The 144,179-nt window shown below is 35.2% G+C and overlaps 1 protein-coding gene and 1 non-coding gene across 2 annotated transcripts; both read right to left on the bottom strand.

Annotated features, from left to right (window-relative positions):
- Positions 1-66,007: 66,007 nt before the first annotated feature.
- On the bottom strand, positions 66,008-136,472 carry LOC136033254 (transitional endoplasmic reticulum ATPase-like). Its single transcript, XM_065713995.1, has 14 exons — positions 136,351-136,472; positions 124,870-124,975; positions 117,219-117,472; positions 114,841-115,013; positions 112,461-112,646; positions 108,810-109,012; positions 105,659-105,907; positions 104,116-104,280; positions 100,347-100,469; positions 95,578-95,790; positions 85,381-85,546; positions 72,943-73,247; positions 72,070-72,224; positions 66,008-66,220 (listed from the first exon to the last, which is right to left on the bottom strand). The coding sequence occupies exons 1-14, from the start codon at positions 136,365-136,367 to the stop codon at positions 66,124-66,126; spliced, it is 2,412 nt and encodes an 803-aa protein (XP_065570067.1). The 5' UTR covers positions 136,368-136,472; the 3' UTR covers positions 66,008-66,123.
- Trnag-gcc (transfer RNA glycine (anticodon GCC)) lies at positions 125,516-125,586 on the bottom strand. The gene has a single exon. It is a non-coding gene; the product is annotated as a tRNA-Gly (tRNA).
- Positions 136,473-144,179: the final 7,707 nt, after the last annotated feature.

Genomic DNA, 144,179 nt, shown 5'->3' with positions numbered 1-144,179 from the left:
AAAACAAAAAACAAATAAACACGCATCCGTGATCTGCCTTCTGGCAAAAAATACAATATTCCACATTTTTGTAGATAGGAGCTTGAAACTTCTACAGTAAGGTTCTCTGATACGCTGAATCTGATGGTGTAATTTTCGTTAAGATTCTGTGACTTTTAGGGGGTGTTTCCCCCTATTTTCTAAAATAAGGCAATTTTTCTCAAGCTCGTAACTTTTGATGGGTAAGACTAAACTTGATGAAACTTATATATTTGAAATCAGCATTAAAATGCGATTCTTTTTCAACGACTATTGAGCCGGGTCGCTCCTTACTACAGTTCGTTACCACGAACTGTTTGAAAGGATGAATCCATGTTTTTTCTTAATTTTTAATATAAAGTCGTTTGATTTTCCACTTTGCCAATCAAGAAACCGGATGTGTAACAACAATCGGGTTTCTCCGATTTTATAGAAAGGTTAAGTGTTTTGCTCAAAGGTCTGATTCAGATTCAAATTTCGTAAGAATGTGCGAGCCGTGTAAAATTTGCGCTCCCGTTTTTATATTTTAGTCGAATCAGCCTCAACTGCATGCAATATTCGCAGAGCCTATTAGGGTCTTAGCTGATGTATGTGACATTCTGGGCATAAACCAGGTTTCCTCCATATGCCATTCTTAAAGCTACGTCGTATGCAGCAACCCATAACCACGGGTCTTAGTTAAAATGATATCATCAAAAGAAATAACATACATTTTAGTTAAATTCAAGAAATAATTTGGTACTTTTATGATATACGCTCTACCTAATGTTCTTCTAATATGTTTCTTTGACGCTCAATCCTAGTGAAATACCACAAAATATGATGATAATATAATACTTTAGAAACAAATTTGGGGTGTGTATTTGCACATTAGAGGGTTGGGGATAAAGTATAGTGGGTTTCCATGCTTAATGTACTAGGTACAATTTTTTGTAACCTCCCACTGTCCATATACTTTACCCACCCACCCCTAACGTGCAAAAATATAATGCAAATTTATAAATTTTCAATCTATTCTGTCAATTCTCTCTGTCTTGTTTCACGCTAAGCTGAAAGAAACTAATGAAAGAAACCGCTTCTATAATGCGCCAATGAATGAATCACTTGGGAGGTAGGGCGTATATCATACAAGTACCATAATTATATATAATGAATGAAGTTCCTTACAAATCGTCTTTCCTATTAATCCTTAAACTGGTTCTAAGACCACAGTGGCTATACATGATGAATGAAAAATGGAAGAAAAAACAAAAGGACATATCAAAACAAGGATAATTTTCTGTCAATAAATGAAGATTACGAAACAAAGCAGATATTTTTTTTAAGTGCTTCGAAATATAATTTTTCAGTTGTGTCTTTGCGAGCACTTACAACGGCCGTATTAAATACGGGCGTTTTTAATACGGCGGTGGCCCTGGCAAAAATATCTTCTTTGTTTTGTATTTCTCATCCACTTGTTTAAACTTGTCCTCGTTGTTCCGCCCTTTTGTTTCTTTACTTTTGTTCTTCTACATTTTGCTTCGGTTTTCACTCATTGATGTTTAAGTTGATTATTTATGTTAAAATGTATACGTTTTTCCATTTATTATATATATATATATATATATATATATAAATATATATATATATATATATATATATATATATATATATATATATATATATATATATATATATATATATATATATATATATATATATATATATATAGTTCATGGCAACGAACTGTAAATAAGGAGGGATTCGGCTCAATAGTAACCGAAATTCAAAGAAACAGAGTCTTGGTAACAATACATACATCAAAAGAATTGAATTTTGATGCTTATTTGAAACATATAAAATTCACCAAAATTAATGGTACGCATTAGCCCATTTTTTGAAAAAGGGAGGAACCACCCCAAAACATCAAGTGATCCTAATGAAAATCACTCCATCAGATTCAGCATACCAGAGAACTCTGCTGTAGAGGTTTCAATATCCTATGCACAAAAATATGAAATTTGCATTTTTTTTTTTTTTTTTGCCAGAAGAAAGATCACAGATGCGCGTTTATTTGTTTTTTTTTCGTTCTTTTCCCCCAGGAGTGATTATATCGAACCAGTGACCGTAAAAAACGGAAGAGGGCTCATTTGATCGTAAATCAATGGTTCTAGTGCCCTTTTTGAGTGACCAAAAATAATGGAGGGCAGTTAGCCCCCTCCCACGTTCATTTTTCTCCAAGGTCACCCGTTCTAAATTTTGAGATGCTATTTTGTTTACCATAGTCGAAAAATCTAATAACTATGTCTTTGAGGATGACTTAACCCCCATAGTCCCTGGGGGAAGGGCTGCAAGTTATGAATTTTTCCCATTGTTTACATTTAGCAATGGTTACTGGGAAGTATACAGACGTTTTCATGGGGGAGTTTTCTGGTGAGGGGAGGTTGGGGGGTACGTAGGAGGTTCTTTGTATGGAGGAATTAATCATGGAGGGGAGCCAGATTTCCCACCATTATTTAAAAAACGATCAGAATTAAATAGAAAACATGTTTTTTAAACTGAAAGTAAGGATTAACATCAAAACTTAAAACGTACAGAAATCATTACGTCTAGGGGGGGGGTTCCCCTCGTCAACACCTCGCACTTTACGCTAAAGCTTTTTAAATACTTTCGAAAGAACTATTTATTCTAATTAAAGGACCTTTGTGATTCAGGAGTCATTCTTAAAGAATTGAGACAAAACTCGATCTTTAGCGTAAAGAGACAGGTATTACGAGGAGGTGACCCCGCTTAAATATGTAATAATTTCTGTTCGTTTTAAGTTTTAATGCTGCTCCTTACTTCCAGTTGAAAAAACTTTTTTTAGAATTTTGGTCAATACGGATTATTATTGCACGGTTGACTCTTTATTTATATTACCTTTACTTATTTACCTTTATTATTACCTTATTTACCTTATTTACCCTATTACCTTTATTTATCTATATTATATTTCGGTACCATGAATTATTTGATGAATGCTTGGAAAAAAATATAGCTACATATTTTATTTTGATTTAAAAGTTAGAAAACACGCAAAAAACCGTATTGAGGACCAGCTATTCATGCACGGTTTTTAGACATCCTAGATACGAAATTTCCCAATTTGGTATCAAAACCAACCTTCCTTATTTTCACCTTCCTATTTATGTGAGTGAGTGACTGTAGCTAAGTTCCTCAACACATAGCCATGAGTTTCCAGCTATGATGTAGGTATTTCAAACAGTTCGTGGTAACGAACTGTAGTAAGGAGCGACCCGGCTCAATAGTAACCAAAACTCTAAAAATGGAATTTTGATACCAATAGCTACATCAAAAGAATCGCATTTTAATGCTGATTTAAGTTGATATAAGTTTAATCAAGTTTAGTCTAACCCATCATGTTACGAGCCTGAGAAAATTTGCCTTATTTTAGAAAATAGGGGGAAACACCCCCTATAAGTCATAGAATCTTACCGAAAATCACACCATCAGATTCAGCGTATCAGAGAACCATACTGTAGAAGTTTCAAGCTCCTATTTACAAAAATGTGGAATTTTGTATTTTTTGCCAGAAGGCAGATCACGGATGCGTGTTTATTTGTTTGTTTGTTTTTTTGCTGTTTTTTCTCACAGGGGTGATCGTATCGACCCAGTGGTCCTAAAATGTTTTTTAAGTCGAAAAACCTTATAGCTATGTCTTTGAGGACGCGTGGCTATTTGTTTGTTTGTTTTTTTGTTGTTTTTTATTCAGCATAGTCGAAAAACCTTATAACTATGTCTTTGAGGACGCGTGTTTGTTTGTTTGTTTGTTTTTTTTTGTTTTTTCCCAGGGGTGATCGTATCGACCCAGTGGTAAATGTTGCAAGAGGGCCCATTCTAACGGAAATAAAAAGTTATAGTGTCCTTTTTAAGTGACCAAAAAATTGGAGGGCACCTAGGCCCCCTCCCACGCTAATCATTTTCCTAAAGTCATCGGGTCAAAATTCTGAGATAGCCATTTTATTCAGCATAGTCAAAAAACCTTATAACTATTTCTTTAAGGACGACTTACTCCCCCACAGTCCCCGTGGGAGGGGCTAAAAGTTACAAACTTTGACCTGTGCTATAGTAATGGCTATTGAGAAGTGTACAGACGTTTTCAGAGGGATGTTTTTGGTTGGGGGGGGAGTTGATGAGAAGAGGGGGATAAGTTGGGGGGAAAACATGAAAAAAAATTCAAAATATGAAAAAAAAATTTCATCTGAAAGTAAGGAGCAGCATTAAAACGAACAAAAATTACTACGCATATGAGGGGTTCGTCCCCTACTCAATACCTCACTCTTTACGCTAAAGTATTTTCAGTAATTTCAACTATTTATTCTACGGCCTTTGTGATTCAGGGGTCATTCTTAAGGAATTGGGACAAAACTTAAGCTTTGTTGTAAAGAGTGAGGTACTGTTGAGGGGGTAAACTCCCTTATATACGTAATAAAAACGAACGAATACAAAAGTTCGTTACGTAAGCTAATTCATAAGTTACGTATATCTTTTACTAATAAAAACGTTTGTAAAAAATTAAATATTCTATTTGCCTTTTTAAGTAACCAAAAAACTGGGAGGGGGGTGACTAGGCCTCCTCCACCGCTCCTTTTTCCCCAAAATATTCGATCAAAACTATGAGAAAGCCATTTAGCAAAAAAAAAAAAAATATGCAAATTTCGTTTTAATTATTCATCTGCGGAGAGCCAAAATCAAAACATGCATTAATTCAAAAACGTTCAGAAATTAAATAAAAAAACAAGTTTTTTTTAACTGAAAGTAAGGAGCGACATTAAAACTTAAAACGAACAGAAATTACTTCGTAAATGAAAGGGGCTGGTCTCTCCTCAACGCCCCGCTCTTTACGCTAAAGTTTTTTTTTACTGTTTTAAAAAGTAGAGTTGAGAGAAAGTGTCAAACTTTAGCGTAAAGAGCGGGGCGTTGAGGAGGGACCGGCCCCTTTCATATACGAAGTAATTTCTGTTCGTTTTAAGTTTTAATGTCGCTCCTTACTTTCAGTTAAAACAAATTGTTTTTTTTTTATTTATAAGAAAAAAACAGACACTTCTACATTTGTTTCTGGTAAGTCTAAACGTTGTATCTTACATTTTCACATTTCTGACAATTTCCAATATTAATTTTTTAAGCTATCCTGAAAGGAAGGGTCAGCTGGGTAATGTAGATCCGGAGGATCAAAGCAGAATTGGGCATACATTGATGTACTGGGCCTCTTTTTTAGATCGGTTTACGAAACTTTTTTGGAAATTATCCTAAAAGCGCGAAAATTGTCAGAGACAATCCTTAGAGATGACAGTGATTTTATCTCGAGAACCAAAACAAGGATAAAACATTAAACATTTGTGCAATCACTTTTTTTTGGTTTTTGGTACTTTTAATGGTACTTGTGTATTATTCAGAACACACTCAATAAGTGAAGTTAGGTTCATTCGTGAAACAAACTACGATGCAGGTACATTTTATGAGAAAATCCGGTTTCATAGCCACAAAGACAAAACTCTAAGACAAAAGGTTAGGTTAGAATTCTAAGTTCTAATTTTACAATTTTCCTAATAAAGTATTATATTTTCATCATATTTTGTTTAATTTACCTAGCTTTATCAAAAGTTTGGACTATATATTTGCAAAGTAGGGGGGCTGCATTATATCAAATACCTAACTTAACCTAACCACCTTCATATATGAAATAATAATTAAAATACACCTGGATCGTAGTTTGTTTCACGAAAGAACCTAACTTCACTTATTCAGTGTGTTCTGAATAATACGCAAGTACCCTTTTAATATACTAACAAGAAAAACAACCATATTCTTAGCGGCTGGTAAGATGCTGAAATGGGTTTTCGTTTTACAATATAATGCAGGAGGTTGACAATTATTAATTTTTTTTAGTAAAATTTTTGTATAAACAAGTTTTTGGTATTTTATTTATATTTCTTGGTCATTTAACGGCTCCTACGAAACTATTTGGACACTTTCCAAAATAGAATACCGGTAAAGCCACTGCCAAAAAAAAGGAACAAAAAAAAACGAAATTCGTTACTTGGCAAATTAACATAACCAAGAAAAAGTGTTTCATCAATTTTTATATATCCTTTTATTGTAAAATTATGCGATTTCGTGACTTTGCATATCCTTGATGCCAAGATGAAACAAAACAGACCTTTGCAAGTGCAGTTTCCGTTCATTTTTTTTTCCTCTCGAGTAAACCCGAAAATTCAATTAAATGGTATCATTATCTAAGGAGTGTCTCTTCTTTGATCATAATGTACATCTTTTAATATATTGCTTGGGCATATCAAGCAATCAGTGACGAAAGGTATTCATAATTTCAGCTAGAAAGGGGGGTCACCAAGCAGCCAGTGAGGTCAACTCATGAAAGTTTAGGGGGAGTTGTAAATAAATTTCAAAATATAGGGAGAGGGCAAATCAGTCGTTTTTTAATTCTTCAACGAAAATGCCAAAAGAGGACGTTTTGAATGAAAATACCCCTAAAAAGGATATTTCAAATTCTAGGAAGGGATATAAAAAATTCTAGAGGTTAAATACCCTACCCGTGCCCCCCAATTGACATTACTGTGGCAACTATTGAAAAATCTGTGCCTCATATATTATAAATAGACATGGGGGAGTGCCAATTCAGTAAAATGTAGAGTAGGCAAGGATTTTTTTATCAGTTTTCTTTAACGACGATACAGGAAAAGGTATTCTTCAAAAAGGGAGGAGTATTCTTGTTTATTTTTTCTCAACAAAAATACCAAAAAAAAGTATTTTTAGAAACTAAAGGGTCAGTTGCCCTCCCTAACTCACTCTCTAATTTGAATATCTTGATGATGTGCTTAATTGCTCACCTTAATTTTTTTTTCTTCAGCCTCTTCTTGGGCTGTTTTTTTTTAAACGGATCGTTTTTTTTATGAGTTTCAAAATGTCGGAACGAATTCAGTCGAATCCTTGTAGTCTGCTATGTTTCAAGACACTCTATGTTTCAAAAAAATATGGGAAGTTCGAAAGATAGCCAGAAAACTCTCGAAGATGATGTTAGATCGAAATCGAAACTGCACCATTAGAATCGGCATTGTCGAAAACCCGGTATTGGAAAGTAAACGGAAACTCCGTATTTTGGAATGTCATATAGGAATATCATATAGAGATATTTATGGGATCCTTTGAAAGGAGATTGCTATATCTGTGTTTTTTGAAAGTAATAAAACACACACAAAAAAAATCAAATAGGGATAAATCCACTTATTTAAATAGTGGTTCAGCAATTCAGCAGAATTGGCGGTCGTTGTATATGTGATCGAAATATCTGGATTTTCGTACTTGTTTTTTCCACTGTTTAAATAAATGGATTTATCCCCATTTGAAAAATTATTTGTTCGTCATAGAACGGCAGTCTGATCTAAGAGAAGAACACCTAATTTAAGGTGTTACGTAAAAAATAATAAAACATGATATGTTTAACCATCTTCATATGAAAGATGATGTCATATTGGATATGATGTCATATTTGAGTGACTCTACTGCCCGATTCCCTGGGGTTAATTCTTCATGACATAAAAGACATAAAAGTAACTGATTTAAACTAACTTAAATTGATTTAGTTTCAGCTTTTAGTCAACGTGTGGGTGAGAATTTCGGAACAGTAAGTATTACATTTTATTGTTAAGCACATATTTTGCTTTATTTTTAGATGTGGAGACGAATTAAAGTCAAGTTTTTATTTAGTAATTCTGGTCCTCAATGGTTCCAAGCATCCTTGATGTTATAGTTTATGTTCCTTTTCTGTTGAGGAACTTGAACTTAATTATTTTCGAAATCCAACTCCAGCATAGGATATAATTTCAGTAATCCTGTAAGTGATTAAATTCTAGCATTTAGCAAAGAATTTTTGATTTCCAAAGTCAATTTAATTTTCTGTTGTTTAGTTTCAACAGAGTATACTCTCCTGGGAAAGAACCTTGTGGATGAGCTCACCAACTAGAAAACCTGTTTAATACCCTGTTTCAACAGGATGTGGCAAGCTTTTCCAAATGCTCTCTTGGAAAAGAATCTTGAGGATGAACTCACCAAAGAGAAAACCTGTTTAACACCCTGTTTCATTCTGAAAATACCTTTTTTTGTTATTTTCATTGAAAATGTTTATTTTTGGGTAAATTTATTGAAAAAAATAGAAAAACAACGAAATTGCCAACTTTCCCAGATTTTGAAAGCTACATCGTTCCCCCTCCATAGATTTCTTTTAATTTTGTACCCCTGCATTTGTTCCTTATAAATCACGAAGTTTAGGACAGAATTACTCGAATTCTATACAAGAGCAGCTTTCAAATGTAAATTAAATAAAAAAACAAGTTTTTTTTAACGAAAAGTAAGGAGCGACATTAAAACTTAAAACGAACAGAAATTACTCCGTATATAAAAGGGGCTTTTCCTCCTCAGCGCCTCGCTCTTTACGCTAAAGTTTGGCCCTTTCTCTTAACTCTACTTTTTAAAACAGTAAGAAACTTTAGCGTAAAGAGCGGGGCGTTGAGGAGGAAAAGCCCCTTTCATATACGGAGTAATTTCTGTTCGTTTTAAGTTTTAGTGTCGCTCCTTACTTTCCGTTAAAAAAACTTGTTTTTTTATTTAATTTCTGGATGTTTTTGAATTAATGCATGTTTTGATCTTGGCTCTCCGCACATAAATAATTAAAACGAAATTTGCATATTAATTAATTGCAATCAATCGGAAGATTTTGAGAAAAAAGAAGCGACGGAGGAGGCCTAGTTTTAAAAGTTGTAAGTAAAAAACTTATCATATTTATTTTTTCATTATTTTTTTCAAATAAAGCTGGAAAATTCTGCGCCCCCTTCATTGATATTCTCTTCCCCCATGAGAAGTCTCTCCATGGAAATATCCTCCCACGTAACCCCCCTCAAATCTCCCCCCAAAACCAAAAAAATCCCCCTGAAAACGTCTGTACACTTCCCAGTAACCATTACTATATGTAAACACAGGTCAAAGTTTGTAACTTGCAGCCCTTCCCACGGGGACTGCGGGGGAGTAAGTCGTCCCTAAAGACATAGTTATTAGGTTTTTCGACTAAGGTGAATAAAATGGCTATCTCATAATTTTGATTTGGTGACTTTGAGGATAAAATGAGCGTGGGAGGGAGCCTAGATGCCCTCCAATTTTTTGGTCACTTAAAAAGGGCACTAGAACTTTTAATTTCTGTTAGAATGAGCCCTCTTGCAAGATTCTATTACCACTCAGTCGGTACGATCACCCCTGGGGAAAAAAACAAAACAAAAAAAAACAAAAAACAAACAAATAAACACGCATCCGTGATCTGTCTTCTGGCAAAAAATACGAAATTCCACATTTTTTTAGATAGGAGCTTGAAACTTCTACAATAAGGTTCTCTGATACGCTGAATCTGATGGTGTGATTTTCGTTAAGATTGTATGACTTGTATGAAAATAGGGGGTGTTTCCCCATATTTTCTAAAATGAGGCAAATTTTCTCAGGCTCGTAACTTTTGATGGGTATAACTGATCTTGATGAAATTTGTATATTTAAAATCAGCATTAAAATGCGCTTCTTTTGATGTAACTATTGGTTTCGGTTACTATTTAGCCGGGTCGCTCCTTACTACAGTTCGTTTCCACAAACTGTTTGACTAGAGGAAAAAACTAGCTAGTGCTCATGATTCAAGGATATATTTTGTTTTGTTTTTGGTTTTGTTTTTTTAGAAGAAAAGAAACGAGTCTCTTGGAAAGATACAAGGGCTGACAAAACACTTGGCAGCTAAAACTAAAACGAGCTGAGGTATCTTGCAAAGTCCAGTAAGAAAGAGTAATTAAATGCAATTAAAATAAGGTAAAAACTCGAGCACTTGTATTTTAAGGATTTATCACTTAAGGAAAGGAAGAGAATCGATAATGCTACTTAGTTTTGAAGACAATATAAGTTGGAGGAATATAATAATATAAGTAGCCTACATTAATAATATTATATTATATAATATTATAATAATGTAATATAAAAAATAGTAATATGATATTACAATAATCTAATATTTACATAAAATGCTTATATATAATTTATATAATAATATAAGTTTTAATTATCCAATAATAATTTTCATATGATAATTATAATAATCCAATAATAATATAAGGTGGAGGTAGATGAACCTCCAACTAAAGCCTTACATGGTCCAAGCTACCTCTAAGGTTGAATTTACTCTTTCCTTATTTTTAATTGAATTAGAACAGTTGGCTAAAAAACAGAAATATTCAATTTCGTCTTTTTTGATGTTCGTTAAGTCGGGTGCATCCTCAACTTTTAGCTGGATTTGCCTTTTATCAGTGCTTACTTTTAAGGGCGTCGTTAGAAATATTTGCCAGGGTGATTTGCAATAAATATGGTTATGAAAAAATAAGGAACTTTAATGCGTTAATAGATAGTAATGTTATTAATAAAATAATGACCTCCAGGATGTACGTGGAAGAGGCGAAGGCTTGGGTCCTGCCCCCCCCCCAAAAAAAACACTAAATTGTTTTACATTTTTGCGCGCTTTTTATTCAATTTTCGCTTATTGTTATAGGACGCTCTGAATTTTTTCATTATTGCCCTCCCCTCTAACAAAAAGAATACTGCGTAACCCTTAGGTTTGAATATTTTTGTTGATAAAAAATTAAATTACTAAAGAATTTTAAGTAATAATAATGTCTATACTTACTGAGCGTAATTTTTATTAGCCTATATATCTAGACTGGAATTCGAAGATCCTGGGAAAACTCCCAAGAAGTGGAGGCCCTATTTTTTCTTTTTTTTGTATTTCAAGCTAAAGAAGAAAAGAAGAGTAGCCTCTCCCGACAGGAAGTAGCCTCTCCCGTGCATTAATAAATTTCCGACTTTTCTTGAAATGACCGTTCTTTGTACAGCGAGATAATGTGATACAACCGCTAATTCTGGAGAACACGTCATTCTCCAGTTTATACGCATAAATTAATATAAAGTGCCAAAGTGTCTTTCTTTAACAGAACAGTTAAGTGATTTTTTGATATTTGGAATACAACAGTGCTATGGAGGAGTAAAACAGGTCGATTGAGGGCACGATGAGGCAAGATGTCGGCATAGCTGACAGTTAAGAATAGCTATGTCATGTCTTTCCCCCTTGGCCACCTCAAATTTCGTCACTTACCCCTCCCTATTTTTGGTATATCAATGGAATTAGGAATACTCTTCCGGTGAGTTATTTTGTCTTTTTATAAACTGATTTATTGTTTTGTACTGTATATATTGTTTTAAATATTGTTTTAGGTAGTCTATAAATTAAATTCAGCACTTTTGTTACCTTTCACAAAGAAATTGATAGGTGTAGGCCTATGTACCGGGCCTTGGTAGAAAGCAGCCATATTGTCCATGATTATTTAAGTTACTTTTGTTCTACGTGAAATTAAGTTATTATTAAGTAATTAAGTTAATTAATTAATTAGGCTAACCAATTAATTAGTAATTAATTAAATAATTAAGTGAAGTCAATAACCTAATGTGTCCAGAAACATCCCTATTATCTGTATCATTGTTTGTCTTTCTTTTATTAATACCAATCAGCTTGTTATAAATCTGTCAGGGTTAAGTATACGATAGAAAAATACGCCTTAAATGCTTTCAACTGGGAGCTCCTTTTAAAACGGCTACTTTAAGGCTAATGGTCTTTTTTGTTCCCGCCCAATTTCTGAAACAGATTCTAAGAATCTTAATAACGCCACTGCTAGTATCTATTCGATAGCAAACTCGTTTATGAGACTTGACAAAAACATAAACAAGTGGGAGAAAAAAACAAAAGATGTTTGTTTAGCAAAAGCACGTTAGATTCTACGGAGATTAATTTAAATGAACAAGTTATGTAAAAGAAAATATACCCACTGCTGAGCTAAAAATAGTGTTTTCTTTTGCACATCAATTTAAAGGGTAATCCTATATTTTTTCGCTCAGAGATTTTGATTCGATGTGCATTGAATGCAAATGGTAGAACTTGTACGAAAAGTAGACAAATCTTTTATTTTCGAGATGGGTGTCTGTTTTGAAATGTAAAGCGTGAACTCTCCCAAACCTCAACCGAGACCGAGTCCGTTTGGAAATGAAAATTGTTTGGCTATTGGGAGAACCCTTGGGTATTTAGAATTGCAAGCAGTTAGCCAGGTGGGTGAAACACCCACCTGGCTATTTTCTTTTAATCTTCAGTTCTCGAAGTCCACCAGTCCCCAAACTTAAACCTCGTCATGTTACTTCTGAATTCCTTTTTACAAATTGTGATGAAAATGAAATAAATGAAATAATTATGTGTATGAAATAACAATCCTGTGGAGTAGATGAAGTATCGTTAAAGCAACAAAAACAATTGTTATTTCTATTTTGACTCATCTGATTAATTTATCACTTGAAGAGGGAACTTTTCCAGAAAGACTTAAATTAGCCTGAGTGCTACCCCTTCACAAAGGGAAGTCAAAAAATGAACCGAGTAATTACCGATCCATTTCTATTTTACCTTTTTTTCGAAGATTTATGAGAAAGTAGTCCATGAAAGAATGTATGATTACCTCCAGGAGTAGAATCTTCTGTGCGATACCCAACTTGGCTTTCGCAAAGGACTTTCTACGGATATGCACCAGCTATCTGGAATTCAATCCCCTTGGAAATCCGGAACTCAAATAACCTTACTACCTTCAAGCGAGCAGTGAAGGGTCGTTCCAGAAATACTGTTTAGATCTGAATATCATGCGGTCCTCCTCTTTTCGGTCTTTTCTTTTTTTTTTCTTTTCTTTCTCTGCGTCACTCCCCTTTTTTCTCTTTTTTTTTCTTTTTTGATAAATCCAGTTGATTCGTTGTTTCTGTTAGTTGATTGTTTAATTATTCTTTAGTTAAGTTTCTGCCCTAGTCAAGCACTTTTGTGCTTTCCTGGCAGATTATGTACATGTAATTATGTGTTTTTATTTAAATATATATGATTGAATTGAATTGAAGAATTCCTGCGAACAAAACTCTAGCACAGCTTGCATCAAACAATAAGTGCGTAATTGGTAATTTGATGTGTGTGTGTGTAGACTTGTTCCTGTGTTTGCGTACGTTTGTGTTTTTGTGCTCCTCAATCTCATCCTGCTAAATAACTAAGAAGACTAATCCGCCATTCCATCATAAATTTACTATGAAAAAGTAGCACATAAACAGAATTGATGGAAATAAAACTAATTTATTGGGAAGATAACAAGAGGAAAAGTTTGTGTAAAACGAAAAACTCAATGCATACCCGTACTAATGAACTTATTTTGGAAGAAATATAGCCTCTCAGGCGCATACGGGTTAAAGCACATAAAAAATTTTTTTTATTGAAATAGAAGAAAAGCGATAACAGTAAAAAGTTCGGGATTTCCCAAAAGGAATTTAAAAACCCTCGTCCATCGTATCTGCCCCCATTAAAATACAACAACGAAAACAAACAGTCCGCACATGCAAAAGCAAACTACCCAAAGAAAAAGGATGAATGTTTGAGAGGTTTTTCACTCTCAGAAATCATATACCTCAGGTGGCTAGTACCAAGCATGGCAGAAGTGTGCCAAGCATAGCGGAACTGTGAGAACAGTACTAAGAGTGAATGGTCTATGCCAAGCATGACATAAGTATCCCAAGCATGGCAGATGTCTGCTAAGTCTGATACAAGATCGTGATTTCATAGCAATCTGGGAATGTACATTATACAATTAGGCTAGTGAGTTAAGTAATTGAAAATTAAAGAGCCATTTGAAACAGACGGACAGAAAATAAAATCCTTCAATGATCTAAATGTGAAACGGTCAAACATTACTGTCTATGCATAATTGACTGAAAATGAAGAGAAATAAAAATAAATAATTATACCAAACATAAAAGAAATGGGTACTGCTATATACAAATAATTAAATCCTAAACGATTAAAAATTAAAATGAGTGCTAAAGTTAAACCAAAAAGGACACAAATTACTGCCCATAGGAGTTCGACTAGAGTTCCCTTCTAACCGTAAACCAGAATAAAAATTGTCGCTAAATAGAATCTGTAAACCTTAATTGTTGATGCTTCCTGTAATTAGTATATTAAACACTAAATAATTATACATTACACATTCAGTTCATTTTCAATATCTTTCCAGTCACCTTGATTTTTATAGGGGTTTTTTTTTGTCAGTATTTTGGAATTAATAAGATGAAAGCTATTTTCCTTGTAATAAGATTAGGGCATTAACGTTATTTTGTGTTAGGGCGAGATGCACAAGATTTCGGAAAGAAACTTAAAGACGCTTTAATTAAATACCAAAAATGAACGAATTGTACAGAAAACGTAATAATTGTAGGAAAAACTATAAAAATCACAAATATTAAGCCCAAGTAACATACAAGAAATTTATAAAAAAAAAACTAAAATTGTTTGTATTAAATGTATTTAATATACTTCAGACCAGATAAGAAACTTCATTATTTTGGACATTGACGAAGAATGAGACAGAAATTTATTGGGGAAAAAATAATTTTCCTTGCCAATATTTTTTAACACATTTTTTTTTATCAAACACGAAGATTTATCTATTCCAAATCAGACCAAATTATTTCTTCAAAATCACTGTTTTCATGCATTGAGTTCCTGGTAAATTCACTGTTCTCCCCCGATCCCTTCTGTGCGTTTTTTTTCTTGCTGTTCACTTCAACTCGACTCAACCTTCTTTTTTTTCCTCTTTTTATTTCTTGAGACAAGCTTGAGTCCTTCGGTTGGTGGGCTGTTGTACATTTTACAGACACAGGTTCTCTGATTTCCATATTCCTTGTAACCCTTGAGTCTAAAATTTCAGGAAGTAAGGATTCATTCCAGAAGGCTTCAAGCTTCGGAAATATTTTTTCCCAGTAGTCTTTCGATCGGTGAACTGTAATTATTTCCCAATCCTCAATAGAGTTATAAACTATTAAGTGGCATACCATTTTATCCAGTATCTCGAGTTGGCCTTGTATCTGGGCGAAATACCTGTGATTTTTTTTAGCTGAAGACCTTCACTGGATAATTCAAGAAAAAATGCTTTAACTAAATTTTTTGACTGGGCCACATCATAAATGGTTTTGAACTCTGGTATATTATGCACCGTTTTTATCTCTATAGGTGTGCCATTAGGGAGCAGCCCATCTACAGATGCAGCAAGATACTGATACTGTGGATGCACACTGAGTCCTATTTGATCTCCCTTTACGACTTTTAAGTTGAATTTGTTTTCATATGCTTCTAGTGCCACTACTTCTAAATCTAAGCCCTTTTTCATTAGGGCAGAGCAGAATCTAGGTCCCAAGTTTCGAATTTGCTTAACAATTGGGGCAACTCTGGTGCTGTTTTTTCTGGTTGCAATTCTGTGGAAGTAACTACTAGTTATTGTCTTAGATCTTTCTTCAACCCAAGTGTCATTTTTGGATTGGCCCTTGGTACTGTTGAACAAACAGCTTATACTGGCAAAATCCAATTTTAAATTCACGTCAGTATATTTTTGTATGGCCAAATTCATTTCATCAGAAGTCATGTCTGGCTTATTGCAATTTGGTCCATAGTCACGATTACCAAAGTTATAGTTTCTATTTTTTAACTTAGCAACGTGTTTTCCTCCAAGAGCACTATAATAACTGGTCAAATTACGTTTAGATCTTACACGGAGTTTAGCCGTTTTATTACAATATTTTTTTGTTACGCTAGAAGGACTAAGCCCAAAAATATTTTTCCAAGCTAATTGATGCCATTTTGGACCTGAATTATAAGCAAGACTTGCTCCATGAACTCTTGCATGATATGAACCTCGTTTAGACCGGCTTATTTGCTTTCCTCCGATGAATTTAGCAACAACTGACATGTAGCTTTCAGCTAAGTTTGTAGTTGCGTCATTTCGAAGCTGCTCTGCTTTTCGACACACAATATCGACCTCTGTCATAACATCTTCAAACACGTGCAGGGGAAAATTATTCCACCGATCTTCTATTTTACTATTCACGGTCAATTCAGCAATCTTAGGACATCCAGAATCACATTTTGTGTGGTTTCCGAAAACATGGTACGGACCTCTTTTTAACAAGATTTTCAATTCTTCTGCTGTTCCATTATTTTCAGAATTTATTTTTATCGCACCCCTTAAATTTTTTGTCAGTTGCTGGATAATTCCTCGGGGAAGACATTTTGTGTACAAACCTTTTTTATTTTTGCACAAATTATATAGATGGGCTGTATAGTTTTTTGTGACGTGATTTGCACATTCATGTTTCCGTATGTTGGAACCGTAGGAAACACTTTGTTTTAGCTTATAAAAAACACTGGAATCACCGTCACCGATAAACTCTAAAAACTGTAATCCGTGCATCTCCTCACTGGAACGAAAGCCTTCAACTAGAATATCTGTTTCCATGCTCCTTGAATTTCCGTTATAATTCAGAAAGCAGAAATGATCTTTGGGAATTACTTTGGCGTTTGCAGAAGAAAAACGTATATAACAGTATTTATTTTTTATGCCAACATATAACAGTTTTTTCGTAAATGCATCTATGATAACTGCAACACATCCTTTGGCCGAATAATCGTGTCCTTTGCTACGCTTATTCCAGCCTCCATCACATATCACTTTTGTCCAGTATGAGTCCTCCTTATACCTATCATCATGAATGGCTGATTTTAAGGCCTCTCGTCCATTTTCTAGCAAAATTTCCGATAAACTATTCATCCAAGCATTACCAAGCTGCCTTTCAATACGGGAATAAACTATTCGTGACATTGGTTTCACTCCAAGCACCCCGAAGAATTCACACAGTGTAGAATACCCTCCTCCACTACCCATGGCTCCCCTAACAGCCTTCGAATTCAAGCAGCCTTTAAGACTTGATTTTTTTTTCGGAAAAAGCAACCTGTGTCTGGTCCGTAAAACTTGAAAGATATTCTTTTACGCTTGTAGCTGGACATTCTGGTTCACCTTTAATCCTCTTTTCCCAGTTACACTTATTACACTTAACTTTCAGTTCAGTTTTCAGGCCTTTCTTTTCTAATTACTTTATAATCAATTTTCCGTGATCGCAACTGATTTTGTGTCTGAATGCTCAAATTACTTCAGCAAGGAAATACCTTAGATTCACAATGCAGTTTCCATCTGGAATTCCAGATAAGTCTATCTCAGTATTCGTATCGGGGCAATCAACACCGTAAGAACCACTACCGTTTCCCAATTTATTTGAATCGTCTATGAGAGGATTTGCTGAAAATTCTTCTGAAATTTTCGATCCATTTGACAAATTATCTTTATCTTGTTCTCCAAGCAGCACCTTTCTAAAAAAAATGAAAAGAACCATAGAAAAACAAAACAGCGACCCGGCTCAATAGTAAACGAAAGTCTAAAAAACGAAATTTTGATACTAATAAATACGTCAAAAGAATCGGATTTTAATTAAATTTAGTCCTACCCATCAAAAGATAAGAGCCTGAGAAAATTTGTCTTATTTTGGAAAAAAGGGGGAAACACGCCCTAAAAGTCATAGAATTGTTTTGCCAGAAGACTGATCAAGGGTGCGTGTTTATTTGTTTTTTGTTTTCTTTTTCCCAGGGGTGATTGTATCGACCCATTGGTCCTAGGGTGTCGCAAGAGGGCTCATTTTAATGAAAATGAAAAGTTCCAGTGCCCTTTTTAAGCGACCAAAAATTGGAGGGCACCTAGGCCCCCTCCCACTTTCATTTTTTTCTCAAAGTCAACAGATCAAAAATTTGAGATAGCCATTTTCTTAAGCATAGTCAAAAAACATAATAAGATGTCTTTGGGGAGGACTTACTCCCCCATAGTTCCCGGGGGAGGGGCTACAAGTTATAAACTTTGATCAGTGTTTACCTTGACCTGATGCCCACTTAATTGGACAATCTGTCTTGGCTTTTTCTACAATTGGCCATGACTTGACTTTTCCCACAACTATTCCTTTTAATTAAAAGTCAACGGTTGAGGGGTTTTGGCTGGGGGGGGTAGAGGGGAGGGAGCTACGTTGAAGGATCTTTACTTAGAGGAATTTGTCACGGGGGAAAAGAAATTCAATGAAGGGGCATAGGATTTTCTAGCATTATTAAAAAAAACACTGAAAAAATAATAATGAAGAAGTTTTTCAACTGAAAGTAAGGAGCAGCATTAAAACATAAAACGAACAGAAATTATTACGCATTTGAGGGGTTCATCTCCTCCTAAATACCTCGCTCTTTCCGTTAAAGTAATTTCAACTATATATTCTACGGACTTGGTGATTCTAGGGTCATTCTTAAAGAACCGGGAGAAAATTTAAGCTTTAGTGTAAAGAGCGAGGTATTGACGAAAGGGCAAACCCCCTCATATATGTAATACAAATATACAAAGTTCTAGGTGCTTTTATAAGTTACCAAAAAATGAAGGGCAACTAAACCTCCTCCCCCACCCCATTTTCTTCAAAATCGTCAGAACGAAAATATGAGAAAGCCATTTAGACAAAAAAAGATATGCAAATTTCGTTGTGCGGTTAGCCAAATCAAAACATGCATTAATTTAAAAACGTTCAGAAATTACATAAAAAAAAAGTTTTTTTTAACTTCAAGTAAGGAGCGTCATTAAAACTTAAAACGAACAAAAATTATTCCGTATATGAAAGGGGTAGTCCCCTCCTCAACGCCTCGCTCTTTACGCTAAAGTTTCTTATTGTTTTAAAAAGTATAGTTGTGAGAAAGAGTCAAACTTTAGCGTAGAGAGCGGGACATTGAGGAGGGGACTACCCCCTTTCATAATCGGAATAATTTTTGTTCGTTTTAATGTCGCTCCTTACATGCAGTTAAAAAAAGCTTGTTTTTTTATTTATTGGACAAGAGGGAATGAAACTTGTATATGTAATTTATACTTACCGGTATTTTAAATTCAGCCACCTTTTGTTGATAATTTTCTTCCTCATATCTCAAATGTCTTATTGACTTCAGTTGACAAGTCAACAGCTTTAATCAGAGACACAATGCCTTGGAGGCGTAATGCCTAAAATTGGATAAGAATCCCGCCTTTTTTTCTATTGGCTGATGAACAACGCTATTAAGCCGGAAACAGGGGTAAAATAAGTAAAAAGTAAACACATTTTGAAATTGTATTTTTCTGATTTTGCTTTCAAACTATTTATGATAGACATCAGAAATTTTCTGTAATGGTTGTAGATTATAAAATCTACATATGATCCAAAATTCTACCCTCTGGAGCCAACTTCATACCTTCTAGCAAGAAAAATGTTGAAAATTAAAAATAATTTTTTGCACCGTTAAAAATAAAAATATAACAATTCTGCAACCAACATTTTTTTTTAAATACTGGCAGGATGAACTAAAAAAAAAAATCTACTGTCATTTCCCATCCACTAAATTTTTATTCACCAAACTAAAATAACTTGATTTCTTTTTTTTGCACAATAGGTAAAGCATATACAGAAAAAGTGAAACCAACATTTTTTTCCTTTTTAACTCGAGAGTCATCAAAAAAAAAATCAGTTCAAAATCACCTAAATCGCAGAAGTTATTCATGATTTTCTATCATAGGAGAAATAGCATTGGACACAAATTAAGACCATTAGCCTTAACAAAAACAAACAGATTCAGTCAACCGAATATATACATCGATGCCCTCTTTGTTATGGTGGAACCGAGTCTATGGTCCTTGCTAGATGAGACACTATACCTTATTTTCGGGTGCTATAGTCAGGGCCGTACCCAGGATTTTTTTTTTTTGGGGGGGGGGGGGTGTTACAAATAAAGACTTTAAACGTATCGAAATCTGTTTACGTTCATTTTCGTTACGTTTTGACGACTCGGGCAAACATTTCAGGTATGGTTCAAACCCCCTAACCTCCTCCCCCTGGATACAGCCTTGGCTATAGTATCATCAAGTGTGTTCTCTCTCTCTCTCTCTCTCTCTCTCTCTCTCACACACACCACAATTTGTTTTTAGTCCCCGTTGTATCACGTTCTAACCACAGGTACTTTTTGAATCAGTCATAATCCCCATAGGTGCAGCCCCTTCTGTCACCCCTCGGTTCTGTCTGTGGTATCATCTTTATTTTCTCTGGCAATGAGAACCAAAGGTTTCTTAGAATCAACGAATGTTGAAATTTTTCATTCGAATTTGTTCGATGTGGAATGAATCAACATATGTTCCATATTACAAGCAGGGGCGTAGCTACAGCATTTTTATTAGGGGGAAAAGAGGATTTCACATCCAGAGAGTCAAGGGGCATGAGCTACATAATTTTTCTCCAAAATGATGGGAAAATTTGGCCACCTCCCCCCCCCCGAACGACGCCACCGACAAAAGTAGGCTATAATAACATCGCTGTCGCGCAAAAGTCGTACTGTCTGTGGTATCATCTTTATTTTCTCTGGCAATGAGAACCAAAGGTTTCTTAGAATCAACGAATGTTGAAATTTTTCATTCGAATTTGTTCGATGTGGAATGAATCAACATATGTTCCATATTACAAGCAGGGGCGTAGCTACAGCATTTTTATTAGGGGGAAAAGAGGATTTCACATCCAGAGAGTCAAGGGGCATGAGCTACATAATTTTTCTCCAAAATGATGGGAAAATTTGGCCACCTCCCCCCCCCCCCCGAACGACGCTACCGACAAAAGTAGGCTATAATAACATCGCTGTCGCGCAAAAGTCGTGTTTGTCCCCTGAAATCCTATTAGTGGCACTTCTTATTCAAATTTCTTTCTTACTGCCCCTCAAAGGAAAAAAAGTGTACGTGCCTTCTAACAGAATTATTCACCCAGTTCAAGAGCCTGTTAGTTAATTTTAAACTCAAGTGTTAGTTAATTTTCGTGACCAGATTTTGGTGTTTACTGAAATTTCGAAACAGACTATTCCGTCATCATCTGTCAAGATATCGGGACGTATACGATCCAATCAGATACTGAGAAAATGTTCTGATCAGTTTGACTTGATTATGTACTTATAAGTTGAATTTTGGCCATGAACAGAATCTGAAACATACGATTTTGCGACAAGCCTACTGCTGTAACTTGCACGAAAAGTAGTAGCAGTAGTAGTAGTTGGACAATTTTATTAGAAATAAACATTTCTTAATCAATAGCACAACATAAGCGAAGCTTGTGAGGCTGTGCTAAATTCAAGGAAAATAAAAGAGAGAATATGGAGAATGAGAGCATATACCAAAACCAACAACCATAAAAAACATAAACAATAAATTACCTTGCGTGACCCCTAGACAACAAAAAATAACAAACAAAAAATTACATAAATATTACGAATGAATAACCCATGGAAAATTTGTATTATTTAATCTGTTTCAAAAGTATACCTACCGAGCAACTCCACACGTAAATCAGACTTAAACTGGCTAAAGCTACCTAATTCCTTGATATCTATATTCAGTATATTCCAAAGTTTTGAAGCTCTGTAAGTAAGTGAAAGGACTAGATATTAATCATTGTATTCCGTACTTTCAGCACAGACTATCGATGCTTACGTAGATTTATCACTTCAATAATTTTAAAATCCTCAAAAGCCCCCCGATCAGATGATTTGGTTTCCTAAAGGTTGACCATCTCCAAAGACATTGCCCGGGAGGACCGTTATCCAATTGATTCCAAGCGCGGGCGGAGCCATATTCAATCATATGGCATTGAACGGGCGAGCGAGTTTTGTTAGATAGCCAATGTAATTGAGGAACACGTCGGCCCGTGTACTTTTCTAGGAGTGAGATATCTGGTAAAACCTAATAGATAATCTGTGGTTTCAGATATATACATTCGCCGAGGCAGAATTGCGATATTACTTTGTCTTCTTCCAAGACACTGATCAAATTTTGCTGAGGAAATAAAGACACTCCCCTTCTTTCAACGTATTTTTCAATCTAAAGTAAAATACAAAGAGAATTCCAAAAATTTAAGTCGGTTAATGGATAAAGCTGACTCAACAATCTAGTGATAGTGAAACTGTCGTCTTATGTTGCGAATTAAAACAGTAAGATTGCGGGAAAGCATCATCCACACAGAACATACACCGGCGGTGATTCAGGGCTTATTCTTAAAGAATTGGAACAAAATTCGAGCTTTACCGTAAAGAGTGAGGTATTGCCAAGGGAGTGAACCCCCTCATATACGTAATAGTTTCTTTTCGTTTTAATTTTTAATGTTGCTCCCTACTCTCAGTTGAAAAAACTTGTTTTTTCTGTTTAATTTCTGATCGTTTTCTAAATAATGCGGGAAAATACGACGCCCCATTCAAGTAAAATTCCCTTCTCATTGGAAAATTCCTTCATGAAAAGACTCTCCCACTCAAACCCCAAGTCGGTAAATGGGTAAAGCTGACTCAACTATCTAGACTGTCGTCTCACATTACGATTTAAAACAGTTGAATAGCGGAAAAAACATCATTCAAAAACTTACACATGAAACATATACCTAGCGGTCATGGTTTGCGGCGGCAATGTGTGGCAACCTTAAAAAAGACCGCGAGTGTAGCCGATCCATTACCCCTGGTTCCCACAGCTGCGATTTCTCGCAAAATCCTGCGACATGCGACAAATGACGCAAAACCATGCGTTTGCTGCAATGTCGGATGCGTTGAATCATTTCAACTCATTCGACAAATCGCATGCGCTGTTCTGATTAAAAAAAAAATCATAATCAAAGTTATGAAGCTGATTGAAAAGCTAATTTTGGATCTAGAGTTTGTCGCAGCGACGCAAGTCTTCGTTTCTTTGTGAACCTCCATCCGATTCTGTCGTACGTCTGTTCCGCCAGAGAAAAATCTTGCCGGGATTGACGCAGCAGTGGGAACCAGGGGTTACAGTCGAGATTTTCATAAGACTAAATCACTTGTGAAATGATATCAAATCTAGAAATCGCGTGATAGTAGTAGCATCAGTTAAGATTGATGTCTCCGTCTCCAAGAATGGCGAAGAGCCAATTATCTGATTAAATAAATCGACGTAATTTGCCATATGATATATACATTAGCTTTTTTTTTGCAAGTTCTCAAGAACATAACTTGTTTGTCCTATCTATAAGATACTATCGCATATGATGACATTTTAACGACAGCTATTTGCAATTCTATGTTGTTTAGAATAGAGATGATAATGGAATTTCGAAGAAAGAAATTAATCACTAAAAGAAAGAAGAAGGAGCTATATATGCGCAAAGGATGTATTGTACACCAACGCAATTGTTTTTATATTTTATTTAGCAGCTAATTATCTGCAGTGCTGCAGAAGATCCGTAAAAAAAAGTTGTATTTCCGGGCAGATCTTTCATCTCTGGGTTTGTCTTGAAAGAGGGTACCAAGATGAATTAGGTTTACACGTTTTGAGTATAGGAACTTCTAGTTCAACAAGTTTGTATCGTCTTCATCAGAGACGCCATTTCAGAATTTCTCTTAGGGGGGGGGGTACTACGGATAAAAATTCACTTTTGGACACAATTATTCAGATCATATAGTTTTTTTGTACATTTTCCCCAGTCCTATATTATCCGTTGGGGGGAGGGCATAGTCTCCCTTCCTACCAAAAGGCTTCCAATTTGGAGGTTTAACTCTTATACCTCACTGACTAGTCAATTAATCCCTTCTTTTCCAATAAACAGTTTTGATGCTAGCAGTGGTGAACTGAAACATTCGAAGAGTTGTGGTACATGTGCCACACATTGCACCTTACATAGGTACACTCTAACCACACCACAGTTCCTCGCGCCATGCGTGCTGTAGTTCTGTCATGTATGGCACCCCCTTCCCTGATGTACGTAGTCTTCTAAGTGGGGAAATCCCCTCCAAATATTAAGCATGCATTAGTACTCTGCCACGCCCTGACTGACCCATTCATCAAGCATCTGTATGGCCCAATGTCACAAAATCACCCTGGTAAAAACATACCCATTTGATGACAGAATGATTTGGCGGCATGCCATATACTTCGCCCACTACTTCAAGGTACTTCCTTAAGAAATGTAATATCTGTAAGCGCAATTATTTTTGAATTTTTGACAAAAGTCTTATTCAACTCATTTCATCCATTTTTAGCTTTAAGTTTAATCGCGTCCGATAATTACAAGAACGCATTCTACGTGACGCAATTAAGCTATTTTTCAACTTTTTATTTCATAACAGTTACGACATTGACTTTCAAATACATCTTGGAATTAACAAAACTGAATTAGTTTATTCTTTGTAACAATTGTTTGTTGCCTAATACTTTTTTTTTGCATCCTTCAAGCTTACAGAGACAATACATACAATTTTGTTTTTACATTCTCTATAAATTTTATAGCGAAAGTCTATGCAATTCTTTTTTGAATTTCTTAAGCTAATAGTCTATATCTATACTTAAAACAAGTCAGATAATATCTGTGAGGTTAGCCCGTCGAGAGCGGGGCTTTGATGGGGGCAATTACCCTTATTGAGGAAAATAATGTTTTGAAGAGTCACTAGAAAAGCCTTTTTCTCTAACAATGGTTATGCAAAAGTCGAACTTTAGTGTAAAGAGGGGAGGGTTGAAACTCCTCGTCCTACTTGGATAACCCTGGCTAAAGACGAACATGTAACTAGTTCAAAAAATGAGTTTTTTGGTAATTGGAAGTAAAGAGCGAAAATATAATTTTCGCCCACAGATATTCTCCTGAGTATGCGGGGGCTACCGTACTTCTCAAATTCCGTTTTTAACACTGAAGTTTGCCTTTTAATGGATGGTTTTGATTTATTTGTATTTGTTTTAAAGGTGTGGGTGTTTTAATGCCACCGTGTTTTTCCACCACCGTATGTTTTCCGCCACTCAGGAAATCTGCATCATCAAGAGGATTAGTTGGGTCAGAATAGACAGGTTAGGTTATTCTATGTCTATATCTATGTCTATGTTTTTGTCTACATCTGTGTCTGTGTCTATATCTATGTCTGTTCTGACCTACCTGAATTAAAAGGTGGCGAAAACCGCGGTGGCGTTAAAACACTGCTACGGTTTTAAACGATGCAATTTTCATACCAAACGTTTTAAAAGGCAGTCAGAAAATGCAACATTTTATAGATTATATTTTTTTGCTCTGCAATCTTTTAAACAGTTCGTGATAACGTACTGTAAGTAAGGAGCGACTTGGCTCAATAGTAATCGAAACTCCAAATAATTTAATTTTTGATATCAATAGGTAAATTAAAAAATTCATCTTATTATGCTGACTCCAAATATATAAGATTCGTCAGGTTTAGTGTTACCAATCAAAAGTTACGAGCCAGAGAAAATTTGCCTGATTTTTGAAATAGGGGAGAAACACCCCCTAAAATTCAAGGAACCTGAATTAAAGTCACACCATCAGATTCAGCGTACCAGAGAACCCCACAACATAAGTTTCAAGCTTCTATATGCAAAAATGTGGAACTTGTCTATTTTTGCCAGAAGACAGAATGATCACGGATGCGCGTTTATTTGTTTTCTTTTTCAGGGGCGATCATATTAAAATAATGGTCCTAGAAGATCAACAGAGTGCGTATTCGAATAGAAATTAAAAGTTCTAGTTAGCTCTCTTTATAAGCGATCAAAAGTATTGGAGGGCAAATGACCCCCTTCCATGCCTATTTTTACGAAGTTATCTAATCGAAATTTTAAGATAGCCATTTTGTTCAGCATAGCTGAAAGATCAAATAACTATGCCTTCAGAGGCAAAATGACCCCCCCACACACACACACAATCCGTGGGGAAAGGCCTGTAAGCTATAAAATTTGCCCATTGTTTACATATAGTACTTGCTACTGGGAGGTATACAGACAGTTTTCAGAGGGGATTTTGTGCTTGGGGTGGATTTCCATAGGGAGAATCTTCCTTGGAAGAAATTTCCGAGGGTTGAAGTTTCCAGGGGACAGTTTATATTGGAGGATTTGACAGAATTCCTATACACAATTCTTTTAATTGTCTTCTCTTTTGCCAACATTCTCTTTGCCAACTCGATTTTGCATGTTGAGATGTTCCGGGAGTATTTTCCTGTGGCTACCGGGAGGGGGATTTTCAGCGAGGATGGAACTTTATGGAGGGAATTTGACAAGGGGGTGGTGCAATTTACGTTGGATGAAATTTCCAACGTAAAGGAAAATTTTACACTGGGGGGATTTTGACAACATTCCTATACAAAGATCTTTTTAATTGTCTTACATTCTCTTTGCCAAATCAATTTTTAATGTGGAGATGTTCCAGGGGCTATTTTTCGCGCGTAAAAAATTTCCACGGAAGGGGGAATTTCCAGAATGATCGAGAAACCGATTAGAGATTAAAGTCTTTTTAAAATGAAAGTATGTTAATGACAATTTTTCAAGCTTAATCGTCCGCGAGAGATTTTACGGGAAGTGGGATTTTTAGTGAGGATCGAACTATCTGGAGGGAATACGACAGGGTTAGAAGGAGGGTACACTTTACGTTGGATGAAATTTCTACGGAGGATTCGCCCGTCAGGGGGGGGGTGTATTTCATTGAGGGTGAGTCAGATTTACCGGCATTATTTGAAAAACGACCGGAAATTAAATAAAATTAAACAATTTTTTTAACTGAAAGTAAAGAGTCTCATTAAAACTAGAAACGAACAGAAATTATTCCGTATATGAATGGTTGCTCCCTTCTCAGTACCTTACTATTTACGCTAAAGTTTGACTGTTTGTCCCAATTTTTTATGAACGGCTACTGAAACACAGGGACCGTTTAATCAGAACAAGAAGCTTTTTTAAAAGTGCTTACAGCTTTAGCGTAAAGAGCAAAGTATTGAGGAGGGGGCAACCCTTCTTATACGGACTAATTCCTGTTCGTTTTGAGTTATAATGTAGCTCCTTGCTTACAGTTAAGAAAAATTGTTTTCTATTTAATTCAGTTAAGCACTAGCTAAACTTTAGCGTAAGGAGCGGGGGTGGAGTGGAAGGCATCCCACCTCACCCAGAGGCCAATTTATTTTTATACTACTTTTTTTAACTTATGCTTGCAAGTACACCCTCAAAAATGTTTCAGGTAGTGTTAAGACTCCAAAAGGAGGTTAGGTTCAAGGTTTCACAAAATGTTTTCTTTTAACGATACGAAATTATATTTTCTTCCTAACCTTCTGTATTTTTGTACCTTTTTATATTTTTTCAAGGCATGGGAGGGGATATTTGCACGGTCAAACCATTCCCTTCCCTGAGAGAACCCATTTATGTGATCATCCTACACATCTTTCATTTATCCTCTGTTTTTGGAATCAGACACTTCATGATAATGAACTCCTAACCCAACCCTAAAAAAAGGAATTTCGATAACCATTATGCATCAAAAGAATTGGCTTTGTATAGTACTTCCAAATATAAGGAAGACAAACCTTCAAAAAGTAAGGCGATCTTGATGAAAATCACGCCATGAGATTCAGCATATCAGAGAACCCTGATATAAAGGTTTCAAGCTCCTATGTTTAAAAAATGTGGAATTTTTGATTTTTCGACAGAAAAAAGATCACAGACTCGTGCTATTTTTTCTTTTTGTTTTTTCGAGGGGTAATCGTATCGAACCAATAGTCCTAGAAGATCGGGAGAGGGTTCGTAAGAGCAAAACTTAAAATTCTAGAACCATTTTTAAATGAACAAAAAGATATGCCATGATAAAGTGGCATTTTCTGCCATTGCGGAACACCAAACTACGATGTTGCCCTAAAGAGGACCAAGTAGCTATCGATTGAAAATTCTGAGACAACCAATTGATCAAAACCATACTATGAGATAGTCAATTCTGAGATAGCTAATCGATCAAAACTATGAGGCAGCCAAGTATCGAACAACTATATATTGAGCTTCCCAATTGCAGAGGAAGTAATGTCGCACCATGGCGCAGTCGTTCCCTAAAAGTCAGGTATCCAGACAAGATAAATGGTTAATATGGAGATTTAATGTGTAATTTAACAAAGTTGATTCAGTTAATTTTTCATAAGATCATACTGTATAATTGCACATCAACTATTATGAAGGAGGGACGGTTGGTCATTGTGTTGGTAGGGGTAGGCAGATTCCTAAAAGAGCGCATTCAATGTCCAAATTGTCTAATTCTCTAGGAGTATTCAGTTAAACGCACAAAGGGGTAGAGGGAAGCAGGAAATTGATAGTCTCCCTTCATGTAGAATCAGCCTGTATAAGGGTGTCATGGGGTGATACACACCCCCCTTTTTTATTTTTGAAGAATGTCTCGGACATATATTTTAAAGCTTCATTTAATTAAAATGATTTGCTCTATATTTTTTAGACAAAATTACAAATTGTGATGTGAAGGTGTACATCAGATGTTATAAAGGAGGAATGGCGTGTCATTTTTTCCGCGGGAGATGGGCAGACGCCTCAGAGAGTGTGTTTTAATGCCCAAATATCTCAATTCTCACTAAGCCTTGAAATTAATATAGGGTGTGTTTTAGGGTATGGGGGAATTGGTATCTAATCTCTCTTTAAATTTTTAGTCTATTCCTTTATTATTGGTGCTTGGTGGGGGGAACTGTGCCCCTCCTATTACGACAATCTTCTATGCAGCATATAATATTATATTCATATGCCTAGTTGTAAAGAGGAAGAAGGGTGGAGGCGGGACATTATCCGTTTGACATCATCCGTTTCCCTAGTATTTTTTTGGGTTGGGGCTGGAGGGCAATTGAAATGGCAAGTGAAAGCAGTCGCCACGGATTCAACCGCGTAAAAAATTTCCATCTGCATTAATAATATTACATTCTGTTTCGTCGCTCCGAAATTCTGTAGTTAACATATTTGTAATGACTTATTCAACAAAACTGCTGTATAGCGAGAGTGTTGACTGAACTATTCAAGATCGTGTCCAGAATTTAGTTAAAATCCGACATTTTTATTCTTACACAGAAAAACTGGAAAATTAAGACGCTACTTATCAAAATCACAATTATTTATATTTACAATTTAACAGAAAGTTTATGTGCCCGGTAGCTCACATCATATATGGATTGGATATGATCATGATCGAAAAATGATCAGAAATTAACTATTACAAAAAACAAGTTTTTTTTCAACTGAAAGTAAGGATCAACATTGAAACTTAATTTGAACAGAACTTATTCTGTACTTTAGGGGCTGTCCCCTCCTCAATCCCTTATTCTTTACGCTGAAGCTTGACTTTTTGTCCCAATTCCTTAACCATGACTCATGAAACACAAGGGTTGTTGAATTGGAATAATAAGTTATATTAACTACACTGAAAAATTTCAGCGTAACGAGGAAGAGGAGGGGGCACCCCCGCTCAAATATGTAATAATTTCTGTTCGTTTTAAACTGTAATGTTGATCCTTATTTTCAGCTGAAAAAGCCTTTTATTTCAATTTAATACCATAAAAAATGAGAGGCAGGAGGCGAATAAATCTGTAATCTTAATTAATTAAGTTTAAATTAATCTAAAACTGAAATCTGTAATCTGCTTGAAATGTAGAAAATAATTCCTGGGGTCTTGCCTCTTTTCAAACATAAAGGTATGATCTTACCTTTCTTTCGACTCTTTGCAACCTCCCTCTGTAAATCTTTGCTGCGCCCATACTTCTCTTAATCAATGCAATTAATTTGTCAGTTTAAACCATGGCTTCACATCCCATTACTTAGTCATTGTAATATACTATAATGACGGTATTATATACATTTATAATTAAAGCGCATTTTTTCTAGATCCGGTGATTTTCACCAAAGGAATGCTGCCATTTTTCTATGATAAATACGGTAAAATTAACCTTTATATACAGTAAATATGTAGCCTTCAAAGTAAATACCTATTGCACCATCTAAGGTGTGCTGTATGATTTACGGTCATAAATCTGAGAATAAAAGGATATTGCTTAATTTAAAAAAAAGGATTGAAAATGATGATAGTAATATAAGTTAAATCGAGCAAGAACCTAACTGGGTCATCGGGCCAGACAACCCCGAACTGCTATGATGTTTTAAACGTCTAGTGATAATTATGAAATCAGCCCTAGTTTAAGCTTTATTTTTTACGAATGCGGTTCCACTGTCAGAGACCTCCTAAGTGGGGATGCGACCCCTCTAATTTTTGTCAATTGGTAAAGTCTTCACCGGAGGTTACAGCTATATTACGAAGTTGTTCTTATATTAGGAGGCTATAGTTATAGTACGAGGTTATAGTCTCTATAAATCATGGATATAATTCAGAAATAATGTAATTTGGAAATACTATTGCCCATTGTAAAAAAAAAACATACATGCGCATGCGTTTGATATAGCCCGCAATAGATTGCGAATTCAGTATTAGTAATGCACTGTTTATATGTAAGGCTGGCAAGAAGAGATATTTATAATACCGGTTCTGGCCTCTCTCGTGCCCTGGGCAAAATCTTGATTAGCACCCTCTCCCTGTTTTCCTAAATTTTTAGCCCAAATTTTAACAAATTTTTATTTATCAACAAACTTCTCTATTTATTTAAATCTGACTTTTCTTAGTTTAGCCTCTGCAAAATCATTAATTATCTCATCCCTAATGATTTCTTCTAATTCTTATTGTTCTATGCTGGTTAACTCTAAATATTTAGTTGCTCCTTTCCCGTAGTCGATCTAACTATAGCCAATAGTCGATCTGACCTTTCTTACTAATAGTCGTAAATGCTGCCCCCCCCCCCTTAGTACTGAATAAGTGACGACAGCTCTGAAAAAGTTGAAAAATGGACGTGCATCTGGAGTCGATTGGATCGCAGCAGAGATGTTGAAGACATCCTTTCACCCTTTATAACTGTTTGGACTGCTTTCGTAATGGTCAGCTGGAATTCCCAAAAGTACCAAAAGATTGGACTAGGGGCTTACTGGTCAAACTTTTCGAAAAGGGTGAGGCGCTGATCTGTGACAACTGGAGGGGCATCAAATTAACCTCTGTGCCTATTAAAATGCGATGCCTAAAAACAGTACTACACTCACCTATGGAAAAAGCAACATGGATTTTGACCTGGTAGGTCAAATCCAATCTGACTTATCTCTGATCTTATTTTCATTCTTAGATTAATGGTTGAACTAGTTCAGGGTATGGGACAAAAAAAATATGCATGCTCTTCATAGATTTTGAAAAGGTATTAGATTCTGTTGATCGGAAGATTTTATGGAAGACTTTGAGTTATTATGGATGACCAGATTAACTAGTCAAAATGATAATTGCATTCTATGAAGAGAGTGAATGTTGTGTCTGCACGGAAAACGGGGATACGCGTTTCTAAAAGACCATGACTGACTCAAACAGAAATGTTTTCCATCCCTATTCCTGTTTGTTATTGCCAAGGACTACATTCTAAGGCAGTCTTCAGACTCTGGAATGAAGATTTGCAGCCGAGAGATCTCTGACCTGGATTTCGCTGAGGACGTTGTTCTTCTCGAAGAAATGAAACAGCGACTGCAGCTGCCACGTGATACCATACATGAAAAAGCTGTAAAAAGTGGGGTTACAGTGAATGTCAGTAAGACGAAGATCATGGCTTATCTCTGACTCTCTGCCGACATTGAAATGCAAAGATAAAACAATTGAATAGATCAATGACCTCAGGAGTTGGATTGATTATAATAGTTAAATAACCAACGAAATCAAGAAGAGGATTGGACAAGCTACATTTCAACAAGTTGAAACCTGGACTTCCAGCCTGGACTTCGCTGAGGACATTGTCCTTCTAGAAGAAGTGAAACAGTGACTACAGTTGCCACTCGACACCACAGATGAAAAAGCCGCAAAAGCGGGGTTATAGTGAATGTGAGTAAGACTAAGAGCATGAATTATCTCTGACTCTCTGCTGACATTCAAATGCAAAGAAAAGCAATGAAACAGATCAATAACCTCGGGAGTTGGATTGATCATAATAGTTGAATAACCAACGAAATCAAGAGGAGGATTGAACAAGCTACACCAGCTTTCAATAAGTTGGAACCTGGACTTTGCTGAGGACGTTGTTCTCTTGAAGAAGTGAAACAATGACTGCAGCTGCCACTCGACATCATAGATGAAAAGGCCGCAAAAGTGGGGTTACAGTGAATGTCAGTAAGACGAAGAACATGGCTTATCTCTGACTATCTGCTGACATTGAAATGAAAAGATAAAGTAATTGAACAGATAAATGACCTCGGGAGTTGGATTGATTATAATAGTTAAATAACCAACGAAACCGAGAGGAGGATTGAACAAGCTACATCGGCTTTCAATAAGTTTCAACCAATATGACTCAGTAGGAAATACTTTATGCACTCGAAACTCCACGTCCTGAATAGCAACGAGATTACGTGATGTCCATTCTCATCGATGCAAGTGAATGCTACGAACTAAAGGCCCAACTGGAGGAACGCGTCCTAGCCCTTGAAAACTTGAGTCTTAGAAGAATATTGAACATATCATGGCAGGATAAGGTCACGAACATAGGGATTCGCCGGCGAACCGGTCACCCATTAGTTACTGGCCTTCTGAACCGTATGCAACGAACGTACCTTGGCCACATCCTTCCTATGCCAGAGGATCGGCACCCATATAAACTTTATGAGCGTGAAGGAAGGCACGGAAGAGGTTTACCAAGACATACCTTGCGACAGCAGTATGAACAAAATCTGAGTAGAGGAGAGATCTCTGTTCAACCACAGTGAGAGAACGTCAGGGTGGCAGTTCAGCTCCGTGAGGATCTAAGGTGAACGATCGCTCGATACTGGCTAGCGACACTGCAATCACTAACAATATTTGGTTGGCAATCTTACGTTTATGAAGTCCCTTTCACCTCCATACTGTACAATTTATTATAACGCATCTATAGGTTTTCTTAAGGAAATGTGTAGGTTTTGGACTATTTTTTTTTCATATTTCGTAGTTCGTGGAACAACTGAATGGGATCTAAATTATTGCAAAATTTTACTTTTATTGCTTCTTATTTCCATTTTAAAGGAATGATGAAGAAGATGTGGGAAAAATGAAAATTTCGCATTCAATTTGCTTTTGCTTACTACCAACTGTGTCCTATTCTTTATTTTAATAAAAATAAAATTTCTAAGGTTACAAACTGATTCTAACCGTTAGACTATTTATTTGAAACTTTACACCCAAAAAAATTCTGCGCCCGGAATAAGTGCCCTCTTTGCCCACCCCCTCCCTAAACCCCCTCTGGATATGTAACGAGTGCTGATGGGATTCTGAAATGAAATAATTTGGAGATGCTATTGCCCACTATGGAAAAAAACACACGGGCATGCGCTTGATACAACCCGCAATGGATTCCAAATGGTGCATTTGCAATGTCATGTTTATTTGTAAGGTTGGCGAAAAGAGATATGTAACGAGCATTGATGGGATTCTGAAATGGTATAATGTGGAGATGCTATTGCCGACTGTTCCAAAAACCACCTGCGCTTGATACAACCCGCAGTGGATGGCAAATTCAACATTAGCAATATACTGTTTATTTGCAAGACTGGCAAGAAGAGACATGTAATGAATGCTAATGGATTTTTCATTACTAAACGATGCTTATGTAACAGTTTCAAATTAAGAGACTGGTAGGAACGTAAAAGATCCACAAGCTTTACGAAAAAACAGGATTGTTTTGCAATTTCAATCAGGATTGCCACTCGCCCAAGCAACAAGTAAATAGAATTGTGGGATTTTGAACTTGTGGAAATTTTTCCACAAGAAGTTTCTCTCTTTTTTTGTCCCTAAAAAAGAGACACAAACGTTAAGACCTCCAGAAAGTATTCTCATTGAAAATTAAAATTTTCGTTGAAACTATACCTTCCCTAGATTTTGAAAAACACCTTCTTTCGAGAATTTCAACTGAAAAATGCCTTTTTTTGGCATTCTTATGGCAAAATAAATTTTCGATATCTCTACTGAAGAAACAAAAAAGACAACAAAACTGCCCCCGTCCTTGGTTTTTAAAAAAAATACAGTTTTGGGTGCTTGTGTATTATTCAGAAGCGCTCTTTACGCTAAAATTTCTTACTGTTTTAAATATAGAGTTAAGAGAAAGAGTCAAACCTTAGGGTAAAGAGCGGGGTGTTGAGGAGGAAAAGCCCCTTTCATATACGGAGTAATTTCTGTTCGTTTTAAGTTTTAATGTTGCTCCTTACTTTCATTTAAAAAAACTTGTTTTTTTTATTTAATAGCCACAAAGACCAATTTCAATTTAGTTTGCTACGCATAATGATAGAAGATAGTGTCTGAACATGAGTTTTGAAAGTAAGATTTGGGATTTGCCAAAGACTGAAAAAGAGGCAATTATATTTTTCCAGAATAAGGGGTTTTCGCCCACAACAAAACAGTGCGTCAATGGACACAACATGACTTTATACTCTTACGAGAAGGAACATTTTTGAATTTTATTTATTTATTTTATTTATTTTCTTTATTTCCCTCAAAAAATGAGGAGTACGCTACAATATAATATAAAGAAAAAACAAATGATAACACTTACAATCAAAACCTATCAAATAATGATCCAACACTTAACAAAAAAAAAAAAAAAAAAAAAAAAATACAAAAACACTTGCTAAATAGATTAGCCTATAAATCATGAAGAGCCAGAACTGTTACTAAAAAACGGAAATAAATTGTGGCCTAAAAGGTTAATTTTCGCCCTATCTTCAAATGTTTTATATTTTTTCTTTATACAGACTACGGGATCCTTCACATTAAGCTTTAAAACAATCTCAGTGTTACTAAAAGAAAGGGGGAAACTAAGTAAAAATTTACAAAATTTAAAATAAGAAACTTTAATGGGCGAAAGATCAGAAGGTCTGAAATTTCGGAAGAGGAGGGACGGGAACAATACGTGAGGCAGAGCAACAGCGCTATACATACGACCAAGGACGTCCCGACGGTAAAGACCCCGAAAACGAATTAAAAGACCAAATGCCTTGCGTAGTTTCATCTGAACATGCTGAACCAGGACTGGTATGAAATCTCTTTTCGAAGCAGCATAAGGTAATCCCAAATAAGTGACTATTTGCGACGACTGAAAAATAACACCATTGCCGCAATCGAGAGTCGCCCTGACATTATCCTCTAAACAATTTACAACAAAAAATTGACATTTTTCAAAACTGATAGAAAGGCCCAAACCTTTTAAACAATTAATTAAAATATTAAAATTAGAAACAAGACTAGACTTGGACCGGCTTAGAAGGATAATGTCATCAGCATATGCAATGTAAGACAGATTTCGAGATAATGAAACAAACGAGCAGGAAAGAGAATTAAGGGCAGTAGCTAAACAAGAATTGAATATATAAGGAGAAATAATTCCTCCTTGTCTAATTCCTATACCCACTTGAATTAAATTGGACTGAGATGAAGACGAACTCGGACAGATACGGATCTTTAAACCAGAATACCAAGAGCGAAGGACTCGTATGACAGCTAGGGGCAATCCAGCATGGATTAAAGTGAGCAGAGCGGATGCATGAGAAATGTTATCAAAGGCCCCTTTGATATCAATCAAGAGGGCGTATAGCGGTTGACCAGAGATTCTCGCTTCTTCAATAACTTTGCTGAAAGATGCATGGGCATGGTCACATCCCAAACCTCTCTTGAAACCAACTTGATTAGAACCAGTGTCAAGAATTTCAAGAAGATCCTTCAAACACAACTCAAACACTTTCCCAATCATAGAACCCCTAGTAATTGGCCTCCAGGAACTACAAGATGACAAGTCTTTTTTCCCGCTCTTAGGAATAGGCGTAACTATGCCAATATAGAATGACGATGGTACTAAACCAGTAGTAAGTAAAAGGTTGAAAAATGCCAGTAGAGTAATAAGAAAAGAAGAAGGAGCAAGTTTGAGGTGATTAGCAAATAAGCCATCATGATCCTTAGCCGACTGCGCCTTTAACGTTTTGATTGCTCCACGTAACATATCCTCAGAAATCCTGTAATCAGTTGAAAAATTCTTCAACCTTTCATCTAATTGCAACACAACACTGTTAGAATCGTACGAAGTCGACAACTTAGAAAAATAATTTTCCCACTCTTTTAGCGATGGTGTGGAATTAGTATCAGGCATGTTAATCCGCCTATTGCCTCGGAGAACATTCCAAAGGAGATTCTTGTCCTTGTCGTTATCAATGTTTGAAGAAGCTTCTTCTATGACCAGGTTATTATGACGACGGAGCTCCGCTTGGAATTCAGCCTTTCTCTTTTTCATTAGCAAAAAAACTGGATGCGAGTCTCTTGGCTTACCGAGGGCCCGCCATTCCCAATACGCTTGTTTAGCTGCCTTATTAGAATTTACCAAAAAAGGATTGAGGCTCCAAAAAGGTTTCTGCGCGCCCAATCTGGTCCTATTAGTAGGAAAAACTGCCGCAGCACCATACTTCAAGCAATGGATTAATTCAAAATAAAGACAATTAATAGTCAAAGAGGGATTACTATCCATTGAATCCAAACTATCAGGGATATAAACTTTATCAATTAAAGTCCCAACTCTTTCTTGATAAAGCGGTCTAAAATTTGGATTCCAATCAAGCCGATCAAAAAATTTAGGAAGCTTATTACCAGAAAAACGAACTGGGGAAGGACGAGAAGCCAAAGGGGCCAATACAACTTTGTATCATTTTTGGTTTTATTTCAATAGCTTTATCAAACGTTTGGGCTATATATATGCATATTAGGGGAGTGGGGTGCATTATATCAAATACCTAACATAATCTAACCACCTCTTCAATTATTGAGTTAGTTATGTACAATACACAAGTACCCAGTTTTGTTCCCCCCCCCCTAAAAAAAACAAAAACAAACACATTTCTGAGACATAACGCCACTGGGTACAAACAGCTTTTGATTCGGTTTTTATCCAAGTTAACACTTTGCTTCACTAGAAACTGGATCTAGTTTCGAGCATTGTGCTTACTACTTTAGAACAATCGAACAGTTCGTGGTAACGAATTGTAGTAAGGAGCGACCCGGCTCAATTGTAACCAAAACTCTAAAAAATCGAATTTTGGTACCAATAGCTACATCAAAAGAATTGCATTTCAATGCTGATTTTAAATATATAAGTTTAATCAAGTTTAGTCTTACCCATCAAAAGTTATGAGCCTGAGAAAATTTGCGCTATTTTAGAAAATAGGGGGAAACACCCCCTAAAAGTCACCAAATCTTAACGAAAATCACACCATCAGATTCAGCGTATCAGAGAACCCTACTGTTGATGTTTCAAGCTCCTATCTACAAAAATGTGGAATTTTATATTTTTTGCCAGAAGGCAGATCACAGATGCGTGTTTATTTGTTTTTTTTTCCCCAGGCGTGGTCGTATCGACCCAGTTGTCCTAGAATGTTGCGAGAGGGCTCATTCTAACGGAAATGAAAAGTTATAGTTCCCTTTTTAAGTGACCAAAAAAATTGGAGGGCACCTAGGCCCCCTCCCACGCTAACTATTTTCCCAAAGTCAACGGATCAAAATTCTTAGATAGCCATTTTATTCAGCGTATTCGCAAAACCTTATAACTATGTCTTTGGGGACGACTTACTCCCCCACAGTCCCCGTGGGAGGGGTTACAAGTTCAAAACTTTGACCAGTGCTTACATATAGTAATGGTTATTGGGAAGTGTACAGGCGTTTTCAGGAGGATTTTTTGGTAGGAAGTAGGGGTTGAGAAGAGGGGGATATGCTGGGGGAACTTTCCATCGAAGAATTTGTCATGGGGGAAGAAAATTTCCATGAAGGGAGCGCAGGATTAACTAGCATTACTTAAAAAAAGACAACGAAAAAATAAATATGAAAAAGTTTTTTCAGCTGGAAGTAAGCAGCAGCATTAAAACTTAAAACGAACAGAAATTATTACCCATATGAGGGGCTCACCTCCTCCTAATACCTCGCTCTTTACGCTAAAGTATTTTTAGTAATTTCAACTATTTATTCTGCGGCTTTTGTGATTCAGGGGTCATTTCTAATGAATTGGGACAATTTAAGCTTTAGTTTAAAGAGCGAGGTACTGACGAGGGGGCGAACCCCCTCATAAATGTAATAAAAACATGAGAATACTAAAGTTCTTTACGTAATTAACGTAAATTAGTTGCCTTTTTAATTAACCAAAAATCGGAGGGCAACTAAGCTTCCTCCCCCGGTCTTTTTTTCTCAAAATCATTCGATCAAAATTATGAGAAAGCCATTTAGCCAAAAAAATTAAATATACAAATTTCGTTTTAATTATTCCTCTGCGGAGAGCCAAAATCAAAACATGCATTGATTCAAAAACGTTCAGAAATTAAATAAAAAAAATAAGTTTTTTAAATGAAAGTAAGGAAGCGACATTAAACCCTATATAAGAGTAGATTCTGATACCTGAAATAAAAATGAGCAAACCCATGCATACCAATCCCGTAGAGTGAGCAACAGCATATACTCTGACCTTTCTTTCCGATCCTGTGAAAATTAAATTATAAAAAAATAAGTTTTTAAATGAGAGTAAGGAGCGACATTAAAACTTAAAACGAACAGAAATTACTCCGTATATGAAAGGGCCTCTTCCTTCTCAACGCCCCGCTCTTTACGCAATCACAGGAAACCCAATAAGCTAATTAAATACAAAGACGATGTTTCTTTCATCTTAGATCTAAACTACAAATTAAATAAAAAAAAAACAAGTTTTTCAACTGAAAGTAAGGAGTGACATCAAAACTTAAAACGCACAGAAATTACTTCGTATATGAAAGAGGCTGCTTCCTCATAAACGCCCCGCTCTTTACGCTAAAGTTTTTTACTGTTTTAGAAAGAAGAATTGAGAGAAAGAGTCAAACACGCATCCGTGATCTGCCTTCTGGCAAAAAATGCAAAATTCCACATTTTTGTAGATAGGAGCTCGAAACTTAAAAAAAAAAAATTTATTTAATTTATTTATTTTATTTAATTTAATTTATTTTATTTTATTTTATTTATTTTATTTAATATTTTATTTAATTTAATATTTAATAATTTATTTAATATTAATAATTATATATAATATATATATATATATATATATATATATATATATATATATATATATATATATATATATATATATATATATATATATATATATATATAATTATTATTTATATTATTATTATATTATAATTATTATTATATAATTATTATATAATTATATATAATATAATTGTATTAATATAATTATTAATATTAAATAAATTATTAAATATTAAATTAAATAAAATATTAAATAAAATAAATAAAATAAAATAAATTAAATAAAATAAATAAATTAAATAAATTTTTTTTTTAAGTTTCGAGCTCCTATCTACAAAAATGTGGAATTTTGCATTTTTTGCCAGAAGGCAGATCACGGATGCGTGTTTGACTCTTTCTCTCAATTCTTCTTTCTAAAACAGTAAAAAACTTTAGCGAAAAGAGCGGGGCGTTTATGAGGAAGAAGCCTCTTTCATATACGAAGTAATTTCTGTGCGTTTTAAGTTTTGATGTCACTCCTTACTTTCAGTTGAAAAAACTTGTTTTTTTTATTTAATTTCTGAACGTTTTTGAATCAATGCATGTTTTGATTTTGGCTCTCCGCAGAGGAATAATCAAAACAAAATTTGCATATTTTTTTTTTTGGCTCAATGGCTTTCTCATAACTTTGATCGAATGATTTTGAGAAAAAAAGAGCGGGGGACGAAGCCTAGTTGCCCCCCGATTTTTTGGTTAATTAAAAAGGCAACTAGAACTTTTAATTTTTTACGAATCTTTTTATTGGTAAAAGATTTACGTAACTTATAAATTAGCTTACGTAAAGAACTTTTGTATTCTCATGTTTTTATTACATATATGAGGGGATTCGCCCCATCGTCAGTACCTCGCTCTTTACACTAAAGCTTAAATTTTATCCCAATTTATTAAGAATGACCCCCTGAATCACAAAAGCCGTAGAATAAGTAGTTGAAATTACCGAAAATACTTTAGCGTAAAGAGCGAGGTATTAGAAGGAGGTGAGCGCCTCATATGGGTAATAATTTCTGTTTGTTTTACGTTTTATTGCTGTTCCTTACTTCCAGCTGAAAAAGCTTTTTCACTTTTATTTTTTAATTGTTTTTTTTTTTAAATAATGCTAGTAAATCCTGCTCTCCCTTCATGGAAATTTTCTTCTCCCATTACAAATTCTCGAAGGAAAGTTCCCCCAGCATATCCCCCTCTTCTCAACCCCTCCCCCAAACCAAAAAAATCCTCCTGAAAACGCCTGTATACTTCCCAATAACCATTACTATATGTAAGCACAGGTCAAAGTTTGTAACTTGTTGCCCCTCCCACGGGGACTGTGGGGGAGTAAGTCGTCCCCAGAGACATAGTTATAAGGTTTTTCGACTACGCTGAATAAAATGGCTATCTCAGAATTTTGATCCGTTGACTTTGGGAAAGTAATTAGCGTGGGAGGGGGCCTAGGTGCCCTCCAATTTTTTTGGTCACTTAAAAAGGGCACTAGAACTTTTCATTTCCGTTAGAATGAGCCCTCTTGCAACATTCTAGGACAATTGGGTCGATACGATCACCCCTGGGGAAAAAAAAACAACAAAAAAACAAATAAACACGCATCCGTGATCTGCCTTCTGGCAAAAAATGCAAAATTCCACATTTTTGTAGATAGGAGCTCGAAACTTCTACAGTAGGGTTCTCTGATACGCTGAATCTGATGGTGTGATTTTCGTTAAGATTCTATAACTTTTAGGGGGCGTTTCCCCCTATTTTCTAAAATAACGCAAATTTTCTCAGGCTCGTAACTTTTGATGGGTAAGACTAAACTTGATGAAACTTATATATTTAAAACCAGCATTAAAATGCGATTCTTTTGATGTAGCTATTGGTATCAAAATTTCATTTTTTAGAGTTTTGGTTACTATTGAGCCGGGTCGCTCCTTACTACAGTTCGTTACCACGAACTGTTTGATAGAAAAAAATAATTGTTTGGCTGCAGACTAGATAGTTACTCTACGGGATTGGTATGCATGGGTTTGCTCATTTTTATTTCGGGTATCAGAATCTACTCTTATATAGGGTCCTGGTTTAATAAAAAGAGGGGTGGTCTGTTAGAAACTATCCAGTCTGCAGCCAAAACAGTTATTTTTTCTATTTGTAATTTAGATCTAAGATGAAAGGAACATCGTCTTACTATTTAATTAGCTTATTGGGTTTCCCGTGATTGCGTTTTATTATGTATTACTTTTATTCTTCATTTTTTTTTATGTATACTTAGTTTTAATAAATACTCTCGTAAGCATTTTAACATGCATCTATCTATAAATAAGTACCCTGTCCGCTGGGACGTATCCAGGATTTTTTCCGGGGGGGAGGTAGGGGGTTACAAAAGATTTTTTCGGGAAGACATTAAAAAATAACTTTCAAAAACGCATCAAAAATTTGTGTATATTCATTTTTGGTGCGTTTTTTGTGAGTCGGAAAGCATTTGGGGGGGGGGGTCTAACCCCCTAACCTTCCCATGGATAGGGCCTTGCAAAATTGTGCAAAATTTATATCAGATTACAGGAAAAATTTTAGAGGGGCACGGGCCCCGGTGAGCCTCTACTAACACGCTCTCCTTGCTCTTGGGACAAAGGTTTTCATTAATAGTGAGAAAGAAAAATTCTACAAAGCCGTAGACATTATGTAAACTTTCACATCGCCTAAATACACAGGATGGAACTTAACAAAGCTTATTTGAAATTAGGTGCTGAATAAACTTGTGTCCCCCGCCCACAGAGCAAACAATTTCTTGAAAGACAATACCATTTATGCACACTAATGAAACATGTGAGATCACCAAAGAATGCCACGCATTTATTACACAAAAGTTGCAAGTGAGGATGGAATGGCAATAAGCTGTTAGACCACGCTGCTTTTTCGTACTAGACAAAGCAAATAATATTACTAATTCAATAATATTTGGTTCTATAATATTTGGTGACAGTCTATAACACGTCAGACATAAAAAAGAGAAAAATGTACACTTTATAAGGACTAGAGAAACAAGAATTTGTACTATTCCCCCGAGCACGAAACTTTACCCTTCGCCCCCGCAAAAAAAATCCTTGAAATTTTCAGGAATTTAATAAGCGACCCTATGAGTATCCTCAATGAAATTGGAGGTGAGGCTTTGGACTTTGACAGTAAACCCCTCTAAGTCATCTAAGTCTATGATAATGCCGATTTGTTTCCTCAAATCCTCGCCCTGTTTTCTTAATCCTATCTCTCCTGAAATTTATGTGTCCTTGTTCAAATTACTTAGTGTCACAATTTCTTCAAATTTAAATTGGGATATTCACGTTAAAGACATCATCCATAAAGCTGATGTGTCTATCGCCCTCCTTAAGCTCCTAAATAAATATAGCGTCTCCCCTTCTCACTCTTTAAGGATGTACACGTCTTTTGTCTACCCGCATCTTGAATATGCTTGTCCAGTTTGGCACCCTGGCATCTCTCGTGAAGAATCAGACAAAATTGAGTCAATCCAAAAAAGAGCCTTGCGAATAATTTTCAAAGACGGCAAGGTGCCTTACTCTCTGCTCCTAAAAAAGGCTAGTCTGGAAACCCTTGAGCGAAGGAGGGTGTCGTTGAGCCTCCGTTTTTCAAAAATGCAATAACGAACCCTCGGACGGCAAGTATTTTCCCCAAACGCCACTCCCTATCCAGATTACGACTGCCTCGAGCTGTTTCTGAGTCCATCCCAGTTTTGTCCCCCATTCGCTGCGTTACTTCCAGAGATGAAAAAACTTTTGTCCCATTCATCACAGAAAAAATGAATGAAATATCCAACTATTTTCTCCCCTTTTTTCATTTAGTGAGGTGCTGCTCACGTCGTTTCACTTATTGCTTGCCCCCCCCTGTTTTGGTTTAGCTTCCCTTTTAATTTTTATGGGTTTTATATTTTGTTCTCTTTTTTGCTTTTTTGGACTCTTCTTAGTGTCCCTTTTTATTTGTATATATATATATATATATATATATATATATATATATATATATATATATATATATATATATATATATATATATATATATATATATATATATATATATATATGATGAAAAGAGAAATCACCAATGCAACAGCACAAACACACACACAAAAAAAAAAAGAGAGACAGAAGGAGAAAAGGAAGACTGTTTTCCTAAATTAGTGATTAATATAGACCAGCACTTGAATGAGGCCTTAACCCTACTCATCCATACAATCACATAGGTCAAACAGCATAGCCATACACAATCAACCATAAAGAATAATCCATGGACAGGCAGTCATGTCGTCAATAAGTATAAGTCGTCATTTACCAAACAATAGAAAAAATAATATAGACAAATAATTCAGAGGCAACACCCAACATAAGAGCTCATCAGGAGAATACACTGGCCTATATAGGGTTTCGCCACTTTAAATTCTCTACCCAGCACAGTGTTGTGGCTACCACAGAATATCCATGGCATCCCCGTGTCAGGTATCACCCCCAAAATACATGCCTATGAAAGAAAAAAAAAACAGCAAATGTAAAACAACCAAGTAAAACCAAAACAAGCTTATCCTGTTAATATATCACTCTTTTTAGCAACAATAGGTAAACTAAATATTATAAATTTTACCAAATCACAAATAGTAACACATTGCAAAAAACCTGAATGAACTAAACAATTATAGAATTCATCTTTACCATTTGGCTAATTTTTAAGAAAATCCGCTCAATTAGAAACAAATTCAAAATAAATGGCGCTGCGACAACATTTCTCAAACCTCCGAAATTAGTTGAAAATTTCTTTAAGTATTTCTAGATAATTCTTTTGATATTTAATTAAAAGTTCGTTATAATGAAAACTAAATTTTTTAAATTGCCAAGTTAATTCATTTGCAGAAAAACCTCTTGATATCAATTTTTGGCTTAAGATTTTACATCTATTTTTAAAATCAATATAATTACTACAAATCCTTGCATAACGAAGTAACTGTGAGAAAAACGCTGAATATGTGATATTTGAGTGTATATTACTTTCAGGGAATGGGAAACTAATCACTGAGTGTATATATATATATATATATATATATATATATATATATATATATATATATATATATTTCTTGTTCTTTTCTGGATTGTTTGCTTATTTTGTCCCCTTCCTTTTTTTCTGACTTGTATTTTGTTTAAGTTTAATTTGACCGGTTTTTTTCTTTTTGACTTTTTTATTAGCTTATTACAATTTATTTATTGACTCATAATGATTATTCATTATGATTTTTATTTTTGTTGTTGTTTTTTGCATTGTATGTTCATCTATGTATTTTGTCGACTCCAAAGTCTGAATTCGGCCCTTTGAGGGCTTGTGATAGAGATCTTTTTGAAATAAATATCTTATCTCATCACATTAGGAATGGGAAAGTAAGAAAGTATTTGGACAGCGCCCTTAACCTAACCCCCATCCTCTTTAATGTGCAAAAATATAGCCCAAATTATACAAATCCAATGCATTCTGTCTAAGTCCAATGCATTGTATCATCCTTGACTTGTTTTTGTAGCTGTGAAACCGGTTTTCTGAGATGTAACCGAGGGCGTAATTCTTGAGTGTGTTCCGAATTGAGTGTGTTCCACAGCTCTGTTGCCCTGAAGTAGTTTGGTAGTTTGGTAGTTCGTAGCAGTAGTAGTACCTTAATTAAACCTACTGACTGTAAAAGGAGATATACTCGCTTGGCTTCAGGCACCCTTTGTACGATGTAATACGGCTATTTTCAAAGCTAAAGATTAGTGATTGGTCGGGGGTTATCGACATAGCAATTATATGGACGTATATTTTATTTTGCAATTATATAGCAATTATATAAGTGTATATTATGTGTGTATATTTTTCACAACTTATAAGCAACTGTTAATCATCTTGAGATATTTTGCCTGACTGTGTAGTTTTAATATTGTTATTTTTCAATCCTGACTAAAATTTTCACCCTCTCCTCTTAGACTTGTCTGTGCCTCCTTAGGGAGGCGCACCTCGTAGGCTGGAAAATTTTATTTAGAATTTCTTTCCAAAAAGAAATCAAGAAAGCATTTGGACAAGGTTTATGTGAATACAACTTTCAAGGATCTTCAGAAACTGATATTTTAACTTATTTCAATTTATTAAGCGGCTCTAGATAGCGTTCAAAGAGAGGGCTGCTTAATTAATATTCGGAATTTCGGATATAAAAAAACGGTAAGATCAATCTTCGCTGGATTACTTCTGCAGATATGTATTTATATAAAAAAAAAATCATCGTTAACTGTGCGTCATCACTGACCACTATTTGCAATTCTGGTTATGCAATGACACCTGGAGTTAGTATGATAATTGCTTCTTGACTGTCCATCGTAAGTGTCAGGACAATTGTATTCCAATAGTAAATAATAAAAAATAGTATGCGTTTTTCAGCGATGATAATGGTATCTAAGCTCGAAATTAACACCAAAAATACACGAGTAGTAAAGTAATTACATAGACCTACTAATACCAGTTATATGGCTTAATTGTATCTGTTTTTTTACAAAATTTTCTTAAGCTCCTGGTTAGTTTAAAATCAAAGCACTATGCCCCGAAAAGAAGGGTTAGGTTGTCTAAGAGGAATTGGGTGTTTTAACGCCACCGCAGGTTTCTGCCACCGAATGTTTTCTGCCACCCAAGAAATCGTGCATCATCAAGAGGATTAACTGGGTCAGAACAGAGAAGTTAGGTTAGTCTACGTCTATGTTTTTGTCTATGTCTATGCCTATTTCTATGTCTACGTCTATGCCTATGTCTATGTCTATGTCTATTCTGACCTACCTGAACTAAAAGGTGGCGGAAAACATATGGTGGTGGAAAACCGCGGTGGTGTAAAACACTGCTACCATCTAAGAGTATTGGGGTTGAAACAATTTCAAAGAAGCTTTTTTAAGGAAGCTACACACAGTCTTGCCACAGTGGCTTATTTTAGGCCAAACTAGCTTATTTTGATGGCAGCTGACATAAAAAAATTTCGCAACTGGCTTATAGCTTCAAGCTTGGCTATTTTTATTCCAATCGTGCTTTTTTTGGCGTGACCTGCTTTTCCGGGAAGAAATTATTTTCGGTACTTATCTGTCATATAATAGACACTATAAAATTTCGACACAAGAAACTGGTCAAGTTGGTCAAGGGATACTAACCGGTTAGTTTGCTTTGACTAGTGATTGAAAATAGGTTAGTTCCGTAAAGTGGCGCAATAAACGGCACCGAGATACATCTCGCCATCATTTACAATCATACTTAGTTGAGTACATGTGGCGGGCGGCAGTAAAGGCAGAAGGAAGACTTCCTTTTAACGCGATTCTTAACGACATTTCTGCGTTCTGGGTACATAATAAAAGTTGTAATTTTACAATTTTCCTAATAAAGTATTACATTTTCATCTTATTTTGTTCTATTTCATTAGCTTTATCATAAGTTTGGGCTATATATTTGCACATTAGGGAGGGGGGTGGGGTAAAGCATAGCATATATTAAATACAAATTGGTCAGTTTATGCATTTAATCCTAAGCTTCACCCCCGCCCCACCCCCTAATGTGCAAATATATAGCCCAATTTGTTTCTAAACTATTATATACTCATCATATTTTGTTTCATTTCATTAACATTAATCGAAATTCTCTCCCCGAGTGTCTATTATATAACCGATAAGCACCCTATTTTCTTCAGCAATCCGTACATTATTTACGTCCGACGCTTTTCATGCCATAAAATGAAGCTGTAATTTCTATGCGCACGAAAAGTAAAAATCACGTGTAACCTTACTGCCCGAACGACAGTGTGGAGCATGTGACTTTTTATGCATGCGAAAATTTTGTTTGCGTTTCCCGCTAAAATTTCAAGCATTCACTCATGTTAAAATGGTAAAGAACAAGATTATATGTAAAGTTTTAAAAATCAAGATGAAGATCAGGCCTCTCATTTCATAGGTTTGACATGAAAATTGTCTGGGCCATTATCATGGGCCAAATGTATAAAATTATGTCTAATGGAATTTTGAATATTTTGAGGAATGTCAGATAGCCTGGAACAAGATTAAATATACCATTTTACTTCGCTTCGGCCCATTGCTTCACATTAGAAATCAATTTACTATCATTGTTTGTTTACTAAGTTTATTTATTATTAATAATCATCGTCACTCCGAATCCGTCTTATGCTAAACTACACGTGTGAACCTTCCTATAAGGCCTGCTGTTGTGTGTTTCTCCGATGCAAAGGTTTTTAGTGTTAAATGATGAGCGCTGGCAAAGAGTATTGGTAACTCATAAGAGTGGAAACTGGCGCTAGTGTAAAAATAAACCACCAACGCCATCTAGTGTCTGGTGAAATTCGGCATTTTTTAAGCCTAATTATTTAGCCATGATTTGCCCTCATCAAACCTAGGCCTACTAATACTTAGGCCTAGTATTATGTACTACGCCTAATTATGTTAACAGGGCAATTAGGCACAACCCTTTGCCATCATAGACAAATAGGCTAGGCCTTATATATGTCTTTTAAACAATAGGTTAACCTACTCCAAACAGCCAAATACTTGATTTTTAAGACTTACACAGAGACTTCACCTTTAACTGATATAAATATACAGATCAGGCCAAAGAGCATGGGAGACTGAATTTTCAATACTATTTGGTTAGGCTTTACCAATTATCCAGTTCGACTTGAATTTTTTCTACTTATTTAAAGACATCTTAATGATTTCGCCAGCCACTACGCTGCGTTTGGCGCTAGTAGTTAAAATTGAATAATAAAAAAATAGTTTTTTTAACTGAAAGTAAGGAGCGACATTAAAACTTAAAAAGAACAAAAATTTACTCCGTATATGAAATGGATTGTCACCTCCACAATCCCTTGCTCTTTACGCTAAAGTTTTTAATTGTTCTAAAAAGTAGAATTGTGGCAAAGAGTCAAACTTTAGCGTAAAGAGCGAGACTCCTTTCAGCGTAAAGACAACTCATTTCATATACGGAGTAATTTTGGTTCGTTTTAAGTTTTAATATCGCTCCTTACTTTCAGTTTAAAAAAAACTATTTTTTTAATTTAATTTCTGAACGTTTTTGAATTAATGCATGTTTGATTTTGGCTCTCCGCACATAAATTATTAAAATGAAATTTGCATATTAATTCTTTTTTTTGGCTAAATGGATTTCTCTTAGTTTTGATCAGACGATTTTGAGAAATAAGTGGTGGAGGAGGAGGCCTAGTTGCCCTCCAATTTTTCGGCTACTTAAAAAGGCAACTAGAACTTTTAATTTTTAACGAACATTTTTATTAGTAAAAGATATACGTAACTTAAGAATTAACTTACGTAACAAACTTTTATATTTTTATTTTTTTATTATGTATATGAGGGGGTTTTTCCCCTCGTTAATACCTCGCTCTTTACGCTAAATCTTAAGTTATGTCCCAATTCTTTAAGCCCGTGAATCAGAAAGGCCGTAGAATAAATAGTTGAAATTACTAAAAATACTTTAGCATAAAGAGCGAGGTATTTATCTCCTCCTAAATACCTCGCTCTTTATGCTAAAGTATTTTTAGAACCCCTCATATGCGTAATAATCTCTGTTCGTTTTCAGTTTTAATGCTACTCCTTACTTTCAATTGAAAAAAACTTTTTCACGTTTATTTTTTCATTGTTTTTTAATAGTAATGCTAGAAAATCCCGCGTCCTTTTCATTGCATTTCTCTTCCCCCATGACATATTCCTCCAAGGAAAGATCCTCCCACATAGCCACCTCCCTTCAACCCCACCCCCAAACCAAAAAAATTCCCCTGAAAACGTCTGTACACTTCCCAATAACCATTACTGTATGTAAACACTGGTAAAAGTTTGTAGCTTGCAGTCCCTCCCCCAGGGACTGTGGGGGAGTAAGTCATTCCCAAAGACATAGGTATTATAGTTTTCGACTATGTGGAACAAAATGGCTATCTCAAAATTTTGATTCATTGACTTTGGAAAAAATATTAGCGAGGGAGGGGGCCTAGGTGCCCTCCAATTTTTTTGATCACTTAAAAAGGGCACTAGAACTTTTCATTTCCGTTAGAATGAGCCCTCTTGCGACATTCTAGGACCATTTGGTCGATACGATGACCCCTGGAAAAAAACAACAAATAAACACGCACCTGTCTTCTGGCAAAAAATACGAAATTCGACGTTTTTGTAGATAGGAGCTTGAAATATTTGCTATTGAGTTCTCTGATACTCTGAATGCGATGGTGTGATTTTCGTTAAGATTCTATGACTTTTAGGGGGTGTTTCCTCCTATTTCCAAAATAATGCAAATTTTCTCAGGCTCGTAACTTTTGATGACAAAGACTAAATTTAATGAAACTTATATATTTAAAATCAGCATAAAAATTCGATTCTTTTGATATATCTTTTAGCGTCAAAATTCCGTTTTTTAGAGTTTCGTTTACTATTGAGCCAGGTCGCTCCTTACTACAGTTCGTTACCATGAACTGTTTGATCAACTCCTATCTTTCCATTTTAAATCGCCGAAGCTTCCACATTTTTTAGTTTCCCATGCTCTTTGGAGAGTTGACACAATTACTATATTTTATATTTCTATGGCGTACATAGTCAAATATTTAGTCTATGGTCAAAATACCGAATCACTTGGAGTAGGTTTCTAATTTTTAGAGACATATGGTTTGACCTTATCATAATTTAGTGACACTTCAGTGAAAATTTAGTCGTGAACTAAATTATGTTGTTATATTTTAAGATACAGCATTTATTAGCATTTATTATTACTAGCAAATAATAATAATTTTTAATTTATTGTTAGCATTTTTTACAGAGTGTGAAATAAAGAGTTATCTGAAATATATCTATATCCTCCTTTGTCCATACCCGATTTTTACTGGCCTACCCTGGTCCTGAATTAGAGTTTGCAAAGTTTAACTCTAATGGTCGTAAATCTTTTAAATATTGAAGATAAAATTTTGTCAATTAGTTTTATAAAGTTAATTTGTACTGTGGGAGCAATATGAGATAGCTAAGAAATAAACCATCCATTTGATGCATCATTCAACCCTCTATCCGAATCAGAACCTTTGCGAATTCATTCCTGAAATTTGGAAAATCCTGGCATGTCCAGATTCAGGAACTTGAAAGAACTAGGTATGGTTTAATTTTTATCTTGCTCGGGATTCAGGGTCTGCGTTAGGATTGGGGTCTGGAACTCACAGTGGGCAAAGACAACGCTTCCATATAAATTGTTTTACCAATGCCCCCCTTACTAGAACGCCATTATGCAATGAACAGCTTCCTCCAACAGATAAGTAAGGATAAGTAAATACGAGAAAATTTTTGCTGGATTTAGGGCAAAAATTTTTGTGGCTCATCTTTTTTTTTTTCAAAGGCTCTTGCTTACTTTTCGATTCACAAACTGGTAACAGTGCTTACACGTTGGGAGTGATGTACAAAATCACATGTGCCGAAAATTGTAGTTTTCCTTAACAAACTAAATTTCATGGTGTACTCAAGCTAAAGGGGCTTCCCTCCTTTTTTGTTTTATTAAGTAAATACGTTTATCTATCGCTATTGGAACAAGGAGGGAGTGGCGCAGCCAAGAAAAATTTGTAAATTTTCAGTTTTCTCGATCGATTTGCTAGCTGAAAGATGTACATCCTAAGCTACCTTTGCAGATAGACCCCGGCCCCTTAAATTATGGGGCCAGATGCAGCCCTAGCCTTAATACAAATCTTTACTATCTTTCCTTTCAGATTAGATTATTTGGCATTATGAAACATCTGTTGAAGAGGAATAACCAGAAAAAAAATGCAAACCAAAACCAGCGAGGTTTCTTATATAGCCCTGGACTATATCTGGTCTCAATATAGGGTGGGGCTGGGCGTATTTGAGAAAGTATATTCAGCATATTTGGAATACGTGTGAAAAGGCGCATCCGCTTGCTTGTTCATCCTCTAGCGAGCAAATTAATCGAAAAAACGGACAATTTATCAAAAAGTTGAAACCCAGAAAACGTAAGAAAGTAACCTATGTATTCTTGAAGATATTATGGATAATTTAAGGATAAGTTCAACTCTCTTACTTAATTAGACTTTTGTGTGATGCATTTGTAACGCTCCGTGTTCCTTTTGGAATCTTTCCCATTCCTTGAAATCTAAAAAATTGGAAAAAAAAGTACCCTTAAAAAGTACCTGTACTCTTGAAAATATTGTGGCTAATTGACTTTTTTTTTTAACTCTTACGACTCGCGGTTGATGAATTGGAGCGGCTCCAAATTACTAGAATTAATATTATTTAAAGCATAGAAGATGATTTGCTCTTAAAACTTGCGTATGGATGTAAGTAATCAAGTCTGTCGAAGAATGCAGATGCAGAGACAAAACAGTTTAGCTTCAAGAATAACTGCTTAACAAACCTCAAAGTCACCCGCTTGCCGACTGGACCGACAGTATCACGAGTTCAGATAAGGGTGAACATGTCACATCCATTAGTGTCTAGTGAAACCCGGTTTGGGGGGGGTGTCCAATTACAGAAATCACCTACACCAGAAGGTACGTGCCAAGCGTAGTGGAAGTGTGCCAAGCATAACGGAAATTGTGCCAAGCATAGCGGAAACTTTGCGGCACACATGGCGTTCTGAGATACACACGAGGTGGCGAAAAGTGGGCGCCCCTAATTAAACCGAAATGAGGCATTGGGGCTTATAAAATGTATGAGCGAAAACGTATGACTCTCCCAGAATATACGGCGCATGGGCAAATCTGGACTACGAAGAAGTAGTAGACAACGCAGCACGCTAGGTTAATGCAACCACAATAATAACTTATTAATAAACTTGTTCGTAAAAAAAGTGGAGTAACAAAAAGAAAGGAAACACACAGTTCAAACTAGGACAAAATACACCAAGCCAGCAATGTAACGTAAACAAACCTAACTTAACCAAAATACCAACTAAATACTTAACTAAAATATAGCTATAATGTAGTTGCCCACAGAGCCAAAGCTAATGTTGTCTGGTACAAAGACCACGAAAACCGGTTATTGTCTCATGTTCGCGATTCAAGATCTTGAGTGTGGTGGCTATACCGAAATTCAACTTACATTTAGGCAATGTTAAAGAAGGAAATTTACAACTTAAGACTTTGGATGAACGGTGTTAATGAACTCTATCAGAGAGATCTAGCGAATCAACCGGAAATTAATTGTGGATCGGAATTCATTATTTAGTTTTGTATAAATATGTTAGTCTTAATTTTAATGCTTTAGTATTTCTGCTGATGACAATCGCTGTACATGTGATCGAAATATTCAGACTTTGTATCTATTTCCACTGTCTAATAATTTAACTTGTCCCCATTTGAACGTTTATTTGTTTGCCCATTTGCATAAGAGCATTCATTTTTGAGCCACTTTAGAGGAAAGAGCGGGAGATTAAGCGGACAATAGCCCTTCATATACGGGATAATTTGTGTTTGTTTTAAATTCGAGTGTCGTTCTTTCTCTCATTTGAAAAGAAATTGGTTGTTTAATTTAATTTCTATTCATTTTAATATCAGGCTTAGGATGACATACATAACAGGTGGTAACCACCTCCCCCTAAAACCCGCTCTCTTTGCTAAGATTAAACTTGTGTATAATGATGCTTCGAGAATAAGAGTTTATTGACTTGTCTTTGCTTAACGAGCTAAGAAATATCTTTGCGCTTAGCTCTATTTTTTTTACACTGCTTTGATATCTAAAAACTGATATTTACGGTTAAAAACAGTGTTTCCGCAATAAGAGGGAATGTGTCACTCCTCTCAGCATCCAAATTGCACGCTTAGTCCAGATATATTCCTTCAAACACAGGAAGCTTAGACGCTCTTCAGGAGTCAAGTTTCTTTGGAAGGGGGGATACTTGACAGGGGTAAGGGATCCCATTTTGAATGTAACTGAATATTTGTGGACTTGATAAACATTTGATGTTCTTGAGCGGGTACACTTATTTCTGCGAGGGAGAGAGGGGTTTAAATCACCCCGTTCCATATTTTTCTCTGAAGTATTTTGAAGCTCTTTAGACGTTTGAAAATATTGGAATATATGCGGCTTTATATACCCTTACCCAGGGTTGCCACCTGTTGAAAAAAATTCACTAGATTCTTCAGAAAAAATTCACTAAATCAGCAAATAATTCACCAGATTATTGATTAGAAATCACTAGAATAATAATACTCTTTATCATTGTCATTATAATTGTTTTTTTACCATGTCCTATACAAGTGCACCAACAGAAGGGGGGTAAAATTACCCCCCTAGATGTAGAAAAACACCTTTAGATTGATATTTTGCTTTTGTTTTTCCAAGCGAAAATTACCCTTGAAATTTTGAGAAATACTTTTTTGCATCTTTATGCATAGAATAGAACAAAATCCTTGGTTCCTCACTGTATTTTCCCGAATTGGTAACCTTGGCTTATACCAAGCGACAATTTTGAAAATTGCCTTTTTATCGTTTCATGGAAAAAATATGTCCAGCCCTCCACGAATCTCGATAAGTATCTGTCTTGTTGCTTCTTTAATATAAAAAAGGGGCAGTTATTAACTATACGGAACACACCCAAGAAGTAAAATTATGACACTCATAATAAAATACGCCAAAATACGATGAAAATATAATATGTGAGTTTACATAATTATATAATTTGGACTATCTATTTGCATATTAGGGGGAGTGGGGGCAAATTAACCCGGCCTTACTCCCACCCCCTCCTAATGTGCAAATATATAGCCCACATTATGCAAGTTCAATGGATTGTCGCCCGTTATGTGTCTTTGTGGCTATGAAACTGGTTCTCATAGATCGTACATTATCCTTATTATCCTTAGCGAATTACCCTTAGAATACTTCCATTCCCAGATCTATCCTCAGGGGCTGTGTGGTTTTCTGGAGTTTCGACTACCGTTGATAGGGGCCGCTCTTTATTTAAAGTTCTTTATTACCAAGAACTGTTTGAAAACATCAAATTAAGAAAACAAGAATATACAACGCGGCCGGGTGCTAACCACCCAAGGGTGTTAGAACTCATATCTGCAGTGCGGTAAAAACATGTCACTACGATGCATCCTATTGTTTGACAAATTATGCATCTATTATGTATTCTGTACATTAGTTCATACCTTCCCCCCTCCTTGTATAACTGCCTGACCTATAGCTAATATTCTTATAGCTCCGATCTAGATTTTTAGTTGAGGCTTGCCCCCTCCATACCACCTGGTGTACATCTCGAAGCACCACTCGGTCCACCGTGACACGTCGTGCCAATTCAAGAAAACTTTAAGGGGTGGGGGAAAGAGAATGTATTTTTCCAATCTGGTCCAGGGCGGGGGCTAATTTGGTTTATTTTCGAAATTTAAGTGGAAATTTCTTTTTAAAAAGAAAAAGTATATTTCAAAATATTTGGGAGGATTCTAGACGGGAAAATGCCCTTCCATCCAAATAGCGCCACTGCACCTCCGCCTCATCTCTTCACACGAAGCTTGGCAAGCATCGCCCCATGCATGGCAAACTTTCGCCACGGGTGGTTTGCGCCATCTGTTGTAAACGATTTTTAAAAGTGGACGATTCCTTGAATCACATATTGTTAACAATCAATGCCTTGGTAAGAATTAATTTGAATTTTACTATACCAAGATGAGCTGGCATTACTGGTTAACCTTCTAATGAATTAAGAGGGATAAGGAACTCAATAATACTTCCGGTTAAAGAAACAAATAATTTTCAGTAAGTTAGAGACTGAATTTTGCTCAACACGTTAGCATTTCGTCAAACAGTATCTTCATGGGTGGTCTCAATCCCTCACGAAATTCCTGATCAAAATCTGCCCAGTCACTATAAGCTAATTCTTTTCTAAAATTTCTGCAAGTAATTCCACTTTTTTTTCTGTTATATGATCTTTAGGTCAAATTTACTAGTTAATTCCAGATATAATTTACTTCATGTCCAGTACTGACTAATTTATACTTTTTGATTTTTCATTTTTACAATCGAAATCGTGACTAAATAGGGCAAAAGTAGCCGCAATTTTTTACCAGGTGGGGAAGGGGAGCGAAGAATTCCCCATGGGGACTATAGGTTCGAAAAAAGTTTTTTTCAAGAAAAATGCAATAATTCCACAGAATACTACACAATTCATGACTTTCTATCTTCCAGCTGGGGAAGGGGGCTGAATGCCCCATCTTTTCGGTGACACAAAACCATACCACAAAAGTAGGATGTTCTCTTAGGGCCAGATAATAGAGACTAATTTATAAGGCTCTCTAGTCTTTCACCGGCCATGATATCAATAACTTTTAGTAAACAGCTATAATTCTCTATAAAACTCAAGCAAGTACAATATTCAGTAAAGCGCTAGATATTAGAATTCTACATATATTTAAAATATCAGTTTTTCAGCTAGTTGTGAAGCTATTCCTTCACGACTTTCTCCGAAGCCATTATTTTTGTTCGTTTTAAGTTTCAACTTCGCTCTTTACTTCCGCAAGAAAAACTTCTTTTTTAAGTTAATTTTTGCTTGTTTTCATATTTTTTTAAATATACACAATGAACCTTATAAAAAAATGTATCTTTATTTTAGGCGATGAAAGTAAAGAAGTCAATATGATTTTATGTTAAAATCCAGAATTAAATATGGGCTTCACTTCCTACCCTTGTCACATAACTAAAGAGTCTAAAAGGTATGTTGCGCTGTGTCTTTGAGAATCTACACATAAAAAAAATTTACTTTGATGTAAGCCTCAAACTGCATACTGTAGATCAGTTTTTCAAGATGAAGGGGCTCAAAACCTCTTAAATAGGGTCTTAGACCGTGAAAAATCGACGGACTTAAAATAAAAATGAGTTGTTTTTTTTTCATCAAAACACGTTTTTTTAGCTTTTGCTAAAGGGGCTAGATGATGATGCAAACCATATTAAGAGTTATTTATGAGAGGTCTTAATGAAAATGCCTCGTTTGTTTGAGCAAAAGCTATGCATATTTAGGCCACCGTGACAATGTGTGACTAGCCCTTTATATCCAATTTCAACGGGGGGAGCCCTAGCAAACAATTCCAGAGGGGAGGTTTGTTATTAGAGATTAAATTTACAGTTATTTCTGAGAGGTTTTAATGAAAATGCCGCGTTTCTTTGAGCCAAGACTGTGCATATTCACGCCACCGTGACAGTATATGGCTGACCTACCCCTTAACGAAAGATTCCGGCGGGCTCCCCTAAGATCCAGTTCCACCGGGGGGGGGGGGGGGGTAGGCTAGAAGTCCCACGAATAAAATCAGTTTCACAAGGAGAAAAACACATGAAAAGTTTCACGAAGAGGAAAATCAACATGCAACAAGTTTCAAGAACAAAAATCAGCACACCCGTTTTACGAAAAAAAATCGGCACGCAACAAGTTCTATGAACAAAATCAGTTTCACGAGGAGAAAAATTAATGTAAAAGTTTCACAAAAAGAAAAATCAAGCTGCAACATGCATCAAGAATAAAAATTAGCATGCAACATGTTCCACGAACAAAAATCAGTTTCACAAGGAGAAAAATCAATCTACAGGTTTCGCGAAGAGAAAAATCAACATGAAACAAGTTTCACGAGCTAAATCCGCACGCAACAAGTTCTAAGAAGAAAAAAATCACGCAAAAAAGTTTTTATGAACAAAATCAGATTCACGAGGAGAAAAATCAATGTACAAGTTTCACGAATAGAAAAAATTAACATGCAAGAAGTTTCACAAACAAAAATCAGCATGAAAGAAGCTCCACGAAAATAAATCAGCACACGACAAGTTCCACAAACAAAATAAGTTTCACTATGAGAAAAATCATTGTACAAGTTTCACAAAGAGAAAAATCAACGTACAAGTTTCACGAAGAGAGAGATCAACATGCAAAAATTTCACCGAACGGAAATCAGCACGCAACAAATTACAAGAGCAGACATCAGCACGCAACAAGTTACATGGATAAAATCAGTTTCCGGAAGAGAAAAATCAGTGTTTAAGTTTCATGGAAAGAAAAATCAGCATGCAACAAGTTTCACAAACATAAATTCAGCACGCAGTAAGTTCTAAGAGGAGAAAAATCAATGTAAAAGAGAATCAATGTAAATGTCACAAAGAGAAAAAATCAACATGCAATAAGTTTCATGAACAAAAATCAGCACAAAACAAGTTCCACGAACGAAAATCAGCACGCAAAAAGTTCAATGAACAAAATTAGTTTCACGAGGAGACAAATGAATGTACAAATTTCATGAAGAGACAAATTAATATGCAACAAGTTTCACGAAGAAAAATCAGCACGCAACAGATTCCATAAACAAAAATCAGCAAGCACTAAGTTCCACAAACAAAATCAAATTCACATGGAGAAAAATCTATGTACAAGTTTCACGAAAAGAAAAATCAAGATGCAACAAGTTTTACGAATGAAAATCAGCACGAAACAAATTCTACGAACAGAAATCAGCACACAACAAGTTACATGAACAAAATAAGTTTCATGATGAGAAAAATCAATTTACAAGTTTCACGAAGAGAAAAATCAACATGTAGCAAGTTTCACGAATAAAAATCAGCACGCAACAAGTTCCACAGACAAAAATCAGTTCGCAAGAAGTTCCATGAACAAAATCAGTTTCACGAGGAGAAAAATCAATGTACATGTTTCACGAAGAAAAACTAACATGCAACAAGTTTCACAAATAAAAATCATGCACGCAAAAAGTTTCAAGAACAAATATGAGCATGCAACAAGCTCCATGAACAAAATCAAAATCTCTAGAATTGGTTGCAAGGGGGCCCCCGTTGGAATTGGGTGTTAAGGGGCCCCGCTGGAATTCATCGCTAGGGTCCCATTGGAATTGGTTTCTAGGCCCCCAGTGGAATTGGATATTAGGGGACACAGGTGGAATTGCTCGCTAGGGGATGTGTCAGCCACTTATCGTCACGTTGGCGTGAATAAGCAGAGTTTTGAATAAAAAGAAACGCGGCACTTTCATTAACACCTTTCAGAAATAACTCTTAATGCGGTTTAAATTTATCTCTAATAACAACCTTCCTCCTTTGTAATCGCTTGCTAGGGTGGGCTAGCCACATATCGTCACGGTGGTGGTAACATGCATAGCCTTGGCTCAAAGAAACGTAAGTTTCTTTGACGTTTCTACGTGGCCCAACACGTAGAAACGTGTTGGAATTGGATGTTAGGGGTCCCACTGGCATTGATCGCTAGGATCCCATTGGAATTGGTTTCTATGCCCCCCGTGGAATTGGATGTTAGGGGACCCCAACGGAATTGCTCGCTAGGGGATGGGTCAGCTAAAAATTGTAAAGATGGCGTGAATATACATAGCCTTGGCTCAGAGAAACGTAGCATTTTCATTAAAACTTCTCATAAATAACTCTTAATTTGATTTAAATTTATCTATGACAACAACCATATATGGTTTATATATGAATTTATGTATGTTTATAAATTTATATATGACAAGCAAGCAAGGAATTGCTTGCTAGGGCGGGCTAGCCACATATTGTTACAGTGGCATGAATATGCATAACCTCGGCCCAAAGCGTAGCATTTCCATTAAATCCTCTCAGAAATAACTCTTAATTTGGTTTAAATTTATCTCTAATAACAAACCCCCCCCCTCTGGAATTGGTAACTAGGGGGCCCCGTTGGAATTGGTATTAGGGGGCCCTACTGGAATTGCTCGCTGTGATCCCATTTGAATTGGTTTTTAGGCTTCCGGTGGAATTGGTTGTTAGGGGGCTCCGTTGGAATTGCTCGATAGGGGTTGAGGCATAGTCTTGGCTCAAAGAAACGTGGCATTTTCATTAAGACCTCCCAGAAATAACTTTTAATATGGCTTAAATTTACCTCTAATAACAAGACCACCCCCCGCTGGAATTGGCTGCTATGGCTCCCGCCTTTCTTAAATTCACGCTTATTTTTGCTTATATTCTGTCCTGTATCAGGGTGTTCATGCTTTGTTTTTTTTTGTTTGTTGAGTTTTACCTATTTTTTCTGAGATTTCATGATTTTGTACAGTTTTTCTATTCATAAAATTAGCATGTATAGCAAAAACCCTTCATTATTTAGATTGCTTGTTCCAGGATAAAACTTCAACACGCAATCATTTAAGTAATGAAACATCTAAAATAAATACTATGTAATAGTTGCTAGGGTCCCCCATGGAATTTACTGCTAGGGCCCCCGTTGAAATGGTTGCTATGCCCCCAAGTGGTTAGTTCAGGTTAGGGACCCCTCGATGAAATTGGATGCTAGGGCCCCAGTGAAATTGGATGCTAGGGCCCCCAGTGGTTAGATCAGGGGCCCCGGTTAAATTAACTGCTAGAGTCCCCAGCGGAATTAGCTGCTAGGACACCGACAGAATTGGTTCCTAGGAGCCTTGTTGGAATTGTTCACTAGGACCCCCCATTTAAATTGGATACTAGGGCTCCGTTGGTTAGGTTAGGGGTTACCAGTGATATTGGATGCTAGGGCCCCGTTCGAATTGACTGCCAGGGCCCCGATGGGATAGGCTGCTAGGGCCCCCGATGCAATCGACTGCTAGGGCCCCTAGGGCCGCCAGTTGAAATGGTTTCTAGAGATTCCAATGGAATTGGATGCTAGGGCCCCGTTGGAATTGGTTCCTAGGGGCCCCTTAGAATTGACTAGTAGGACCCCCGTTGTAATTGACTCCTAGGGGAATGTAATTGGCTGCTAGGGGCACGGTGGAATTTTTCGCTAGGGCCCGGTATCTTGAAGAAAATAAACCCTATTCATTAACGTACACCTGAATCTTTTAGAAAATTAATGACACCTCCGTCTTGAGGGGATCGCCGTTCATCTTTAATCATTAAAGGAAGAAAGGAGTAGTGGCTATGGGCCTCATGGAAGTAATTGGGCGGTCACTACGTTTGACCCTCTTTAAGCAAAAATTGATGTTTTTTTGCATACAATAGCAGAAACATCGCTTTTTTGTGGCTCAAAACCTCCTACAGAGAGTTTTAGACGATGAATAGTCGATTGCCGATCTTAAAATTTTGGTTTTCCCGCATCTTGAATCTCTGTGTGCAAGATTCCATGCATTTTGCCATAAAATTTGCTAATGCACGATCTCTTTGTTACTTAAAAAGTTTACTAGATTTTATGATTACCTTTCTCCCTTTTGCAACATTCTATGATCACCGATTCGATACGGTCAATCGCACTTTTCTTTACGATCTGACGTCACTTTCGACGGGTTTCATGCAATTTTTAAAATTTTTCATAAATTTGTTTTTGCAATCAAATTTTACTATTTAGATTAACCGAAGTAATACAACCCTTCTTGAATCAGCTTCAAATGGCAATCTTCTGTCACTAGTTTTATTTATTTCGCTGCGACCATGATTTATTTACACTTTTCCAAGAGATATTGAAAACAGTATCATTAGTTGCATGTTATATTTATACACAGTCCTGTCTGTGTATAAATATAAATTGGTCCTATTCCAGTTTGATCTTATTGCCGACCTATTTCGAATCTTGCACGATACTCCGAACCTCTGCAGCAATTAGTTTAGGTGTTCAGCCACTACGCAGGCGACAAAATCGAACTGAGATACCATTGAATAATGAAAAAATATAGATGAAGCAGTAGCACAATGCAACATCTAAGATTATAACCATTACTTAGGCTAGCACTTAAGCATTGTAACACGTTCTTGTAATTTTGTATTCTGTTTCAGCCATGCGAGGTAAGCCTAGAACAAGGCAAGTTCTGGGGCACACTTGCGACGGCACAAAGCAGAATTTGCGCATTTAATAATAACGCAATGTCAGAACAGAATCAACCTCTTTTCCTGAATAATGTTATTACGTAGACATCAAGATTGTGTTATTTGGAGCATCTATATTCAGGGCCGGATTTAAAGCTTCGACGCTTCTCGGCCCAAGTGTTTTTGCCGCTCCGTTTCTGAGAGATTTTCGGGGAAAATCTCCAAAATTTGGGACAGTGGAATCACTGAACAGCCAAAAGTAACAGCCAGAACGCAGCTGATGAGCCAAAATTAATAAGAAAGATGATCCCGAACTCTCAGCTGCCATTTTGGCAGATATCAGACAGTTCATAAGTGGCCACGGAATTCCTGTGTTGTTTTAAAATCACTTGTCTGTGGTCAACTTCCGTTGACCGTTGCTCAAGCGGTAACAATGCGCTACACACATACCAACAATATATTCATTTTCACATGGGGTTCCCATCTAGCCAATGTCCGTTGTATAGCATTCAAGCTTGCATATAGCAAGGCAGGACGGCAGCGAAGTGCACCTGGCACTTTGATGATAAATCACACGTGTCCAATTTTTGTTATGGAAAAATCACTCATTGATAATTTATTTCACCCTGGCATTGTACACCCCTAGGCTGGGGCCTATTGGTAAGTCCAGGCCTGTCTATAACGGAGGCCAGGGAGGAAAGATTGGCAAGATTAGCGTAAAAGTGACTTGAACTGTACGACAGAAAGCTCCCTAATGTAGTGCGATTTAGTTAGACCTGAATTTTTCATTTTTCATTGTCATGGCCTCAGGACTTATAGAACAATTAAAGTTGTTATTATTACTGAAATGTTATTGTTATTATGTCAAACAAATCTTACTTTTTCACGATTTTGGATCAATATATTATACAAGGGATGCTCATATAAACTTAAGAGGGCTCATTTGACTGGAAATCGAAAGTTCTAGTTCACTTTTTCAGATTCAAAAGAGATCCTAGGGCAACAAGCCCCCCATACCCTTTTTCTCCAAACCCATCCGATACAAGTTTAGAGATATCCAATTTCTTTAAAAATAGTTCAAACATCAGATAAAAAAAACTCCGCGGTCGACACAGCCCAAAACACAAGTGTTTTAAGTCATGCCCCGAGGGCGTATAAGGTCTTTATACAAGGGGTGATCATATAAACCTCGAAGGTGGCTCATTTGATTGGAAACAAAAATCTCTAGTTAGCTTTTTATGAGTCAAAAGTGAACGGAGGGTATCTACCCCCCCCCACCACACACACACAGCCTTTTTTCTCCAAATACATCCGATGAAAATTTTGAGAAAGCCAGTTTGTTTGAAATAGTCCTACGAACAGACAACAAAAACTTCGTTGTAAACATAAACCCCTCCCTCCCCCCAGAGCCAAAGAAAGGGTTGTGACTTATGCCGTGGGGGGATAGAAGCTTTTTATGGAAGAAACTTTGGAGGGGAATCAAATGATTAGAATTTGAAAGCTCTAACTCTCCTTTTAAGAGTCAAAAGTGATCCGATGGCGACTAGCCCCCCCCCCCTTCCAAACCTTGTTTTTCCCAAATACGTCCAACCAAATTTTGTATATAGCCATTTTGTTCAAAATAGACCAAAGATAGTATTGCAAAAACTCCAGGGATAAAACAGCCCCCCAGAACCTAGAGGCAAGTGTTGTAAAATGTACCCTGGGGTATATAGTTTTGTGGAAGGGTTGGTCATATAAATTTCAAAGGGTTCGCATTCGATTGTAAATCAGTATGTTTAGTGCCCTTTTTAAGAGTCGAAAGTGATCGACGGGCGATTAGCCCCCTCCCCGAGACCCCTTTCTCCCAAATGCATCCAATCAAAATTTTGAGATAGCTATTTTGTTCAAAATAGTTTAAAGACCAAACAACAACAAATCCAGGTTCGACACAACCCCCCAGAGCCTGGGGGCAAGTGTTAATGGCAATGTCCCAGGGGCATTTAAGGTTTTATGTAAGGGATGGTAGCATAAACTTCAGATGGCTCATTTGATTGGAAATTGAAAGTTCTAGTTACCTTTTTGAGAGCCATCAAAAATGTTCGAAGGGCATCCACCTCCTCCCCCCACCTTTTTTTCCCAAATGCATCCGATAAAGATTTTGAGATAGTCATTTTGTTAAAGATTTTGAGATAGTCATAACCAAAATTCAAATTACTATAACTCAGGGGATGAGAAATCCTCCATAGCACCAGGGACAGGAATTGAAACTTATGTAAGCTGTAAGTTTTTAAGAATCGAAAGTGGTCAAAAAGTTATGACCCCCCTCCCTCTTTGTGCCTGTTTTCCCCGAATGAATCTTATCAAAACTCTGAAATAATCAGTTTGTTCAAAAAAGTCCGAAATTCGAACTTTTATAGCTTAGGGGTTGAGAAATCCTCCTTAGCCCCGGGGCAAGGATTGTAACTAATGTAATTTGCCCATTATTAGAATATAAGGTTTTTGAGAAATGGGTGGTCGTAGCAACTTTGGAGGGGGCTCATTCGATCGGAAATTGAAACTTCTAGCTGTTTTTTAAGACTCAAAAGTGATCAATGGGCAACTAGCCCATGGCCCACTTTCCCAAAATGAATCCAGTCAAAATTTTGAGATAGCCATTTTGTTCAAATTAGTCCAAAATCCAAATTACTATAACTCAGGGGATGAGAAATCCTCCATAGCACCAGGGACAGGAATTGAAACTTATGTAAGCTGTAAGTTTTTAAGAATCGAAAGTGGTCAAAACAGTTATGACCCCCCTCCCTCTTTGTGCCTGTTTTCCCCGAATGAATCTTATCAAAACTCTGAAATAATCAGTTTGTTCAAAAAAGTCCGAAATTCGAACTTTTATAGCTTAGGGGTTGAGAAATCCTCTCTAGCCCCGGGGCAAGGATTGTAACTAATGTAATTTGCCCATTATTAGAATATAAGGTTTTTGAGAAATGGGTGGTCGTAGCAACTTTGGAGGGGGCTCATTCGATCGGAAATTGAAACTTCTAGCTGCTTTTTAAGACTCAAAAGTGATCAATGGGCAACTAGCCCATGGCCCACTTTCCCAAAATGAATCCGGTCAAAATTTTGAGATAGCCATTTTGTTCGAAATAGTTCAAAGGCCAAATAACTATGCTTCCAGGGTTGACACTTATATTTGTTTCACTGCCAAAACAAATATGACAGTGAAAAGGGTATGAGAGAATTGATGCATATGCCAGAGGCTGCAATTTAGGTAAATTTAAGGTAAAACCTGGATTATTGTAGATCTTAGGATTACATTAACTGAATTACATTCAAAACTAAGGTAAAAATAAAAACCGTTTCACACACTAATGATTGCCAATAAGTGGTTCAACCACTTTGGGGTTGAGAGTGGCTATTTCTTCATTTACTGAAAAATATTTCAGGAACGCTGGCAGTGCTGTAATGGTTATATCGTTCGAAGTCAAAACGATAGGGATGCTTCACAGATTATTATTCTCTTACTTAGGTGGCTAAAAAGTTCTGCAGAATTATTTTATCTTTGATTATAATAATAGGGAAAACAGAATTCAAAGACAAGTGGGGATTGGATTAAGGATTGGTTGTTAGACCGCGGTCGTCTTCAGGGAGTAGTATAATAGTCTCCACTACTGTCAATTGTATGCTTACTGCCCATTTCTCTAACGGTAAGAGTATAAGGCCTACTGTGTATTTGGCGCTTTATAAAAGGAATTATGTTATAGATATTTTTTTTTTGTGTGTGTGTTACAACATTGAAAATAAAATGAAGCATAAATGAAATGAAAGGATATACTCCCATCGCCATATAATTACAAAAACAAGTCCCACTAGTTTGTTATTCGCGTTCCACGAGGCCAAAGTAATTAGTTACTTTCTTGCGCAGCTCCGATAAGTGATAATAGGTACATGGAATAACTTAAAGAGTTCTTCATTATAGAGTTTCATAATCCTCAAGTACTAAATTGTTCCTAATTGACTTTACTTTGCAGGTTTTTTTTTTCTTCATTAAAATTGTTCTTATTCATGATAAACCATTGTTCATTTTTACACAGTTTCCAAAGATTAACCGTTTTACCAAGAAGATGGTACTAGACACTGAATTTTGATATGCTTCAAAGTGGCCTTTATCTAAAGCCAAAGTGAAAAAATAGTAATGACCAAATGAGAGGCTAATTCCCATCGAAGAAAAAGAAGAACAAGAGCCAAGGGCTCATATGGCATGACGAGCCATATAGCACACATATAAGCTATATGAGCTCATATTGTGACGAGGTCAGAAGAGCCAACATTTCACAATATTATCGTGGTGATGTTTTTTTTTTGAGGCTACCATGATAAGCACAACTGCGCGGGATTTCTGCCTTTGAAGCTGAATAGCTTTATCTATAATATTTGATAGCTTTAAATCCATCACTTGATTTAGCTCTTCCTACGCTTTCTGGTCCATACTATAGCAAATTCAAGATTTAATCACCATAAAACGTGATCCAATCTGATATTTTTGGGGAAAGTGTTAGTCAAGGCCAGACATTTAAAAAATGTTTTGACATTAAACTAAAAATTAATACTAAAAATGGCAGAGTAAGGAAAAAAAAACATATAATAACTGTCTCTGTCAGGAATTGAACCTGCTCCATTCGGAGTAGAATACCCTAGCATTTCCACTGCGCTATGCAGGCTTGCAAAGAGACATTTTTAAAATACTCTTTTTAATTTTTCCGAATTAAACGTCCCTCCACCCCTCCCCCCACCAGATGGTCGAACCGGGGAAGCGACTTTTTCTAATTTGAGCTGGTCCGGCCCATGATACGCTGCCAATTTTCATCGTCCTAGTTTATCTGGAAGTTCCCGAACTAGCGAAACCAACACCGATAGACGGACGGACAGAAATTGCGATCACTAAATGGCACTTGATCTACGGGCAAATGCCATAAAAACGATCATAAAGGAACCAATTTGCCAGAAGCAACATAATAAAAATGAAGTTTGTCGAACTTCAAAGTGGCTTATGCCACAGAATAAAGTGAAAAAAAGACTTCAGACAAAAAGAAGTCAAAAGCAAAACAAGTAAAATTCTAAGCACATTCTTGAACACAAATATATCCACTTAATAAGCTCTATTGGAGGATGACTTATAATTATCTATGAACTGAAAAATCGCTCCTGCAGAAAAATACAAAAGAGGAGAAAAAACACAAGCATCATAAACAAAAAGACTTCAATCATACAGGTCTCCATCACCGTTGTCTTCAAAGTTGCCCTGACCAGAAGAACCAGTTGGCTGCCTCGCGCTGGCTCCACCACCAGCAGGAAACCTTGGATATAAAATGCAACAATCAAACAGGGAATTAAAAGGTGATGAATCGGCATTAAAATCCCAAAAAGAATCCAGAAGAAAGGAAAAGAACCAGTCCAAAATTTTGAGCCATACAGATGCTAAACAACTGAGAAAATCCAAAAAAGAAACGTTATTGGTTTTGACCTGAATGCACCTCATATCAGATAAAAGGAAAGTAAGTAAATTTTCGACGTTATTGTCTTTTTCCGAAACTAACTCTTTCTTCAAGAAGTGAAGCGAAATCCTAAATTATCAAACAAACATAAATGGATATAGTGAATTGGGTATATTAGAGGCTTACCTGAAGGCTAAAGATACTTAACACTAGAATTAATGAAAAGGTTGCAATAGGTGATTCTATTAGAGTTGAGTATAGTGATAAATTAGTGGTGGCAGGGTACATGATGGTGTAGTTATGTTCAGTTTTTTTAACCCCTTCTGAGGTTAATGTTAGTTATCATTATTTTTCAGTTGACTTGTTTGATTATCCCTCCTCCATATCGTAATGTGACATTTGGAGGTGATGTGTGTTTGTTGGTTTTTTGTTAATAGTTAATATGAAATAGATTAAATAAATAAAATATAATTTTTGTGGCAATAAATCAAAACAAAAAAGCAAATTCAATATTTCGTCAATGGAGGATTTTCACTATTTCCATTTGTATCAAATTATACTAATCAAAAAATATAGTTGTTACTTTTGAAACCGTACTAAAGACAAAACGCCTAAAATTTGGCCGAATTGCCGATTTTCTAATAATTTTCTTCTGAATCTATTGTATACACTATGATGATGCCATCTACGTATTGATCATATCTCTACATACCAAATCGTACCATGTCAGTCGTAATCGTATCAACCGTATTCTAGACCTATAAAGATTGCGCTGAAAGCTACACTGATAAAAGCATAAGTGGAAATGGATTTGATTTTCGTTGGAAAGGGCAAAATCAAAATACATACTACAGTCCAAAATTTTAATCTTTTTTCCGAGGAGGAGGAGGCTCTTCCAAATATTTAATTAGAATAAGCACTAAAATTAGTGATGGAACAATTTGCTAAGTGATCAAGACAATAAATATACTAGAAGTTTTTATACTGTGATTTTAAGTTTCGTTTCCTCCACAGTCAAAATATCCCGTCCCCACTCCCACCCTTGAAAAAAAATTAGACCCAGGTTTGGCTTTGGATGCAATTATGGAGAGTAAGAGTTATGCTACTATTTGAGCTGCAATTCTTGAGTTAAATTTGGCCAATATTTATTTATTTAATCTTCATGGGCGATTAACTTACATTTAATAATTAATCAAGATAATTACCAAAATAAGTGATGGAACCATTTTGAAATTCACGGAATTTGATTCTCCAGATTACCAATTGGAAAAAAAAAAACAATCTTTCACTATTCACGGTGATTGTGTTACTAAAAATTACAGTAATTTTTGTGCTTCAGTTCCAACTCCAAATACCTCCTTCTTCAAAAAAGCCTTACCACACATAGTTATTGAACCTATTCTATGAGCAAAATATCTACCCGTACAACACCCAAGGCAAAGATTTGATGTGGCTTCATAGGCGATTTTTAAAAGTAATTCTACCACCCACTCGTCACGATTTATTGACAGCCAATATGGCAAACACGCAGTAACACGATACGCTTGGATTAGATAGAAGACACCGCAGTGAGTATTTGAATAAAAGCATGACAATGCGCCCCCACTTGAATAGTCTCCCATCTGGGCTATTTCCAAAAACCTGCCTGCTAATTTCTTGACAAGAACGTTCAACAAACACAACTCGTGGAAAAAAATGGGTTGAAAGCTGAATAGTAGCAGAGCAGCCTGGTGCCATGAATGATGTTGCAAAAAATTACGAATGGAAAATTAATAAATGTCTTCTTTTATATTTCTTTTTCAAAGCTCAATTTTTTTCCATTACTTCCACACAACATAGTTGTTTCATGTTATAACTGCTCACCTGTTTGCTAATGGCATGCTAAATGAATTAAGATACATGTGAGAGCAGATATTTTCTACACTACAGTACCAATCTTTTTAAGCGTTTATTGTTAAGTTTTTTCTTCATTTTTACACATTTAGTTTCTTTTTCTTTGAAATAAAACAGTTCTCCAAAAAGAGGAGTCTTTATAATGACGCCCTAGCAATAGCCCTTCAATAGCCCTAGCAATAGCCAATGCCCTTCAGTCACCATAGCCTTTTGGTGGCATACGGCGTCTACCGAGGATAAAAACGAGGATAATGACATTCTGTACCAAAGTGTAAAATTAGGAAAGGAGCTCGATAACCGGGATGGGATACATGCCCCAAACTCAAAATTGCTAAATGGCGAGCCAAGTTGTGGTATCGCATATGGGTCGACTCAAATAAGTCTAGCCGTAGGACCCTGTTTCATCTTTTTCGAAGAACCAAGAAAGAATACAGTATGTTGGTTGACAGAGCAAAGATGGAAAATGCTGACCGAGTATCTAAAGAATCGATTAGTAATCCAAACTACATGTGGAAGTGTTTTAAAAAATCGCCTCCGGTAAGTCAACCTGCCTCAAGCATTAGTGAAGAAGAGTGAATTAAGCATTACAGTGGCTCTAAAAATTTAAAGCTGGGAAATGACAGTGAAACTAATTTGAAATGCAAATTACAGCCCCTTCTAAAAAAAAAGAAGCACATTCATAATTACTCCTGCGGATATAAAGTGTGCTATCTGTCAGTTAAAGCGCCGAAAAGCCCCTGGTTTCGATGGTATATCTACTGAACACCTCCAACACGGGTCTGACTTATTCTACCAGCATCATACCTTGTTATATCAGATGTGTATTCATTCTACAATAGGGCCACAGTCTTTTCATACTGGTATGGTTACTAATATACTGAAAAAAAGTAAAAAATGCAAACGAGTGCTCCGGTTACCGCTCAATAACAGTTTCTACCACGTTGAGTAAAGTGTTCGAACGTCTCATACTTTCAGAAATAGTATCCAAGTGCTCGCTAGATTACCGTCAGTTTGGTTTCCGTCGGAATTTGTGTTGTGCTTTTGCTCACAGGGTTCTTAAAAGAGTTATAGCTAAAGCGGAAATTTTGGGTTTGTCCCTATTTATATGCAGCGTAGACATATCATCGGCCTTTGACTCAGTAATTCAAGCGCAAGTATTAACAGAGTTGTTGGAGTGCGGATTTAACGCTTACGTTGTAGCAAGTCTTAAATACTGGTATGATAATTCTTTCATTAAGATTAAGTTAAATGGAGAAACTTTGTCACGACCAGTGAAATTTATAAGGGGTCTGAAACAAGGTTCAATACCTAGCCCCGTGCTGTTCAGTAGATTCACCTCATGTGTAACTAAAGATATTAATGATGGCTTTATAATTGATTTGTATGATTTGTGAAATTGATTTGTGCAAATTTCGGCAATTTTTTTTTAAGGGTTCAAGGGCTTGAAAATAGGAATTACTTTTCAATAAATCTTTTATTTATTTGCATACATCTGATATTTAGAAGGATCTTGTGCTTCAGAGCTCTTGTTTTAAATCCCGACCAGATCCGGTGACATTGTGGGAGTTAGAGGGGGAAACAGGAAATCTTGGAGAACGTGAAAATTGAGGTGTCTTTATCTTACGAATAGGTGATATCTTCGGAAAACGCGGATTCTTTTAGCTAATTGATTTGTGCGATTTTAGTCTATTGTGTTACGCTGCCGATGTACTTATGATAAATAGCAACCTCTCTACTCTCCAATGTCATCTAGACCACCTAACTCGTGAATATGATTTTTTATACTTAAGTGTGAACGCTAAGAAAACAGAGTTTTAATTTTTGGTTCCCGGTCATGCATACAAAATTCGACCCGAATTAGCCCCGCCGCTTCATATGTTGTTGTCTGTGGGGCAAAAGTATTTCCACAATAACAGCTGAAATGTCTGAGTATCACTTTCGGATGTAGCGTAACAAGCACTAGAACTCTTTTAGTAGGAAATATATCTAAGGCAATTAGACTCAGCTATGCCAAATTAGCTTCCGTTAAGTATATGTTTAACAGTGAAGTACTATCTAGACTGTATTCAGCTGTCACTCTGTCACACCTGGTGTATATCGTACCTTTATGGGAGTGGTTTACAGCGACAAAAAAGTTGAAGCTTCGTTCAGCTTATTGCAAGTACTTAAAATTTTTATTAAATTATAATTAAATATTGCAAGTACCTAAAATTTTAATAAGTATTCCGCTCCACGAAAGAAATTCCTCACTTCTAAACCGTTATGATATGAACGATCCTCTGGATATGATACCTGAGGTGGAAGAGTCGGCAAGGTCTAAGTCCCTTCATAAACTGGCAATTTTCTTACCTGTATATGTTTTGTATGAGTTATATGATTTATATGAGGCATTAAATTTTCATGTTTTGTAATAAATTATGTTTTGTATGAGGCATAAAATTTTCAACTTAATGTCATCAGTCGTCCCAAAGATATTGCTGATGCACCTTTTTGACAGACATTATGCCCATAGTGTGTTTATGATTTTGTTTAACATTCCGTGAAAGTGTAGATGCCATCATACCATCATACCGAAAGACAAGAAGATGCTGGCATACCGTCATACAAAAGATAAGAAGACGGAGCAATAATAAAAAAAAACAGAGAAAAAAACTAAACACTTGAAAACACATCGCAACACGATTCAGTTATTGGGGTCAGTATCTGGGGGGGGGGGCACGAGCTTTGAAGCTTTACTAACTGAATTACTGAATTACTAACTATGCCGCTCTACGAAAGAAATTCCTCATCGCTAAACCGTTTCAATATGCATGATCCTCTTAGAACTGCAATTTAGGATGGAGAAAGTTCATTTGATTTCTTCTTTTATATTTTAAAATTAAAATTTGTGATGGAGAAAATTCATTTAATTTCTTGTTTTTTAGCTAAAAACAAAAATTTAGGATGGGGAACATTTTTTGTTCAGAACGGAGAAAATGCAATTGATTTCTTCTTTTTTATCTTAAAACTAAAATTTAGAGTGGAGAAAATTCATATTACTCTTCCTTTTAAGCTCAAAGCTAAAAGGAAAAAGCGAATTTAAAACAGCCACAAATTAAACTCAAAATAATTGATTGATTCCTTTAATTCTGTGGACAATCAAGAAAGAAGAGAAAACATCTAAGTAACGAAAAGCTTAAATGAAGTTAGTTCCAATGTCTGTGGATTGTTGTAAGAGTCTGACTAAGCATTTCATATTTCCTTATCACCATCAGAGACGGAAACTCGAAAAGGCTTCAGAAAATAATACGGGAGGTTAATGCAAGATTTCCCTCTCACTCAACTGGACTATCTGCCTTGGCTTTTCTACAATTAGTCATGACTTGATGCCCACAACTATTCGATTTTAATCCAAAAATAGATTTTAATTCATATACAATCTTAATAACGCCAGATTTGCCTCTCACTCAATTGGAATTAAAAATGAATAGTTGTGGGCATCAAGTCATGGCTAATTGTAGAAAAAGCCAAGGCAGAATGTCCAATTGATTGAGAGGTAGATCTGGCATTAACAATTTCTACAATTAGCTACGACTATCAGATTTTAATTCAAAATCGAAAATTCATGCCTTTTTCGTCGAAAAAAAGCAAGCGTAACTTTGAAGAAGCCATGAAGTTTGCTCGATTGAAATTCAAGTCGCAATTTCAAGACATTTAGTTAGACTTAAATCGAGGATGCCAATTTGATGTTGATTACAAAATAAAAAAAAAGTGAATATACAACAGCCCCAAAACAGATTCAAAAGTTATGTAAAACATTAAAGTGACGAATATCTTACCTGAAGTTAGTTCCTATGCCTCGGGATTGTTGTAAAGTCTGACTAAACATTTCATATTTTCTGATGTCAGCATCAGAGACAGAGCGACGAGCGAACTTCATAGCTTCCTCGAAATGGCGTTTAGTTATTTCTGGCACAGGGTCCTCATCCTCCACCTACAATGAAAATACAAAATTAAAGAACCAAGGACAGTGTAATGAAATATGATTGTGTGAATCAGCTGAGTGAAGAATTACATCACAAAAATGGTTTGTATGTGAATTAAAATTGAATGTAATATAGAGTAATTGTTACTCTTAATTATTTAAATGTAATTATGTGCAATGTAATTACATAATTTGCATGTATTCACCTTTATCTGAATATTGATAAATGCGAGTACCTTTCCTTCGATTCTTCTTCTCCCTTTCTTTGTAAAAAATTGTCCGTCATTTCCAGGGCCTTATCCAGAAGTTTTTTTCTTCTGGGAGGGGGGGAGGGGGGTTACAAAAGAATTTATTCTCGCTTTTTTTTACAAAAAAAACTTTGAAAACACATATTAAAAATTTGTTTATATTCGTTTTTGTCAAGTTTTACGAGTTAAGTTTAAGTTGGTTTTTGTTAAGTTTATTAAGTTTTACGTTTCAGGGAGGGGCAGGCGGTCCAACCCTCTACCACCCAAAACCTCCCACTTAGTAAAATTTCCCAATGGCTTAGAAGCCCCCCCCCCTCGGAAAAAAACTCAGCGTACATACCTAGTGTAAATATTATCCACACACGTACACAGGGGTTCATTTCCCCCCTCCCACTAATAAATAATTAAGCATCGTCCTAGGAGAAAATTGTCCGTGAGGATACATAAGTCTCTCCAACAGAAAGGAAGAAGGGGATTACCTCCATATCCATGTCTGGATTCTGCTCCCTCTCTTTAGTCCTTCTAATATCTGCCTCGATAGATTCTCGAATTGCCATCTTGACAGCTCTTTGACAGATTTCCGTTAAATCAGCACCAGAAAATCCATTGGTACTGCGAGCTAGGAAAACCAAGTCGATATCAGGAGCAACAGGGGATTTGCGAAGGTTTGCCTTCAAGATGGCTTCACGGGACTTTTCGTCAGGGAGCGGAATGTAGATAAGCTGATCGAGACGACCTGGACGAAGTATAGCAGAGTCGATAATATCGGGTCGGTTGGTTGCACCTAAAAAAGATAAGAATGACGGGCGAAAGTAAGCACGAAGTAAAATCAAACATGTAAGAACTGAACTAGAAACATTTATATATATTTATATATATACATAATATATATATATATATATATATATATATATATATATATATATATATATATATATATATATATATATATATATATAAATATATATACATATATATATATATATATATATATATATATATATATATATATATATATATATATATATATATATATATATATATATATATATATATATATATATATATATATATATATATACTAGCTGTTGGGGTGGCGCTTCGCGCCACCCCAACACCTAGTTGGTGGGGGCGCTTCGCGCCCCCCCCCCAAGCCCCCCCGCGCGCGTAAGTCGTTACGCGCCATATTAGTTACGCGCCATTGTAGTTGTGTCCCTATGTCCCACCTGTGAATATAGATATATATATATATATATATATATATATATATATATATATATATATATATATATATATATATATATATATATATATATATATATATATATATGTATATATATATATATATATATATATATATATATATATATATATATATATATATATATATATATATATATATATATATATATATATATATGTTTTTAACTACGTAAAACTTGCGAATATACAACATTCTTTGCTGTCCCATTGTCTGTGCATATAAATAGATTGTCAGGTTTACCGACTCTTGAACATGCAACATATAATGGTCCATGGGAAAACAATCCGTATTCAGATCTATACCTCATGATTCTAATGATTGCCCTTGAGCTTTGTTGATGGTGATTGCTAATCGACCATTCCCTGAGTCGCCATCGTCATTTATATGTCCCCCTGTGCACCCCGGCGTCCCCTTTGTAGTTATGTCCCTGTGTCCCGGTCGTCATTTATATTCCCTGTGTCCCGGTCGTCATTTGTGTCCCGGTGTTCCAGTCTGTGATTTCTCTTTGAGTGTCCCGGGCGTCATTTATATTCCTTGTGTCCCGGTGTCCCGGTCGTCATTTATATCCCCCTGTGCCCCCCGGCGTCCCCATTGTAGTTGTGTCCCTGTGTCCCGGTCGTCATTTATATTCCCTGTGTCCCGGTCGTCATTTGTATCCCGGTGTCCCGGTCTGTATATACATTCGTTTTTTAGTTTTGTTTTTCTCCTTTATTTTTTTCCTTTTTTCTTTTTTTCTTTTTTAGTTTATTTAGATTTTTAGATTTTTTAGTTTTTTTATTAGTTTTTAGTTTTTTTGTAGTTTTTACCATTTTTTTAGTTTTTTTAGTTTTTTTTTTTTTACTTATGTCCTGGTCGTCATTTATACTCCCTGTGTCCCGGTCGTCATTTGTGTCTCGGTGCTTTGTTGATTGCTAATTTATATTATATCTATATTTATATTTTTTATATTTATTAATATTTTTTTAGTTTTCTTTTTCTCTTATTTTTCAGTTTTTTCCTTTTTTTTAGTTTTTTCTTTTTTAGTTTTCAGTTTTTTTTTGTTTTTTACCTTTTTTTAGTTTTTTTTAGTTTTTTAGCTTTTTTAGTTTTTTTTATTAGTTTTTAGTTTTTTTTTAGTTTTTGCCTTTTTTTAGTTTTTTCAGTTTTTTTTAGTTTTTAGTTTTTTACCTTTTTTTAGTTTTTTTTAGTTTTTTAGCTTTTTTAGTTTTTTTTCTTTTTAGTTTTTTTTGTAGTTTTTACCTTTTTTAGTTTTTTTTCTTCTTTTGTATTAGTGTGAAATAATTCAGACGTCATATGCGGACAAACACGACGTCACTCGACAGACAGACAGACAGACATAACCCACAAACAACTTATTTTTATATATATTTATTCATATTTTTTTAGTTTTCTTTTTCTCTTTTATTTTTCAGTTTTTTCCTTTTTTTTAGTTTTTTTCTTTTTTAGTTTTTAGTTTTTTTAGTTTTTTACCTTTTTTTAGTTTTTTTTAGTTTTTTAGCTTTTTTAGTTTTTTTATTAGTTTTTATTTTTTTTTGTAGTTTTTGCCTTTTTTTATTTTTTTCAGTTTTTTTTTAGTTATTAGATTTTTACCTTTTTTTAGTTTTTTTTTAGTTTTTTAGCTTTTTTAGTTTTTTTTTCTTTTTAGTTTTTTTTGTAGTTTTTACCTTTTTTAGTTTTTTTTCTTCTTTTGTATTAGTGTGAAATAATTCAGACGTCATATGCGGACAAACATGACGTCACCTGATCCACAGATCCACACACAGACAACTTATTTTTATATATATAGATATATATATATATATGCATATATATATATATATATATACATATATATATATATATATATATATATATATATATATATATATATATATATATATATATATATATATATATATATATATGTATATATATGTATATATATATATATATATATATATATATATATATATATATATATATATATATATATATATACATATATATATATATATATATATATATATATATATATATATATATATATATATACTAGCTGTTGGGGTGGCGCTTCACGCCACCCCAACACCTAGTTGGTGGGGCGCTTCGCGCCCCCCCAAGCCCTCCCGCGCGCGTAAGTCGTTACGCGCCATATTAGTTATGCGCCATTGTAGTTGTGTCCCTGTGTCCCACCTGTGAATATAGATAGATTTATATATGTGTTTCAAACTACGTAAAAATTGCGAATAAACAACATTCTTGGCTTTCCCATTGTCTGTGCATATACAAAGCCGTATGTACTAATAATGACGTCATATGCAAACGCTCTTTTTACAAACAAACAAACATGCATCCACACAACTCGTTTTTATATAGATAGATAGATAGATAGATACAATACAAATTAACTGCGTTAAACTTGCGAATATACAACATTCTTCGCTGTCCGATTGTCGCTGCATATAAATACATTGTCAGGTTTACCGACCCTCGAACATGCAACGTACAATTGTCCATGGGAAAAACAATCAGTATTAAGATCTATACCACATTTTTCTAATGATTGACCTTAAGCTTTGTTAATGGTGATTGCAAATGCTAATCGAATTGGGAATTGCAATCTTTTAAATTGAAAAAGCAGATCCGTTGGAATCATGGGAATGCGAGGAATAAGAACAGCCTCACCCTCATAAGGCCCTGTCAAGATTGTGGCCTCTATTAGGTTTTCCATTGTTTTTTTTTACGGCAAGTCGCGTGCCATTGCAAAGCTTTGGTGGGTTGATATTTCTTAAAAGTATTATTGGTACGCCTATTTTTAGTTGTAGCACCTGTGGTGGAAACCCTGAAGGATCTATGGAATTTAAAAATTCAGATGGATAATTAACCGCTTCATTTGGTTCCAAAACTGTGTCGACTGACTTGTAAAGGACTGCCTGGTCTCGAATCTTGGTCAAAACAATATTGTTGATTTCGTGGACGTCTATATTTTTGGGTGCGAGAATCGCTCTTTCACTTAGCCATTTATTATTTTTATAATTTTTTAGAATATTCGGAAATACTTTTTCAATCAATTCATTTTTGGACGTCACTAAATTACAGAAATCAGCAGGTAGTTGTATACGTCCTGAAATTGAGTCTACTGTTTGACCAGAGTCATCGTTTTGCAATCGGACACGCATATTTGTAGTTAATTTTAATATTTTTACGTGTGCCCATAAATTAGAATTTTTTAGGCAAGCATTCATTTCGTCTGCAGGAGTTAAACTACGTAAAAATTGCGAATATACAACATTCTTGGCTTTCCCATTGTCTCTGCATATACAAAGCCGTATGTACTAATAATGACATCATATGCAAACGCTCTTTTTACAAACAAACAAACATGCATACACACAACTCGTTTTTATATAGATAGATAGATAGATAGATACAATACAAATTAACTGCGTAAAACTTGCGAATATACAACATTCTTCGCTGTCCAATTGTCGCTGCATATAAATAGATTGTCAGGTTTACCGACCCTCGAACATGCAACGTACAATTGTCCATGGGAAAAACAATCAGTATTAAGATCTATACCACATTTTTCTAATGATTGACCTTGAGCTTTGTTAATGGTGATTGCAAATGCTAATCGAATTGGGAATTGCAATCTTTTAAATTGAAAAGGCAGATCCGTTGGAATCATGGGAATGCGAGGAATAAGAACAGCCTCACCCTCAAAAGGCCCTGTCAAGATTGTGGCCTCTATTAGGTTTTCCATTGTTTTTTTTACGGCAAGTCGAGTGCCATTGCAAAGCTTTGGTGGGTTTATATTTCTTAAAAGTATTATTGGTACGCCTATTTTTAGTTGTAGCACGTGTGGTGGAAACCCTGAAAGATCTATGGAATTTAAAAATTCAGATGGATAATTAACCGCTTCATTTGGTTCCAAAACTGTGTCGACTGACTTGTAAAGGACTGCCTGGTCTCGAATCTTGGTCAAAACAATATTGTTGATTTCGTGGACGTCTATATTTTTGGGTGCGAGAATCGCTCTTTCACTTAGCCATTTATTATTTTTATAATTTTTTAGAATATTCGGAAATACTTTTTCAATCAATTCATTTTTGGACGTCACTAAATTACAGAAATCAGCAGGTAGTTGTATACGTCCTGAAATTGAGTCTACTGTTTGACCAGAGTCATCGTTTTGCAATCGGACACGCATATTTGTAGTTAATTTTAATATTTTTACGTGTGCCCATAAATTAGAATTTTTCAGGCAAGCATTCATTCGTCTTCAATGGCTCTGGTGGTGCAGCCAATAGAGGAAGTTTAACTTTTCCTGAGGCGCAACACATTCCCATTGTTTCACCATTGAATTTCAAGGCCTTGCAATAGGGACAAATTTTAGACATTGTCCCGATTTGAACACATCTACTCAAGCTATAATCATCGACTGGGTTGTACCTGAATGCCAGGCGATAACTTTCAGGTTGCTCTGATTCCTCGGCACGCTTTCTTTTCTTACTTTCTCTATCAGCAGCAAGCCTGATTTCTTGCTGTTCTTGTGATTCCTCGGCACGCTTTCTTTTCTTACTTTCTCTATCAGCAGCAAGCCTGATTTCTTCCTGTTCTTGTAATTCCTCGGCACGCCTTCTTTTTTCACTTTCTCTTTTAGCAGCAAGTCTGCTTCCGCGTTGCTCTGGTAGTTCCTCGGCACGCTTTCTGTTCTTTTTTTCTCTATCAGCCTCAAGCCTGTTTCCTTGCTGTTCTTTTGATTCCTCGGCACGCTTTCTGTTCTTTTTTTCTCTATCAGCCTCAAGCCTGTTTCCTTGCTGTTCTTTTGATTCCTCGGCACGCTTTCTGTTCTTTCTTTCTCTATCAGCCTCAAGCCTGTTTCCTGGCTGTTCTTTTGATTCCTCGGCACGCTTTCTGTTCTTTCTTTCTCTATCAGCCTCAAGCCTGTTTCCTTGCTGTTCTTTTGATTCCTCGGCACGCTTTCTTTTCTGACTTTCTCTATCAGCAGCAAGTTTTTTGGCATAAACTCTTTGAGCATCTTCATCGGCTTTTGCCATGGTAAGTTCATCAGTCATTGTAAACTTAAACATTAATAGATTTCTACGTGAACATATGTCTTAAATATCTTGAATGACGTCACCGTCAAAGCAAAAATGACGACAACTAATTTCATGACGTCAGTCAACACAGAAACATGACGTCACCTGATCCACAGACAGACACACAGACAGACAGAAAAAAAAAACTAAAAAAGCTAAAAAACTAAAAAAACTAAAAAAAGGTAAAAATCTAATAACTAAAAAAAAACTGAAAAAAATAAAAAAAAGGCAAAAACTACAAAAAAAATAAAAACTAATAAAAAAACTAAAAAAGCTAAAAAACTAAAAAAACTAAAAAAAAACTAAAAAAAGGTAAAAAACTAAAAAAAAACTAAAAACTAAAAAAGAAAAAAACTAAAAAAAAGGAAAAAACTGAAAAATAAAAGAGAAAAAGAAAACTAAAAAAATATGAATAAATATATATAAAAATAAGTTGTTTGTGGGTTATGTCTGTCTGTCTGTCTGTCGAGTGACGTCGTGTTTGTCCGCATATGACGTCTGAACTATTTCACACTAATACAAAAGAAGAAAAAAACTAAAAAAGGTAAAAACTACAAAAAAAACTAAAAAGAAAAAAAACTAAAAAAGCTAAAAAACTAAAAAAAACTAAAAAAAGGTAAAAAACTAAAAACTAAAAAAAACTAAAAAAAGGCAAAAACTAAAAAAAAACTAAAAACTAATAAAAAAACTAAAAAAGCTAAAAAACTAAAAAAACTAAAAAAGGTAAAAAACAAAAAAAAAACTAAAAACTAAAAAAGAAAAAACTAAAAAAAAGGAAAAAACTGAAAAATAAGAGAAAAAGAAAACTAAAAAAATATTAATAAATATAAAAAAGTAAAAAAATGGTAAAAACTACAAAAAAACTAAAAACTAATAAAAAAACTAAAAAATCTAAAAATCTAAATAAACTAAAAAAGAAAAAAAAGAAAAAAGGAAAAAAATAAAGGAGAAAAACAAAACTAAAAAACGAATGTATATACAGACCGGGACACCGGGATACAAATGACGACCGGGACATAGGGAATATAAATGACGACCGGGACACAGGGACACAACTACAATGGGGACGCCGGGGGGCACAGGGGGATATAAATGACGACCGGGACACCGGGACACAAGGAATATAAATGACGCCCGGGACACTCAAAGAGAAATCACAGACTGGAACACCGGGACACAAATGACGACCGGGACACAGGGAATATAAATGACGACCGGGACACAGGGAATATAAATGACGACCGGGACACAGGGACATAACTACAAAGGGAACGCCGGGGTGCACAGGGGGATATATAAATGACGATGGCGACTCAGGGAATGGTCGATTAGCAATCACCATCAACAAAGCTCAAGTGCAATCATTAGAATCATGAGGTATAGATCTGAATACGGATTGTTTTCCCATGGACCATTATATGTTGCATGTTCAAGAGTCGGTAAACCTGACAATCTATTTATATGCACAGACAATGGGACAGCAAAGAATGTTGTATATTCGCAAGTTTTACGTAGTTAAAAACATATATATATATATATATATATATATATATATATATATATATATATATATATATATATATATATATATATATATATATATATACTAGCTGTTGGATGTTGTTGGATTATTATGTTGCATGTTCAAGAGTTGGTAAACCTGCCAATCTATTTATATGGACAGACAATGGGACAGCAAAGAATGTTGTATATTCGCAAGTTTTACGTAGTTAAAAATATATATATATATCTATCCATATTCACAGGTGGGACACAGGGACACAACTACAATGGCGCGTAACTAATATGGCGCGTAACGACTTACGCGTGCGGGGGGGCTTGGGGGGGGCGCCGAAGCGCCCCCACTAACTAGGTGTTGGGGTGGCGCGAAGCGCCACCCCAACAGCTAGTATATATATCTATATATATAAAAATAAGTTGTCTATGTGTGTGTGTGTCGAGTGACGTCATGTTTGTGTGTCGACTGACGTCATGTTTGTCGAGTGACGTCATTATAAGGATTGAGCTGTATGCGTCATGAAGTTGTTTGTCGACTGACGTCATGTTTGTCAACTAATGAAATTACACACCGGGACAGAAAATGACGACCGGGACACAGGGAATATAAATGACGACCGGGAACCTCAAAGAGTAATTACAGGCTGGGACACCAGGACACAAATCACGACCGGGACACAGGGAATATAAATGACGACCGGGACACAGGGACAAAATTACAACGGGGACGCCGGGGGCACAGGCGGGATATATAAATGACGACCGGGACACAGGGATTGTTCGAATAGAAATTACAGACCGGGACACCGGGACACAAATGACGACCGGGACACCGGGACAGAGGGAATATAAATGACGACCGAGACACTCAAAGAGAAATTACAAACTGGGACACCGGGACACAGGGAATATAAATGACGACAGGGACACATCATTAGAATAATGAGGCATAGATCTGAATACGGATTGTTTTTCCCATGGACAATTATATGTTGCATGTTCAAGAGTCAGTAAACCTGACAATCTATTTATATGCACAGACAATGGGACAGCGAAGAATTTTGTATATTCGCATGTTTTACGTAGTTAAAAACATATATATATAAATATATATATATATAAAATATATATATATATAAAAATATATATATATATATATATATATATATATATATATATATATATATATATATATATATATATATATATATATATATATATATATATATATATATATATATATATATATATATATATATATATATCTATTCACAGGTAGGACACAGGGACACAACTACAATGGCGCGTAACGACTTACGCGCGCGGGGGGGCTTGGGGGGGGGGGGGCGAAGCGCCCCATCAACTAGGTGTTATAGTATATATATATATATATATATATATATATATATATATATATATATATATATATATATATATATATATATATATATATAGTGAAAAAAGAAATCACCAATGCAACAGCACAAACACAGAAACACACGCCCACCACACAACCGAACATAAACAATATAAAATATAAAAAAATAACAAAGAATATATAATAAACAATAAACATGAATAATGAGTAATATATATCTATATATATAAAAATAAGTTGTCTGTGTGTGTGTGTGTCGAGTGACGTCATGTTTGTGTGTCGACTGACGTCATGTTTGTCGACTGACGTCATTATAAGGATTGAGCTGTATGCGTCATGAAGTTGTTTGTCGACTGACGTCATGTTTGTCAACTGATGAAATTACATACCGGGACACAGGGAATATAAATGACGACCGGGAACCTCAAAGAGTAATTACAGACTGGGGCACCCGGACACAAATCACGACCGGGACACAGGGACACAACTACAACGGGGACGCCGGGGGCACAGGCGGGATATATAAATGACGACCAGGACACAGGGATTGTTCGAATAGAAATTACAGACCGGGACACCGGGACACAAATGACGACCGGGACAACGGGACACAGGGAATATAAATGACGACCGGGACACTCAAAGAGAAATTACAAACTGGGACACCGGGACACAGGGAATATAAATGACGACAGGGACACATCATTAGAATAATGAGGCATAGATCTGAATACGGATTGTTTTTCCCATGGACAATTATATGTTGCATGTTCAAGAGTCAGTAAACCTGACAATCTATTTATATGCACAGACAATGGGACAGCGAAGAATGTTGTATATTCGCATGTTTTACGTAGTTAAAAACATATATATATATATATATATATATATATATATATATATATATATATATATATATATATATATATATATATATATATATATATATATATATATATATATATATATATATATATATATATATATATATATATATATATATATATATATATATATATATATATATATATATATATATATATATCTCTCTATTCACAGGTGGTGCGAAGCACCACCCCAACAGCTAGTATATATATATATATATATATATATATATATATATATATATATATATATATATATATATATATATATATATATATATATATATATATAGTGAAAAAACAAATCACCAATGCAACAGCACAAACACAGAAACACACGCCCACCACACAACCGAACATAAACAATATAAAATATAAAAAAAAACAAAGAATATATAATAAACAATAAACATGAATAATGAGTAATATATATAAAAAATAAATAAAAACAGAAGGAGAAAGGAAGACTGTTTCCCTACTTTAGTATCTAATATAGATAAGTACTTGTACGAAACCTTAACCCCACTCATCCATCCAATTACACAGGGTGAATCCAATTGCATAGAATATGGAAAACCTTTAAGAGACTAAAATTCAGCTCGACTCCAAAAAAACTAACGCCATCAAGTGTTGATCGGTCAAAATCTTAAAAAAGTTTTATCTGCATTTATTTTTTTTATTTCCCATTAGGCTGAAAAAGAACCATTTCTGTCTCTCTGAAAAAGTGACCCGATAGCCCAAGGCTCTATGTTAGGTTATGTAAATTAGGAGCAAAATTTTGTCCGTAATGTAGGCGGTGCCAAGTAGGTTTGATCTCTACACAGAGATGTAATTTATATAAGCTTACATTACAATATGGAAAAATCAATATATTAACAATAAAATGATATTTTTTGGATAAACAGTTAATAAATTTTGAAAACTAATACACTTTTCGGAGGAACTTGAATCTCCAACTCCCTTCCAAATTCTAATTCTTAAATAGTTTGCTTAAGACGATTATGATGATCTTAGATGATCAAGATGTTATTATGGAGTTTTACATTGGCGTTTTGTGAAAGGACTTAAGTTTAAGTGTGAGAGGTTATACTTAACGTAACATAACTTAATACGTAATATGCTCTATATTACGTTAATATAACGTAATATAGCACAGAAATAAGGTATAAAGCATGAAAGCTGCTTAGGAAACCACTGTTTATTTATTATTTTTTTTTATTTGTTTATTTATTTTTTTTTTTTTTTTAATCCTGCAAGGAGACGATGCAGAGTTGAATAAATTTTGAACATAAACCCTAATAAACCGAAATCATTATCTTACAAATAATGTTTTGGTATATTGAGACGCTGAAACATTATTTGGATGGAATTCTTCTGAAAATAGGTGACTTAATTTACTTTTAAACTATTTTTCATTGATTACAAAATAACTAGGAAGAGACTAGTATGCAGAGTATAGGTTAGTTAACAAAACCGTTACCCGTGTGAAAGGGCTTGTTTAAGTGTGAGAGGTTATACTAAACGTAATATAACTTAACCACTTAACATATAAAATTACGCACGGACCGTGAAAGATGCATAAAAAATAATATTGAGCCTTGAATTTTTTTATTCCTGCTAGGTAACAATGTAGTGTCAAAGGGCCCCTTAGATGGTGTGAGGAAGAATTTTTCTATGAAAGTACAAAGAATTTTTTTTCAAAATCTAGGGGGAAGGGAAGAGCTATTTTACTTCCATTTATAACTGAAAATACCCGATCAAAATATTTAAAAAAACCTACGGGGAGAGGGTCAATTGCCTCCCTACCCCTTTCAATTGGCACTCATGGCAGTGTGAGTAGCAGTCGTAGATTCTAAATCCTACTAAAACCATGCTGAAGTGCTAAAGTCTTCTCTCTTATCAATTCGACCTTAATCAGCTACCCTTTAATCAGAACTTTCGCTGGTGACCAGGTCTCCGGTGACCTGGTTTCACGACACGAGTCTTCTAATTTTCTCTAGTCTATATCACCAAATTAAACATTAATTTTCCATTTTCATTAATACAGTCAACCCTTTTTATCTGGATAATTGTTATTAAACAGACGAAGAGTCTGTCAAATGAGAGGTATAAAAAGGAGAAAAAAAAAATCTTAGCCGACACTTTTTGAGAAGACCATAGAAAAATATATTTTACCCCTTCTCCCAAGATTACCCCCCTCCCCCCCCCCAAAAAAAAAAAATACAGGAAAAGGGGGGTTTCAGAATCTAGCGGGGAGAGGCATTGTTTTTCTTAGGTAAAAACATTAAAGGAAAGATGTTTTTCAAAATTGACCAGCACCTCATTGGCAGGGAAAAACTTAAAGCTCAAAATCTGACCCCTCCCCTCATTGGCGCCCCTGCGTCGAAGATTTAAAAAACTGCACCGGTCCAATTCCTCGGGTTACTCCCAGTTTTGCCACACAAATTCAAAGAATTAGGAAATACCAAACATAAAGACTTCCTCTATATTACATCTTACTACAGCTACCCCTGGCAACCCATCCATGGCAACAATTGGTGGGTAAAATATTAATGATGTGATTCTTTGTCTCTTATTAGGACAAAAATTGGAGCAAAGATTACCTAATTTTTATCTCACAACTCACAAATTATTATTCCCCTTTTCTTTACAAAACTCAATGCTTCTAAAATTGATGAAAAACAATAATTAAAGTAACAGGTCCTTCAAAAGGTCAAAGGCTTGAAGACCCTGTTACTATTGGGATGGTCTTAACTATTCCCTGGGAAGATAGATGTAAAAATACTTACCAATAATAAATACATTCTTCTTTGCCCCCATTCCATCCATTTCTGTCAGGATTTGGTTGATGACTCGGTCAGCGGCACCTCCTGCATCACCCTGAGAGCCACCTCGAGCTTTTGCAATTGAATCTAACTCATCGAAGAACAAAACACACGGCGCCGCAGAACGAGCCTATTAAAAAAAAAAGATTTCGAGCATAAATAAATCAACTTAAGGCTATTCTTACAGGGACAAATTCATTTTTTTTCTCATGATTATTCTTGATCAATAAAATAGAAAACAATAAACAAAGCTTTATTACAAATAATTTTTCTTATATCATTATGAGTAAGAATTTTCATAGAGACAAAGTTTTGTCGTTTTAATATAGCACAAATTTTCACAAAGTAAATATATTGACTAAAACAGGGACTTAATAATTTCACAGCAGTTAATTTTGCGTATTTTGTAAAGAATTCCCGTTGTCTGGATGGATATTTTGGTTAATACGAAGTGCCATAAAAAACATTTCGAGTGTAAATACAATCAACTTAAGGCTATTCTTACAAGAACAAATTCGTTTTTTTCGCATGGTCATTCTTGATTAATAAAATAGAAAACAATAAACAATGCTTTATTACAATTAATTTTTCTTATATCATTATTACAAGTAAAAATTTTCATAGAGACAAAGTTTTATCGTTTTAATATAGCGCAAGTTCTCGCAAAGCAAATATATTGACTGATACAGGGACTTAATAATTTCACAGCAGTCAATTTCGCGTACTTTGCAAAGAATTCCCCGTAGTCTGGATGGATATTTTGTAAAAAAAAAAATCTCATTCATAAAAAACTACAATTTTAAATTTTCCCTTTAAAAGCCACTTATGTTGGAGTCCAACAAAGCCAGAAAGGCTCTCCTAGTATGGCTGAGGAACAAGTTAGTTATCATTAAGTCTAACAAAATTTAATGCTGAAATCACTTGATTTAGAAAATTTACTGACTGTTTTTTCAATATTACGGTTAGGCAATGAGCAGAACAAATTCAAACGGAAATATATCTGAACTTTCGCATAAACAAGAGTTGAAACCCACAATGGCAATAAGGGATTGCTAAGGCGTCGTCAGAACACACTTCCATAACGTATTCCCATTTGATACATTTCAAAGAATCTGTCCATTTTATCAGTTATTTAGTAAGCTGCCTAGAATCATTCCAAAGCCCCCCCCCTACATTATAAAAAAACGCTGGCCTAGAAAATTTACTTTTTGCACAAGAAAATACACGATCTAAAAGACTCACAAGGAATGTTATACGGATCAGTAGCTGATTATATAGATAAGTACAAGATTCTTGGCTGTTCCGTACCTTATTGTAAAGCTGTCTCTGTGGAAATAGAACTAACCACCCACCAACTGACAATATTGAGGAATACGTTCCACAAAATTCACTTTTAGCATACTTCCCTCTACGTTCAGACCTCTGTACAACTCTATGGCCTCAGATACTAATTTTTATAATGGAATTACCAAATCTAGATGCACCATCCACTTATCGGGCATTTCTGTTCTGGTGCTAAAATCTGGCGCTTTGTCAATAGCGAGTTTATATGGTACGAGTTTATATGGTGCTGTGATTTAGTAACTTTGTCTTTATTTGGTGTTTTCGGGCGACTGTTCTGATGCTGGAAGTTTCACAAAACAAAAATTATCATCCACATGGTTGTCATTTGCGTGCCATGCGGTTGCCAGATTTCCTTCACGTGGACGTAAAGCTGACAATATCAGTGGTTTCATCAAACTGTATCGCTATCAAGTTTTAAAATTAGGTTTTAAAACTTCAATGCTGCTTGTAATAGTAAGTTATCAGACATTTCTGCTATTCGCTTCCTCGCGGCAGTAGTTTGATAGGGGGTAGGTTATCGTCTGAAGGTCAGAACTAACAAAACAAGAGAGAAAAAAAAACCTCAGTTTTTCAAATACCTTTCAGTACACTAATTTCACCTTTTCTCTCACATCATGGGGGTTTATTGGCGACAATCGATGTTATGGCAGTAAAGTAATATAATTTTTGTGTGTGTGTGTGTGGTTTATATACCCATTAACGATTCATCAAGACTTTTCCGAATAGACTGGAGAGAGTCATGGAGAACAATTGAATCTGCGCTATTAGCCCTGTTCCGGATCTTTTGAAGCGGTGCCAACAACGCTTCCCAGCAAACAGCGGGCACAAATACATGACGATGGATCTGATGCAAGACTTGTAAAATGGGACGATCAACCGGAGCAGTAAAAGGTTTTTTTTGCGACAAAGAATAAATTCTGAGGAAACAAAGCTTGTCTAATCTATTTATAGCTTCAGTCGTGAACACAAATTTGGGGTGTATGCATGGCATTTTTGATTGTAAAATCAGCAGCTCCTTTGTTTTCGATGCATTGAAATTAACTATCCCGGTATTGAACCACTTTTCGATTTCCAAAAGATATGTGTGTTGAGAAGCTTGGATTGGAACATCGTGTTTTGGGATGGCTACATGCGTCGTGCTTCTTCGATAATGTAACGTAGAGTTGTCTCCAACGTCATTTATGGCATCTACGGTCGTTGATTCGGCATCTTGTTTAGGTAAAGGAATGTAGAGTTGTCTCTCACGTCATTTATGGCATCCACGGTCGTTGATTCGGCATCTTGTTTAGGTAAAGGAATGTAGAGTTGTCTCTCACGTCATTTATGGCATCCACGGTCGCTGATTCGTCATCTGGTTTAGATAAGAGTGTAGAATTGTCTCCCACATTATTTATGGGATCCACGGTCGTTGATTCGTCATCTGGTTTAGGTAAAGGAATGTAGAATTGTCTCCCACGTCATTTATGGCATCCACGGTCGTTGATTCGTCATCTGGTTTAGGTAAAGGAATGTAGAGTTGTCTCTCATGTCATTTATGGCATCCACGGTCGCTGATTCGTCATCTGATTTAGATAAGAGTATACAATTGTCTCCCACGTTATTTGTGGCATTCAAGGTCGTCGATTCGTCATCTGGTTTAGGTAAAGGAATGTAGAATTGTCTACGACGTCAATTATGGCATCTGGTTGATTCGTCATCTGGTTTAGGTAAGGGAATGTAGAATTGTCTCCCACGTCATTTATGGCAGCCATGGTCGTTGATTCGCCATCTGGTTTAGGTAAAGGAATGTAGAGTTGTCTCCCACGTCATTTATGGCATCCATGGTCGTTGATTCGTCATCTGATTTAGATAAGAGTGTACAATTGTCTCCCATGTTATTTATGGCATCCACGGTCGTTGATTCGTCATCTGGTTTAGGTAAAGGAATGTAGAGTTGTCTCTCATGTCATATATGGCATCCACGGTCGCTGATTCGTCATCTGATTTAGATAAGAGTATACAATTGTCTCCCACGTTATTTATGGCATTCAAGGTCGTCGATTCGTCATCTGGTTCAGGTAAAGGAATGTAGAATTGTCTACGACGTCAATTATGGCATCCACGGTCGTTGATTCGTCATCTAATTAATTAAGGAAATGTAGAATTGTCTCCCACGTCATTTATGGCAGCCATGGTCGTTGATTCGCCATCTGGTTTAGGTAAAGGAATGTAGAGTTGTCTCCCACGTCATTTATGGCATCCACGGTCGTTGATTCGTCATCTGGTTTAGATAAGAGTGTACAATTGTCTCCTATGTTATTTATGGCATCCACGGTCGTTGATTCGTCATCTGGTTTAGGTAAAGGAATGTAGAATTGTCTATCACGTCAATTATGGCAACCACGGTCGTTGATTCGTCATCTGGTTTAGGTAAAAGAATGTAGAATTGTGTCCCACGTCATTTAGGGCATCCACGGTCGTTGATTCGTCATCTGGTTTAGGTAAAGAAATGTAGAGTTGTCTCCCATGTCATTTATGGCAGCCACGGTCGTTGATTAGTCATCTGTTTTAGATACTCTATCTGGTTAAGATAGTCATCTGGTTAGATTTGACATACGCAGATTTTCTTGTGCACAGAAAGGTTCCACAGCAAAATACAAAGCAATAACAAAGGTCCAGCTAATTTTAGACAGACAGCATAAGGTATGCTGTTAGGACCCGTGGCTTTGATCACTTCAAGACACCGCAGAGTGCGAAGTAGTTTAGTAGTCCACATAATCAAGGACATCAAGGTCCGAGTAGAGAAGTAGAAAATTTCTTTACGGTCGTCGTCCAGATTATAGAAATCGACAAGCACCTTAGCAAGAGGACCTTTTGATTTGTTATATAGAATTTAAATAATGGCTATTGAATATTAACATTAATTACAAAGATCAAACCAGTCAGATTTATACATCAGTGAATATGCGTATATGAATGATATACTGTACCCCAAGAAAGATTCCATGCTACTTCTAAATATTAGCAGAAAATTTTTCACCGCTCATTTATTTACTCCGCAGATACAACTATGACCCAAAAAGGAATAAAAATGGCGTCAAGAAGGGAGATCAAACACTCCACCAGCTGAGCTATAGGGTATTCAACAAACGGTCTTCCACCTTCGATGTAATCCCATATTAAAATAAACGAGTTTTCTCTAGAATTTATGGACAGAGCCAATTTAGTTTTAAAGAAAGAAGGTTATTTCCTTGATTCTAATCATTTCCTAAAAGATGGCGTACCAAGGTTTGATATACAAAGCGTTGACGTGTCTTCATCTTCTCGTCATATTTATTTCATATAAGATACGAGATGTCGCATTCATAGGGATAGACGATATTATATTGCAAAGCCTACCTATCATATTTCTGTGCACTACGCACCAATTTGATTCATACAATCAAACCTCATTTCTCGATCAGAATTCGTTCTGAAAGTATAAAACGAAAATAATAGTAAAGAAAAGAGAAACGAGGACCAAACAAGCCAGTGAAAAAAAGTAGATTATAATGCAGATATTTCGGTCAAGACCTGCGCTTGACCGCCCTTAATGGAGAATAAAACCAATAAAATATAAAAAATCAAACCTTAAAACAGAACTAAAATAAGATGACCCTTTCAGAGTAACGGTGAATGGGTAACAGGATAAAAATTTAAGACATTCAAGATTTGTATCCAGTTACCCTTTCACCGTTACTCTGAAAGGGTCATCTTATTTTATTTGTTTTAATGTTTGGTTTTTATATTTTATTGGTTTCATTCTGCACTAAGGACAGTCAAGCGGAGGTCTTTACAGAAATATTTGTATTATAATCTATAATCCTTTTCACTGGTTTGTACTATCCCCGTTTGTCTCTTTTTTACTGTTATTTTCGTTTTGTCATGATTAGCCAGTGTGGTCGCAGAAATTATTTGTTCTGAAGGTATGTTCTAAAACTGAGCTGCCGGAGAAACAAATTACATTTTAAGCACGTTTCAGCAACTGAAATGTCGACTTTACGCCCTTTGCGCCTGCAGAAGCTCCGAAGGATCTTAAACCTTTTTTATGATAGATTCATCAAATGAATAACTTACCCATCGGTTTCAAAGGCACTGCTGGTGTTTGAGAACCAAAATTTGGTTCAAAAACAGAGGCATTTACCTTTTGAATATTCTATAAGAAATCTAACGTGTTCGAACAGTGGGAAGTTCGAGAATTGAGGTTTGACCGTGTTTTTCAGCAGCACATTGAAATTTAAGACAAAAAATATCTTCACAACAATCTTAATACAAGTACATTCATTAGCATGACAACAAAAATGTAAGCTAAGCCCTTTTGTCTTAGGTATGACAGTACAAGAGAAAAACGCTTTTACACGCAATATGATACGACACATTTTTTTTTGTAGCTCTACCTTATTTTGTTCTTTTCGATAAAGAAAAAACTTACGATGGATTTTATCTTTTTTGATTAATAAAACTAAAACTTTTTTCCAAAAAATAAGTTTTTCAAGTAAAAGTAAAGAACTACATTAAATCAAAAATGAGCAAAAATAGAATCAAATAATCTACCAAGAGTAAACTACTACAAATCAGCATCAATAAATAAATGAAACCTAAAACGAGCAGAAATTACAATAAATAACCGAGTTAAACTCAAAACGAGCAGAAATTAACGTGATTAGGGCTCACAACCCCTATGCCTTCTCAGCACCGGAACATAATTTGCACTTTACTGAAAAAATTACAAATGAATGTGCATTATCAGTTTTATATACATATGGTCATATTTATTCTTTAAAATCTTGACAATTTTTTATTTATTAAAGTTATAAAAGTGAAAATATCTAAATTTTTTCTCGTAAATTGCAAATGATGTTCTGGCGTTGAGACAGCATAGGGGTTGTTTATTTTGGCTTTTAGGGTTTGTATACGGGTTGTTTGTTTAAATTAGCTCCTTTAAATATCAATGATATTACTAGTCATGATAGAGCAGCGCTGACTATGATATTGTTTATATACCCTTTTATTACAGGCATGCATATAGTTTTTTCGTTTAATTGAAACTCCCCCTAAAAGTTTCAATTTATTGCCCTTAGTTTTATTAGTAACAGTAAGCGTAAAAGTAGCATTAAAAGTTTACATAGTGTCTTCTGGCTAGTTCAAAATCCAGCACAACTTACCGTGAAAGTCTAACATAATAATGTAAGTCGTTATTGTGATATTGTCTTGTCACCCTTTTGACAATCTACATGATCATAGTTCGTTTTGATTTAGTTCAACATCCGCATAAATATTCCTTGAAAGCTTTACCTTAATACCCTTAACTTGGGGAGTAGCAATAGTTGTAGTGGCAGCAGTAGCATTAGTAGCAGTATGCACATATCATCTTTTTTTTCAACATCCCCTTTAGCACACGATGTTCCAACTTAATACACAAATCAATTCTTAAGATACGCTCTTTTGACAGTCTAGGCGCACATAATGTCTTTTGTTAGTTCTAATTTGCTATCAATATTCTCCCAAATTTTACCTTCACACACTTAGCCTTAATAGTACTAGTATCCCAGTAGTTACGGTGGTAGTGGTAGAAATAGTTGCAGCGTTAATGTAGCATTAGTAGTAGTAGTATCAGTAGTAGCAGCAGTATTAATAGCGGTAGTAGCATGTACATCTTGCCTTTTGATCAATTGAACATCCCTTTCATGATGCCTAGGAAGTTTCACCTTGGCACGGTAAGCTGTTACAAAAATATTGCTGATCTGCGCTTTTGACCCCCTTTTGACGCCCTTTTCATCTTAATACTCAAAGCCTACCATGTTGTTCCAATTGAAGCAATAGTGGGAGTAGTTTAGCAGCAGCAGAAGTATTAGTAAAAAAAGCAGTGGTAGTAGTGTTAGTAACGACATACATATATTACTTTTTTGTCCATTGATCTTCTCGTTTAAGTATTCTCTGGAAGTTCCAACTTAATACTTAAATCCATTCCCGAGATACGCGTTTTTGACAATCTGCATGCACATAGTGTGTTGATTTAGTTCAAACTTCCCCTCACTATTCGTCAAATTTTCAACTATATACGCTTAGCCTTAATTGTACTAGTATCATAGTAGTGGTGGTAGTGGTAGGAACAGTAGTGGCAGTAATAGTGTATCATTATTAGTAGTAGTAACAGCAGTATTGATAGCAGTAGCAGCAGGTTCATTTTGCCTTTTGGTTAACTGAATATTCCACTCATGATATCACCGAAGTTTCCTCATGATACGATAATCCGTTCTAAAAATTGCTGGTAATCCCGTATTATCAATCTGTATACACATAATATGCTTTGATTTAGTTCAACCTTTCTTCAGATGTTTATTTCAATATCCTCAGCCTTAGCAGTACCCGTTACAGAAGTAGTTGTTTTAGTGATAGTAGTGGTAGTAGTAGTTGCGGTAGCAGTAGAAATGGCGGTAAGGCAGTCGTAGTAGCGTGCAAACATTGCCTTTTTGGTCAATTGATAATCTTCTTTATCATTCCTCGAAAGTTCCAAATTAATAAATTCAGTCATTCCTGAGTTACGCCTTTTTGACAACCGATATACACACAACATGTCTAGATTTAGTTCAACATTCCTTGAAAGACTCAATGTCCTTCGTATTTTGGGAAAGTAGTAGTAAAACATACATACCTTTTCTCAATAACATATATCATACATTAACAATGAAAACATTGCCTAACTTACATCCCCTGCCCTGAGGCCTCGGGGCAGAGGGGTTGTCACCACCAAACACATAATTGCTAAACCTTTCAACAATACTGAAAAAAGATGTCTCAAAACTTTGTTTGGATGTTTATTTTTGGGAAATGAAGGGCGTGGGGGGGCTTGCTGGTTGCTCTAAAATCACTTTTGACTCTTTAAAAGGGCACTATAACTTCTAATTTCAAATCAGCTGTGCCCATCTGAAGTTTATACGACAACCCATTCCATAAAAACCTTATATACCCCCAGGACATAACTTATTGCCCTTGCACCAGGGCTCTGGAGGGTTGTCAACCCTGGAGGTATTGTTACGTATTCTTTGGACTATCTTATTTTCAAATGGATATCTTACATTTTAATCAGATGTGTTTCCGTAAAGAGGGAAGAGGGGTAGTTAGGAGGGGCTAGTTGACTTCCATCAGTTTTGACTCTTAACGGAGAACTTGAACTTCCAGTTTTCAACCAAAGTTTATACCTCCAAAGTTTATATAGCCATCCCTTCTATAAAAACCTTAAATTCCCCCGGGGTACAACTTAAAACCCTTCCCCCTAGGCTCTGGTGGTTTGTGACAACTTCAAAAGCCTTGTTATATGATCTCTGGACTATTTTGAATAAAAAAGCTATCTCATAATTTCTGCATTTTGGGAAAAGACAACGTGTAGGGGGGGGTAGCTACCCTCTGACCACGTTGACTTTTAAAAAGAGCACTAAAGTTTATTATAACCTTTCTGATGAGACCTCTCCGAAGTATATACGACCACCCTTTCTATAAAGACCTTATTTGCCTTCGGGGCATAACTTACAGCCCTTGCCCTGAGAGTTTTAGGGTGGTTGTCATCCTCAAAGACATAATGTTCGGACCTTTTAACTACGCTAAACAAACTTGGTTTCTCAAAATTTTGATTGGATGTGTTTGGGGAAATGATGAGACATATAGGGAGGGGGGAGGCTGGTTGCTCTCACATCACTTTTAACTCTTAAAAGGGCCACTATAACTTCCAATTTCACATAAAATCAGCCCCAGCTGAAGTTTATGCAAACAGACATTCAATTGAAACATTATATACCCGCAGGGTATAACTTACAACCCTTGCCCTAGGGCTCTGAGGAGTTGTGTTATCCCTAGAGGTATTGTTATATGCTCTTAAGATTATTTGGAACAAAATAGGTATCTCGCAATTTCAATCAGTTGCATTTGGTGAAAAGAAGGGTAATCTGGGGGGGCCTAGCTGCCCTCCATCAGTTTTGACTCTCAAAAGGGAACTATAACTTCCAATTTCAACCAAATGAGACTTCTCTATAGTTTATACAGCCATCCTTTCCATAAAAACCTTGAATGCTCCCGGGACATAGCTTACAACCCTTACCCCCCAGACTCTGGGGGTTTGTTTCACCTCCAACAGCCTTGTTATATGATTTTCGGACTATTTTGAATAAAATTTCTATCTTAAAATTTCTATCTTAAAAAAAATGTATGTGCGTGTGTGTGTGTGAGGGGGGTGCCTCAAAGACATAATTTCATAATGACTATCTAAAAAAAATTTGTTAGAGGTATTTGGGGAAATGGTGGGCGTGGGAGGGGGCTTAGCTACCCTCCAGTCACTTTCGGCTATTAAAAAGGGCACTAGCCCTTTCAGTTTCCAATCAAATGAGCCTATTTTGAAGCTTTTTGACACCTCCTTCGATACAAAGTGGCCTGGTCTAAAAACCAAAAAAAAAAAAAAAAAAAAACAAACATTGTGCCAACATCGTTCTTTACTTAGGCAGTGTTATTGGGTTGCCTATGAAAACTAAAGCCAAATACTATTCAAGCTGACATGACTGTGATGATGGAATACTAATATTATGATGGGAGTCAACAGAATCAACCATAAAACATTAAGTCTCATCCATGAGTCGGAGACGTCTAAGCTTTCTGCGAAGATCGCTCCCAAAAACATGTCTGTCGAATAAACGGAAACTCGTCTGTTTTTTATGCTTATTTTTCTAAATCGGTTAAATAATTCAGACATTTCAAAATGTAATTTTTGAAAAGATGTTCTTATATTTATAATTGCGCAGTTATATTTACCTTATCAAAGACATCCCTGACATTGGCTTCAGATTCACCGAACCACATAGTCAGCAATTCTGGACCTTTGATACTAATAAAATTAGCCTGGCATTCATTAGCAATGGCTTTGGCTAGAAGCGTTTTACCACATCCAGGTGGGCCATAGAATAGCACTCCTTTTGATGGCGACATGCCAAACTTCAAGAACTTCTCGGGGTGTTCAACAGGATACTGAAAAATAAACACAAACCGATTTCAACTTCTTTGGGAGCCTTAATATGGAGGTTTGAAAACAAAACACCACAAGGAAATATATAAAATGCTTAGGTTACATCTAGAGTTGCATTTAACGGTTTGAAAAGGCAAGAATTATAGCCTACATGCTAACGTAGGAATTAAAGACTTTGGTACTTCTTTGGGACACTCACAACTTCTTTTACTGTGTGACTACGGCGCGACTATCAGGCAAGCCTATCCAAGTGCGAGGACTTTATATCTGTAGCAAACTTGATGGATCACTGAAGAGACATCTATGATGCACTGAGTGTCTCTAATGGTAGAGGCGAAACTGAGGTAAGACAAAAAGCAATCAATAAAATAAGAAACTTTCTGCTTGAAAACAGGAACCACAAGAGATATTAGAATAAAAGCTATGGTAAATATTAGTTACACAGGAGAAAGAAAAATGGAAGGGTCTATATAATATAAACCCCAAAAAAGGCAAGAACAGAAAAAAATAAGATATATAAAGAAGAAACAATAGGTTACTTATTAGTAATCACAATGTTGGACTGTATAAGCTGATTCGACTTCTATCCTGCCGATGGGGAGGTGATGAAAAATATACTTCATTTGTAATCATTAAATCAACTTTACTAATGTCAAATATACCATACATGCATCTTTTTTACATCCCCACGAAAGCTCCATGGTCAGTGAACATAGGAAAAAACATTACAATCATATCTATCAATATTCATAGTACAAGATTAGGGAAATAAACCCCGAGAGGAAAAAAATAACAAAAAAGGAAAAGAGAAAAATGCAAATAGTTATATCTAGCCCTTTTTTCAATTATTTACACTCAACTGAACTGGCAAATATATATTACTATTTTACTTAATATATATATATATATATATATATATATATATATATATATATATATATATATATATATATATATATATATATATATATATATATATATATATATATATATATATATATATATATATATATATATATAGTTGTCTGTGTGTGGATCTGTGGATCAGGTGACGTCATGTTTGTTCGCATATGACGTCTGAATTATTTCACACTAATACAAAAGAAGAAAAAAACTAAAAAAGGTAAAAACTACAAAAAAAAACTAAAAAGAAAAAAAAACTAAAAAAGCTAAAAAACTAAAAAAAACTAAAAAAAAGGTAAAAATCTAATAACTAAAAAAAAAACTGAAAAAAATAAAAAAAGGCAAAAACTACAAAAAAAATAAAAACTAATAAAAAAACTAAAAAAGCTAAAAAACTAAAAAAACTAAAAAAAAACTAAAAAAGGTAAAAAACTAAAAAAAACTAAAAAAGAAAAAAACTAAAAAAAAGGAAAAAACTGAAAAATAAAAGAGAAAAAGAAAACTAAAAAAATATGAATAAATATATATAAAAATAAGTTGTTTGTGGGTTATGTCTGTCTGTCTGTCTGTCGAGTGACGTCGTGTTTGTCCGCATATGACTTCTGAATTATTTCACACTAATACAAAAGATACAAAAAAAATACAAAAAAATAATACAAAAAAAAGGTAAAAACTACAAAAAAACTAAAAAGAAAAAAACTAAAAAAGCTAAAAAACTAAAAAAAACTAAAAAAAGGTAAAAAACTAAAAACTAAAAAAAACTGAAAAAACTAAAAAAAGGCAAAAACTAAAAAAAAACTAAAAACTAATAAAAAAACTAAAAAAGCTAAAAAACTAAAAAAACTAAAAAAACTAAAAAAAAGGTAAAAAACAAAAAAAAAATAAAAACTAAAAAAGAAAAAACTAAAAAAAAGGAAAAAACTGAAAAATAAGAGAAAAAGAAAACTAAATAATATGAATAAATATATATAAAAATAAGTTGTTTGTGGGTTATGTCTGTCTGTCTGTCTGTCGAGTGACGTCGTGTTTGTCCGCATATGACGTCTGAATTATTTCACACTAATACAAAAGAAGAAAAAAAACTAAAAAAGGTAAAAACTACAAAAAAAACTAAAAAGAAAAAAAACTAAAAAAGCTAAAAAACTAAAAAAACTAAAAAAGGTAAAAAACTAAAAACTAAAAAAAGGCAAAAACTAAAAAAAAACTAAAAACTAATAAAAAAACTAAAAAAGCTAAAAAACTAAAAAAACTAAAAAAACTAAAAAAAGGTAAAAAACAAAAAAAACTAAAAACTAAAAAAGAAAAAACTAAAAAAAAGGAAAAAACTGAAAAATAAGAGAAAAAGAAAACTAAAAAAATATTAATAAATATAAAAAATATAAATATAAATATAATATAAATTAGCAATCAACAAAGCACCGAGACACAAATGACGACCGGGACACAGGGAGTATAAATGACGACCAGGACATAAGTAAAAAAAAAACTAAAAAAACTAAAAAAATGGTAAAAACTACAAAAAAACTAAAAACTAATAAAAAAACTAAAAAATCTAAAAATCTAAATAAACTAAAAAAGAAAAAAAAGAAAAAAGGAAAAAAATAAAGGAGAAAAACAAAACTAAAAAACGAATGTATATACAGACCGGGACACCGGGATACAAATGACGACCGGGACACAGGGAATATAAATGACGACCGGGACACAGGGACACAACTACAATGGGGACGCCGGGGGGCACAGGGGGATATAAATGACGACCGGGACACCGGGACACAAGGAATATAAATGACGCCCGGGACACTCAAAGAGAAATCACAGACTGGAACACCGGGACACAAATGATGACCGGGACACAGGGAATATAAATGACGACCGGGACACAGGGACATAACTACAAAGGGGACGCCGGGGTGCACAGGGGGATATATAAATGACGATTGCGACTCAGGGAATGGTCGATTAGCAATCACCATCAACAAAGCTCAAGGGCAATCATTAGAATCATGAGGTATAGATCTGAATACGGATTGTTTTCCCATGGACCATTATATGTTGCATGTTCAAGAGTCGGTAAACCTGACAATCTATTTATATGCACAGACAATTGGACAGCAAAGAATGTTGTATATTCGCAAGTTTTACGTAGTTAAAAACATATATAAACATATATATATAAACATATATATATATATATATATATATATATATATATATATATATATATATATATATATATATATATATATATATATATATATATATATATATATATCTATATTCACAGGTGGGACATAGGGACACAACTACAATGGCGCGTAACGACTTACGCGCGCGGGGGGGCTTGGGGGGGGGCGCGAAGCGCCCCTACCAACTAGGTGTTGGGGTGGCGCGAAGCGCCACCCCAACAGCTAGTATATATATATATATATATATATATATATATATATATATACGAATATGAAGAAAAATTAACCCAAAAGACTTTCCATTTATCTTTTGAAGACCCCGATGGAGTTGGAATCTCTGAAATTCTTCGGCAGGGAGTTCCAAACTCTACTACTACATTTGTGTGATTAAATAAAAAAGCTGATGAAAATACGATGAAGAAATAATAAGAGCTGAAACAATAATGTGTGAACAAGAAAACAAGCTAAAAGAGAGGAGAGAAAACTGTTAAGATGAAGGGTCATTCGGACAACTCGGCAATGGAAGCGATGGAAAGCAATTGCTTCCAACGTCTTGCCTCGTGCAGCTCTTTCAGTTGACCGTTTTTCTTGTGATAACACATACCCTGTGTTGGTGTTTTATCGTTTGTCTCTTTAATTACTTTACATGTATATTTATTGTACACTGCTGCATAATTTTACTAAGTTTACCAAGGATTTTTTTTACGATATAATATTTTTATTTAACATTCCAAATCTTCTAGAACTAGCATTGAAAGAGAAGCAAATATTTTGAATTTTTCGTCGGGATCTGAGAGAAAGCTGAAACAACTATTTCTGTCCAAAGGGCTAACGTCAAAACTTTATACAATCAAAGCTTTAATGCAATACTTGTAGTTTGTCATCAACAATTGATTTCAGCGCCCAGGCTTCAACCCTTTTCTATTACTTTTTTAAATTTATAAAGGTTTTTTTTTAAATCTTTATAAAAGTTATAAAAATATTTTCAATGGAAAAATAGAAGAGATAAGGGAGGAGAATTAGGATAGCACAACAGAGAGGAGCAGAGGATGAAGACAAAACAATAATGGACCAGAATCGAATAAATGTCAAAGTAAAGAAAAAAAACGAGAATACACTTAGAAAGGACGTATATAGAAGATGAAGAATGACTGGTTAACAAAAATTGTGCTATTTGGTCAAACTAAAACCAGGTCGTCTCTGAATGAAAAGGTAATGGAAAAGGCAGAAAGAGAAAAAGGGAGAAAGGGAAAGGAAAAAAGGCAGGAAGAGAAAAGGTAATGACACAGGATTCAGAGGGGATCGGAGCCCCATGGGCAGGGTAAAGGGTGAAACTTTGTATAGATTGGGACAGAGCAAGAGCTGGTGCATCTGTGTTGCTTCAGGCGGATGTGTACTGCTGTTAATTGTTGGTGACATTAGCAGTGAGAGACCAGAATAAAAGGAGAAGAGAAGTGATTGCTTACTTGAACAAGCTCCTGGAGTTCTTTCTTCACATTTTCTAATCCACCAATGTCATTCCAGGTGACGTTAGGTACTTCCACAACTGTCTCACGCAATGCGCTTGGAGTGGACTTACCCATGGCATGCTAGAATAAAATGACCATCATAATTAAGGATAAGAATCTTATTAGATTGTTAGAAGATGATTCTTAGAATATTTTTAATAAGATAATCTTATTAGAAGAATTGAATTAGAAATCTAATTTGAAATCACTAATGTTCATGTTATAGAAGTACTCTTCTATAACACCTGCTCAATACCTTCACCCTAATCAGTCAATAAAGAACAATAGACTTTATATTCGTCAAAGTCGAACATAGCCCAAACAACAAAATTACGAATTGAATACATTACTAACAAAGTATCGGTGAATAGGTAATTAGTAAAATTAGAATGACTTAGACATTAGGTCACCCAGTCTATCATTCGCTTTTATAAGCGGAATACACACCGAATACTACTATACTACTACTTTTACTATTACTAAACTACTTACTATACTTACTTACTATTACTACTTACTTACTACTACTACTTACTATTACTATACTACTACTACTAATATACTACTACTATAATACTACTTTTTATGGTATTAGTACCATAAAAAAAATTATCTGCAGAAATTTCCTTTGCGACGCCTGCATTCTGATTTCTCACCTCTGAACCCCTATATAACTCTAAAAACCTCTTCATCTATCTTTCCTACATAATTAAAAACGTAACTGATGTTTTGCAGACAAGTGCGTATGCAACTGATGTAGAAAAGTAAGTATAAAGGGTTGTCATACCAAAGTAATTCAATTTAACCCCACATTTCTTATAGCTCTAATATAAATCTGATTGATATAAATATAATGATATCATTATATAATGTCAGAAATAATTATATAAATATGATATTTCTGCTATATTTGTGAATCTACCCCTCCCTTCCACCAGGGAATACATTTCTGTGTCTGTCCCTGAAGCTCCTATTAAGCTTACACCTGTCAAGGTTATCCTTTCTTGACTTTGTCAAAAATGTTTAATTTTTAAAATATGAAAATTTCGAAAAAAGAAAGTAAGAAAAAATTCGAGTCCCTAATAAAGCAAATAACTTTTCTTACAGGAAGAACAGAATGGCTTGCTATTGAAAGAGAGTCAAGGCCAACTTTTACATTTCTAAAAAAAATTGATGCCCCATAAGTTGGGCGTTTTGGCGGTTACTTTGAAAAAAAGAAAATTAAGGAGTTAAATTTCGTCGATCAGTGCAACTTATGCCAAAGCGTGTTTTCAATTTTTGAAAATATGACTTTTTATAAGTCTGTTTTTGTATTCGTTTATTTAAATAGCTATCATGTCACTCAAAAATGTACGCTAAACTATGCTACTTTTACAATAGCAAGAGAAATAGAAAGAGAAAACAGTCACTTGTTAAATACGCTTACGAAGTATGGCACGAAGGAATTTACAAATCTGTTCGTATGGCACTTCATAGGTTGCATTTTATTATGATGCCTAGTAATTCTGCTGGCAGTACAGATGGTGGAAAAAGAGATCTGTAATCCTCGTTTGCTAATAGTATTTTTCAAATTTAATGAAATAAATTTAATTTCATTAAATTTAATGAAATTAAATTTCATTATTTAATTATGTGTTCGAGCGAATAATGTGTTCAAGTTAGAGAGCACCTTCGTAGTTGCTGAAGCGGAGTCCGAGCAAGAGCGTATCCAGGATTTGTCTTCGGGGGGAGTGAGGGAGATGTACAAAAAACTGTTAAAAACGCATCCAAAATTTGTTTATATTCATTTTTGTAACGTTCTTACGAGTTGGACAAACATTTCGTTGGGGGGGGGGTCAAAGCCCCCCTGGATACAGACTTGGGTCCGAGCATTACTTTAATAGCGTGTTTTGAACATCTATTTCTGCTGATGTGTAAGCAGTGTTTTGAGTTTGAGGACCCCAAACGGGAGAGCAATGCTCGAGGATAGGCCTAGTGTAGTTTGTATAGGCCTGTATGAGTTGACGATCAGAGAAGCCCAATCTGTGCATACTTGTCAAACTTACTGAAACTTACGCATCAGAGAAGCCCAACCTGCGCATACTTGTTAAACCTGCGCACACTTTGCGTGCAATATTGTCAACATGCAGCTTAAACAAGCAATCACCTGTAAATGTCACACCTAGGATTGTTTATGAGTTGAGAGTTGGAAACGACACATGGGGGTTATAATGTCCCGCTTGAATGGACTAAATTGTAGAACTTTCGATTTCTGTTCATTCATTTGTCTCACTTATCTGCTGAAGTAATGGTACAATAGAAAATACGTGTACTTATTTTATGACATCTATATTTTATGATATATATATATATATATATATATATATATATATATATATATATATATATATATATATATATATATATATATATATATATATATATATATATATATATATATATATATATATATATATATATATCCGTCTTTTTGGCATGTTTCCACCATTGCCCAAAAACTGGGATTTTTGTATCTCAGATGGGTAATCTAATAGGTAAATAAAATAAGTTCGAGATGGAGACATCACAAGCCGATGATAACTTTACATAATGCTTTTGTAGTTCCCCGTTTGCTTGCGCTTGCCCCATTTTGGTCTCTTTTCTCGCAGACAGATGTCAGCGATATAAAGAAGTGTTTTTACATAATATCTACTTAGATTGCATTTATGGACCAGTAATGCAAATCTGTCAACATGTTACGGAGTAGCTAATCCAGTGCGTACAGTAGAAAAGCGAAATGAACGTTATATAACACGCCTGGGCAGTAATAGCACTTTGCTAAGTGTTTTTTCATGTTATAAATGTTGAGATGATTTCGTTTTTTAGAAGTGCGTTTTTTCTGTCTTTTGTTCTTTTGCTTTTTTTTCTCGTATTACTCCGTCAGTTTTGTATTTTTTTTATTTTTTTTGCAATATATAAAAATACATGCATACATAGCCGACGATGATCAATAATCATGTTTAGTGATTGAGCACCAATTCCTGGATCGGCCCATAAAGTTCAGCAGTCGCTAAATGGCCTTCAAAAAAACTAAGTACCAAGTTCGAACCAAAGTAAAAGAAAAGAGTTGTTTCAACTAACTAAAACTAACTACATCAAATTAATTATCAATTAATTTGTTAATAAATAAAATTTTCTCATTAATATGTTAGATTTTGTGAATAATAAATTACATTTTTCTCATGATTAATTAAAACCATTTCCTGGTGCTTTCATTCCCTTGTGATTCGATAATTAAAAGATTAATTAACGATGAAATTATTTCAATTAATTAATGAAATTTCCTCATGATTAATCAAAAACCAGTTTCCTAATGCTTTCGTTTGGCTGTGATTAGATAAATTACAAAAGTAACTTATTAATTAATGATAAATTATTTAGATTGATCAGATAAATTTTATTATTCTTAATTAAAAACTGGTTTCCCGATACTTTCATTAACTTTTGATTTGATGAATTGTAAATTAATTAAAATTTATTTAATTAGCTAAATTGGTAAACTGAATTTACTTTGTCATAAATTATTATAAATCAGGTTACTGATGCTTTGATCAGCAAGCGATTTGATCCATCTCAGCTTCTGAGTATATTTATGTCGACTAGTCGGGACACAGGTTAATAATAAAATGGATATGATGTTACTTTTGAAGAACTGATAATAACGGATAGGTAGTTGAATTGAAATTACCCTGAAATTCTCCATTGTCACAGCCAATGAATCAAGAACCTCAGCATCAATGATGTCCTCTTCAAGATCAATCAGGTCCATCTTTTCTCTAATCTGCTGCAATGCAGCTTCTGAACAGAGGGCTGCCAAGTCTGCACCAACGTGACCATGAGTTTCAGCTGCAACCTAAAAAATAAGAGAACAATTAGCACTGAAATCTCACATTAATAAGGAACAGTTTTTTCCAACATGGTTTTTGCAAGAAAAAAAAATACAGTGAGAACAAGCATTCGCACGGATGTAGGAATAAAAGTTATCAGCGACAGCGAGACATTTGCAATACATCTGCTGCGGTAATTCAAAAGGAAGAAAACACAACGTGCACACAGTTTAACTTTTAGTAAGTCAGTAACTTATAAGTTTAGTAGCTAGAATAAAAGTGTAACTTTAGTAGATCTTATAAGGGGTAGGAGGTGGTATGTCAGAGATTGTATCCAAAAAGATGCATTTTTGGGCCCAAATTTTCTGAACTTCAGCTGGCTTTCAGATAAATATAGAAAGAGATTAGAAGGATTTTCTGCCTTATCTCCTGTCATTCTAAGGAATATCTTGGAGCAAAGTCTGCAATGCGGGTGCAACAGGGCGATAGCCCCCTTTCTATTGCAGAAATGGTGCTAGAGAACTAGGAAAGCTTCACAGGACAAGGAAAGAGCAATGACATTTAATTTATACTACACAGAAATAGTTGTAGCTCTTATAAGGGCGTGAAGGTTATCTTCAATCAAGATGGTGGTAACTCTCATAAGGGTATAGAGTCGATATGTCAGCGGTTGCATTCTCAAAATGCATTTTTGGGCCCAAACCCTTAGAATTTCAATTAACTTTGGGGTAAATATAGAAAGAGAAAGTAATATTTTTTCCTAATCTCCTATCATTCTAAGGAAAATTTTAGGACTAAAGTCTGTAATATAGGTGCTGCAGAGTGAAAGGTCCTTTTCTATTCCAGAACTACAGTTAGAAAACTAGGAAAGCTTTATAAGGTAAGGAATGCGAAATAATGGAATGCCATAAAAGCAACACACAGGAGTTGAACCCGACGTGAGCAAATAAACGGGAATGTAAGTCTTTCAATGTAGCAGCCTCTCATCCGGTCATGGAACTTGTCGGCTTAAATTGTAATATGTAGAACTTAAAGTAGAACTTATACCAGATATAAAACTGTGCAGAGCAGGCTTTATCACGCCAACAATAAACAAACAGATTTATTAGAAGGTATTCATGAAATTCAATCCAATTTCAGTCTATATCATTCCAGTAAAATGAAAAGAAGAATGATTTAGCATTATCCAATGCAGCAATGCAAAATTATCCAATTGGAATGTTGGTTGGCGTGCGAGGAAAAGATCAAGACTTGAAATTACTCAAATTCTAAATTCTACATTCCTGATATGAACACAACTTAGGCTAGAGAGGCTAGAGCACTATAATGATCAGCATCCAGATCATATTGCATTTAAACCGATCGATCAGCTATTTAGACAGAAAATAAGGCAATAAAAATTACCTGCTCTAAATCAACATCATCAGCCAGTTTCATATTCTTAGTATGAATTCGCAAAATTTCAAGGCGTCCAGTTGTATCAGGAATTCCAATGTCCACTTCTCGGTCAAAACGTCCAAACCGTCTTAAAGCCGGGTCGATGGAATTCGGCCTATTAGTTGCGGCCATTACAATGACATGTGCACGTTGCTTCAAACCGTCCATCAAGGTCAAAAGTTGGGACACTATACGACGTTCTACTTCACCATGGGTCTAAAAGAAAACTCATTTAAATATTTCACCATAGTGCTAAATAGTGGGGAGAGGGGATGCATTTTAAGGCTGTATATGGTTCTCCCCCTGTCATGTAAAACTTCCTAAAATCCATCATTTCTAAGTCACGTCTAGGAATCCGTAATGAGACAATTGACAACTTATACACTACCTAGCCTATTACTGATGAACAGCGTTGCCTGGACGCTTGGCTTAACAGGCATTTGAATATCTCTCACTCCCTTCAGAGTAATCTAGGAGTAACATGAAAATACACAACGAAATGGAAATAATGGTATCATGCCTCTACCCAGAAGGAGGGATCTTGAACCCACCATAAAATTTCAGGAAATGCTTTCGTGTTTCCGGATTTTTCCCAGACCTTGCTTTTTTTGTATATTTTTTGTATTTACTGAGGAGCGGTCCCAACTGTGTTGGCCAAAGGGGACTTGATGCAGTTTTTAGTTGTGACCAATAGCAGCAACTTTTATTTGTCTAATTTATAATCATACATTAAAAAAAATTATACATCTTTTTATAAAAAAAAAAAATCGAAAGAATTATTACCAAACATAGCAATTATAGGTGAAAATCAGCAGTATCTACTTGCTTTGATTCTTATAGGGAGAGTGTCAGTTGCAAATAATTTATTTTTTATTCAAAAAAAAAAATAAATGAAGAGAGCTAAATATATAAGGTTTAATTTCCGCGGCAACTTCGGAAGAAATAAACAGGAGAAAAGGATTTGCCCCTCTTTCCTACGTCACTGCTCCAATGTCCAAGTATGTCGATGCTCTTTGATAATGTAAATGTGTCTTACCTACCCCTCAACTACTCTCCCTAGTAATGTTTCTAGTAGCATGCCCGCCAGTGCCAGCATAAGTCGAAAAACATATTTCATGAACTTAATAATATTACAAAGAAACTTGTAGGTACGATTAATTATGAATGACCGTATTCCGGTGATGATTAAACAGTTCGTGGTAGTGAACTGTAAGTAAGGAGCTACTCAGTCCAATAGTAACCAAAACTGTAAAAGACAGAATTTCGATAACAACAAATATATCAGAAGAGTCGACTCTTTATACTAATTCTAAATCGACAAAATTCGTAGCCTAAAGATTGCCTCTTAGTCACAGCTGTACTTTATAAAGTAATAAATAACTTTAGCGTAAAGAGCGGGGCGTTGAAGAGGGGACAGCTTCTTTCGCATAAGGAATAATTTCTGTTCGTTTTAAGCTTTAATGTCGCTTCTTACTTTCAGTTAAAAAAAAACTAGTTTTTTTTTATTTAACTTCTCAACGTTTTTCAACTAATGCAGGTTCGAATTTGGCTCACAATACATGAACAATCAAAACGGAATTTGCACATTAATTTTGTCCAAGTTCCCCCCCCCCCCCGTGTAAACTTTCCTCTGGAGAGATTACCTCCAGAAACCAATGTGAAAATTTCCCAATGTGAAAATCTCACCGTATAAAACCAAAATTATTTATTATGTGTATGAGAGTGCTGTCCACAAATCACATCTAGCCAAAATACCAACTAAGTATCTAAATAGAATATAGCTATCCATGGTCAGACACTATATTCTATCACTATACATGGCAAACTAACCGGGATGAAAACTGGGTAATGTCTCGGATGTTTCTCGTACAATTCGTGCGTACCGCAAAAATTAATTCAAAAAGCCAATTTTGTCTTCCCTTTTTCACGTTTACTAGTCAGTTTGTTATTTTCACGAAACATTTCTTTCAAAATAGTTGTCATTAAAATTGCCTATCCGATTTGAAGCAAACCACATCATTAGAAGCTTCAATAAGCTATTTATTTTGAATACATATCCCTTAAAAACAGATTAGTCACTTGGCCAAAATCAAGAAACATTTCAAGACCAAATAAGTTTGTCGGAACATTCAAAAGAGACATATTTTTTCACTTGTGAGAACTATATGTTTGTATCAAAGAGGAAGCCACTTTGTGACTAGTAGGAATCAAGCAGAGACAGAATTTATTTTCATATATGAACTACTTAGTTAAACAACACAGGTAAACTACATTTAGTAACCGCTTTACGTTTGTAATAACATTTTTTTTTAGCATTAATAAATTGATTGGTCGATGGCCATACAAGCTAAGAAGATTTGCATTTTGTACGTTTTGTTAGTTGCATTGTATAACTACTTTTGAAACATTGGGAAAATCATCATTTCTTCCATGTACGTAAATGAGTTGAAATTAAAAAAGAAAAAAAAAAAAAATAAAATCTTCCATGTACGTAAATGAGTTGAAATTTAAAAAAAAATAGTGACCCGGCTATTGTTGTAAAAATTTTTGAACTATAAATATCTGAATTCGACTTTTTCGTTATCTTAAATGAATAAATCCTAAAAGAGTGGTTTTTTAGGCCCCTTCACTTTTTTTAAATGTTGAAAACACCGTCAAGAAATAACCTCTCTTTAAAATACTGGAAAATTATGCTGGTATACATAGGGGGGAGGGGGTTACGAGTCTGTGCCTCACCTTAAAATGCCGAAATTCTTACAAATTTTACAAAAATTTCTTATATATAGTTATTTGGTATATATAGCATACAGTTTGTTTTCCTTCTAAGTTTATTATATAGACTACACTTTAGTCGAACTATTATATTTAAAAATACTGTATTTTGTTTATACTTTGTTACGCATTAGTTTAGTCGCATTAATATTTTTACATACAAATTATTTAAAACACTCAATTTACTTTTATTTTTCACATCCTTGTTTCTATAATGCAAAGACTTCCAATGAATGTTGTTAATTGTAAATTCGACCGTTCTGAAAAAAGCAAAAAAAAGGTGAAGGGGGAAAAATTGGACCACCTGGTATCACAATACCTTTTCACACCACTGTATTTGACTTACCTTTTCTCTTTTAGGAGCAATAGAATCTAGCTCATCAATGAAAATAATCGCCGGTGAATTTTTTTCAGCCTCTTCAAAGGCCTTTCTAAGATTTGATTCGGATTCACCTGCCATTTTTGACATAATTTCAGGTCCATTGATCAAGTAAAAGAAGGCTCCCGTTTCGTTGGCAACAGCTCTAGCTATCAAAGTTTTCCCAGTACCTAAAACGTTAATCTTATCTAAATTCACTGATTAAAAATGGAATATACGGTAAGGTTTGGAAGAAAGCTCCTCAATTACAATTTTGGGGAGTAGGGGCAGGGAGGAAGAGAAGGGGACAACTGCTCTTCTCTACCATATTTAATAAAGTATTTTTTAACATATTTAAAAAATACTTTAATATATTAATATACTTTATGAATAGAAATATATTTTATATTTTAAAAAATTACTCTCGCCCTCTCCTCCCCCGGTCCAAACGAAAGTAACTTTTACTATTGACATAGTGGATATTAAATAAAAGTCTCCCATTATGCATGTGTACTGTGTAGAATCGACTACTCCCTCGAGACAACCATCAAAAATTATTGTCTATAATTTAGACTAAGAACTTTATTTACGAGATTCTTACTTATTAACTTTAATAGGCTGCGAGAAATTGACTCAGCAAAATAGAAAAAAAAATGACTTGTAAAACCGCCAGAATAGTAGAGTACACTCGTAATGAATAAAAATCAAGCTCTGCAAATTTTCAGTTTAACATGAATTGTTACCCATCATTACTTAGTGCAAGTTACAGCACGAGGGAGTCTTATTTGAAGCAATAAAAACTAAACTAAATAAATAAAATTTGAGAGATTTTTCTATGAAGCCAATACCAAAATTGCCTTTTTGCGTTGACCAGTACAAATATAAGGGTCAAAGTCTGCCTTTTGAAAAAGGAATGGGTGGATACTTGAAAAGCATTTCGCAGTTCTTCCCAAAGACTTCCTCTTGCAAGCTGTATTGGCATGGCATACAAAGCTGTTCGAAATGTTAAAAAAAAAAAGAAAAGCGGCGCATTATTGATTATAAATTTTTTTTCATTACTTACAGCAATAAAAATACTACTACTGCTACTACTATCAACTAACTGTGCCACTAAACCAACTGAGGCCAACACAACTGTGCATGCTTCCCCTCCACCCCAAATTATTCAGATTCATCACACTTTACCCCCATCCCCGTAGCTCCAATTCTTATGACCTTTTTCCAACCCATTTGAAGACGACCTGTTTTTTGTTTGGCCTCAGATGGATGGAAGAGGCTTAGAAGAGGCAAATAAGCGTTTGCAGCTACTGCTTGACACCATGGCAGACAATGCTACTACTTCCTAATTCGAAAACTGAAGCAACAAACCATTCAAGTATTCCACAGAGATTTTGTTTGTTTCTGTTATTTTGGGCGGATAAACTTAAACGCGGGAACATCTCAATCTTATTTTTTTTATATTACTTAGTCTATCTTTACCCCCATCCCCGTAGCTCCAATACTTATGACCTTCTTCCACCCCATTTGAAGACGACCTATTTTTTTGGCCTAAAATGGATAGAAGAGGCTTAGAAGAGGCAAAGAAGGGTTTGCAGCTACTACTTGACACCATAGGAGACAAGGCTCTGAAAATGAGACTAAAAGTAATCGTTGAAAAATCGAAGAGCATGGCCACACCCAACTCAACTTTGATCTTTACATGCAACGGAAAAACGATCGAACAAGTCCAGGAGTTCAAATATGCTGGAAGTTGGGTCGAATAAGATGGTGGAATAGTCAACGGGATGAAAAGAAGAATTAGACAAGCAACATCGGCGTTCAACAAAGTGAAACCAGTATGGCGAAACCAGTATTTGAAAATATATGCCTTAGAAGAAACTTCGACACTTCGCGGCAGGACAGGATCACGAACGTAGTGGCACGCAGATGAAAAAGTCAACGGCCAGTCATTGATCTCCTGAAGCAGAGGAGATGGACCTGTCTTGCTCATATCCTCCGAATGTCAGGAGACCGTCTTCCGAATGCTGTCTACGAGTGGTAGCCTGAGGATGAGCAAAAAAGAGATGTGATCAAAATACACCCACCAACGACAGTACGACCGAGACCTGCAGAGTGTTGAGCTGTCATTACAACCACAGTGGAAGGACGTGCTGCACGGCTGCTGCTCCACTTCGGGACGTCTGGCAAGGCTTCGTTGATGTCCTTTGTACCACACCTGGCCCTGGAGGAACTACGATCTAATGTTAGGTCTCATATTGATAGCGAAAAATAAAAATTAATATTAAATAAACTAAAATTTGCGAGGTATGTTGACACTGTTAACTATTTAAAAAAACAAATGGTGAATACATTTTTGTAAAACCATATTTTCACTATCTCCAATACTAATAAAACAGTAATATTACCATCTGATGTATAGTAAAAATAGATTCAAAATATGTAAAAGTGAAATGGTTTTAAAAATTTAGACAAAAAAGGCGAAAAGCAAAGGCAAAAAAGGAAAAACAAACTCAGAGAGTAAATGAAAAAAATAACAGAAATACAAAAAATGAAGAAAATAAAAAATAGTGTTCTTCATCGAACAAAAAATTATACGATAAAAACATAGAATTAAATTTACAAAGACACTGAATTATGTTAGCATTTCTAACCTCCTATTCAATCAAACAGCCCACATTTCTTAATTTCTTACAAGTGTAAAAACATTTCTTTGCAAAATTTGTTAGCTTCTCATCTTAAATTATCTTAAGACAGCATAAAAAAATCTGGCCTTTTCCTTAAAGTGTTTAGTCTTTTGTACACGGCAAATGTAAACTTATTGTACTTTAACAAATTAGTTGTGCCCACTGCTGAAGACCTTCATAAAGAATTACAATAACTTAGATCTTCCATTAGACAGGAATATATGTACATCCTGAAGCTACGATCAACGCAAACTCAAAAACAAAAAAAAATAAGTTGAGTTTTTTTTTTTAAGATGTACTATTTTAACACACTATCTAAAAATAAAATTTGTAGCATCGCATTATTACTTCTTATTGATTAACCTTTTCCCTCTGTTTTGTAAGCAAGTTCAGCTACTTCGCGTCACTTGATTGTAAGCAAACTACCTCTAGAACTTTAACTTTGCCAAAATGTTACTAGTATTTGTTTTTCCACTGTCTTAACTAAGATTCCCCATTATTTATATATTTTTACTTTCCACTTAGACCCCCCCCCCACCCAATAACATCTTGACAGTGTATATTATAAACAGTAGTTTGGTACAATTTGTCGTAGAAAAGAACCATTTTGAAAAATTTTACTTTTTTAAACAAAAATTTTAAACCGAATATCTTATTTAAATAGTGAGAAACAAATTACTTGCATATCAAACCAAAAAAAAATAAAGTATTATTCAGGTGGCGGCTATGTGGGCAAAATCCGGGACCTCTTACTCAAACCATAGCAATATACAAACAAATTTAATATCTTTTTAATCAGCTTATATGATAATAATTATATTATATTATTTGATAATAATACAGTTTTATGGTCACTTCAAAAAATTACTATTTAAGAACTGAAATATAAGGGTATTTGGTCCCTTAGACATTTCTAATCCTGGCTTTATCTATATGGCTAGATAAGAGTGATTACCCGGTGGACCGTAAAGAAGAATCCCTCTGGGTGGTTTCACGCCAATGGCCTTGAACAACTGAGGATGACGCAGTGGAAGCTCCACCATTTCTTTGATCTGGGCGAGCTGTTTTCTGACACCACCAATATCATCATAGCCAATAGCATTCAGTGCTTCTTCTTCTTCCTCACGTTTGATTGGCGTACCTTTAAAGGAAATTCACAGTTATAATGTAAAAAAATCGAAGCTGCACGCTAATGCTACAAGAGCATGCTTTTAACTAAATGCCAGAGGCTTTCTAATTGAGTCCCGATTGTTGGCAGTATATTCTATAACCTTTAAAGGAAAATTAGGGGCTACCATCTTTAAAGTAAAATCGTAGCTATAAAGTAAAAACCGAAGCTACAAGCTAATACAACAAGGACATGCTTCTGACTAAGAACCTGAGGGTTTCTAATCGAGTTCCAATTGGTGGCAGTACAGTCTATCACCTTTAACCAAGAGTTTCAAATACGAAACGAAATCACAACTGGCTAATATAACAAGGATAATCTTGGGGCTAAGACCATAGGACTTTCCAACCGGAACCCGATTGCCCGTTTTAGGGGTAAAAGATCTTTAAAGGCAAATTGCAGATATAAAGTAAAAACTGAAGTTACAAGCAAGTACAACAAGTACATGCTTTGGACTAAGACCCTGGGTCTTTACAACTGATCCCTCACTACTCACTGTATGGTCTATTGCCTTTAACGAAAAATTACGATTATAAAACTAAAACCGCAGCTACAGGCTAATACAACAACGATGTTCTTGGAAGTAGGACCATGGGACTTTCCAACCGAGACCTGATTGGCCGTTTCAGGGGTATAACACCTTCAAAAAAACTACAGTAAAAAAAAAAAAAAAAACTGAAGCTACGAGAAAAAAACAACAAGGGCATACTATGAACTAAAAACTTGGGGCTTTTTTAATTGAGTTCCGATTGCTGGCTGTTAGGTCTATGACCTTTAAAGAGAAATTACAATTAGAAATTAGAAACCAAAGCTACAAGCTAATACAAAAGAGAGGTTCTTTGGAGTATGGCTCTGGGGCTTTCTGATCGAGCCCTCACTGCTGGTTTAGGGGTCTATCACCTTTAAAATTAAATATAATTATAAAATAAACGACACAGTCTAATAAGGACGCTCACTAGGCCTTCTAATCGAACTCTGATGACAGAAGATAGAGCCCTTTCTCCTCATACTTGTCAAATCCTCTGATAAAGAAAGACAAAAATGCCTCAGTCTTCCTATGGTTTGAGGAGGATGTCGTCCAATAATAGATGATGAGTTCCTCTAATACCAAGCAATAATTAATAGGGAAAAAGAACCATTAACTACATATTATTGTAGAATACATGCAACAACTAATATCTAAGGGGGTGAATTCCTGATATACAAGGAAGTTAAGAAGCTTCTTATTACCCTTCTAAAATTCATATTCTTAGATTCTATTCTTAAATTCTTCATTCTTATTCTCTAAAAAAAATTTCCTCGGACACAAAGGCTAGCGTCCTGTAATGATTCAAAATCATGGTTTTACGTGAAACGCACGTAAAGCCTATTCTGCATGTATTAGCCTTTTAAGCCTCAGTATAAGATACTTGATTTCTAAAATGATTTTTTTTAGTTTTTTTTCCTATTTGGATCACAAAGATGTGTTCTTAAGCAATGTTTTAATTTTAAAAGCCAATCTATTCAATAAAAAAGTAAAGTACGAGAAGAAATTATGGTTGAACAGTTCATAATGTTGGTTGGACAGTTTTTATAATTCTGAAACCCCCTTCTCCTTAGTCAGGTTACCCCTTTAGACCTTGCCACCCTCTTTCCACCTCAAAAAATATATTCATTTTACTCTAGAAAGATATGCTTAAGATATTCAATAAGTGAACCCCCTCGCCCTCTTTTCATTTTTTTTATTCTAACCATTTATTAGGTAAGGTTTATCTTATAACGTTTTTGACACGCTATTTTTGTATGCTATATTTTATTAATTTTTACTTTAATATTGATCATCTTATGTATTTGACACCTTGATGTGTGTTGAAACAATACATTTTATTTAAGTTTTAAAGTTTTCTGTTGTTCCTGTTTTATGCTTAACGTATGGATAAAATTCGGCTCTCTTAGAACTTGTGATAGTCTTCCAAAAGTATTTATTATCGTCATTTTCCTGGTATTAATTTCACAGTCATGTTTTCATTTTTTACTCTTTTTAATCTACCTTTTCTGCATGAATTTCGCCCCTAATGAAACCTTTTGTAACCCCACAGTCTCTTCGCCTCATGAGTGTTCCAAATCCCACACATGCGCACAAAAACAATAAAACAGTTGAAGCTAAAAAGAGTAAACCGAGCCTCACCTTCACAGTGAATTAGTGTATCTGGAGCAACGATGCAATAAGGACTTGGGTCGGTGTCTACTACTTTAAATTCAACTGCCCTCATTCCTCCTCTCACTATGAAAATATCATCTTTCATAACTGGTCTGTAGGCTTCCAAAAAATAAGGCTTAAGGTAGACGTCAAAAAGCGAGCTGTAAAACAATAAATGCTGTATTAACGAATGGTGCAAAAGATACAAAAAGGTTGAATTGGAAATTAATTACGTTCTTTGACCAATACTAAGAAGGAAGCCACTCTCTGGAGCAACTCAATAGGTGAGGCTAAAGACTTCACTTACCTGGGATCGACACTCTCGAAGAATTCTTCGATCACAAAAGAGCTTATGTCCTGAATAGCCAAAGTGTCAGAAGTTGTTGGGAGGCTGAATAGCCTCCAAAAATTCAATATAACCCGCAAATGCGTATTTACAACGCTTCAGTCAGAACCGTGCTGCTGTATTGAGCAGAAACGTGACCAATCACAAAATCTGTCCTTTACTCTGCCGATGTCGCTCAAACCAAACACCTTGGAAGAATCAAGGGTTTTTACTGGACTGACTTTGTTACCAACCAGACCCCCCTGCCACGTATTTTGCGAACTCCTTTCTCGACGCAGTTTGCACAGCACACTGTTCACTGGTACGACCTCCTCCTTTGTCTGTCACACGAAGCCCAAACACGAGTTATGATTGACTTCAACCCCACCCTGCAAGGATGGAAACACCCCAGAGGACCCCCCCCCCACTAGGTGGAAAGACAAAGCCGATGAACTCCAAGTCCATATCTCAGTGGAAGATGCCACGAGCCTGGAAAGCGCTAGGTCAGCCAGAAGGTTGATCATAACCTGGTCTCATTGCTCTCTACGCTGAAGTGGCAAGAGCCGTAAGTAAGAAAATAAGTTAGACCAACTTTGCAAAAGAGCCAACACCAGAGAATTTATAGCCCTTCAACTACTAAGGAGGCTAAAAACGAAAAACGGTTCTTTAAATTCGTAAAGTGGAAACTTACGCAACCATACACGTCTTTTAAATTTGAAAACCCGGGAACTTTTTGCATTAAATTTTAATGCAAAAGCCGTTAGATGCAGGCATGTAGTTTTAATGCTTATTGGGCGTCAATTCTAAAAATGAAGAACGTGTATGAAAAACTGGCAGAAAATGGGTGGAAAACACTTATTATCAAACTTTTTCAAGATTAACCATTTCAAATTATTAGTTCATTGACCCATCTGCAGGAACATATTCTTACAAAGACCAATTAAGCTATCCTATTTTGTTGTATTTATCCTTTTACTTGACTCTTGATATATCAATAAAATTCTTTTTTTTCTGATTCGAAAAATATTACTTTTCTTACTTAGTTTTGATAAAAATACACAAATTTCTCTGCTTTAGAAATATTAGCTTCAAAAGGTTTTTTTTGTGTTTTTTTTTTTTTTTTGAACACTGAGGACGGCTTGGCGGGAGTTTTTGCTGAAATATCTGCTTTTTTCTTTTCGCTTCGTTTTTCCCTCTGGCTGAAAATCATCTTGGTTTTCTTGGTTTTGTTTTTCAATTACATTTTTTCCCCTTTTTTGTCAAACGTTAATTTTGACATATTCCCACTGGCCTGTACTTATTTGATAGCAAACGGTTGTACTGCCCTACTGATTGTTGAAATACTCAACTATAAGATGCAGGTAAATTGGGCAGTACAATCTTTCGGTTCGAATTTTTTCTGTAAACAAGAAAAGCTTCAGCTTATTTCTTTTCATGATTTACTATAGCAACAAAGAGAATTTTACCAAATGAAAGATCTTTTTTATTGTATTACAATCAAAATAAAAACCATAGAAGATTGCGGTTTTCGGGTATAATTAGACAAAGATGAGCCAGGAGGCAATTTTTTTTTTTTTTTTTTGATGTCCTTGGTACTGTAAGATTGGAAAGGGCACTTTCACAAATATCTTCCTAATTTGTTAGCATTCAAATAGGCTTTCTCACGTTCAGATAGGCAATGTCCGATAAGCAATGATAAGCAATCATTCAGATAAGCAATGCCCTAGGTACTTTAGACAATCTTTTATTACTAAAATGCTCAGGCTTATAGTTTCTAAGCCTTGTAGAAATAAGAGGAGACAATAAACAAATGTGCTTGGAATACTCACTCAGTAAGTCCTTCAACACTGTCATCTTCGACAATGAGGAGTACTGCCCTAAAAACTTCGCAATTTTAAAGTAACCAAGATAGTCCCAGAGGCAAAGAATCGTTTTGATTTTGATGTTCTTGGTACTTTAGACAGTAAAATGTTCAGGTCATACTTACTAGGCCTTAAAGAAATAAGAGAAGACCATAAACAAATTTGTTTGGAATACCCACCCTGTAATTCCTTCAACAGTGTCGTCTATAGGAAGGACATGAATTCTTTTGCCATATTTGACCTCAGGGCATGCCTGAACTGATATCACATCTCCGAGTCGAACCCGAAGATTATTTCTGATCACTCGATTCATGCGGATCTTTTCGTTTGTTATTGTGTCATCCGAAAGCACAATACAAATTGTCTCCTTTCTTTTCTTTCCTTTGACTAGAACTGTGTCCCCTTTGAATAGATTTAGCTCATCCATTTTTGCCTAAAAAACATGACAAACTTAAATTATGCGGCAGCATTAACCTTTTTTTGTATTCTAATAATAAATCACAGCATTTTTTTTTTTTTTGAACAGATACCCATTGCAATATCTTTGAAGAAAGACTGGTCTCCGACAACCAAGACAAGTCAGAAGCAGTGGTACCAAATCGTGAAAATTTAGAGGAGGAGAATTTTTTGATTTTTTAAACGAAGATAAAAAAAATCTATTTTCCGAAATCCAAGGTTGAGTGTTTCAGTTTTTCTGACTTTTAAAAAACCAAAACGGAAAAGAGGTGTTTTGCAAAAATCTGAAAGGCAACTGCCCCCCGCATTCTCGATTGGTACCCCTGGTCAAAAAGACTCATCTCAACTTCGAGTATATCAGCAAACACGTATGTTTGTTTTTAACATGCGTTAGTATGTTGAAAACATACTAATTTAGCATTATAGCCTCCCTCCCCCCGCCAAATCCTAGCAAAACAAAGAGGGAAGCATTATTCTCTTTTATGGTTACTAAGTATAATTATTACTTGACTAACAAAATGACCTATATCGCTTTAGATTTTTTGAGTCGCGCCTAAACCACAACCTTTGACAAAAATAGAGGGAGGTATACTCCTCAGTATACCCGAGAAGTAAACCCGAGAACCCGAGAAGTAAACACTTTTCCCAGGAGTTGCTAAATTATGCACAACTGCTACAATTGCAATCAAATAGGTTACATTTCCCTTTTGGCACTAAAAATCTTACAAACAACTGATCACATTGATACGCATTAGAATAAAAACCAGAGAACTAAAAAAATAGCTTAGAGATATATTTTAAGATATAATTTAAATAATTTAAATTTAAACAGAGCTAAAGCATACCTACTACGAAAAATATCCTCAATTGCTTTCTTAAACTAAGAAATATAATCAATGTTTTTATATTCTGATCAAGATTACTGCAACTTCTGATCTCTCTCTATGATACAGGGGTACCAATTCACGAAAATCTAGGGAAGGGGCACGGATCTCTCTTCATTTTAAAAATAAAGATACAAAAAATTATTTTTCAAAATCTAGGAGGGTGGCAATTTTTTCATTTAAAATAATGGAAAAAGTACTTTCAAAATCTAGGAGGGTAATTGACCCACTCCCCCTAATTGGCGCCACATCTATGGAAGGTAACAATTTGTAACAGTATTAGTGAAATTGTCTATGATCAAGTATGCTATGAGATCAGTTGTCCAGTGATGTAAGCTTTTCTAGATGGACAACAAACCTCAATTGTTTATCATTGAGATACACACAGTTCCATTTTTTTTGGGGGGGGGGGGAGAGTCAGGATTCTTCTTGTGAGCGTTTTATCCCAGAACTGTACTTGAAGCTACAAAATAACTTAAAGGATCCTCAGTGACATTAGGGACACTTCCCTTCTTCAGCACTCTCTAGGTGGCAGTGCTATCTAGAGGCCTCTCTAGGTGGTGTCGCGTTTCTCCGAGTCAATGACTATCTGATTTATGCAATTTAAACCGAGGATAAGGGTCTCCCTTACCCTAGTGTATGAATTATATGGGTAAAAATGTTCTCTCCAAAATCAATCCAGGCCATTTTTGAAACTATTGGAAGTTTCAGATTTCAGAACTAAACTATTCCTGAGAACGAGTTCCAATTAGCCACTACTAGGACACTCCAAAAAATGGTCCTTAATATATTTACTGTTACGGGTTTGAATATTTTTTCTTGGTGTCCTCTTGTGGTATTTATTTTTGAAGGGTAAAAATACTTTTGGAAAGACAGTTTTTCCTGGTTGCGCTTTATTTTGTACAGCAGTATCGTGTCTCCTATCAATCGTCTATATTTCAGGGTGGGTATGTTCAGTTTGAATAGTCGGTCTTCATAGCTTGAGTTTTTCACACCAGGAAGCAGTTTGGTGACACGTATAAACCTTTATGTATTTATGTGGAAGGGCATCAGACTCATTTCTATGGGGAAAAATGCTAAATAGCATACAGCTTTCTTTGAGGAGCCCCCCTCAGTTCCTACTTATCAAATCGAGATGAAAAAAAAGAGATGTCACTGAGACATACAAAAATATTCCTGCTGCTAAAAAATATCCAGCTCTAGCTCAAAGGTCTAAACAAGGAATCATTTTCTTTCCTTATAAACAAATGGGTTTCCATGAAAAAAAAAAAAAAACAAACAAATGACCGTGGATTGTCAGTTTAAATTGATATATACTGACATTTCTTCGTTGAGGAAGGGTGTGCAAAAGCGCGGGATGGCTGGCCCTCATCCCCCCATTGCACTTCCTGGTTGAAGGACCTAGAGACGGAGATCAGCACAGGCGGGTTGGACCTCAAGGGTCTATTGCCGCATCCTTTACCTTTTTTCTTTTTTTTTTATTTCTTTGTTGATATTTTGATAGTTTTTCACTTATTAAAGTAAGAAAGGTGAAAACAGTTCAAACAAATTTTGTTTTTTCAGTAAAGCACAAATTGTGTTCTGGTCTTGAGAAGACATAGGGTTTACCTGCCTCAGCCCTACTCATGTTAATTTTTACTCGTTTTGAGTTTCATTTATTTATTGATAGTGATTTGTGGTAGTTTTACTCTTGGAAGTTTATTTGACTTTATTTTTACTCATTCTTGGCTTAAGGAGCTTTTTATTATGAAAAAAGTTTTTTAAGTTAATTTATGTTTGTTTTTTATTGACATAGTCTTTTTCATTGAAAAAAATATTTATATCTTTTCAGTTTTCTTCTATAAGAATCCATAGAATGAGTTGCTATTTGTATATTGGAGAAACTTTTTCAACAATTTTAATCCGGACACAAACAGTATTTTTAATTTAATTTATAGTTTCTGAAGTTGACCTGAAAAATAAAACTAAAAATCATTCAAAAAATGTTCTATTTATGCTCTTTGACAACCACGATACACTTACACTCTTTTATTTTTTAAGTTGTAGGAGCAGAGGTAGTAATAGTAGTATCCCTAAAAGTTTCAGTTTAATACCCCAAGTCGTTCTCGATATATTGCTGAGGTGTCTTATTGGCAACCATTTAACACAATGCCTTTTGACTTATTTTAAAGCAGCATTTAGATTTAAAGCATAATGGGCCAATTGCATAATTGCGGGGGGTTGACGTGCGCAATATCCCAAAAGACATAGTGGCTGGGCCGTTCTATCATTTGGAGATTCATCAGGTTTTACCTCGATTTCCTGTGGAGCACCCCAAGGGACTAAATTGGGTCCTTTAGCATTCTTAATTGTTTTTAACAATGTTTTACCAAACTTTGACAACACTTTTAAATTTGCGGATGATTTGACATTACTTAACCTTTGTCAAACCTCAAACACTTTGGGCGTTAAACTTGACTCACTCATTAACAACTTAAAGAATGATCTTGCCAATGTTAAACTCAATCTGAGCATACCGAAAAGCAGTTTAATGCTATTCTCCTTTTTAAAAAATATACCCTCAATCAATAATTACCTTTGCATCCCAAATTTAAACATGGTTAAGCTACTTGGTGTGCACTTGGACAATGACCTTAAATGGAAATCTCACTCTTTTCACTTATTTAAAACAGGTGGTTTTCTCCTTAGATCTTTCTCCCTTCTTAAACGGTTCTCCATGTCAATCCAGAACCTAAAAACAATTTATTGTTCTTATATAAGACCTTGTGTTGAATATGCTTGCCCTGTCTGGCACCCTGGACTGACCAAATCCCAATGTTCTAAAATTGAAAGCATTCAAAAAAGAGCTATAAAAATTATACTGGGGACGTCCTATACTACTTATGATGAAGGTTTGGCTAGACTTGAACTCACTACATTGGAATCACGACGTCACTTCCTTACCATGAACTTCGGGCACAAGTGCCTTAGTTCTGACTATCATCGACGTCTTCTTCCCCACTTCAAAGAAAACCCCCCAATCCTTCCCAATACAAGACTTAATGCTCGTAGAGCTCCAAATACTCAACTTGACTTGTGTCCCCAAATGTTGACAATGAGGTACAAAAACTCTTTCGTTCCCTATTTTGTTTCGCATTTTAATAATTGATTTAACTTTGTAACTATATTTATCCCTTAACATTTATTTTATCATTGTAATTATAATTGTTCTGACGTGCTTATGCTAGCTTGTGTGCTATTTTAGCCAATAAATCATATTCTATTCTATTCTACTATGCTGAAAAAAATGGTTATCTCAAAATTTTGACTGGATGCGTTTGAAAAATGGTTGGGCTCGAGAGAAGGGCTGCTTGCCCTCCAATCTCTTGTTACTCTTAAAAGGTCACCAGACACTCGTGCTGTAGCTGGAGTGCAAGGAGGGACTTCCTCCTTCATATATCTAGAGAAAATATTTTAAACAACTAAAAAAAGTAAAAGCAATTTAAATGTATTTTATTTTCAGTAAAGTGCAAATTACGTTCTGGTCTTGAGAAGGCAAGGGGGCTGTCAGCCCTACTCATGTTAATTTTTGCTCGATTTGAGTTTGACTCGGGTTATTTATCGTATGACTTAAAAAAAACAAAATATGTTTAAAATGTTTTAATTTTTACTTTGACAAATAAAGAAATATTAAAACTATAAGGAATATATATATCAGTAAATTTATACTAAATTGACAATCCACAGCCACTTTTTTTTTCAGTAAAGTACAAATTATGTTCTTGTCTTGAGAAGGTATGGGGGCTGTCAAAGATATAATTTCCAGACCTTTCAACTACACTGAACAAAATGACTATCTCCAAATTTCAATTATGTGTTTCGAATTGATGGGCATGGGGAAGGCTCTTCGCCCTGCATTAACTTATGACTAATAAAAAGGGCACCTCCATTTTCAATTTCAAATTGAACGAGCCTTTTTCGAAGTCTCTACGACAACAGATGGCCATCTCAAAAAATTTTATCACACGCATTATGGAAAAATAACACGTTTGGGGGGGGTGCGCGTTATCCATCCTTTGATCACTCTAAATTTTAAAAAGGGCACTAGAACTTAGGGTACTGACTACCAATCCAAAGAGCACCCTCCGAACTTTATACGATCACCCTTTCTATAAATACGTTATATGTCCCCAGGGCATAACCTGCCTTGCCCTGAGGGCTGTGAGGTAGGCGGCCATCCACAAAGACATAATTTGTGGTCTTTCAATTAGGTTGAAAAAGATGACTATCTCAAAATTTTGATTGAATGTGTTTGAGGAAATGCCGGGCCATGGAGGGAGGTTTGTTGCCCTCCAATCACTTTCGACTATTAAAAAGGGCACTGGCCCTTCGAATTTCCAATGGAATTAGCTGTTTTCGAAGTTTTACGACAACAAGTGGCCATCTCAAAATTTCTATCAGATGCATTTCGGGAAAATGCGAGGTAGGAGGGGGATATCCACCCTCTGATCAATCTAAGTCTTAAAAAGGCACTAGAACTTCTGATTACGAATCCAGTGAGCCCCCTCTGAAATTTATACAATCACCCTTTCTATATATACCTTATATGCCCCAAGAGTATTACTTACAACTATTACCCTGAGGCCTGTGGGGGGAGACACCCTCAAAGACATAATTTCCGGACCTTTCAATTACGTTGAACAAAATGGCTAATGTCAAAATTTTTATTGAATATATTTGGGGAAATGGCAGGCGTGAGAGGGGGCTAGTTGCCCTCTAATCACTTTCGACTGATAAAAGGACGCTCGTCCTTTCAATTTCCAATCGAATGAGCTATTTTCAGAGTTTTTTGCGACAACAAATGACCATCTCAAAATTGAAATTAGATGTATTTCGGGAAAACATTAGGTGTGTGTGGGGGGGGGGGCAAGGAGCACTAAAAATTACGATTACCAATCCAATTTACCACCTCCAAAGGTTATACGACCACCCTTTCTATATAAACCTTATATGCCTCCAGGGCAAAGCTTAAAACTCTTGCCCTGAGCGCTGTGTGGGGGGTGTCATCTTCAAATACATAATTACCGGACCTTTCAACGATTTTGAACAAAATGGCTATTTCAAAATTTTGATTAAATGTGTTTAGGGAAATGGTGGGCTTGGGATGGGGGTTAGTTGCCCTCTAATCCCTTTCGACTGTTGACAACGGCACTATTCGTTTCAATTTCAAATCGATCGAGCCCTTTTCGAAGTTTCTATGAGAAGTCCTTCAATACGAAGTGCTCTGGCCTAAGACAAAAAAATAATAATAGTATATTGTGACCACATCGCTCTTTACTTAGGCAGCGTAATGTGTGTGTGACGGTATTTATTTTTGTATCCCTATTTGTCTTGATGTTTGGTTAACCGATTAATATTCCAAATTACTATATATATATATATATATATATATATATATATATATATATATATATATATATATATATATATATATATATATATATATATATATATATATATATATATCCTACTATTTATATACCCAATTTTACTAGCTCCTCGCCCGTTAGGGTGTTAATATTTTTGTATTTTGTGAAACAAATAATTAAATACATAGATGAATTAGATAAAAAAGCTACTTATGTGCTGCGACAGTGAGCAGCTTCTTCTACTTCGTCGGTATTTTTTTTTTTTTTTCAAGAGCACATTGCCTTTTTATGACGAACAAATAAGAATTCACATGTAGATAGGTCTATTCATTAGAGACTGAAAAGCATATATAAACGTTTTGAATATTTCAGTTTATCTGCTGATGACTGAATATGTCATCGAAATATCCAGAACTTTTGTACATATTTTTCACTGTCTAATAAAAGGACCTGTCCCTATTTGAACTCTTTATTTTTTTCGTCATATTCTACTTGCTTGTTTTTTGTTTGTTTTTTTTTTCGTGGAGAAAAAAAAAACATATTGCTTTGATTCTCCTCCCATTTATTCTCTTTTGATTATAATTATTTCCCTTTGTCAACACTGAGAACGCTTTTTTGTGATACAGACAAAATATTCTTTCGCTTATTCCAAAGATTATGAGTAACTAATAAGAGTAGAAAATGGCGCTAGTGTCTATAGAAAAGCTATCAAAGCCATCTGGCGACGCATGGCATTCTTTTAGGCTCTGTAATCGTTTATTCTGTCAGGAACTAAGATAAGACACTTAGTAGGCTACTAACCTAATTTACCAACTATACTCATTAAATTAAGCATTCTCGTAATTACAATGAAAAAATATCAGTTGTTGTTACATGCTAGATGCCTTTGATAGTTGTTACATTAGTATCAGTTTCCACTCTTATCAATTACCCACACTCTTCGGTTGATTCTTTCTTCCTTCTTTTTCTTCCTACTATCCACGGACCTGCTGTTTTCAACATTTACTTCTTTGATTTTACCTTCTCTTATTGACTATCCCTTTGCAATTGTGTTTCAAAATAGAAATTAAGTGATAATATACCTGGGACAAGCCTATCACAGAATTGTCATCATTGACTGCATCTTCGACAATAAGTCGATTTGGACGGACTTTCTTAGAATCCAGAATGGCTGTAGCAAAATCATCCCTATAAAATAATTTGTAAGTTTCATTAGCAAATTTGAAGATAATAAACAGATCTTTAATAGAAATAGCTTAACACTTATGCCGGAATTCCACCAATTACAGTCTTCACGTACAATATGCGAAAAAATACTAAGTTAACGGAAGGATATTTATACCTTCTATCCTGTTAATGTATTTTTTTCTATCCTCAATATAATATGCTCTATGTTTATTCTAAAATGTGTTTTAGAAGGATGTTAAGTTTTCAGAAGAATCTAAAGGAGTTAAAAACGTCTTTTGTTGGCCAAAGAAGCAAATAATTTACAAATGAATTACAAAATTATTCATAAAGAGATTCTACAATATATGAAGGTACAACTATGATATGAAAGTTATCATAAAAAAATACTAGGTTAAAATTCTAATTAGATTATGCATAAAGTAAAAACATATTCCCGCAAATTTTGTTTTCAAATCAACAGTTTACTAATAAGACTAATAATAAGCACCATTCCTAAATCAGCTTCCTAACTCATTTTGCAGTCACCTAACAGAAAAAATTTGCATCGACCGGGAATCGAACCCGGGCCGCCCGCGTGGCAGGCGAGCATTCTACCACTGAACCATCGATGCTTATGATATTCATATTTTATTAATTAATGTAAAAAATATTTTCATCTAAAAGTATGGACCAACATCGGACCCTAAAACGAAAGGAAATTGTTCAGTATATGAGGGGGGTTGCCCAATCCCTTGCGGTAAATATTTCGCAGTTCATTTAATTGACTCGATGCATTTTTTTACGCTCTTTACGAATATAATAATCACTTCTATTACAAATTCAAATTTAAGCACTTTTTGACCAAACCTAACTATAAACAATTTTGGGACCAAGAAAACGTAGTATTATTTTGTCAAAAACGACAAAGAAAACAGCACTGAAAAAACGTAGTATTATTTTGTCAGAAAACGACCAATAGTGTCATACTTTAATTAAAAATTCGTCATTTTTAAGAGCTCAAAAAGTGCTTAAATTTGAATTTGTAATAGAAGTGATTATTATATTCGCAAAGAACATAAAAAGGGCATCGAGTGGTATGTTCACTTTATTGGTAAATTAATTATAAGAACTGCAAAATATTTACCTCCCTTGCTAGTCACGCTAAAGTTATTTAGTGCTTTAATAAAGCAATTAATTAAAAATCAACGGGTCTATGTTTTAGCAGTCGTCCTTAAAGCATTGGAACAAAAAAAATTCAAACTTTAGCATAGAAGTGAGGAATTGAGGAGGGGAAAGTGTGCTTGTCTATTATAAAAGTCAGACTCGAGAAGTAAAGTTTGATTAATGCTAATAAAAAAAAAAATATGATGAAAACAGAATGCTTTATTAGCAAGATTGTGAAAACTACAACTTGGAATGTTCCCAGAACGCAGAAATGTCTTCAAGAATCGCTTTAAATGAGGTGGGTTTTCTGCCGCCCGCCACTTGTACCCTACTGAGTATGAATGTAAATAATGACGGGAATGTACCTCGGTGCCGTTTGTTCCTCCGCTTTGAGGAACCCGACATTCTTTCTACTTTTTGGGTTGAGGCGCCAATTTCTGGGTTAACTAAATTATTTCTGTTGTTCACTTTCAAATGAATGAATCCTGCTTGTTACCCCTTATCCTGGAAAATATAATTGCCTTTTCTATGGTTCTTAGCAAATCCCAAATTTTAACTTGAACATCCATGTGGAGACATTATATTCTATGACTAGTCAAAGCAAACTAACCGAAGACCTCAAAAATCGCGTTAATAATGAACTAAAATGAACTAGGTTAAGAAGCGCGTTAATAATGAAATTTTCTTTGTCTTTGAGACGGTCAGCCGACGCCGAAACTTCCAATTTGATATTTCACAAATCACCTTCGCAATTTTACTAATTAAGTATTATATTTTCATCATATTTTATTCTCACCAAAAATCACTTCTCGGGTGTGTTTTATATAATAGACAAGTACTGGGGACGGACACATCTAATATACAGAGTAATTTCTGTTTGTTGCAAGTTTTAACCCTTAACTCGTCGGGTAAGGTAAAAAAAAAAAAAACACCCCAAGTACTTTTGTTTTTAGATTTCTCAATAACCCCACGGGCTACACCATTGTGGTTCCGTGTTATCTTCAAACACCCCAGAGAGAATTTTTGGTGAGTCAGTCGACCTACTGCGTCCATCCAGAAAGAAGGTTAGGAGGTCTGGGTTAGTTTTTTACCCCACCCAACCACTTAAGTAATAAAAAAAAAAACAGAAAACTGTCAGGGTCAAATATTTTGAAAAACATTGATTAGAGTTAGAATGGCTAACATTGGGTAGGGAGACTATTGCTGTACTACTTCCATCATTTATATTTACCAATACTGAAGGTCTTGCAACCTTTTTAGTAGTAAATTCAGCTTTTCTGCTGTTCCAAAAGTATTTCTTGCCAAGAGGTTGAATATTTTTACCCTTCTTTGAATTTCCCTTTCATTCCTTACTTTTTAAGAAGTCTTTGAAGATGACTCCCTTACTTTGCTTTTTCTTTACTTTTCTAAGAAGTGCTTTGATTAAACGATGCAGTAAGAAATTCAACCCGTCTGAGTATTTGACAATCGACGAAATGCCCGTTCCCTTCAGGGGGTCGATGTGGGTTCAGAATGTACATCCCTTTGAAGCCGGCCAAGTATGGACTGAAAATACAGTATCTGACTGATGCCTGCACCTACTACTTATCCAGTGCCTTCATATATTGTGGCAAAACCACTAAGATGGTAGGCACACAGTCGAGATTCATTCCTACCCACACTGTTTTGACTCTGGCTGTGCCAGTCTTGGACACAAACAGAAACGCAACTGCGGAAGACTAATACTCCTCGATTGAGTTGGTTGACGAGCTGAACAGACAGAATACTACCTACGTCTACATACGTTGGAACTCCCAGGAAGAACAACCTCGAGCTCCCAGCAGTGTTTCTTTGACACAGGGATAGTGAGCCTGGTTCCTCAATCTTCGGCTTAGCTGACAAGTAGACTATTGTATCGTATGTGCCTAACAAGAGCAAAGCAGTAGCTTTGATCTCTTCAACGCACAAGACACACGATAGATGCAAACTCAGGCAAACCGGAGATAATCAAGTTTTACAAGGCAAATAAATCTGGCGTTGAAAATTCACATTAAAAATGTGCCAACTACACTACCAGCCGTTGCTGTCAGCGCTGGCTACCTAAAATCTTCTTTGCAATGCTTGATATTGCTGGCGCAAACACAGGAGTACTTTTCAACACAACAAAAAGGCAAGAAAAGGTGATCCAGTCCCAACAAATCCTCACACAGTTGGGACTATACCTTACAAAGCCTCATTTGATGGTTAGAGTATCCATCAACTCCCTCCCTCGAGAACTTCCAAAGTTATAATCCAATATTGTTGGAAGTGTATCCACAGGTAGTTCAGATGCTGAAGTTTCACACTAAGGGAGCAGAAATAACCACTGCAGTCATGATTCTCGTTCAGCTCACCGGAAGACGACTAGGGTCTGCAGCATCAGCAAAAAGGGGTGCTGCAAGGACCACCTCAACGAAGTTTGCCCAGAATGTATCTAGGTGATTCGTTTTGATGTTAAACATGTTGCATTAGGTTAAAGCTAAATTACAAGTTCCTATCTGAAATATTTTTGTTTACAAGTGCTTTTAGTTGTGGGGTAAATATTTAAGTTTTGTAAACGACCGCTCATTACTGGCCACTAACATTACAATCGCTAATAATATTTGAAAGACAACTCTTACGTTTGCAAAGACCCCTTTCTATTATTGCACAATTAATTCTAGCCCTCCTATAGATTTCTTTAAGGAAATGTATCAATGTTAAATGATTTGTTTTCATACCCTAGAGTCTATGGAACAGGTGAATGGGAACTAAATCATTGCAAAATTTCCCCCAAAGTTTTAGGCAATTCGCTTTAATATCGTCAACATCTGCGTCATTTTGAAATAACTCTTCAAAATTAAGCAAAAACCACTAATTTGTCTTCAAATCTATAAGTCTTTTGAATCAGTCATTGGTTTCCAACAATTACTAAACTGTTCCTGGTAACGAACTGTAAGGAACGACATAGCTCACTAGTAACCGAAATTATACAAAAAAAGTTTCATTGACAATAGATACAATGAAAGAATTAAATTTTTATGTTGATTCAAATTACATAAAGATTATTAAGTTTAATGTTACCCATCAAAAGTTATGAGCCTCAGATAATTTGCCAAATTCTGAAAAGGGGAGAAACATTCTATAATGTCAAGTGATGTTAATGAGATTCACACCAACAGATTAGTGATATTACAAAACCAAGCTGTAGAGATGTCATGCTCCAGTATACAACAATGTGAAGTTTTGCATTTTTTGCCAAAAGACAGATCACGGGAAAGTCTTTATTATTTTTCCTAGGGGTAATCGTATCGAAGGAGTAACGCTATACGATCGGGAGAGAGCTCATCTCATCAAAAATCATAAGTTCCAGTTTCCTTTCCAAGTGACCAAAAGGATCAGAAGGCAACTAGCTCCTCATACGCGCCTTTTTTCCAAAAGTCGTCTGACTGAAATTTTCAGATAACTATTTTGTTTTGTATAGTTGAAATGTCTGTTAACTGTCCCTTCTGGGATATCATGACTCTCCAGAGCCCCTGGAGAAAGGGCTGTAAGTTACCAAATCGACCCATTGTTTACAAATAGTATTTTTTATTGGAAAGCATACAAACTTATTTTTGGAGGGGTGAATTTTCAACTGTATAATTTCCTGTGGGAAGGAAAGTTTCTGGGGGTGAGCTTTCCAGGTGAATTTTCCATGGGGGACATAGGGGGTTGAAATTGCCTGGATGATCTTCCCACAGGGATGGGGATGGGGGGGGGGGGGTTGGACTCATCAGTGGGAGAAATTCTCCATGGATAACTTTAAGCAGGAGAAACTTTCCATTGGGGTAAAAATTTCCAATGGAAATTTTCCATGGAGGACGGATTTCTTATATGATTTGAAAAATGATTAGAAATTAAAGTCTTTCCTAATGAAAATATGCTAAGGAGAATTTTACAGGTGGAATCGTCTGCAAGAGATTTTACTGAGGGATTTTCAGCAAGAATGGAAGTATCCAGAGGGAATTTTCCAGGGGGAGGGTGTATCTACGTGGGGAGAATTTTATTTTGTGATGTTTTCTGTGGACAGAGGAATTTTTCCATAGAGGGGAGCTGAATTTCTCAATATTATCTGAAAAATGATCAGGAACTAAATTTAGAAAAAAATAAGTTTTTTCAACTCAAAGTAACATTAAAACTTGAAGCAAACGGAAATTGTTCTGTTCATGAGGGGTGTGGTCCATCTTCAATACCTTATTATTTATACTAAAGTTTGGCTTTTTGCCCAAATCATTTAAGAACAACTCCTGAAACATAGAGGCCGTTTAATTAGAATAAGAGGCTTTAATAACCAGATATACTGAATAATTTATTTTTGCTGTAAGCTTCAATGTTGCTCCTTACTTTCAGTAGAAAAAACTTGTTTTTAATTTAATTTTATCAAGACTAACTAGACAGGATCTGCAAATAACCTTTCATTCCTTTTTTTTCACTGTATTGTATAGTGCAGCCCATATGAAAATCATATTATCCAATCATAATGGATGGCAACAAGTTTATTTTTACAGAATTAAAGTTGGTCATTCAAGAGCCAAACATTTCCCAATCTTCAGGAGACCAACATATGTGTAGGGGAAAAAACATTAATAGAGACTTCAATCTTTGAGACAACTCCATGTGCAGTTGTATTGTTGGAAAAGTGGTGCACAGCAGGGAGAGACGGGATGGACACCCCTACTCCTAAAAATTACATAATTTCGTGTATTTTTACAGATTTATTATTCAAATTATAAAATAATTTTTTTGCATTATCCTCCTTCCCCCCCCCCCAAAAAAAAAGTATGCCTGGTGTGCAACATCTTCCTTGAATGTCCCACATGTCACTGATATATACAAAGAAATGAATGAAATTATGAATACATCCTTGGTTAGATTAATCTATCACAAACAATGTTATAAGTTGGTATCCAACTATCCTATACTGACATAGGCAGCACAATAGCGTTAATATTTTATAAAAAAATGTTATTTGAAATGATTTGGAAATGTAGAAGGAAACATCATAGACCTTATCATCTTAATAGAAATGTCCTGCATATTATAAAGTGAGAATTCCATTATGTTTTACACATCACAGGGCTTCACTACTTTGGGTTCTAATATAATTTGAGGAATATGCCAATATTTGATCATCAAGAGGGGGGGGAATAAAGGAACTATTTTTAGGAATAAATATTTTAGAATTTTACAAGGTTGTTTTCAGAATTTGATTTTTAATTTCTGTAATTTTAAAATTTATGTTCCTTGTGCATGTTTCTGTTATTTTTCTGTAGGCTAATTCAAATATTTTAATTTTCCTGTGTAAGGAAACAGTTTGCAATAAACCAATAGCTGGGATTGGATTTTAGCTATGTATTGAATTATTTTTTTGAATGTTGCACTTTTTAAATTTGAAAATACATGAAGAAAAATCTTTTCTCATTTTTTTTAGCAAGCTCAGATCATTCCCAAGTAAAGCCAGTCTAAGTAAAAAAAATTAAAAAACCAAAGATTGCAATGGTAGAAGTATCTAGTCATTTTGTGGGTTTTTCATTTTGTAGGCTTGTCAAATTGTATGTTTCAGAGGGAACATAAAACATAACATGGTGAAACTTAGTTTTGCCTATCCAAGAGCAATAGAATTGAGAATATAAATAGGCTATTATGTGAATAACAGTGGAAGGAAATATGCTAATCTGATTAAAAAAGGTATCAATTATGATTAGGGCTATTGAGAAAGAACACTGTAAAATTCTGGAAAATAAAGCTTAAAGAGTCCTGAGATCTATAAAGTCCTGCTTACTTACTTTAAATCACACTTTCTAGAAATATAAAGAATCCTGTGTTGAAAAGCTTCAGTGATGATAGTTAATCATCATCTGATGGGTGATCTGATGTTGATGGGTGATCTGATGTCACCCATCAGGTCTGATGGGTGATCTGATGATTGATGGGTGGTGCACCTAAAAGGTGCACCACCAGTTTGTTGAGCCAATCCCTGTCCATTGATGACTTGAATCCATTCATGATGGTAGGGGTCATTATTTTTCACTAAGAGCTATATAGGCTAAAAACTCCATTCAAGAAGAACTTATTCCTCAGTATAGTGTTTACTTGTTTCCAGAAAAGCTTTTGAGGGTGACCACAATTTTTCTTTCAGTTATCTGGTTGGAAAAGGCCTGGAATGTTTGGAAAGGCCTCAGCATTTAGGTCCTTGTCTGCTGTTATCACATTGCTTTGTTTGCAATTATATGTTAGAGATGTTATTCTAAGCTTATGGGATGGGATGGATGAGGAACATCACAGAAGTCTTTAATATATTTTATTGCCATCCTCTAGACTGATTCTAGAGCTCCTTTGTTAGTCTTATTAATTGGGCATGCAATACACATTCTGAACACTAGCCTTTGTCAAATCAGACTGTTGTATGACTTGGTCATAATAGTTGAAGTTCTGCTAGTAAACATACTTTTGAACAAAGCAAGTATTAGGCAAGCCTTTGCAATAGTCACTTGTGCATGAATATATGAAAATACAGCTTGTCTTACCAGTACACAAGATCTCTCTCCTTATGGCTGCTGGAAATACCTTGAAGGGTCTATCCCTACAGTCCATGTGGTACTGAGTGTGTGATTTTCTCCCAAGGTGGGGTCTTGCATTTTGATACATAAATTCAAGCTTCCAAATATTAATCTAGTGATTTCTTCTCAATGGGATAAATATGTAGATGGTGACATAAATTAGCAGGATGAAAGTGAATACATTATTTGATACCTTTTTTATCTGCTCTCCTAATTAAATAAATACTTCTGGGGGAAATTACTGTTTTACCCAAAAGGTAAATAGTCCATAATCAACAAAGTTTTAAAACATGTTGCTGATAAGAACTATATTAAAGAAAAATTACTTTTAGTTGGATATTATTTTCCTGGTCTTAATAGGCTAGTATAATATTATTTTCAAAACAAATTTGAAGAAATTTTTAAAAACGGCCTGAAATCCCTCAAAAATGGCATTGCAAAAAACTGAAACTATTTTTGAACGTTTTCTGACTCTGTTTAAAATTTCTTCAAATTTGTCTTCATATTAACATTTTACTATTAAGACTAATAAAAATAATAATTACCATTTCTAAATCAGCTACAAATACTAATTATTTCTCACAAGTAAGTTTTTTTCAGAAACAAATTTTTAAACTTTTGGTTAGCCTAATATGGGCTGGTTTAAGCCCTTTCAAGGCTAAAAAAGTCATTTACCCCAGAATACATCATTGAATTAACTAAAGAGCACAGGCTAAAAAAGCAACAAGTGATATAATCACTTTCATCCCAGGGCATAGATCTAGCATTTTTATTGGAGGGCAAGAGGGGTCCATGTCCTGATAGTCAATCAGCATGGGCTATATAGTAACTTTTTCTCTAAATTATTAGGGGGCAACTGTCCCCTCTTCCCTCTCCAAAAAGACACCCTGCTTTCATCCTAGCTAAATTTTGGTAACAAATTTACCCTCAATAACCCAATTGTAGATTAATACCAGATAAAATACTTGTTACAACTTTGTGGTAGTCCTATTTACTGTACCTCTATTTTCTTCTTGGTAGTTCTATTTACCTTCTGTAAAAAATAGCCTAGGCAAGCTGTCAACTGTTCAAAATAACATTATTGGTGAAAACTGATAATGAAAATCAAAACTGCTGAATCATTCAATAAGGATATAAATCAGGACTGGATAAATGCAGAATACAAGCTAACTTGAGATGTTCCCTAACCTTGACAAACTTTAAATCCCCCAGCAAGTCTTCAGAGGAGGTTCAACACCTCTCTATCTTACTGGACAATGTGATTTAAAACTTCAGGGCAATAGCTCATGGTAAAATTCCTGTTTAGCTACTTTTGGCTATCTTGGGAAGGAGTTAAGTTAGGAAAATGAAACTTTCATGGATGAATCTACAGGTTAAAGTGTTTCCTGGGAAGGTACTCTGAAGTACCTACCTCAACTCCTTCTCTCTCTAGATGGTAGTGACCATTGATGACCTTTAAAAATCTTTGTGTAAAAAGAAAACTTGCCAAATAAGTTCTTCTGCTTAAATAAAACAAGAAAAGTGTTTTCAGCTTCACAACTTTGCTTAATCTCAATTTATGAGGTTTCAAAGATCTGCTTCTTAAAATTAGAAAAAGATATTGGTATAGCTTAAATTCTACTTAAATACTAGGAATCACATTTTAAAACTGAAACCAAAGAAAAAGACGCTGAAAAACAAAAATTAAGGTATAATGTTGTTTTGTGAAAATTCGAATAGGTCAAACCTGACAGGCTACCTGTTGCATAGGCAAATTTCTAGTACGTAAGAAATTAGGAGAGATATTTATGTTTTTTGGACCTAGATTCATTGTTGAAAGTTTCATTTTCCTAACCTAGGGTAAAAAAAACCTCTTTATGGGAAAGGCAACTTTTCCTTGGCATTCCAGAAAAATAGAGAGAGGTTAACTGCAGCAATGTAATGAGAGGGTGGTAACAAGAGCCCTGCCTTCTTGGTGGAGTTTTAACCAATAGGCCTAATTTGTCAACATAAATAAAAGGTCTCTTTTTTGATGAGCATTAAGAAGAAAAAAATATATTAGGCCTAATATTTGTGATGTACAGAATAAGTATAAAGCAATAAAAGTTACATTTTTAGAATCAGAAGAAAATCAGGCTTCTGTTACTATGTCAATAAAACTGGAACATTGTAAGGATATATAGCCTAAATTAAAATAGGATGATTGGTATTTCCAAAAAAAGGTTCTTCTGGGTAAGCTAATAATTTCAAGTGTTAGATCTTAAATCATTTTAGTAATAACCATACTGATGAATATCTTAGGTTTTTAGCTATTCATTGATATAGGCTATACAATTCTTTTGGTAAAATTCTAGTTGATTAACTTCTTGCTATCTCAGAAAGGGGTTAGGTTAGGAAAATGAAACTTTCAGGGATGGGTCTACAGACTGAAATATGTCCTGGGAAGGTATTTTGAAGTACCTACCTCCACTCTTTCTCCCTCTAGAGGGTCCTGACCTTTGATGACTTTCAAAAATATGTGTGTTATGAAAGTGAAACCTTGCAAAATAGATCTTCTGCTTAATTGAAGTACAACAAAATTGTTTTCAGCTTCATAACTTTGCTTAATTCCACTTTATAAGGTTTCAAAGATATGCAAATACATTTCCTAAATTTTGAAAAAAAAACATTGTTATGGCTCAAAATTCTACTCAAATAACAGGAATTGCATTTCCAGAACTAAAGGCAGAGAAAAAGCCACTAGTAACTGAAAATTAAGGTAAAATGTTGTTTTGTCAAAGTTTCAATGTCATGTAAGTTTCAAAGTTTCACCTGTCATGTAGGCAAATTTCAGGGCCCCCTAGAGGGAGAAGGAGTGTAGATGGATACGTTAAAATACCTTCCCGGGACATACTTTGGCCTGTAGACCCATCCCTGACAGTTTCATTTTCCTAACCTAAACCCTTTCTGAGATAGAAAGAAGTCAATTAACTAGAATTTTACCAAATGTTGTTTTGTCAAAATCTCAATAGATATAGACCTGTCATGTATGCAAATTTCAGGGCCCTCTACATGGAGAAGGAGTAGAGGTGGGTACTTTAAAATACCTTCCTGGGATATACTTTAGCATGTAGACCCATCCCTGAAAGTTTCATTTTCCTAACCTAAACCCTTTCTGAGATAGCAAGAAGTCAATTAACTAGAATTTTACCCAGAATTCTACTCAAATAACAGGAATTGCATTTCCAGAACTAAAGGCAGAGAAAAAGCAACTGGTGACTGAAAATTAAGGTAAAATGTTGTTTTGTCAAAATTTCAATAGGTATAGGACCTGTCATGCAGGTGAATTTCAGGGCTCTCTCAAGGGAGAAGGAGTGGAGGTGGGTACTTTAAAATACCTTCCCAGGATATACTTTAGCCTGTAGACCCATCCCTGAAAGTTTCATTTTCTTATCCTAACCCCTTTCTGAGATGGCAAGAAGTCAGTCAACTAGAATTTTACCATTCTTTTCAATTCTTGTTTGAACAAGATGGGAGGGTTTGAGTTTCACACAGTTTTGCTCAATCCCATAAGCTTACTGATGGCTCTTTACAAGATAGCCAAAAGCAGCAAAACTAGAACTTTACCCAGCTCAAAATAGAAAGTAGCTAAGCCCATTTCAATAAATTTCTTACCCTTTCTTATCCCCCATTTTCAGTTGATCTATCTTTCTAGAATCTTATTACAGAAATTTTTAAACAGATGAATCAGCAGACTTCTTAGTTCTTTTTCTTCTTCTAGAAAACAGCACCTTGAATGCACAACAGATACCGTTCAGCTTCTAGTAGGTTTCTTTTGAAACCTAGCCATGGTATATGGGAAGACAAGATAATAAATCATCAGATAAAAATGGCTCTTTTTTTCAATGGACATTTACTAAGGATTATTACTTTTCATTTTTCAGCCATTTCGAAGAAGCTATTAGTTGAAGTTAAGAAGTATATCTTCTTGAACTCTTGCAACCAAGCCCATAGCTCACTGTTGAACTTTGGCGAAAAAAGATGAAAAAATAAAAATGGTCAAACCAATGGAAAAGCAGTAAATTTGATAAACGAATAACTCATTTAAAGTCAGAAACAGATTTTAATTTCTTAGTTTGAATCGGGTGGATTTAGCGATAACACAAAGCAAACTAATTTCGTACTTTACCATATCTGTTTCAAAAAATTTGCTTGGAATTCAGAAGGAAGAGACAAATAAGATTTAAATTTCGTGTGAAATTCAACAGAATGCTCAACACTTTTTTTCAAATTTGCAGTACCATCTTAAATTTCAATTCGGCTTTAACTGTATTGAATAGCTAGACATATTACCAAGAGACTTCCTTCGCAGAATTTATAAATTGCTCTATTGAATTCTGGACCTTCACTACCGGATCTTGGAATTTGCGTTGAAATCGGATAGAAAGTTTGGAATCTCTGAGATTCCACAGAATTTAATCTGTTTTTTTCTCAGATTCAGTTTAATTTTGATACAACTTTCACAAAATCTCAAAAAGTTTGAGTTGCTGCCCTCCACCCGTTCCGACACCCCTGTCCGTGACAATTTAGATAGAAAACCAAATCAACTTACCAAATAATATCCCAAAGCAAATAGATCTGAGAATCTGCCAGTAGTGGTACCAGAGGGTGTCCTGTAGAGGCACCCTGGGTCTGATCTCCGATTTGTTACACGGCAGCCAGAGTTTGAGCTCAGCTGTGGCAGTATACTGCATAGCTCTGACTTTGATCCCGGTGATGATATTATGTGAAAGCGCTCCCACACTAATCCAAACAAGAAGAAGGAGAAAGAAGAAGATACCACAAAGAAACAGAAAGTTTACTTGTAAACAATGTCGCGAAAAAAGTTTCATTCTTTTTACTGGCTAAAAATTTCTCTGAAAAGAACCAACTGGCTTTAAAAAAGGCGGAGTTATTTGTCTCTTTTCGGAAAAAGCATTTCCTTGGCCGTCTATGTTTATTCCTCAGGATTAGTTAACGCAGTTTTCAAAATGTAGAAGTATTTCCCCCAAGAAATAATGAATAATACTATTGATTTGCAAAAATACGTCACAAAAATAACCCAAAGGAATGAAATCAGATGTTTTTACTAAAAAGTATAGGATTATAATCTCTCTTTTCCTCCTTAGTGGCACTATGACAAACATTATATTACCAGAGTTCAGTAGTGGCTGAAATAAAATTGAGAAACCAGAATGATATGGGTTTTTTTGTCATTCGTCTCTCTTCTTGGGTTTTTACACATTGGAACTTGCTGTTATTTGTTACATTTATTATTCTAAGGCTCTTGGGTACCCATTCATTGAATTTTCTGTCAGTATCGGCAGACACAGCCCAAACGTGGCGAAACAGAATGGCGAATTTTAGATGAAGAGCAAGTGTGTCGGTTCAAGCGTTTGAAAATGGATGCCTCTGTAGGAAATGAATCACCAATGTGGAGCTCCAAAACATCACTGCCCGTCGTCTAATACCGAATATTGTCTGAGCTAACTCTGATGATGAGACTTTAACTGTGTCTTCGAAATGGATGATCGAAGAATTCCAAAAACAGATAATCACTAGCATACCTGAAGGTTCAAGAAGTGGTTGTCCCAAGAACACACTACGCCATGCTTATCAATCAAAACTAAATACCGGATATGCAACTATCGCTCAGCTTGCATAAAACACAAGAAGCTCTCAGCAACAGCGATGTGGGAATACCAATAGTTTAATAAAGTAGCACTAATTGGAAAAACCATAAAAAATGCAGAGTAGCATTAATGTTTCATCTTTTTTTAAATGAAAGTACAAATAAAAGTATTTTTCAAAATCCAGGAGGGATACTTTTTTCAGTGAAAATACTAGGAATAAACATGTTGAAAGGCGACGAAAAACTGAGTGTGTATGGGACAATAGAAAAAAGTCTATTTTGTCTTTCAAATTTTAAGCATACAAACATTTACTTATTAGTTATAGAGCACTCTCAGAAGTGAAAGTTCAGAAATTTGAAAATAGTTGGCTAAGAAGTCATAATGTGCTTCTAACGCACTTGACACTCTCGCTCTAATAAAATTGTCAAAAGACCTCTCTCCCCGTTCCCATAACATCCATTCTCAACAATAAAATTCTTACTTACAGATGTTTTTCTTGCTGAATAAAAATAAAAATAAATTTCAAGCCCTCAATATCACAATCCGCTAAATTAAGGGGCTTGACTTTAATCAGGACATCTTGCCTGATCTTCATAACAATATTTAGACAGGGAGGTGGTGAGTATACTGAAAGCCAACAAAAGAAATAAAGTAAAAGAGTGAAGTAAAGAAAAAATGACAAGAGAGGAAGCTCAAGCTTGGGGGAGTGTGAAAAAATAAAATATAAATAATAGCGGCTAGCGGTACCCTCAATATCAGAGATAATACTTAAAATACTTATACTGCACATAACATAATAATACAATATAATAAAAAATAATAATATAATACTAAGGAAATCAGGTAATGAGGAAGTCAAAATTTAATCAAATTTTCGTGGAAACCTACAGAGCCATATGTATGAATAAATTAGGAAAAAATAAACTATATTTTTATTGTAGACTTCCATGTGCTCGGAGGCGGCTTTTGAGGAGGACAGAAGGGGTTGCTTGGCCCAGGCATAGAAATTTTAAGGGCGCAAAATTTCAGATAAATAATCAGCTATAATCATCTTGTAATAATTGAATTCTTTTATTAAAGTAAAGCAGAGGGCTCAGTTAGTAAATAATTAATTCATTATTAATTAACTAATAAAATACAAATAAACAAATTAAATAGCGACGAAGACCACACTGCCTTTCCATTACAAACACCAAAAACAAGAAGAACAATAGAGAATTTCTCAAGACAGTGGGAAACAAATTAGAATGAATATTTCGGCCCTATGTCCAAGGGCCGTCCACAGCAATACAAAAATATATAAGAAAAAACAAGTTACAAGAGGATAAAATCAATAAAACTAAAATGAACAGTTTTTCAAAACGGTCCTGGTTGAACTTCGCTGAGGTAAGGATGCTGGGACTGTTTTGAAAAACTGTTCATTTTAGTTTTATTGATTTTATCTTATTGTAAGTTGTTTCTTGGACATACGGCCGAAATATTCATTCTAATTTGTTTCCCACTGTCTTGAGATATTCCCTATTGTTCTTCTTGTTTTTGGTGTTTGTAATAAATAAACTATAATTAAACGATAATAACCAAAATAATTAAATTAAAATAACTACTAATAATTACATAATTTAGATAATAACTGAAAACCAAAAACTATTTAAAACACAAATTATTATTTTATAAATAAATTGAAAATAAATTTGTTAATAAATGAAAGTTTTGCAAAAATTTGGCCTGATAATTTTGTGGGAGATAGGGGGGGACCGATCAAAATTTTACCCCGGGCGAAAGAGAGCCCAGAACCGCCACTGCAGGTGTAGTTATGAACTTTTTGATTGCAGCAGGCGCTAAATTTCGAATAAGAAACGTGGAGAAACATAAGCAAACACATATAGGGCACCAAGCGGGCTAAGATGGTGTAGCTTCCCTTTAAAGGTGTAGTTGTCTTTAGGAATAAAAAGATTGTTATTGTTTGAGTTTTTAAGGACGAAAAGGGCTAACAAATTTAACTAATTAATTCTACTTATTTGTTTTCAAGGTTGAACATGGAAACATGGATGAAAAAGTAGTACTGCCTCTACTTATAATTTCGAAACGGTTTTCAAGCATGAATAGAAAAATTTGTCCAAGGGAACATAATAATATTTTCAATTGTCCTTGGTGACCTTGATGCTCTAAGTAAAAAAATTTGTCACATTTTTCTTTTTTCTTGATTATAAATTTTTTTTAATTAAATCCTTTTTAAATTCTAAATAGCTTTAACTTTTGTTCACATTACCGAAAGGGCAGAATAAGTGTCTTTTTGTATATTATATTGCACAGTAAGTTGAGGTGGTGCCAGTTGAAAGAGCGGAACAGAGGAGCAATCGCCCTCCCTCCCCCCACGATTCAAAAAATCTTTTCCCAGATTTTCATCAGAAAAATCGGTAAAAACTGCACCCATCCCTAATTTTTGAAAATACATTTTGCCCCCTCTCTCCCCAATGTTTTTAAGAGTTGGTGTCGTTTCTATGATACAGACAAGGACCCAATGCAGATCATACTCAAAAAAAAAAACAAAGTTATACTAATATGTCTTTTCCTCAGAGTAGCTCAATCTCTCATACTCCCGTACAGTGGCACTAGTTGGGATGAAGGAGCAGAGGGGCAATCCCTCCCCTGATTTCAAAAAAATCCTTTCTTTTACATTTACATCGAAAAAAGGCCCCATTCTTAATTTTAAAAATGCGTTCTGCTCCTGTCCCTCATCATGTTTTCAAGGATTGGTGTTGCCGTTCAAATGAAGATAGAGACCGAATACAGATCATACTCGAAAACAAAGAAATGTAGTCGCCATATAGCATATGTGCGCAAATTTTTAAAACTAGCTTATGTTATCTTGACCGTAACTATTTTGCGATCAACAAAAATAGTTAAAACAAATTAATCTTGCTAATTTTACAGAATTCATCCAAATTGGAGCTAGAAAAATTGAAATTGAGTTCGTTTACGCTTTTTTATGCTTCTGAGGACGAAAAATATTTTTTATTTTTTTTTTAAGAAAATGGATTAAATTTAGTAACATTTTGTATTTATATAGCACTTAGATCATGTAGATACGGTTACAACGGAGAATTAAATTACAATTTAATTGCTTGGAAAATTTTGTTTGATATTTTACTTCTCTTTTTCTTTTTTAACTAAGTAATGATCGTCTAAGGAGAACTAAACAAGTAAGTCTTAGATGACATTTTCCAAACTGAAAAGTGAATTTGGAGCCTATTCTTCGTAGTGGTGCATAAAAAATCCCATGTTTCCATGGAATATTTTAGTTTGGAACAACCCCTCAACATTTAGAAGAAAGACTATACGAACACAAGGTTACAATTATCTTTGACAAGGCAACTTTAATATGTGAAGATCGCATAAGGAGAACTAAACACGTCAGTCTTAGATTTCCTTTTCAATCTGTAAAAGCGAAAACGGAACCTATCCTTCGTAGTGGTGCATAAAAGTCCCGTGTTTCTATGGAAAATTTTAGTTTGGCAAAACCCCTCGACATTTGGAAGAAAGACTACAGAACACAAGGTTACAATAAACAAATCTCCGAATTCGATAAGCAAAAATTAAGATTTTGATTCTGTTCCAGTCATCCACCCATTTAAATACCCAGATTACTTAATTCTCTTTGACAAGGCTACTTTAATATGCAAAGATCGCATAAAGAGAACTAAACACGTCAGTCTTAGAAGTCCTTTTTCACTCTGAAATAGCCTATTCTGAAAAAGCCTAAAAAGAACCTTTTCTTCGTAGTGGTGCATAAAATCCCGTGTTTCTATGGAAAATTTTAGTTTGACAGAACCCCTCAACAGTTAGGAGAAAGACTACACGAACACAAGGTTACAATTAACAAATCTCCAAAGTCGAAAAGTAAAAATGAAGATTCTGATTCTTCTTTAGCCCTCCATACCTTTAAAATCAGATCACAATTTACCGTAGCCTCTTAGGGAGGCGATCGGAGAAATTCATGCAAAAATACCTTGCTTTAAACAGAGATACTAGAGATGTTTTAATAAACCCTGTTTAAGATTGTGCAATAGAAAAAGATTCAACTTATATTCCTTCTCATTTTAAAATATAGTCAACTAGCCGTATTAACACAAGTCAGGTCAGTAGACAGGCTGCAGCAATCGTTAGAGAAAGAATTCTTGCCCAATCTAATTTATTGATGGTTCTTTATTTGTCTGGCTTGTTTTTTGTTCTATCCTTTCTCTGTTTCGGTGTAGTTTGCTCAAAAGGCTAGTTTTCTTTTATAGAGAGATACATAGATGTATTAAAAGCTGAGAAAGGTCATACAACACAGTATTCGATAATTCAAGTCACAATGTAGTAACACAAATATATTCTCCTCTCTCGGCAAAAAAAAACACAAGAAAACATGAGCATTTTTTCCATTTATAAACCTAACATGTTGTTGCACATGGGATTGATGCTCTGCTTGGCAATACAAAGCGCCCGGGTTCGATCCCCGCTGCAGCAAGGTTGGGCGACAAGCTTGCTACTTGTCCCCGTAAAAAACACTCAGCAACTGAAACGTCGACTCAACGCCCTATGCGCCAGCAATGGCTTAGGAGGGTCTTCATTTTTTGTTTTTTTATTATAAACCTAATAAAGCCAAACGATACAGTATTTTATAGTACATCACAAAAAATAACATAAGTAAAAATCATCTCTTTTTAATAAAATCATACCTTTTTCTTCTCACTTCTTAAGCACTAAAGACGACTTAGAGAAGGTCTTTACCGAAATTTCTTCTTTGCCTTTTTTTTCATCGGTTGTAAATTACTCTCCTTTGTTTTCCTTTTTTTTCTTCGCGTTCTTCGCTTTTCGATCGAATAGACAACTAAAGATTTGTTTCTCCCAACAACTAAAGTTCTTTCGTCAACTAAGTCTTCTAATAAACTATCTGACTAACTAATAAACATAAAAATAAATAACTGATTTCGCGGGATTTCTGTATGGAAGATCTGTATGGAAGAAACTTGCGTCAGTACGTGACGAAATTCCTGCATGTGATATCCAGGGATTTGAAACCTGGGTAACAAAATCTATACCGTCTATGATCTGTATGCAACGCCAACATCAAACTGCACCGGAAAATATTCACTTGACGAGTTACAGTCACTAAGCATGTTTATTCGTTACCAACGTCAGGGAGAAGGTCACATGGAGGGGGGACTTGATAGATACGGTTTAATAACAAAGATGTGACGGAAGTTTTTTTTTTGTTATGGGTGGTGGGTTTTATTTTTTATCAGTTTATATTGAAATGGCACTGGAGGTTAAGTGCCGACAATGGGTGTTTTGTTATCTTTATAGATCGTCATCGTTCACTTTATTTCGTTTTTTTTTAACTGTCGGATGAATTATTGGAAAAGTTACCCGTATCTAGGTGTCAGTGTGTGATTATGGGGGATTTCAATATTGATCCGAATGTTGAAGACTGAGAATCTCGAGTTCATTAACACGATGTTTATTTATAGCCTATTCCCTTTAATTAATGTTTCCACTAGGGTAACTGAATGTAGTGCGACACTAACTGATAAAATTTTTGCGAATGTAAAGCAAAATGTGAAGCATTGTCGACCGCGAGTGAAAATCCGACCAATTCGAGACTATGGTTACTTGCAAAGTAGAGGGACTCATTCCACATGGTCCTGGATTCAAGAAAGATTGTACTTATTTTAATCAATGTTCTTTGTCTAAGTTTAAGAATGAACTTGAGAAAATAGATTGGAGTTTCCTAGATGAGTATAAATCTTATAGTGAAAAATGAACAAATGGTATGAGAATTTTGCTCGA

The sequence above is a fragment of the Artemia franciscana genome, chromosome 11 (assembly GCF_032884065.1).
Source record: "Artemia franciscana chromosome 11, ASM3288406v1, whole genome shotgun sequence".
Classification (NCBI taxonomy): Eukaryota; Metazoa; Arthropoda; class Branchiopoda; order Anostraca; family Artemiidae; genus Artemia; species Artemia franciscana.
This window is presented reverse-complemented; position numbering and strand designations above follow the sequence as displayed.

Bases quoted from the DNA above. Each gene is read 5' to 3' on its own strand.
- LOC136033254 (XM_065713995.1), bottom strand. The intron at 109,013-112,460 runs GTAATCACTCTT...TTAACGTTTTAG, and splicing joins TCTTCTTTACGGTCCACCGG to GTACTGGGAAAACTTTGATA. The intron at 85,547-95,577 runs GTAAATATAACT...TTTTTTTAATAG, and splicing joins TCAGGGATGTCTTTGATAAG to GCTCGTTCTGCGGCGCCGTG.